General features: G+C 42.2%; 9 protein-coding genes across 14 annotated transcripts; 3 read left to right on the top strand and 6 right to left on the bottom strand.

Annotated features, from left to right (window-relative positions):
• Nucleotides 1-9147: 9147 nt before the first annotated feature.
• fndc5a (fibronectin type III domain containing 5a) lies at nucleotides 9148-35299 on the top strand. The gene is made up of 6 exons (XM_030044915.1): nucleotides 9148-9304; nucleotides 24266-24381; nucleotides 26922-27120; nucleotides 33940-34029; nucleotides 34273-34406; nucleotides 35240-35299. The coding sequence occupies exons 1-6, from the start codon at nucleotides 9148-9150 to the stop codon at nucleotides 35297-35299; spliced, it is 756 nt and encodes a 251-aa protein (XP_029900775.1).
• Nucleotides 35300-41745: 6446 nt separating this feature from the next.
• Nucleotides 41746-47475, bottom strand: kop (askopos). Its single transcript, XM_030081820.1, has 7 exons — nucleotides 47398-47475; nucleotides 46120-46199; nucleotides 44552-45918; nucleotides 43948-44078; nucleotides 43557-43657; nucleotides 42473-42572; nucleotides 41746-42350 (listed from the first exon to the last, which is right to left on the bottom strand). The coding sequence occupies exons 2-7, from the start codon at nucleotides 46160-46162 to the stop codon at nucleotides 42221-42223; spliced, it is 1872 nt and encodes a 623-aa protein (XP_029937680.1). The 5' UTR covers nucleotides 46163-46199; nucleotides 47398-47475; the 3' UTR covers nucleotides 41746-42220.
• Nucleotides 47476-48906: 1431 nt separating this feature from the next.
• Nucleotides 48907-87744, bottom strand: ldlrap1b (low density lipoprotein receptor adaptor protein 1b). Of its 5 annotated transcripts, none has more exons than XM_030044247.1 (10): nucleotides 87499-87744; nucleotides 69362-69504; nucleotides 66870-66982; nucleotides 61199-61313; nucleotides 60336-60408; nucleotides 56488-56583; nucleotides 53843-53937; nucleotides 53227-53261; nucleotides 50908-50939; nucleotides 48907-50077 (listed from the first exon to the last, which is right to left on the bottom strand). In XM_030044247.1, exons 1-10 carry the CDS (start codon nucleotides 87581-87583, stop codon nucleotides 50031-50033), a joined length of 834 nt encoding a protein of 277 aa, XP_029900107.1. In that variant the 5' UTR covers nucleotides 87584-87744; the 3' UTR covers nucleotides 48907-50030. The 5 variants fall into 5 exon arrangements, with proteins under 5 accessions (XP_029900107.1, XP_029900105.1, XP_029900104.1 ...); XM_030044245.1 differs by having other exon boundaries at nucleotides 53804-53937; nucleotides 87499-87743; XM_030044246.1 differs by lacking the exon at nucleotides 48907-50077 and adding an exon at nucleotides 50281-50574 and having other exon boundaries at nucleotides 53804-53937; nucleotides 87499-87743.
• Nucleotides 87745-91962: 4218 nt separating this feature from the next.
• Nucleotides 91963-110734, bottom strand: maco1b (macoilin 1b). The gene is made up of 11 exons (XM_030044436.1): nucleotides 110402-110734; nucleotides 108881-109022; nucleotides 108067-108193; nucleotides 106820-106943; nucleotides 106018-106196; nucleotides 103234-103798; nucleotides 100596-100754; nucleotides 98216-98398; nucleotides 97887-98007; nucleotides 96729-96903; nucleotides 91963-94472 (listed from the first exon to the last, which is right to left on the bottom strand). The coding sequence occupies exons 1-11, from the start codon at nucleotides 110479-110481 to the stop codon at nucleotides 94270-94272; spliced, it is 2058 nt and encodes a 685-aa protein (XP_029900296.1). The 5' UTR covers nucleotides 110482-110734; the 3' UTR covers nucleotides 91963-94269.
• A 1160-nt stretch (nucleotides 110735-111894) lies between these two features.
• Nucleotides 111895-118761, top strand: rhd (Rh blood group, D antigen). The gene is made up of 10 exons (XM_030044589.1): nucleotides 111895-112050; nucleotides 112417-112603; nucleotides 113107-113257; nucleotides 114166-114313; nucleotides 114644-114816; nucleotides 115853-115990; nucleotides 116078-116205; nucleotides 116293-116372; nucleotides 118326-118399; nucleotides 118644-118761. Exons 1-10 carry the CDS (start codon nucleotides 111900-111902, stop codon nucleotides 118668-118670), a joined length of 1257 nt encoding a protein of 418 aa, XP_029900449.1. The 5' UTR covers nucleotides 111895-111899; the 3' UTR covers nucleotides 118671-118761.
• A 531-nt stretch (nucleotides 118762-119292) lies between these two features.
• On the bottom strand, nucleotides 119293-122562 carry tmem50a (transmembrane protein 50A). Its single transcript, XM_030044587.1, has 7 exons — nucleotides 122441-122562; nucleotides 121797-121902; nucleotides 120913-121025; nucleotides 120659-120726; nucleotides 120196-120288; nucleotides 119787-119847; nucleotides 119293-119674 (listed from the first exon to the last, which is right to left on the bottom strand). The coding sequence occupies exons 2-7, from the start codon at nucleotides 121896-121898 to the stop codon at nucleotides 119629-119631; spliced, it is 483 nt and encodes a 160-aa protein (XP_029900447.1). The 5' UTR covers nucleotides 121899-121902; nucleotides 122441-122562; the 3' UTR covers nucleotides 119293-119628.
• A 1049-nt stretch (nucleotides 122563-123611) lies between these two features.
• On the bottom strand, nucleotides 123612-125724 carry mgst3b (microsomal glutathione S-transferase 3b). The gene is made up of 4 exons (XM_030044588.1): nucleotides 125500-125724; nucleotides 125237-125359; nucleotides 124610-124682; nucleotides 123612-123955 (listed from the first exon to the last, which is right to left on the bottom strand). Exons 1-4 carry the CDS (start codon nucleotides 125623-125625, stop codon nucleotides 123855-123857), a joined length of 423 nt encoding a protein of 140 aa, XP_029900448.1. The 5' UTR covers nucleotides 125626-125724; the 3' UTR covers nucleotides 123612-123854.
• A 2949-nt stretch (nucleotides 125725-128673) lies between these two features.
• On the top strand, nucleotides 128674-130363 carry LOC115354293 (interferon alpha-inducible protein 27-like protein 2A). The gene is made up of 4 exons (XM_030044618.1): nucleotides 128674-128920; nucleotides 129112-129144; nucleotides 129326-129487; nucleotides 129784-130363. The coding sequence occupies exons 1-4, from the start codon at nucleotides 128818-128820 to the stop codon at nucleotides 129867-129869; spliced, it is 384 nt and encodes a 127-aa protein (XP_029900478.1). The 5' UTR covers nucleotides 128674-128817; the 3' UTR covers nucleotides 129870-130363.
• A 2750-nt stretch (nucleotides 130364-133113) lies between these two features.
• Nucleotides 133114-141023, bottom strand: LOC115380654 (cytosolic 5'-nucleotidase 1A-like). 2 transcript variants are annotated; one of them, XM_030081781.1, is made up of 6 exons: nucleotides 140711-141023; nucleotides 139010-139177; nucleotides 138530-138659; nucleotides 136248-136370; nucleotides 135481-135665; nucleotides 133114-135177 (listed from the first exon to the last, which is right to left on the bottom strand). In XM_030081781.1, exons 1-6 carry the CDS (start codon nucleotides 140846-140848, stop codon nucleotides 134803-134805), a joined length of 1119 nt encoding a protein of 372 aa, XP_029937641.1. In that variant the 5' UTR covers nucleotides 140849-141023; the 3' UTR covers nucleotides 133114-134802. The 2 variants fall into 2 exon arrangements, with proteins under 2 accessions (XP_029937641.1, XP_029937642.1); XM_030081782.1 differs by having other exon boundaries at nucleotides 140798-141023.
• Nucleotides 141024-142590: the final 1567 nt, after the last annotated feature.

The raw sequence follows: 142590 nt of genomic DNA, 5'->3' as shown, positions 1-142590 counted from the left end.
TCCAATTTGTTGCAACGTTACGCTCGCATCTGAGTGAATTTGTGCAAAACTTCTTAGGTCTTCTTGGTGGCAGAGGTCTCACACTTCTATTAAGAAGGAGATTTTTGTGGATTCATTCTTGGAAAATGAATGAGGTTAAATCCATGTTTGTACATGCCGGCGTATAATTACTACTGGGATTTCATCGCCGTGAATGTGTAGTATTTTGTGTGTGTGTGTGTGTGTGTGTATGTGTGTATGGGTGTGTATGCACATTTAAGGCCATATCCATCCAGGCACAAAGGCAGGCAACATACAACACAGGCAGCTGGAATGATGTCAGTGCAAGACATAGATCTGAATATTGTGCTGCATGTGTGTGTGTGTGTGTGTGCGTGTGTGTGTGTGTGTGTGTGTAATGGCTCGACAATGCTGCCTGGAAAAAGAGAATGAAATGAAGTGAAAAGGGTGAACCAGGGTGGTCAGAAATACTTCTTGGCCTTCGGAGTGTCCTTCCAGCGTCAGGCTACAATAAGGCACTGTCTGTCACACACACACACACACACACACACACACACACGCTGTGCGCTGCTGCTCTCAGTTTTTGGACAGTACATAAGCACAGCAGGGAGACAAGCACAATTCTGAGGGGCACTTCAGAATAAGCTAACAAATTCAGTGTTTCAGGAGGAAAATGATTGCTGTGCTGCGTTAATAAGACTTTTCCTCCAGTCGGTGAGACCACCCACTCGGGCACAGCAAGACCACCAGCTACAGGGCGGCGTTCTCTGAGCATTTCCATTCCCCTTCTTGTACATTTTATTTGTGTTTATGCCCCCCGTGAGAGCACTCGGTGCTCTGTGCTAATCCACACAACAGGCATGTGTGGGGCTGTTTTGATTCTCCCAAAGTTTTCAGAAACTTAGAAAACTGGCCTGGTTTTCGGATTGACCTCTGTGTATTTTTGTGTTGAGTTTTGAGACGGATTCATGAGTGTTATTTTGTCCTAGATTTTTCTTCAGTTTGCCCAAAATACAAACAAGTCTTCCCTGTGTCCATGTTTTGTATTTCCGCCTCTAACTCATGCTCCTTGTGGATAGATGCATACAGCTTGCTGGTGTTCTTCAGAGAGGAAGTAACTCCCAACAAAACTCTTTGCCCCCGAGGGAGACTGGATACCTTCCCAAATCACACACTGAGACTATCTGGATGAACAGACTAAGGACAAGCGGGAAATCTTTTTTTATATATATTTTGGATGAACTGTTCCTTTGAAATCACCAGCAACAGCAGTATGCACGTTTGTGTGCATGTGTGTATGTGTATGTGTATGTGTGTTATGTATGTTAGGGCAGCAGAGGAGGGGTCGGTGACGTCAGAGGTGTGTTTGACAGTCCCATCGGTGCCAAGTAGGAGACAGTGACCTCTCGCCTGTGCCAAATGATGGAGAAACTTGTCAGATGTGCACTTTCATCATGACTCCCTCTCCCCCTTCGTCTTCTACACACACACACACACACACACACACGCACACACAAACACACACAACTCTTGTTAAAGCACTTGGGGGAGATACGCATGCCGCAGAAAAGACCCTCTGTGTCCAACAGTGAGGTCACAGCCAACACTACCACCGCTCACCACCACTCTCGCATTATGAATATTCATGAAACCAGAGGGATGTAATGTCAGCCTTTAATTTATTTTTTCGTGCAGCATTTTTCCTGAGTGCTTTTTTGGAGCGCTGGAACTTCAATGACATTGTAGATCAAAAGTCGGAGTGGCAGAAACCAGATGCAGATGCAGCTTAGGGGATTTCTCTGAATCAGCCTCTGCCGTTTCATCTCAGATGATCTGTGCACACTTTGAGCTTTCAGAAGTGGTGGATTTAGATGCCGCTTTGATGAGCGCCGGGATGGATTTTGCAACTGCCAGTTTGTGTTTGAATGTTGGATACATCCATCCACGCTGAATGCAAACTGAACGGCATTCGGTGGGCTGAGTAGCCGCAGCCCAGAGCGCGAGAGGTTTGACATATATGGCTATGAATCATGGAGTGCAGCAAAGGCACTCTCCCGGAGAATTACCCAAGTCAGCCGGTGCACTTCCTTTGTTCTTTCTAATGATCATTTCAGGGAACTTTTGTTGGGGTTTTACATCACTGTAATTTCATTGCTAAGTGCACTACAAAAGCACCGTGCCTAAAAGCTTTCTAAAAATCAAAAGAAAGTAATTTTTAAAAAATGAAAGGGGAATAAAACCCTCTTGGAATACAAAGAAAGCATTTTCATTTACCTGGGCATATGGCGCGGTTAAAATTTTCTCTGGTGAAAAGTGGATCCGAAGACCACATCTAATATGCCACACATAATAAATAGAGAGGAACGGCCTTGTTATTTTGTTTGTTCCCTAATGCACAAAAGGCAGGTCACTGCCTCACCACTTCACAAAGTAAACATTACCTCTTCCCCATTAAAGCAAAGATTACAGTCTAGATTAATAGTGGTGCTAGAGTAGTCAGAAAGCTTTATTCCAATGAGGCCTGCAACAGCCGCTCATAAAAGCAGCAATGCAATTGTGCTCTGTGATGCGGAGCCTAACCAATTAAACGGACTTCACCGAGAGAGGAAAATGTTCCTTTTCCACTGTAACTATACGACCAAATCAAATCAGTCAGCGCCGGCTAACCTGAGAGCATGAGCCTGTGACACTCATTTCAACACAAAGCGTTTCTGCTATAGTTTTATCGTCGGAGCACAAACGCACGAGCGGGTAGAGCTGGTTAACGGGGAGAAGTGCCGACCGTGGCGCTGAACCTTATGGCTGCCTCGTTCATTGGCTGATTCATGACCGTCATTATTTGAGTGGACCGTCTGAATGTCTGCATGGACGCCTGACCCGGGGACTGAACCTCACTGTCTCACAGGCAAACACTTTAAGAACCACACCAGTGATTTTGCATGTGGCATAATATCTATAAAGTGTATAAAGTTCACATTTCTGCTGATCTTTTCCCAAAGCAAGCAGTCCTATTTTACAGATGCAATATCATCTTTCCTACCTTTTATACAGCCATTGGTTTCCATTCAATCCACTATGATATGAAAATGAACTTTCAGAGACTTCAGACTTTCCTCTCACCACTATTCCATCACCGCAATAAAGTCTTCCACATTAGTTTTCCTAAATGCAGCAGCAGTGTTTTGACGACTTGAAATCGGGGGAGTGACACTGTCTCTCTGTAAGATAACAGCCCGCAAGGCAAAGGTTGGATTTACACAGCCAGTTATCAGCTCCTTGGTTTATGGATGCCGATGACTTTGTTAGACATGGAAGCAGGAAATCATAAGGTGGGTGTTTCAATAAAAAATTCATATTTGAAAATGTAGGGATTTTGATTATATGTTGTGAAATCTTTTAGTACACCTCTTAATTTGAAAAATGGCTTGTTAGACTAAATGTGGGAAAACTGTAGTGCAAGTATAGCCCTTTTACAGACTATCGTTTAAAATAGCACCAGGAATCCAGTGAAAATAGAGAAAGAAAGAAAGAAAGAAAGAAAGAAAGAAAGAAAGAAAGAAAGAAAGAAAGAAAGGAAAGCTGACATGTGACTAGAACAATAGCAACGGAGAGAGATAAGCCCAGGGAGGCCAAGTCTCAGGATCAGGGATAGTGGGAAGAGATTGAATTTCATTAATGAAGCTGTAATTGCTCAAAGTCAGTCAAATACCCGGGATGTGGAGGTTGGGGAGCAGGGAGACAGGAGACAGAGGGATGGTGGAGACACGGAGGGAGGGAGGAAGCAGATGACTGTAATTGTATTCCTGGCCCGGCTCCTTTTATCTGTCCCACAGAGAGCTTGACGTGGTCTCCTCCTTGAGAGAGGAGTCACGTCTGCCTCCTGCCTCCACAGATTTACAGTCTGCTGGCCTTCACCCCCCATTCACACAGCAGCTGGTGTACCAGGCTACATGTACGCCCACACACACACACACACACGCACACTACCTACACAAACAGCAGGAACAACTGGGTATACGTTCCCGGGGTCATGGTCACTGAAGTAGACGATGATGTGCAACCTTCCTAACTTCCATTTTACATACACACAAACACATCCCAGGCCTCAGGGTCACTGCACCCCACCATGTTCACACTCATTAGACACCACCGAAATAACCTGATAACCTGCGCTTGAAAGAACAAAATGGTTGCCATCAGTCAAAGTCAAGAATGAGAGAATAACCTCACAAACTGTACTGCAATCTAATGTCTCCAAACCCGGCTTTTATGTAATCTAGTGGGCTTGTGTGCTTTTCCAATTCTTGACAAAGCCATGTTGACAGATGAAATTTCCCTCTCATAAAACAGTAACAATTACTAAACCAACAAACAAGGCTGAGTGCCCCCGGAGAGCGTGAGTTGACAGAAGAAAGTGGGGACTTTATTTTGAGGTTGCAGCACTACCAGTTCTTTTTTGCCACTGTTAAAATTCATTTAGTTTAATTTTGGTCACTAAAACGGCCTCATCTTCTGTGTTCTGCAATAAGAAGCTTTGAGTCGGTGAGCTCCTGCCAGCTTAGATTTTCCCCATTTTCAGACGGGAGCGTGTCTTCGCACAAAGCCACAAATGAACTCTGAATCCGGGGAGCTGTAATGGGATTATGAGCGGGAACTCAATCATCCGAGAGCTACAGTAGCTCCACGTGTGAGCAGAACCAAGCGCATTCACTCCTGCTAAATCAATGTCTGGGTCAACGGTAAGAAGAGCCAACGCAGGCCAACACCGAGTGCCAATTTGAATTTCCAAAACTAAAGACTAAAGACTAAAGAAAAATAACGAGGCGATTAAGAGGACAGAGAAGTTTTGTTAAACTGGGTCCTTATTTTTGAATCTTTATCTTCATTGTTGCTGCCATCGTCATTGTGTAGACTAGTTGTAAATGCAAGAACATGCCCTTGTCCTCTTTTTATCTCCCTACTTTTCCCCCTCTCCTCTTCTCTCCTCTCCTTTCCCAGGTCTTATCAAGCCTTCCCCTGCTGTTCCAGCTCAGGTCTTAACATCTCCTTTCCCTGGGCCGGGGTCCCAATCCAATCAAACTGAAACAGGCACAAAGACCTCTGTCCCTCACTTTCTTTCCCCTCCATCCCACCTCTGCCTCCACCCACCTCCACCCACACCAATCTCAAAAAAAAAAAAAAAAAACTCTTGGTCCCAGTCCTCACCTCTTTGCAACCTGCCAGAGCTCATAATCCAAACTCATTTTGAAAGGCAGAAAAATCCCAGTAAGCCCCAGTGTCACGTCAAGAAATATTGGTACATGTAAAATATTCATGCCAGGTTGCCCTGTTTGCCTTTTCCTCCTGTGTACAGAAAATGCTTAATCAGGCTGTGGATTTTAGCAACTGTTTGGGAGTCTTGGCTTTTTCGTAATCCCGGGTGCCTGCGGTGCATGGTCAGATGCGGCTCTTCTTACTTTGTGCCTGAAACTGATAATGGCTGAGGGTTGTGCCTCAGCAGTCCCAAATAGCAGTGCACACAAATGTATTGTCTCTACCAACCACAGACTGACACCTCTGCGGCCTCAACTCCAATGTAGACAAGATTTCAGAATTTTTTTATCAACCAATTACTGATGTATAACCTATACTGGCGATTCTGAATAGATTTGCTGATGTAAGATAATCTCCTCACGACTTTTATTTGCCATCCATGTATGGTTTTCCAATATGCATAATCAACATGAATGTAAATAATCTGTTTACACCATGAAAATGCAATTTAAACATGCATTAAGCTGTCTGTTTACGTAGAGCATGAGCTCAGTCAATCAATTTGAGAGTGAAAACATGCCTTCAGTCAGTGAAATAAACATAACCTGCACGGGCAGTGGAGCGAGCATGGTGCTACAATTTCATTCCAGATTCCAAATCAAAGTGGATGCTCAAAATCAATTCATCCAATCTATTTTTTCCTTTTTTTTCCTATTGCAACTATGACCATTGATGTGAACCTCCTGTACTGCACTTCCCAGAGTTCACTTAACGATCAAAATGTGTGTTTCCTCTATGGATTTTCTGGTGAGGAAAGTTGAGTCTCCTTGTGCACCGGAGGATTTTCCTGGTAAAGATCAACAAGACATATGGTAAGAAAAGCAAAGGTAAAATCTTTGATTAACTAGATTGAATTGCTAATGTGTCACATTAAATGATGTTTCAAAGCAGTAAATAAGATATCCATCTATATGAAAATGTCATGTACTGTTATTTCAAATACCAGTCAAGCTAACAAGGGATATTCACCTGTGGTCGATCTTGCTACATCCATATCTTTAATTATCATCAAAGTCAATATCATGAAAAAGTGCCATGTCACCAAATCAATGCAACCCTCTGCTCGTGCCTCTGCAACATCTTTCACATGTCAGATGTGACCCGGGCCACTCATGCACTCAGTATGCAAACAGGGAGGCTGTGCAGCAGCGAGCCACACACTGAGGAGCAGCAGAAGGGACACTTCAAAGTGTTGGATAAGCCGAGTGTAACCTCTATAACTTTAGACTAATGTTCCACTTCATGGCCCCTCGCTTCCCCTTTTTTAAAAATGATTACAGGAACCATACAAATCCTTTGCTCTCTCTGACCCAAACACTAACACACACAGACACAAAGACACACACAAACACACACACACACACGCACACGCACACTTAGACATACTGAAGTAAACAAACACTCCCTCCACTGGGGTGAATCTCACAGGGAGATAGATACACTAGAATGTCCATAAAGGCGTCAGATTTATTACTGATTTTCTGCTTGATCTGCGTTTAATGTAGATGACTGTAAGGTATCAGTGAGGCCAATTTCCAAAAGCAAATTACTCACTTGGGCTGAGTCCTTTATGTGTTTGCTGAGTGCTGAATTTAAAGACCATTAATATTCTGTTGGCCCAGGACTTTGAGAGATCACTTACAATTCTCCTGTGTGGAAACTGTCGACAATTCAGCGGGTTGCCTTTGTGCTGCCCGCGCTTGAAACGAATAAAACAAATTTGCGCAAGCTTTGTGGTGGAGTTGGATCAGATAAGACCGTGCTCCACAACTCTGCAGCGCTTTCATATCATTAGCATTCAGGGAACTGTGTCAGTGTTGCTCACTTGGGTTTCTGAATGGGACACACCTTGCTGAGGCGGGGTGTTAGAGCTGGGTGGTGCAGTGGAAATGAACATCACTGGTGATTTTCATCAAGGGGCAGCTTAATGTCTTCCCACAGTTTGGCTCAGCATTTTCCAAGACTAGGTTGGTTCCCAGAGGTGGTGGGTCATGGGAGGAGGAGAACAGGCCCTAAAATTAGAGCTAGGGGCTTCACCGAGCTCCTGCAGCCTGGAAAAAGAAAAAAAAAAAGAAAGGACTCACACAATAATTGCAAAACAGAAAAATGGGGGTAATTAGAGGAAAAGTACTTTCAAACGTAGTTTGTTGCTCATGGAGGTGTTATCATGGCGCTAGATATATCATGGCACAGTATCTCTCCTTTGTTCCAGCGCGCACACACACGAGGGGAGAGAGAAGTACAGGTGAAAGAAAAAAAAAGAGATGCATAATAACACCCCCCACCCTTACCGACACACAACACACTGTTCCTCTGAAGCACGTCAGAGGCAGCAGGCTATGAAGCGAGGTGAACAGCGGGTTGGGACAGAGCGGTGCACAAAACACATGGGGACACAGGGGACACTGCTGGTCGCCTGACTCGGCACTGGCGCTGCTTGCTATCCCAAAGAGCTTCCACTAAGTCCACAGCACACAGCAGGACGAGCACCTGGCATGCAGGTAAGCACATTTCCCCTCTCAGTTCTGCCTTTATTCACTCGCATGAGTTGTTGTTGGGGCTTCTGAAACAATGTGACTTGGTCAAACCGCACGGAGGGTCAGGCTGAGTGGTAAAGTCAAGAGACACGTGTTCGCTTTTAAGTGGAAATAGCAGTTCAAAGCTGTAGCAGATTACTTTATTTATGAGGGGAATCTTTGTACGGGCGACTGTTTGCGTGGGCCACCTTATGCATATTTAATCGATGTGTGGGCAGCAATAATTCAGAGTCCTGGCTCACCAAGTGAGGCAAATGTATGAGACAGAGAGCAGCATCCTCGATCAAGCTTTGGATACAACTTTCCAGTGGGGCAGCTCTGCTCACCCGGCGCTGTCCCGCCTCCTCGGGATTGGGCAAAGACTGCAACCAAAATGACTGAGGTTGCATACAGTTACAGCCATCGTTAAGCTTCTTTGGTGAAATTAGAACAGCTTGGGCCAAGACTATACAGTACAACTTGTTTTTCAGTATTCTGTACTAGAGAGATAGTGGGTCAGACTCATACAAATAGCCTAGAGAAGTGAGATGGCAAATCGCCCCATAAAGTTTCATCTCCTGCCCCAGTATTTCGCATTGATTTCACGACCAGACTTTGGTGTTTTTTGAGCCTGGGAGGCTGCTGTGCTGTGAGCGGGTAGACTGTTTTTGCAGTCTCCCTGTCTCACTGTACAGCCTGAGAGAGCTTGACTCGGTGTGGCCGTTTAGGTAAAGAGTCCAGGTGCTCATACACAACGCCAGCACGTTTCACTTCGCTCAGACTCAATCTGCAGCAGCCGAGAGGCACCGAGCAACACCTCCAGCAGCCCCAGCAGCACCCACAGCACATCGGCATTTTTTTTTTTCTTTTTTTCTTCTTCTTCTTTTTTTTTTTTTTTAAGCACAGCTGGAGGACCGACGACGCTTCCCAGCACCAGCAGTCTCGAGTCGAGTCGAGTGTGTGTGATGCTCTCTCTCTCTCTCACAGACACACACACACACACACACACACACACACACACACACAGACAGACAGTGGCTGGTTGGTGGATGCAGGTTGCAAAGGGCGAGGAGACAGTCGAGGCTCGGCCGGTCGAGGCTGCACGTCATGCTGTTGAATGAATGGAGGTGCTGCTGAAGCTGAAGCGCTGTCCGAGGTGCTGAAACGCTGTCCGAGGTGCTGAAACGCCGCCGCCGCCGCCGCCTCGCCGCCGAACCCGGTCTGCATACTGTATGGGGGGCTCTACTGTATCTGCCGCAAGCGCTGACGGACTGTCGTTGTCCTTTTCAGTCGAGACAATACGCATGAACTGACGTGAATGCCGAGCAACACAACACAGCACAACACTTCGGTGGTTAACACAGCCCCCCTGGTCAGAGTAAATGGGACCACACGTCCTCCTCACAGCGTTAGAAAGATGGAGAGATTTTTCCTGCTCATCCTCAGCTGTCTCGGCGTCCCTCGAGCCACAGCGGGTAAGTTTATGTGTATGTGCAATTACAGGATGTTTGGGTGTTTTTTTGTTTTTCTTCTTTTTTTTCCAGCGCAGCAGCCTGCACCCAGCGCTTGCCTTGCAGACACAATTGATGTTCTGTTACCATGTTAAAGGAACAATAGAGGGATTGCAGCAGCATGTATGTGTTAAAATAGCGCTGGGTTGAGCGGACCTGTGTTTTGTATGCTGGTCCTTATTCTCTACAGAATGGGAGATGTTGCGTAGCCTGTTGTATTTGTGGTAAAAGGTGACTGTGTTTGCAGGCTGTGTTAGTGGCATTCCCATGCTGTCATCTGTAAGGTAACAAATATTAAGCGGCATCATGATTCGTCGTTTGAATTTGAATTCACCACAACCGGGTAGTTCAGTGTGTGTGTGTGTGTGTGTGTGTGTGTGTGTGTGTGTGTGTGTGTGTGTGTGTGTGTGTGTGTGTGTGTGCGCGCGCGCGCGCGCGCGTGTGTGGATAATTCGGCAACCGACAATGAATTACAATAGCTTCAAACAGTTGTCATGTGGTTTGGCGCACGCACGCGCACGCGCAGGCACAAAAACACGTTGATTTAGATTAGTGGGGCTGAATTGACCTATAACAAACTAGTTTATCGACTGTGGACTTAAAGAATTCTCTTTCTCTCTCTCTCCCTCTGTATGTGTGTGTGTGTGTGTGTGTGTGTGTGTGTGGACTGGGGGGGTTTTGTTGGGGGGTTTGTGTTGATGCCCAGCCGAGTTGACCTTTGAATCTCATTTAAGCCAGCCACTGCACACACAGATGGAGAAACATCACTTTGTCACTCCTTTCTTCTGACCAAGCTTGAGTATTCTTCTCCTTCATCGCAGAAATTAGAATAAATATGGGTGAAGAGCTGCATCATGTTTTGCTCAGACACTTGCCTACATGGACTATTCGTGGACACTTTGGCCCATGTAGTTACTCCACAGCAGGAGTCCAGTGTTAGATGGACCACAGTGAAGTGCTCGTCACCACTCGAGAGACCTGATTGGATTACAGAAGAGCCACACTGCTCATCTCCCATAGATCCATGGAAACACCAGCGATGCGTGCCTCTCATGTACTGTAACAAGTATGTGTGAAGCTATGAAGCATGGTGCTGAGAGCCCAAGCTGTTCACACACTCTCTCTTTCACACACACACACACAAACACACTGAGCTGTGTCTATGACCTCTTGCTGTGATAGAGCACCACAAATCACGTTGACACCCTCCTGCCATCAAAATGCACCTCTGGTCCGCTCGGCGTCCTCCCACTCCTCAACCTTTCCACCAACAATGGATCGCTGTGTTCGCCCGCCCTCCTCGCTGTGCCAGTCATTCTCCTCATACACACACACACACACCCTCTCATATACAGTTTACTGACACACACAGATTGCTCACTACACACTCTCTCTCCATCTCCATCTCTCTCTGTCTCTTTCTCGCACACAAAAAGATGAGTAATGATCTCTCTCTGATTGTTTTCTACTCTCTTTTATCTTGCACACAAAATACATTTTATATAAGCACATCAGTTCCAATAGGTGTTAAATGGTATGACTATAATTGAAGCTGGGGCTCATGACTACATTTTGATGACTAATTCAAACAAGCTTTACTATACAAAGAGGCACTTTAGATGAATGTACTATGTTCATGAATATTGCATTATGTGACAGTCTGAGGTTTTCTAGAGGTATTTATGCAAAAATAGACAAAGTATATTATTTCATATGTAAAAGTATAGAAAATTGCATAGTTTTGGACATAATATAGAGCCAGTAATCAACTGTGCACCATTTTTCTCATATAACCAAATACAGAAACCTGAAATGGGATGCATAAAGTCATCAGATGATCACTGGCTTTTATTGTTAGCTGAAATGCCGGGAAATTAAACCTGCAGGCTAAAATGAAATCTTATATCACAAGTGTTAGCTTTTCATTGCAATTTAAATCAATGCAACTTTGATACTTAGAGACCCACTGTTGGAAAACCAGGCCAAATCGATGCCAAGGCAGAACGATGGACTGACAGAAGTGTGTGGGTGAGCACCACGGCGCCATAAACTTTACAGTACAGTGACGTCTTTACTGTGTCTGTTTATGGTGACTCATAAACAGGCTGTGATCCGGGGAAAGGAAAGGTAATGTTTCCATTTAAAATGTAAATCGACTCCCAAACACATTCATCTAAATGAGGCCATAAATCCTTGCAGCCCATTTTCCTTGGCCCCTAACAGTTCTACCTTTAAAAAAAAAAAAGTAAAAAAAAAAAAAAAAGAGGGAAAATCAATGAATCAGTCAACAAATTAAGCAGTGATGCAATCAATACGAAGGCTCCAGGCAAAGCTCTTTGTTCGAGAGACGTTTGTGGTAACAGACAAAATTGAAGCTGAATCTTTACAGAGGGATTTCTATGTTGCCAAAAAAAAAAAAAAAAACTAGAAAATTTGGCAATCATCATTTTGGCAACACATTCTAAGTGATCACACTATATTATAGGTCAAGTGCCAATCCATCTACCATCCATACAGAGGAATTATAGGCCTCATCTGTGAAACCCAAAGTTTGTAAAAATGACCTATCATTTCCTCTAGTACGCCATATTTCCATCAGACTAGACACAGGGTTATATTTGTGAACATCTTTTGCAAAAAAAAAAAAAAAAAAAAAAACATTCAGGTAGGAAATCATCTCATTTTATCGTCAGAGATATGTTGATCAAGCCCGCGGGAAGGTGCCGTGGTTTCATAAGACAGGCTTCTCTCTGTGCTGTGTGCCATCCATACTATCTGAAGCAACCTTGCACACAAACATTTGTTGATGCTTTAAGGATCATTCCCTAGATCAATATGCCATACTGCATTATTCAATAAAAAATCCTCCCGGGCTCTGATGTTATTATTTCCAGACGGTAGTTTTATTACATGCATGAAGTGAGTGATCATCGTTGCATGCATACAAAGTCTGATCAGCTGTGTCTGAGGCTGAGACAGCAGTGAGGAGGGCTCATGTTCATGTAGTAGGTGCAGTCCAGTTCTGGAAATGAGGAGATCACCGACTTCAGCATGTGCAGCACACACAACAGAGTAAACAAGTGTTGCATGTTGTATTTTCTTAGTCCCCTTAATGCTAAGCTGGTCCCTTCATTTTACTCAAATATGTGTGTGTGTGTGTGTGTGTGTGTGTGTGTGTGTGTGTGTGTGTGTGTGTGTGTGTGTGTGTGTGCGTGCGTGCGTGTGCGTGTGCGTGTGCGTGCATGTGCCTCAGACCTGCTCGTTATCTAGGGCAGCTTCTTGATTGGAGGGCTGAATCATCACCGTTTCCCCTGAATAGGCTCTTTACCAGGGCAGAAAAGGGAAGGGGAAGAGTGTGTGTATGTATTTAAGTGTTGGAAGAGGAAATATAATTTTGCATGTGTGTGTGTGTGTGTGTGTGTGTGTGTGTGAATATCTGATGCGAGCCTGCCCCCAACCAATTGTGTGTACGCAATTTGCTTTGAGTCCAAGTGCGTTTCCTAGGCCTACAATCTTGTGAAAGCGGCCCATCGTACATTTTGTTTTACATGAGCTTCTTATGAAACAGTTTCTTTTCACAAACTGTTTAATCGGGGACAGTAAATCATACAGGGACTGCATTTTCAGCTTGCAACCATGTCGCGGCAGATGTTAGGGGGTTGAAAGGAAAATAACTTAATGTCTTACCATTGCAACAGTGTTAAAGCTCCGTGCCACCACAGAAGAAAGCCAGAGAGTTCATAGTGCTGTCTGCATTGTGTCGGTACAAGATGACAGTAGAACAAACTGGTGAGCAGCTTACTTTTCATTTTGAAGATTTAAATGTTAAGCCATAAAGGTAGCAGTAATAGTAGTGCCCAAAGTAGCACTAATAATTTATTAGTCCCATTCTGAGAAAATTCTTCATCTAAGGAGCATCACTTGTAATGCAAGACCAACCCAAACATGCACACCATCCGTATCTGGACCAAGCAGGCAGATCAGGCAAAAATCCACTGCACAGTTTCATTGCACTGAGAATAATCGGGCCTTAATGAACCTCTCTGTGCAAACATCTTGGGAAGTATAACCATAAGCACTATCTTCACTTGCTCAGTTTTATTCATTAAAGCACAAGGCCAAAATCATCATCAGGCATTAAGAACAATAAGCACAACAAAAACAACAACAACAAAAATCATACCAAAGGGTATCAGCCAATCAGCCAGTCAGCTCATGTGTCATTAGTAGTGATTAGATACACCTGAGAGTCTTTTTGATCGATATCAGGTATAAAAACATCACAGAAAAAAAGATGATTTGACATTTTCAAGTACATATACATGGAAACTACAAATACAACAATACGAATATGGATTAATGTAAAATGGGCTGAAATAAGCATAGGCACTACAATTTAGCTGGACCTATCCAGACATGGACTATAGGCAGGGGTTAGGAGCAATAAATGTTGCATTTACACTGTGGGAAACACATAGCACCGGTGAACTCAAATGCGTGTAAATAAATCATCAAAAATGCAAATATAAAAACATATGAAGGTTTTTTTTGTTTTGTGTTTCTTGTTTTTTTTTACCTTGACACAGCTTCTGTGTTGAATCAGCACACTGTGACGGTCTGGGATAAACTGCACTGAAATATGTCTCCTCTCTCTTCATTAATCAAAGAACAGCTAATGAAAGATTGATTTATTACATACAAGGAACAAACATAGCAGGAAGTGCCAGCCACAGTGCGAATCCGCTGATGTGGTTTATGAGCGTGTCTACGTGCAGTTTCATGTTTGTTTAGCTGCATACACAGGAGGTAGGCCTGGAGTCTAAGTGTATATCCATGAACAGCAATGTCTGTCTGTGTGTGTATGTGTACATATGGGTGATAAGGAGAGGAAACGTGGATGAGTCTGAGACCCAGAATGCAGTGCAGAAGCCGGGACAAAGCCTTCATTTACAGCCGGACTGAGCCTGACTTGACATAGGCGATGTATTTTTGGAGCAGTGAGAGAGCGAGAAAGAAAGAAAGAAAAAGAAAGAAAGAAAGAGAAGTTACAGTTCAGAGCCTATCCTTGCTCTCAGGCTAGGCTGCACAAGTGGCCCACATAAAAACAACTAATAGTGTCACCTTGGCAAGTTGAATCAACACTTGCTCACAGTGTCCATTCATGTTCCTCTTACTGTACAACCAGCAGTGCCTCTTTCTATCAACGGGCTCCTGCTGCTGCTCTTTCCTCTAGCACCTCATCAGTCTCTTCTCCTTTCAAAAAAAAAGAGAAAAAAACACTTTTTTCTCCTTCTGCCCTGAGAGTTTGCTGATAGCTTAGTAAGAAACAGATGAATGGACCAACGGCCTTGTGGTTAACAGTGAGAGCTCGCTGTTATGGCGGCGGCACTGTGATTCAGAAGCAAGGGCAGAAATGGCTCAACATTCACAAACTAAACTGTTTCTCAGAAAATGTCATCATTTTCTCAGTTGGTAAAATCAAGCCGTCTGCTAGTGTGTTCACAGACGTTCATTGAGATCAGGTAGACATGTTTTTGCTGGAGAAGGAATGAAGCGAGTGCAGAGGACAGACTGATGCGCTCCTCTGGACGCTGGACTCAAATGCAGCCAGTTACTTGGATTTTCCAGTTTATGATCTAACACATCAGTTCTCAACCTGGGGTCAGGGGACCCACAGGGGACATTGACAGGGTTCCAGGGGACCCAAGAAAAATGGGGAATATTTTAATTTCACTGTTATTTCACTGACTAGAAGTTAACCCGAGGAGAGAATGAATAAGAATGACTGTTATATTCATAGGCTTCACACTTTTCACTGTTGATCTGCCAATCTACAGTACAGACAGTTATGGAATAACTAAATCTTATCAGATGGGGATCGACATCTAAGACGACATCTTATTAAATACTGATTCGTGTCCTGATGTGTATCAGTTTGGGGGCCATGACACCAAAATGTTTGAGAACCATCAACCATACAGTGGTGCAATGAATGAGTGAATCAATCAATCAGCATTAGACTGCAGTTCAGGCAATCTGAGCTTTCTGTCCGGGAAATATAGAAATTAATTTTCCCTCCTTGAGATCAAGGATAAAAAGACAGTGGTGCGTTGTGGTGTACGTGCAGGTGCGAGAACTTTATCCACATGGAAGAACAGTAATTCTTATCTTCCGAAGCACCTAGTAAAACAACACGCTTCTACAAAGCTAATCACAAAAGACCTTGCCTCTGCCGGCCCAGGAGGAGCCGCTCCACCCAAACAGTCGAGGCTTGATTTTAAATCCAAGATTTTGTCTGCACAGTCTGTAAGCCAGGCAGAACTAAACGGACTGCTTGACAGGTATCAGGTCAAAGACAGTGTCAATACTTGAGTCTGTTGCCCTCAGACAACTAATTAGCAAAATACCAGTGACAAAGAGCTGATGTGTGATTAAGAGAATTGAAGCCCACATTTAAAAGCGATGCAGAAGTGAGCGCCCTTACTAAGCAATCGTTTTTACATGCAGTAATAGGTAAAGTAATTCAATAGCTTTTCAGTAACGTAAACAACACTGATGTGTATGTGTTTGTGCGTACGCATGGGAGTGTGTGTTCTGTATTCCTCGATTTCTCCGACTTTTCCTCCTCCTCCAGTTTCCAGTTTCCCTCGGCAGCCCAGCAGAGCATAAAAATACTGTTTTTATTTGGCGCTGGGCGGTAAAGTCCTCTGGGGGAACGGCCCAGATGGTGTGTATTACATTAGAGCGGGCAGCAGCAGGGGACACAGGGCCCCTAAGACGTTACCTGTAGCTGTGTTCCCCCCAACACACACACACACACACACACACACACACACACACAGATACTCACAGTTATGTTCTTTCATTTCAATCTTTTCCTCACACTCCAAAAGTTGTTTGACAATGATACGGTGATGTTTAATTGATGTGAGCGTGTTTTTGCAAGACGAGGTGGGCCACACGGAGAGAAGAGGATGCTGGTGTTTGTCTTCCTGTTTGGAAATGTGTGTGTGTGTGTGTGTGTGTGTGTGTGTGTGTGTGTGTGTGTGTGTGTGTGTGTGTGATTTTGTGCCTGTCTGTCTATGTGTGGTGTGTGTCAATCTCCCGTCCCCGAACTCGGTGCTCGGGGCGCTCAGCAGGTCCTGCTCTCAGGGGGAATGCTGCCGAGACACAGAGGAGGAGAGGAGGCGACGGAGCCACAGGGACAGACGGAGGTGACGGAGTGAGAAAGAGAGAGAGAAAGCTAGCAACAGAATCATAGAGGAAATAAAGAGAGAGAGAGAGAAACCAAGAGAGAGAGAAAGAGAGAGAGGAAGAGAAAGAGAGAGAAAAACATGGAGAGTAAAAAAAAATCAGAGAGAGAACATTATTTGTCTTATCCCACTACACCTGTCTCCTACATTCCCAGTGCTCCCAGGCAGCTACTATAGGCATCACTTTACCAGCTGTGCTCAAGTCCTGAACAGATTAACAGGGAGAGAGAGAGAGAGAGAGAGAGAGAGAGAGAGAGATGGTAAGTGTGAAGTGAAACACAGACAAAGGGAAAGTATATTATCTGGCACTAACATCATATTCATAACCTTACATCAAGAAGCTCTGAGCTCACGGATGACGCCTCCCGGCCGCGGGGAGGGATCGGGTGGTGGGGGGGTTGGAGATGGGCGGGAGGGGGTCCTGGATTCGAGAGTAGATTTCATTAGCAGTGGGCTTGTCAAATAATCAGCCTCACGGCACTCCTTTGCCTCCTTGAATTAGCTGGCTCGCATTCTCAGACTATACAATGCCGCATTGATTTTCATACCCTGCCTTTTGACATTTAATTAGAGAGTTTGTGTGTGTATGCGTGTGTGTGTGTGTGTGTGTGTGTGTGTGTGTCCATGTGACAGAGAGAGAGTGAGAGATGCTGTTTTGCACTAACCACCGCCCACCCCACCACCCCCTGCTTTTTGTAGCTCTCATGGCCAACGGGGCTGGAAAATTCATTTCCTAAGAGTAAATAACTCATTTCTCTACACAGGGACAAAAAGACCCTTAGGTGTGTTTATCTGACAGTGCTGGCTAGTGGTGGGCCACTGTTTACACAGCCTGAATGGACCACAGAGAACGCAGCGGGACTATTCACACACCCAAAACACACACTAACTCACACACGCGTACACACACAGAAACACACATATAGACTCCCACCGTCCCACACGCATTAAGTACAGCCCAGCCGAGATAGCATTCTGCATCCTAAATGAGCCTTTTCAACTCTTTGTCATTACAAATGCATGCGGCACAGCGGAGCTCTGTTCAAACTCACAGAACTTTATTTTAAATGCCAGTGGAGATGCCAGGGTTTCCAAAGATACCAAGTATATCCTGCTGAATTAATGAGAAACGAGTATAAAATGATGCTCAAGACATCCAGATATTTTTGTTTAATGTCATGCCGCAGCCATAAAACAACGACCTTTGATTTTTGATTTGTATGTCACTCGGTAAAAGTGTAATCGAGCTCCAGTGAAGCGCTGCAGCCTGCTGATACAGACTATATGTGACGCTGTCTTACAATATGGAAAAAAAGCTGCTGCAGTTCAAGGGGTTCAAATCTATAGAAACACAGTACTCTGGCGCTGTAGCAATCCTCCTTATAACCTCATGGTTGCAGATAAACAACCAGTGTGTGAACTCCACACCTGCCCACACTGTAAACCTGGAGGCCAGCAGCCAACGTGTGACGAGCATGAAGCTAACTGAGCAGTCGATCGCAGAAAAGCACACGGGTGAGTCACAGATAGGCTACCGTCTCCCCTTTCACCCACCATCTCCTCCCTACGCCCAGATTCCCATTGAAGTGTCAGTTGCAGGCAGAGGGCTTTACACACCAGGCTGTGGAGCAGCTGCCAAAAAGCTCGACTGTAGTAGCGGTGCAGAAATATACCGAGGAGCGCTGGAGAGACAGACGGAGATGAAAAGAGAGAGACAAAAACAAGAGAGAAGGTGCGGGGGAAGGGGAGCAGGTTAAAGCCAAATGCCCATTACAGTCAGAAAAATAGACGTTGAAGGCAAGTGTGAGAGGGGGGGGGAAGGGGAAGGGGGAAAAAATGGGAAAATGTATACTGTGAGGTGGATTTTCTCTCACAAAGGCAGTATCGGATGCACATCCTAGAGCTCCACCAGTTGCCGCGTGTAATAAATGGCAGGACAAAGCGAAAGAAAAAATAGACCTTTTTTTTTTTTTTTCTCTGAATCACAGCTGCTTTTTTGTGTTTTATTCAGCTTTTCAGCCCGGCGTATGGAAAATGGGCCTTGACTCATTGGAACAGCCAGGGGAACAAGGTGGATTTTCTCATGCAGGAGTAACAAGCGTTCAAATAAAAGTCCGTCTTGAGCTTTTCGCGCTAATGAAGCACACAACAGTCCGGCTGTAATAACGCCACAGTAAGAGATAATGCGGCAATCATACACACACACAAACAGCTCACCAGCTATATGTCCGTGTGTGTGTGTGTGTGGACATAAGTGTGCATAAGTGTGTGCATGTGCTGCAGGTGTTTGTCCACAAGGACAAAGCCACGTGCCAAGGTCCCCTTCTCTCACATGTGAGGCCAAACTACAGCTCAGCAGAAAATCCTGATGGCTCTACCACGGCACATTAACTATGAATGAGGCGAGCCGGCGCTCCTGACAGCCGCATGTAATGGCGCGGCGAAGCAACTGCAACACCAAAGCGCTACGACTGCACGTCGGAGGCAAAACAAGCGCGAGCCACTTGTGATTCCCCGAGCGTCGGCGTGGGCTTTAGCCCTGGAAGTTGCTAATGAACATGTGTTAATTTATAGTCACTGGCTCCCGCTCCCTGCAGCCACATCACGGCTACCACAAAAGTTTATTTCTTTCCCCTGCTGGCTCCCGCTTTCATTCCTAATGCTCCCCGGTGGAAATACACACAAACACTTCAGAGAAAAGAAATGATACGACCGCTTCGAGATGCAACCCCAGTGGTTATTACACTGTGCATGCAAAGTGACTGTTTGCTTACTATTTACTATTAAACCGAGCTTGGCTTAGTGCGCTGAGCATGATTGAGTGGCAGTGTGGCGATCCATGCGGCGCCTCACAGGGAGGAACAGGAAGTCGCAAAAACCCGGGGCCGGGGTGCTCGCTGTCTCCAACGCCAGATAACAGCAGAATATGAGACGGATTTTATGTTAGATTTTATGTTCGCTCCCAAGCCCACAGACCGCTCATTAGCATCCGAGGGAGCAGGAGCAGCCCAGGGGCCCTGACTTTGAGAAATGCTGTGCTAAGTTTTGCAGAGCCGTAATGAGGTGCTACAGATCGCTAATATTTCCCCACAGTGGAGAATGGAAATACACTTCCCTACTCTCCTTGCTGCACTCGGTGCTCACCATCGCTCAGCGTCAAACCCACTCCTGTCACAGGGAATTAGACAGCCGGAGCTTCAGTAGACCGGAGCCGGCAGCTGAAACACTCACAGGCTGCGCGCACCGAAACAGCCGCACGAGCAAAGATGGCCGCCCGGCTTTGAAGCCCATCAGTAGTTGGGCAGCTTTGCCAACAACGCAATCAAAAGTCACCGGAGAGTTTCATTCCGAAAAAACAAGATATCCACCCTTTGAATAATTGAACACCTACTCTTGCAAAATGACTGCAAGCAAGAAAATAAATTCCACTTTGCAACATGCTGGCGTAGTAGCCCAACTAAGATGCTTGCAAACAAAATAAAAGACATTTGAGCATTTTTTTTTTGTTTTTTTTTTTTAAACAAGGTGAAGATCAGATAAAAGAAAATCCCTCAGTACTTCACAGTGCTCTGCGTCCCCTCGCAGCACACTGTGTTCTCCACATTGCACCGCGTTGCCGAGTTGCTTGTTCGTTCTTGGGCTGCGGGCAACATTTCAACAAATTTGCTCAAAACTTCACATCTTGAAAGCGCTGAAGCTGATTTTACTTCAGGTGTTGGAGCGGCGTGGAGGCAGGGGGAGATGAGAAGAGATGCAGAGGGAGAGCGGGGAGGGTGTGAAGGCCCCGAGGAGGTGTGGGATGCGTTGATCCTGTCTTGCCAGGGTCAGCGGGGCATTTTGGTCGTCACCTAGACATGTACTAATTTGTTGGAGAGTGGAAAGAGAGAGCAAGAGAGGGAGAAAAAGAGAGAGATGGAGGAGGCAGAGAAACCTTCATTAAATAATGATAGGTTGTATTGATCATGGTTCACTGTTCACTGGAAGGATGTCACTCGAGTGTGTGAGAGAGTTTGTGTGTGAGTGTATACTGTAAAGGCACTGCAACTTGGCCCAGCTCTCCTTGACAGTACTTCCACTTCCACACACACACACTTCCACACATGCACACACACACACACACTTTCCCGGTGAGTTCTCTAATGAAGGAAGATATTAAGGAGCTGTCACCCTTGACACCACTCAGCATGGGCCAGACAACTGGCTGTCACTCTGATCACTGTGCTAACAAAGACATGCACACACACACACACACACATACACGCAGACACAAGGGACACCCACCATGGCTCAAAGTCACCCCCATCTCTCACAGTGCGGCGACAGTGCCACTGCAATGGGAGCGAGTGTATGAAGACATCTGTCTGGTGATTCATTAGAGCCGACTCTTCATGTCATGTGGATATTTAAGGCCTGCGGTCACGACCAGCATCCCTTAGTCCCTCGGCGGTAATGCGGGACAGGCACACGGACAAAGACAAGAGGAAAGGACGAGTGACCAGAAGTCGTGGGACGTGAGGACACACTGCGCAGGGATGAAACACTTTTTCAGTTTTTCCGACAGCCAGGGAGAAACATGGAGGGCTTTTGTTTCGCAAGGTTTCGCAAACATGAAGCCACTCTCGCACTTCCCTCCTCTGTCGCCTGCGATCCATCTGTAATACTTTTTCACTCCTTATTTATTCAAATAGGTTGCCTTGCTAAGGCTAGTATCTCCTGTTGAACAGAGACCTGAGAAAATACAATTTAATTTAGTCACCCATTCCAGCAGTAAAACAATCACTAATACCACCGAATGTGACAAAATAGTCACAAACATCATCGAAAATGTGAGATATTATGGCTTCCAAATAAAAATGCCAAAGTGCTTTGCTGTCTGTTCCCTTTAAAAAGAGAAATCAGTCGTGTGCAGATCGTAATTTTGGAGGGGTTTTTTTATTATTATTCCAAAGTAAGCAGCGCTGTGATTTGGTTCCAAAATGACTGGATTGAAGAGACGTGAGATGTGAGATGCGAGATACAGGGGCAGCTTCAGAGGCAGAGCCTTATAGATCAGACTGTTATCAGACTATTATGGAGAAGAATGAGAGGTAGAATGAGACCAGACTGATGCCATTATCACTCCTGAATGAGGGATCTCTCTATTCTATTCATGTCTATTCAGCTGCGTTCATGTAGTCAGCAGAGTTCAGTGGAAGTCGTGTTAAAAGTCAAACTCGGCTTCCCTTTCAATCCTCTTTCTCATTCGCAGTCTTTCATCTGTAATATCCAACAGCTCTCTTTTTTTTTTTTTTTTTGGATAAGGCTATTACCTCGCTGGGGCCCAAAGGGGAGAGACACTAGATAGACATTTCCCATTTTTAAGCACGTATACTTTTAGTATGTGTGTACGTGTACGTAAGTGTGTGTAAACAAAGCATTGATCTGTGTCAGAGTCAGAGAAATGAAGGTATCCCCCGAGGGCTACTGGGAGCTAAACGCTCGCTGTCACTGTGTTTTGTTGGCGGTCTGGGTCTAGTGTCAGCATCAGCGCCGCGAGAGAGATAGAGGGTTATTGCAAACGAAAGAGAGAGGAAGAGAGAGAGAGAGAGAGAGACGGAGAGAGAGATGATTAACAAAGAGATAATGAGCTTGATTTGTGACCCGGGATTGCTCGGTCCTATCGGCCCCTTTACACACCCGAGACGCCCGTCCCTCGGGCGCCAAATAAACGACGCACAGTACATAAAAGCAAAGACGGTCAAAGAGCCTCTTCAAACATCATCCTGAGCACAGAGATGAGGAGCTTCAGCAGGTTTCCATGTTGTCATCTATCGCCGATCAGGCCATCCATCAACCCGTCAACATCAGGCAGCACATGAGGCTGCTTTGTACCCTATAGTTTGGATTTGGTAGGTTGTTACTTAGCACATGCATGGGTGTGTATAAAAGTGTGATCGCCAGCAAACGTCAGGCTTGGATTACTGTGATTTATAGCCGTCGAAGGGCGAGTGAGCACTAACCTGTTCAATAACTCATTGACTGCATTAGTCAAATAGATTTATGTCCCATTAAAGCCAGGAGAGTAGCCCCCCGTCGCTGTTTATCTCTTTCAGTTTATTCTGCGTCTCGGCGAAAATCTCCATCAATCCCAAGTGTCTGAACTGATTGATAACACTGCAAGGTGGACATCAAAAAGTTTGGGCGTTGGGACAAAACCGCGGTGACGTTAGGAGGTCACTCAGTCAGTAGTCAGGCCCGTCTCGTCAGCGATGGACATTGACTGATTTGTGGCTCCGGCTGGAGACATTTGCACTTCAAATGATCTCAATGAGGAGGGAGACGTCGCGCAAACAATGGGGGCCGCGCAAACAACGTGAAAGCGAAATCAATTTTACCCTCATTTCTCCCAACGTGCTCGGCGAAGCCCAACGTGTCCTCTCCTCTTCTTCTCAGCCCCCTTTGATCCGTCACTTTGATCTGTACACTCATTCACGCAGGACTGTAATTATGCTCACTCGAGATCAAGTGTCAAAATTTGCCTCACACACAAATCAAACATGCTCATGCATTGATCATGGATGCAGACGCACTGACGTTGACGGCACCAGCTCAGCTCCCTGACCCACTTCCGCGCTGTCATCCATAAAGCAGCGCAGGTTTGTTAACATGCTTTGATGCTGATGGTCAGATGTGTGTGCGCCTGTGCAATTTGGTGTGGATGGGGATGTGCAGACGGGGCCGGTGTAAAATAGATTATTAGAGAATCTTCTTACGCAACAGCTGAGGCCCCTGAAGTACACATTCACACACAAATATACACACTCGCACTCACACACTCTTAACTACACGGCAAAACTAAATCATTACTCTAAAATCTTGTATCCTCTGACCCTAATTAAACCGTAGGTGCATGTGGAACATGAAATATGGCACCTGGGTAAAAAATATGCGCATACACGCACACACACGCACAGGCACACTCACACACAAGCCAGCCTAACTTCATTATGCATTCTACATGGAGCTGGGAGTATTTTACTGCAGTTAAACGTCAGTCTGTTTAAAATTCAGCAGTTTAAATATATTCATGTTTCCGTTTAATTGCATTTGTAGATAATTCAGATCCATAACTTCCCTGAATTCTTAAAAAAAAAAACTGAAACAGGGCAGTGATAGCACATCCACAGGAAGTGAGCGGCGAAATATACGGGTTGTTTCGGCGTTGTGCCCAATTATGAGCCAAACTCTGCAGTTTCAAGCAGAGACAGAGACAGTAAGAGCGAGGCAGAGACCGATGAAGCCATATTACTGTCTAAGCGTAGAGATTGCGTCCATCCATCCATTCACGCCATACATATTTTATCTTCCAGGCCTCAGGCAGAACTCCTGTAACACTCTAAGGTCTTATTATATTCCTCTGCGCCCAGTCATTGATTGCACCTTACATAATGGATTTGGCCGGGCCGACTATTCATATGACTGATTTTTGTGCCTGCTGGCGTACATTTCTTCGGCTTCGGTTTAGATGGTGAGCAGGTGGAAAATAAAGCACTGAAATTGCCTCACAACATGGAAACTACAACAATCCTCTCTCTCTCTCTCTCTCTCTCTCTCTCTCTCTCTCTCTCTCTCTCTCTCTCTCTCTCTCTCTCTCTCTCTCTCTCGCTCTCTCTCTCTCTCTCTGTGTTTGCAGATAGCTTGGCGGCTCCCGTCAATGTGACCATCAAGGCGTTGAAGGCAAACTCTGCCGTGGTGACATGGGACATCCCAGAGGGAGACACCGTCATTGGCTTTGCCATCACACAACAGGTGATCAACACACACATGCACCCAGCCTGTCGATATATATCGTGTTCACAGATGGACCAGCGCTCAGTGCAAATATAGACTTTACACTAACAATGTAATGATTCATTCATTGTTGTGCTGCATCAATTACAATTTCCGCAGATTCAGCAGAAAAAAATAAATAGAATGAATCACTCTGACTTTGACCTTAAACGATACTGTAATGCTTTGAATTGATTCATTCACAACTAACATTGAACAAGAAGTCACTATCAGACTAGTGAACTGTATTTTTTGTCGATATTTTTTGGAGGATAAGTCATATTTAAGTCATTCTGATGACTTTTTTTTACATTTCAGAAAAAAGCATTGTCTTTGATTGTTGCACTTGTGAACTAAATGTATATAAAAGTTTGTTTAAAGGTACTGAATGAAATCGTAGACTCTAATTATGATTTTCAAACTCAAATGAAAAGAATCATCCTAAAAAAAATGTTCTCAATCACTGATGTTTAGAACAAAAAAAATGGTAACACTTTACAATAAGAGTACAACAATTAACGTTAGTTAATGTTAGTTACTGCCATAAAGGTTAATTAACTGTTAGTTAATGATTATTATGGCATTTACTAATGTTAATAATATCTACAAGAACCCTTAAATAACATATAAATTAATACCTTAGCATGAACAGCATTAGTACATGATTCTTTGACACATTAGTTAATGGTTAGTTAACTGTTACTTAATGTTTATTACCTGTTACTTAATGCTTATTATGGCATTAACTAACGTTAATTGTTGTACTCTTATTGTAAAGTGTTACCCCAAAAATAACATTAATATGCTATTAACATGCTATATAAGTTAGTATTTTCTCAGGTATGTATCATAAAATGTGCACTCACATTAGACGATGACGCAAAAGCTTAAAATAAAAGGATGTTTTATTCCACACAGCGGCATGCGGCCCTGTCTTGGGCCCTGCCGTGCTGAGATCATGTGACTCAGCATAACATTGTTGACTCTGTGGGGAATGCAGAGGCTGCGCTACACCAACAAAGACTTGCCAAAGCAATGTCACTTCTGAGGCTCTCACAAAGACAAGTTGCTTATTGGACCTTTAAATCAAATCATCAACGAGTGAATCGCAAATTGAATTGAATCTCTAATAAACCAAATATTCACATCCTCGCTTTACACACCGATGGGCAGAACACACACCCAGACAAACACATTTTGCATATGCTGATACACACAATAGACTCAAACCTACATCTAATGCACGCCATGGATCTTACAGTGCAATCACACCACAACACACACACTCCTTTATCTGCTCACAGGCCACTCAGACACACTACACACACACCTATGACATTAATCTGTGGCTATCAGCGGTTGTTTCCTGCCATCTCCGGCCCTCTTTATTGTGTCGTTCTCTCACAGTCAGCGGGTATTATGGGCTGTATCGCAGGACGCTCCTGTTGCCAGGACAATCCCGTCGGACCGCCTGTCTGCTCGCTGACAGTAGCAGACTGTGACAGCTCTGCGAAAGGGGAGAAGTGATATTATGCACTGCTGACACTCACATTCGCACACACACACTCACAGGCGACATCATTACTTTGCACGTGCCCTCAAACATTTATACCTTTAATTATATTTCTTTACGCAGGGCTGGCTGTTGTCCTGTGCTTTTATTTCACAGACACATGCACACAGCTACTGTATGTGCACTCACACACACACACACACACACACACACACACACACACAGTAATTCAGGGGGACATGATTCAGGAGGACAGGTGCAGAATCAGTGTGGGTCAGCTGTTCACAGTGAAACTGAGGTGTGTGTGTGTGTGAGGGAGAGAGAGAAAGAGAGAAAAAACTGAAAAGGCGAGGAAATGCCACTGTAATACTAAGATCACACACAAGCCTTTCAGGACAGGCAGTGTTAGTGATTTGAGCTCAAGTAGTGATACCAAACAGGTTAGAGTAAGAATTTTCAAATGTTTTCATGCTCTGCAAGTGGTTTTGGCCTTGCTACCCTGATATGAAAAGGCTTTTTTGGTGTGTGTGTGTTAAATATTAAATTCCTCACATGCTGCTCTTGAACACCGACAAATGTAGAGTCAGAGTCCTAGATACAGACATAATGTTAAAATAATCACATATGGCAGCAATTTCTGGAGAATTAAAGTGAAATTAAACTATTCCTCATTTTACTGAGGACCCCTGGAGCCACTCAAGGACCCCACTTTGAAAACTGTCTTTGATAATATACAGTTTATATTAATATCTTTTGTGCATTTTAGGAAACTATAACCCAGTCCACATCCTCAGTCTGGTCCTCTTTCCCCTTCTCCTGTTCTACTTTCACTTTCCCAGCTGTCAGACTGCTTGTGTGCTGCGTTTACGGTACAACATGGCATTTTTAGGTTGGTACAGTGAGGACTTTGTGTGTACCGTTGTGAAACAGTGTGTGAGTCGCCGTGCAACATCTGCCACATGGCTCTGGCTAGATCTGACGTTTCCTCCGTGTCGTTCTCCAACAGAAGAAGGACGTGCGCATGCTGCGGTTCATCCAGGAAGTCAACACCACCACGCGCTCCTGTGCATTATGGGATTTGGAGGAAGAAACAGACTACATTGTGCACGTCCAGTCCATCAGCATGTCTGGGCCGAGCCCGCTGAGCGAACCTCTGCGCTTCCGAACGCCCAAGGAGGCCGAGACACAGGCCTCCAAGAGTAAAGGTGACGGTGCACACAAACACAGACATTGATATTAAAGGAACAGTTCACCCAAAAAGATATTTTCCCATTTCTCCCAGTGCAATCTCACAGTTTCTGTGTGATTTGGCAAGGTTTCCACACGGTCTCCTTACATGGATGGATATTCAAAAACAATGACACGGATACGCAATATTTTGGGTGTGAAGAAATTAGCTGAGAACTATTTTCTGTTAAAGAACACCAGCAAACTGTTTACATCCACCCAACAAATATGAATTAGAGGCAAATAGATGCAGTTTAGGAAATAGTTCCCAGTGAAACTCTTCAGCCTGAGGGTTATGGATCATGTTGGATGGTTTTTTGGAAAGAGCTGTTACTGTTGAGTTTTTTTTTTTTTTTTTTCATGTAAATTTTGGATGGTTTGAGCTCCACAAGCAAACACCCATTCAACCCTGTTGTATTTGGGTGAAGGGAGACTGGGACGACTGTGGAAACCTCACCAAATAACACAAAAACTATCTGGATAGATTGCACGAGGGGTTAGTGAGAACTTTTTTTGTATTTTGTATTTTTGGCAAACTGTCCCTTTAACACTCAACTGATTTCCACTTACACTCCGCTCAGTCTCATGCAGTCAGCTCCTCGATCAATACCTCCACATGCAAAGAAGAAAAACTGCAAATTTCTACCCTCTGTTTCTGCATCTTTCTTGACAGCGAGTGCAGGAAGGGGCTCGGCCTTTTGACAATTTCTAGACTGATTTTGTCTAAAGACCAATAAAAATCAATGGGCACACAAAGCATGAAATGAAATTTCACAACAGAGCGCTCCTAAAGCTCACCCCCGCTGACCACAACTCAGGAATAAAATGACCGAAAGGCTGTACACTTGAGTGTGTATTGACGTGCCTCCTCCTACATGCCCCCGGTGCTGCCCTGTGATTTCTCCACGGAGAATCAAAATCTGAGGGGAGGCATTTGTCAGAGAGGAGGGAAGAGGGCCAAGAGGGAATAGGTAATCTATCTGCTGTTGGCCGGAGCCCTACTCCTTCTACTTTTTATTTCATTTCTACTCATCTCCCATGTGAGCCATTGCTTATACTTACACTCTAATCTTTCACAGTTTTCGGGAGCCAGAAGCAGCCTGAACCTCTGTCACAGTCGCGGAGAGTTTAAAAATTTAAAATGTAAACTCACACACAGCCGCTGCAGTCAGGACAAGCTCCCTCTGCCGCAGTCGCTCCAAAGCCGGGACTCCAGTCGTCTCCGTGTTCTCTCTGTTAGAGAAAGTATTTACACGAATCAATAGCTGCACAGGGTTCAGATAAACACCAGTGATTTTTTTTTCAGTCTAACTTTTCTTTCTTTTGTCTGTTTGCATGTGTGTGTGTGTGTGTGTGTGTGTGTGTGTGCTTCCTTGAGGTAAACGGCTGAGAGTTTCAGGCATGACTCAGTGCAGATAAAGCGAATGATGCAGCCCCATCATCTCCCTCTTTCTCATCCCTTGTACTTTATTTGACTTTGTTGTTGTTGTTGTTGTTGTTGTTTTTTCAAGATTCTCACATGGAGAATTTCTCAATTCGTGGTAGTGATTATTTCAATCTCAAAACAGCACCAATGTCCGACGGTGGTATATAATTTAGTCCGGCTGCTACATGCAGGAGAAAATCATCATCTAGTAAACCATTAGTTTGTCTGCAACACGAACATCTCACAAATGCAAGTGCGCAGAACATATGAACACAACTTTAAGAGGCAGATCTATAACTTACTCAATAAGAAAAAAAAGATTTCTTTTCATTTCTGCTGCAGCAACACAGCAATTACAGTTTTGCTCAAGCATACGCTTTTTTTTAAAAAGGTTTTACAGACTCAAAACCATTCAAACCCAAAACAGCTCCTGTACTTTTTAATCCATGAAAGTAAAGATGAAAGTAATTAGCATGCTCACTCTGAACCCACCTGCAGTTGTATATTTTGCTCTCTTTAGCGTAAAATAGTTCATGTTGTATTTTTTTTCAATATACACAGACAGCACCAGAGTCAATTCATTTAGGATGGGAGTGAATGGTAGTCTCTAATATTTTCTCAAATCTGAGCCCAATCCAAAGGTAAAGATGTGTTCAGCTTTTGACGCATACTGAATTAGAGTACCAAAATCCAAAATAAACATAAAACAGGAGCATTCCCCAAAAGCTCCAGTGGTTTGAATGTCATGCACTCAGTAATTTTCATGTCTGTGTTACGGCCCTGGCACAGCATAACCACAGACACAGATCGAGACAAAGATGTAATTATATGGAGAGGTAATTTAGCAGGTCAAGGCTGCATCCCCGAGGGCAGCCCTCCCCTCTCTTAATGATGTCGTCGAGTCGGATGCGAGGTTGATGCCTCGCTGAATGTTTATTTGCTTGTTTGATTTGAGTTATTGGAGGCTGCGAGAGGAAGCGTTTCCCTCAAGAGTACAGCAGCACTCTGCCTCGCTGAGGACTCAACAGGCCTCTGCCTCACTTCACCCGCTCACTCCTCCAGAAATGTGAGAACATACCCGCATAGGCAGGCTCTGCACACACACGTACATACACAGACACAGATGCACACACCAGTGAATTTCCCCATCATTACAAAACATTTCTGCGCTCCCAGACACATTTCCCCCTCCATGCACACATTTCTCAAAACGTCTCTCCAGACAGCAGCTCTGTGATTCATTATCCTTCACTCATATCCGCCAAATTCACAGTTTAGCGCAACACCAGACGACATCTTTCTGCGTCTCATTTGTGCTGCTTGTTCAAGGATGTCTGTTTAATTAGCTTAGCTGCTCTGTCCACAAAGAAAGCCTCTTGATGACAAACGGAAAGATGAACAGATGCGCTTGAAGTCAGTGGATGAAAGCTCAGTCTTTCAGTCTGGTTTTGTAAGGTTTCAGTATCCACTTTCCTCGTCAGAAGAAATGCTCAGCGCCACTCAAAATCAGTGAGACGGTGCATTAGCAGAGGTATGTTAGGCCTTTCTGTCTAGTCATTAACCAAAAAATGGTGCTTCAGTCTTTATGATTTCTGTCTAATTTGATGTGTAAAAAAATATTTCTGCAATGTTTCTCATTAGTGTCCATTTCTCTACCACTTCAGATCCATATAGGGATTAAATTAATATAATCCAGTGTGATATTATCATCTCATAAATCAAATCCACTTGGACAATGCCCCAACTATTCTATAGGCAAACAATGTTAATAATCCTTCAATCTTTTAATTTACATTAAAGCGAACGGAGATAGGGATATTGTGTTATAATCCCCAGCTGTGGAGTCATAGATAAAAACTGATTGCTCGCCAGAATTTAATGGGTTTTCAAGTGATCATGTGAACTTTCACTGAAAGGACAGACCCACGCAGTGAGAGCCAGAGTTATTGTAAAATTCAGGATGGATGAGCCGAATGAGCCAGAAAGAGAAAAACAGTGTTTTTTTCCTTTAGAAAAGTGATGCAACACAGAGGGGAGAGGAAGTGCGTATAGACAAAGGCTGGGTGATGTCAGTGTCTCTCAGTGCACCTGTTACTCTGGATTGGTTTATTTCATTGTCTTAATATGACAGGGGAAGTTTTCACCATCGTCCCTGAAACCACTCGGGCTTGCTTTTCCTGCGTGTCACGCTGATCTCCGTGGAAAGAGCAACGGATAAGCCTGAAATATTGGATTATTCCCTCTTTTCTTTCCCATTTCTTCTTTCACAATGGGTCTTTGGCTTTAGAAGATCAAAGGAAGCAGGAGAGATTAAAAAAACAGTGAAAACTGCACAAAACAGAAAGAAGAGACAATGGATCTGAGAGAAAGAGACAGAGAGAGAAACAGATGCTGACAGAGAGGTGGAAAAGAAAAACTCACATAGGAAGCAGCAATAAGGCAAAGCGATAAATCCTGTCAGTGAGTTCAAAACAGAAGACAATTAAACTCTGCCATCAAACTGACAGATTGCTCCCAGAGCTGACAACACACAACACAAATACACCAGCGCATGCATGCACACTGGCATATATGGACTCTTAGGTTTTCAGGCAAACCATTTGATTTGAAGCAGGCGCACTCCCTTGGAAAACTAAAAATACAGCAAACAAGGCTCAGTGGTCTCCTCAGACCTGATCAAGCGGGAACTTTCTCTGTCTGGCCCCGGAGGAAAAAAAAATCTCAAAAACCAGCTTTGAAAAAAAGGTAATCTTGGTCTTTTTTCAGTTTTCCACTTCTGGTCTCAAGCAGGAATTTGGCATGTAAATCAAAGCAGGGCTGCTTTATAATTCTGTAGGATATCTCCCCCAAATAACATCCCTCAGCTCTCCAACATCCTTAAGGATGAGCCAAACTATTCTTGGATTTTGTTTTGCACTGCCTGGCCATTCAGGTGGAAGTAACTGCACATGAAAGAAAGGGGGAAACTCACAGCTTCATCCTGTTTTGTTTGTTGTATGCTGCTTATGCACCTGAAAAGCCCTTTGAGACAGTTATTTGGGGTTCTAAATAAACTTAAACTTAATGTGAACTTGACTTTGGCTGCTGTAAAATAAAGATACAGTGCACTTCTTGGAATTTACCGTTTGCCAAAATTTTGCTCGGCTGCTGCTGGTATTATCATGTCATTTTCTAGCTCAGTAGCATGAAATAAACAGCCGTTCTTTATGGAAAGAACAAGTTTACAATGGCATTATCATACATACTCTGAAGTAAGCATCGCTGTACACACATCCATGATTGTGAATTAGCTCCATTCCTCTGGGAGAGAGGGTGGCACCTGTGCAGTGGCAAAACCAATCGATCAAACTTCATTATAAAGCACATCAATAAAATCAAATGCAATGTGCTTTCAAGTTAAACAACAGAGAACATTAAAGGGAAAGAGACAAAGACAATAAATTAAATAAGTACAGGAACAAACTCGGGCACGGGAACAAAACTTATAAACAGATTAACAACAAATCAGTTAAAAATCGGCACGACTAAAATGAGACAACTTTAAAAATCAAAGGAATTAAAAGATAAGGTATTTATAAAATGAATAAAAACACACAACTAAAGCCTGAGAATGAGCAAAGCTTAACAGGACAAGTTTGATTAAAAAAAAAATGCTGAAATGATGTTCTCTGTCACGGTTTTTATGTTGAGGAGTCATTTTTTAATTCACTGAATAAAGAAATATTTTGAGGCCTAACATCTGAACAGAAAATGCAGTTTTAAAGCCGGTTGGTCATAAAATCAGCCCCGTCCAGGGATTGGTCAGTGTGCATCAGTGTTGTTACAGCTGACCAATTAGCTCTAGGGAGGCTGGCTGGCAACAGTGTCAGGGGCCTCAGGCTGTTGTCCTTTGATTTGTTAATACTGGGCAACAGAGGCCGATCGATTGGGAGAATTGCTTGTTGCTAAAAGCTACTGGAGCGTGGGGTTTCTGCCACGCGGGGCCCTCAAAATGTCACTGACTGCCTCTAATAAAAGGATAGAGGTGTTCTCTACGCTGCGGTGAACTTTACATCCAGCCGCTGATTTCCACAGCATGTAGCAGCACAAGAAAAAAAAAAAAAAAGTTGCTGTATGGTATTGCTTTGTTCGATGAAAGCAGCAGTGAAAATGAACACTGGCAAAAAGGAGAAAAAGGTCTTTTGGTCATGTGTTCATTGTTAAAATCTACCAGTGGGATGAGATAATCCCTCTTGTTTCCATTGTTAATCAACTGGTCTCCCAAATGTGCTTGAATCAAGTGGCATTTTCTTCATCCTAGTGGGCTGATCTGCCTTACTCTGCACTATTTCGACATTTTTAGACTTACTCCCAGACAAAAGCATGAAATGAGAGAAACCGTATCAGTAACGAGAGGGATTATCTCATCCCACTGCAAGATTTTTTCACTTGTTTTAAGAAAAAAACAAGATTTTAACACTGAGTCTGTGACTAAATAACTTGTAAAAAGATTTTTTTTGCAGCGCACAGCATAACTCACATGTATAACCATGTGAGTTAACCATGTCTCCCTCTCTCTCTCTCTCTCTAACATGGAGCGATCTCCTGCAGCCCAGATGCAGCCTTTCCTATTCTCTTCATGTTCTGCCGCTCAGTGATCTTTTGACTCCACCAGGCGCCCATGTAGTTGTGCCTAATTGGGATCATGCAAGACACAGCTCCTTTGCTGCACGTGGAACTGTGTTTGTGTGTGTGTGTGTATGAAGCCTCACCTTAACAGGATCATAGTGAGGCGGTGCTCACTGACAGTCAGTCCCACTCAGGGATTTGGGAGGAATAGAGAGATCAGTTTCCACAATAGGGAGTGTCAAGTGCACCCGCCTCCCCGTACGGCTTACTGTGTCCACACACACTCACACAAACAGAAAATGGACACAGGTTTTTACAGCGAGTTTCATCAGTGTTCATCAATGAAAGATGCTGAGTGCTTTAGCGTGTTTTGGTTCAGGTGCTATTCCATACAGAAATATAATAAATATATGCATATATAGGGGACTTCCATATATATGTCCATATATGTACAAAAATATGCATCACTGAACGCCACTGTCATATTTGTATGTTGAACAGGCATTGGTGCACCTTTAATGCCATATGTGTTTTCATTACACATATATAAGTTATATGGGTTACACATATGTCACCATATCCAGAGGGGGATACAGTGTATGATATTAAACTTATATACTTATATATTGAACTTATATGCCCCTTTACTATTTGTAAAGGGGCATATAAGCTCATATATTCCATTTCTGTATGGGATTCAAACAGGAATCTGATCACACATTGAGCATTAAAGTGACACACACTGTGCTCTCTGCCCCCACAGACGAAGTGACCATGGAGGAGGTGGGCCAGACCACCCAGCTGAGGGCGGGGGAGCTCATCATCATCGTGGTGGTACTTATCATGTGGGCAGGTAAGGATGAAATGGTCCAGGATGAGCCAGGGACAGACAGACTTCACACACACACACACACGCACACACACGCACACAGTGTTTCTCTAGAGAGCCTAGCCAAGATAAGGCGAAATCCTCCTCTATCTTGGGTCAAAAGAGGGTGCATTCATTTGTCTTATGAGGTCGGTCATCATTACCCTTATGTGCCTCATCGGGGGATGAGCTGGCTAATTGGAGATGTGTTCTGCCTCCTCTTCCCAGGCGTGATCGCTCTCTTCTGCCGTCAGTACGACATCATCAAAGACAACGAGCCCAACAACAACAAGGACAAAGCCAAAAACTCCTCAGAGTGCAGCACTCCTGAGCACCCGACGGGGGGGCTGTTGCGCAGTAAGGTATAACCCACCCCCTCTCCTCCCCCCGGGTCCCTCCCCACCCAACGGCACCGGGCAGGTGAATGGTCCCGGCCACTTTTAGATTTTTTCCACTGGCACCCCATGTACACCCATCTGAACGTCCGCCTCATGACAGGCTAAACGAAACATGCCAAGTCCTTGTGCATGACTTTAACTACATTCAGCATCAAACAGGAAACATGCCACAGCAGGGGTTTTCAAACTTTTTTATCTTCTGGAGCCCCAAGTTAACTTCATTTAGCAGTGGACTCCCATTCGAAGTGATTTAGCCTTGATATGAAAAAAATGGTTTGTGTTAAGTGTTAAATTGTTTGAATGCCATACTTTAACACTAACAAATAGATCCAAAGTGGTGAGATCAAAACATAATGTTAAGCAAGCATTCATGGATTTTTTTTTGTATCATAACATTTTTTAATAATTTAAAATGTAGTGAAATTTAACCATTCCTCATTTTGCCGAGGACCTCTGGAAGCCATTAAAGGACCCCTGGGTGTCCCACACCTCACTTTGAAAACCACTGTGCTAGAGTAATGGATTATCATACATTCAGTTCACAACACATAATCTGCCACAGCCCCATATCATGTTCATTTGCTCCAATAGAACAAATCAAGCCAATTCAACCAACGCTGAAAAGAAAAATCAACAACAAAATGCCTCTGATTCATTCACTCTCTTGCTACAACCATCTGTAAAACATTTAGGGACCGAGGCATCCTCATTCTCATTACAGAATGCCAGTTTATTGTACGAGTCCTATCAGTCCTCCATCTTGCTCATAGCTGTCATCTCCCTCTTTCCTGCTGCAGTTCCCCAAGAACAACAACAACAACAATAGGACGCCATCTGTCAACATCATTGAGGTGTGACAGCCGGGACGCCTTCTCTTTATCCAAAAGACTTTGTGTTCTCGCAAACAAACGGGCCCCTTTCATGCCCATCTGCTTGTCGGGATGAGGCTGGGACTCTGTACGCGGCCCCTCGGCAGCGCCCCTTCTCCTTTGGCACCGGGCCTGGCGGCGCTGACGCCAACCTGCAGGACTCCAGGGACCGGGCACGGCCTGGCCGGAGCCGGTCTTAGAGCAGAGTCCGCAGTGGAGAGACTGTGGTGAGGGTTCACCGCCTCCACCGTGCTTAATCACTACCATGGGGCGACAGAGATAAGGGCCAAATGGCTTCAGCTGAGGAGAGACAGCAGATAAACAAACCCCCGGGACCAAGGCTGATAAACAGAGCCAGAGACCCATTATTTCTCTTTCTCTCTCTCCATCACCTCTTTCGGCTCTCTATCTCTCAGTGCATTATCAATGAACACAAACCAGCCCATTTCCCATTTGTGGGTCAGCACGGCGCCGAACACCGAGATCCATTCACTTTGTAGAAGTAAGCTCCCCTGTACTGTAATCTTCCCTCCACCGCTCAGAGCTTATTTTCCTCATAACATCCTGCTGTGATCCTTTGTTCAACAATTTAAGCATATTGTATACACCTTTTTCTACAGTTCCTCTTGTTTGGTCCAAGGTAGATCATTCTGGTATATACTGTAAGTGTATCAGTCTATTTTCCTATATTTATTTTTGACAAGGTGCCACCAGACCAGTTACTGCTCTGGTACCCATTTTTTAGGCCTCCCCTCGGGCAGAAAACTCTTTTTGCATCCTTTGGGAAATGTTTTCATTCGGCGAGCTTGTTTTCCCCCCTCAGGGAATCCAGACTCCACCTGGCTAATTTAGGATCCATTTCTGAGCTGAGATGCATCGAAACTGGATATGCATCAAAAGGACCGCTCCGACACGCGCCAACAGGGTTGAATCGTCCGACTTTGCCAGAAGCCTGGCGGTAGACGCTGAACGATGACTGATCTCAGCACATACATACGGCGAGGCGCTAAAAGACGCAGAGTTTGGAATCATCTCGGTCATGTTTGCTTTTTCTTTTTTTCTTTTTTACATTGTCCTCTTCACTTCAATCTTTTATTATAAATCTCTGTAACCTTACATTCCATAATTACTGAAAAACACTGAAGGTGAACCCTTTATTATTTCCTTGTGTCTTTCTCCTTGTAGTGATGAGTCTTCAGGCATTTGAGGAGAAACTAGAACTGCCATAACAGAGTAGATTCATCTAACTGATGAACTTTTAAAAGGCACTGGACTCATGTCTTTGGAGAAGTGGACTTGCCTCAGCAGAAGGACCAAGGAGACCCCTTATTTCAGCAATAACAGCTCTCAATGAAGCAAGGAAGCAAGGACTCACTTGGAAAAAAAAAATTAAAACAATGCCCAGTAGCCCTTTCATCAACTTTCCACGAAAACAACCTCCCAGCATGCATTGTTTTGAGCAGATTGATAACTTACACTTGACGCGGCGTGATTTAAGTGGATAGTGTAAATTATTATGGGGGGGATTAAATAATCTGGACCCTCACTTCCAGGTGATCTTTCCGCTGAACTTTCAGTGAAAAGTCAGTAATTGTGAAGTTTGCAGATGAGAGGCTGGACGAGGTTTTCTAAGCCCAACCTTCAACCCTCAGACTTCCTTTCGACGTCTTCAGCAGATGTCACCCAGACAGAAGGGCTTCTACCAAGACTTATTTTCAACTCAAAACGTTTGCGTTGAAACGCCATGTCACAGAGGCACCGCGAAGGGATCTAATGTTGCCATACAGTACTGTGCACTGTATGTCGTATGAGGACTGTGCAGCTTCTCAATGGGCCAAACCACCCGCACCCACTGATCCAACAGGTTGGCTGCGGTGGGTATGGAGTATTGCTAGTTTAATCAAATAAGAAAGAAAAACTGAGGGCTGATTCAAACAATAGTACTGCCTTAAAATAATTAAATCTTCTATTTTATGTGATAGGAAGAAACATCAAAGGCCCTGTATCTCACTCTTTTCCATCATATTATTTGCCGTTTGGCCAGCAATTCAAATATCCGTTTGCAAACTAATGAAACGGAGCGATGACAAGCAGACAGAGTCGAGGTAAGTCTCCGCAGATTTGGAAGGCATCATGTGGTTATAATGGAAAGCTCCTGGGTTGTGACATTTCAACGTGTAAATACATTTTACGTTCCACTTTTGTTTCGTGGTGTTCATTTGGAAAGCTGTTGCAGTGAAGTACGACATTAAAAAAAAATGTATGGAAACCTTTCTTCTTATGTAAGAGGGTACGGCTACTGATGAAAACATAGGAAGCAGCGATTGTGTTCGGGCACTATACAAGTCCTGTTATCTAAGAGACCTTCAAATGTTCTTCATAGCACATCGCGGCTGTTATGTATTCCCATCACATTATGTCACTGTGCCGGTTATGAAAAGATAATAGTTTTCGAGGAGGAAAATGGCGAAGGGCAGTGGATATTTTGCATTTTCCACCAAAGATCTGGTGTTATAAAGACATACAGTTCAGCTCGTGAAAATGTGTACGCAGAACCAGTTAACCTGTTGCTCTGCCTCGGCTGCGTCTCATTCCGCCACCTGTTGCAAACACACAGAGACGTACACATAAGTGTGTGAGCACCCCAGCACACCTGTCCCAGCTCCCTGCAGATGTGAAGCCTGGAGTGAGACAGTGAAGGCAGTTAGGGGAGCAACGGAGGTTAAAGTCAAGAGGAGTGGGCAGAATGATGACTAATGCAATGGCAGGCTTTTATCACTCCCTCTCTCCCTCTCCTTTTTTCCTCTCGCCGCTTCCACTCTTAATGAGAACGAGTGGAGGAACTCAAGATTCCATTTCTCCAATAAGCACTGATTCGTGTCAGCGTCAAGGGAGGGTTTAAAGAACAGTCAGAAAAGGAGGACGGGCGGTGGGGGGGCCACAGAGGAAGAGAGACTTGCTTGGGCCCTTCTGATTTATTAACACAGACATATAGCTTTTGCCAGGACAAACTCGGTGAAGTCTCCAAACGGTGTTCTGCTGCATTACCCAGAGTGATCAGCACTTTGCTGAAAACTTTTTGCGCTGAAGGTTGAACCCATTTTTCCTCAGGACCTCTGTACCGGTAGCTGGCTCTCCAATCAATAGGCATCCATCCACGCAGTAACAGATAATGATGATTGTCTCCCCGGATGATTTCTTTGAACTGGGGCCATGTCTTGCCAGCAATATGTCTATGGGCATTTTTCCCCCTCATTCTCTTTCTCAGTTTGCTTAAATGAGTAAAGGTCCCCTTAGCAACACAATCTATAACAAATGTACTTTTTAAACTGTCACTGAAAGCCTAATCTCAGTAAAAATGCTTCTAAATTGGGTGTATCATACCGATTTTGGATTATGGTACGCACTGCTCCATTGCCACTGTAAATAGCATATCCTTTATTACTAATTTAAATGTTCTCATGAATTTAGGGCTAATGGGAGACCAGTTTAGTTGTATGGCCAGTGATTGTGGTTTCTCTCAAAGCAGCCTGAGCTTGGTGGTAAACATGACTGGTAATGGGTGTTAAAGGGGCAACATTTTCACCGTGTTGGTCAGCAGCATAGTAGTGTTACATACTGAAGGAGGGAGACATCTAGGTGTCCAATTAAATCAGCACATTTCATACCTCATCATACAGTACTGGTGGGGTAGTAGTAGTAGGATATCCACCCAATATTGATATTTCTTGATTTTAGGACAGGCTCAATTACAGGCTTGTCAACCATAGACCAGGAATACAAAAGTAGGGGGCGAAAGCCCCTTTTTTTTTCTTGGTTCGATATGTGGTAACGACTGTCAGAACTCAACATTCCACTTTAGCCCTGTGGTGACAAGCCGCACTTTTTTAAAACACTGAGAAGTTTCAGTGTGGAAGCCCCAGCCATTTTATCATGCTACTGTACCATACAATGCTTCAACGATATGCTTGGTAGCAGTGATGTACTTGGGACTATTTTGTGATAAGACACTAACCTGGCAGTGGGCTTTAAAATCAAGAGAAAAAAAATGGATTTTTCAAAACATACAGTAGGCATTTTGTAATCATATTAGAAAATACATAAATTGTATCTGAACATTGCGAGAGAATAGAGACGATGGCCTATTCCTTCATGGGTTCTTGAAATATAGCAACGGGATCTGCAAAGAAGCATGGTTAAGATAACATGAACTGCTTTACTAGTGTCATCATGTTTATATTCAGTGTGTAATGTACAGCAGTCATTGCTTAATGAGGGCTAGCATGGTTCAACTATTATGCACAAGGTTACACAACTTCAGTTATGAAGAATATGGTGTATGCTTACTTGTGTATGCTTAAATCAAATAAAAAATATCTAATATTTTCCACAGATGTCTGTGTTTGTTGTTAATTGTCACCAAAAAAATATATATTTTAAGATTCCCTACAAGTTACAAAGCTCAAATTCAGGCTACTGAAATGGGGTATTATTTAAATAAGGGAGGCTTGAAAATGAGTTTTTGCTACATGCAGGAAGACAGGCTTTTTCCTTGGTGAATAATACATGTGAATTTCAGACTTCACCAGGCTCCAACTGTCAAGACTTTCCTCCATCAAAAAGGCACATGCAATATCCCTCGAGTTATTGGGGTGGTATAGAGTTGTGACTGAGCGAGACATTAATCCTCATGAAAAATTCACTCAACAACAGCCTTTCAGGCAACTGCATTTAATGTGGAGTCAGCAACCTGTGTAAGAAAACGTGCCCAGATTCACAATGACTGAGAAATCAATGGGACTCACATAGCAGAACCCAACAAATCGCTTTCATCTCACTCAATTCCCACACTAGATTACGCTTACATTTGTCTTTCCAATGTAAGCATCAATACAAGAACAATCCTTGTCTTGATTGTTTGGCGGGACCGATGAAGTTTGGGATTTTTCAGTGGTTGACACACATAAGACTTACGTCTCTCAGACTCTCAAGGTTTTGTTTTTGGTAGTGCAACCTGTTTGGACAAAATCCATGCCTTCTGATAACACAGGCGCTGGGAAAACACGGGCCTGTTCAATGCAAACAGCATTGGAAAAGGTGCTGGTGGCTGCTCTGCACACACACGTGCCCTGCAGTGTGCACAGCATGTGTCACGAGGCCTTTCACTAACACCCACACACACACATCCACCTTCTGGATGGCCGGTCAGGAACAGACCGCCCGAGTTTCTGAGGAGCCGGGATTACTTTAACAGCCTGCATTATTCAATGGATGGGGCCTCACACTGATAAGACCCGTTCAAGCTTCCTGGGTGCAGCCAGCATTTCACCTCTACCAACCTTCAACTATAAACCTGCCTGTAGTGCTCACACTGTCCAAATGCTGCACAGGACAGGGCGACAGGTGTAGAGACATGAACATTAACAGGGGACTGAAATGCTGCATGTGTTAGTGGTATAGGTTAGGCTTCCTTGTGAGTAGTTCATTATGAGCAGTCTTGCCCCAGCACAAACAGCCTCACTCAAGCTCTAGCAGGGGCTGACTTCTCAGTTCTGAGCCTAGGGCGCGCACACACACACACACACACACACACACACACACACACACTTCATACTGTATGGGTTTAATGAGGCCTCAGTGTGAGGAGAGGATCCCCAAGCAGCTGTCTACACTGTAGCTATACCGTAAAACAATCAGCACCAACTAACAGCACACCAGTGTATGGCTCACTGAAAAAAATGTGAGTATGCCCCCAATAAAATATGATACAGAACCAAATTACGTTTTGTCAATGTCGTCTTCCATCCTTTTAAGAGAAATAAATAATTCAACATTTCCATCAGTTGCCTCCAACCCTAATTCCAAATACTAGGGTGCCTGTTTACAATAAACTCCAGAGGTTTGTGGGCAGCAATGGACTGAAACCTCTTGGTAAAAAGCCCCAGGCTTACGTAAGAAGTATTTACATAATAAATGATGCCCTTGCTTTGCCATGGACTGAACCAACACCTGCTTTCCCCCTCATGGACATGTGATGTATCTGTATGACAAATTCAATTATGCCAGAGTATTAAACTACATCAGGTAAAGTCTAGCTGACATCTCCGCCCTCTCCCAGAAAGCACTTAACAGCACATTAGGGAAAGGTATCTCCACCATGTGAAGGGTGCTCTGGGAAATGGGTTACTACATGATGGAATGCAAAAGTGGCCCCAAAAATACATTCATGATTTTCCTCATTTTTATTTCTTGCACTGATGAATTTTGTATGTACAGCCCCACTGCTTCGGAAAAGGCAATTCTTTTAGCTGCCATCACTCTCGGGACCACCTGCTGACACACCTGTACAAGATGCAAGGCTATGGTGGGTGCTACAGGCTAAGTAAGATCATAAACATGCGAGTGTGTGACTGATCAAAAAAGGGGAAAAAAAAGATGAAGAAAGCCCTGGGCTCAGTTTTTATTGGCTCAAAAGTGCAGTGCTAAGAAGAGAGCACACAAGGGGTAATTATGCATTTTGCAGACAAATTCTGTAAGCACAAAATTATTTATATATTTGTAGCAAACTTACAGAGAACAGGCAAACAGGTCAAGTTTCTAAATTTTATATAAAAAAGAAAAAAATTCAGGGCATATGAAGTGCGAAAGCAATGATGGGAAAAAGTGCTTGCTCACATGCATAATTTTATGAACCTTATAATTTAACTTTGAAAAACATGCATTAAATTCCACACATTTTAACACTCGTTAGTGCAAACACTCAAATAGAAACATATCAGAAAAAGAAGCTCAAGCTTCGACGTTCAAATCAACAAGTACTTGTCGAAATTGAAGACAGACAGTAACATACAGAATACAAGAGGTTGCATAGAATATAGCACTTAAGTGAACTCCACATGCATCTTCAATTTAAGGAACTGGACTTCTCTGAAAAATCTTTGGGACGCTGACAAAGCGCCTGTAACTCTTGCTGTTCTGGGTGTGCCATTCGGCAAGGGGGATTGTAGGAATCAAGTTTCCAAAACGTCTTTGGTAGTTCCTAAAAGGAGGAACATATTCTGAGCAAACAATTAAAATTGACATGTCTTCCAATTTCATCAAGACTGACTTCAATTATCACTTTCCCCTAACCAGGAAGAAACCCCACAGAGAAGAACGTACCTGCGAGTGAAATCGGAGGGATGTTGCCACTGTGTGCCATTAGGTCCCGCTTCCTGCTCAGTAACATGTCTCATCAGGTTCAGGACCTCAGTCATTCCATCTTCACAAAACACAAAAATATTTTTTTTTTCTTAATGGGATTGAGGGGGGAAAAATGTTTACGGTTATGGCTTTTGGTAGCATAAAATTCAGGCATTTTAGATGTTATACTGGAGCTGACTGAGCATAGTCAAAGCCCCAGCAGACATTTCTGTCCAATCATCACAGATAACCTGATTCATCTTACATCAACTCTGGGGTGTTAGGGTGAGCACAATGTCATGAAAATTATCTTTCAATGGAAATCTAAACACTCTTATGCTATAGGACATTATTAATGTGCACTGATTCTTGACACACCACAAAATTTGGACACATTAAGGCATCATCAGATAGTGCACATCTACCTGCAGCACAGTAAAAATGCAGTTTAGCAATGGTTCAAACTCAGCTGAATTTGCCAGCAGCCATGGTTACACTTATTATTCATGTAATCTGATTTTTAAAGGATGAGCTTTTGGTGGGTGAAAATCTGTTTAAGTTGGACACAGGCAGCATATTTGATGTGGCCTTTGTGAATGAGTACCATATTATTTGACTGATCTATACGCTGCCATGTCGCTCTTTAAGAGTAGTAGTTTTGAACAGCAGCACCAGGTACACACTTTGTAGAGGTAACTCACTTCTTGAATCTACTTAAAGCATTTGTACCCCAACATAATAATTAGAAGCATTTAGTGCAGTGAAAAATACACTGTGGATGTAAATGGAGGCGTTTTACGTCTGGCACCAGCAGGGTGGAGCGTCTGCTTGGGCTTTGCTTTTCGCTATTTTCAAGTAGAGGGAGGCAAGTTTACACACACGCGACAGCTGCCCTTGATATCCTGCTGACCAGTGAATAGCTAGTGGTTATGTGCAGTCAGAAACCTCAAATTCTCATGTTCAAACTCCATCACAGGATTTCATCTCTATGGTCAATCACCTACCGGCTAAATGACTAGAGGCCTGTGATTCTCCAGGATTTCAGCACAGTTCAGTTTCATACCTTGACCCGTTCCCGTGTCCTCCTGCATATGTCTGATGACGGAATTCACATACATCTGTTTTTCATGCTGCCAGTCCTCCTCCTGGGCAAACACCAGTGGCCTGGAACAGAAAACATCTATGTAAGAACAGTCTTTATACCATATTCTGTCAAAGAACCCATTTCCTGAAACCTGGGCTGAAATAGTTACTACTGTTTAGGTGCAACCATTCTCTAATAAATCTAGTCAGACAAACACTGATGACCCAGGAAAGTTAAATGCAGATATATGAAAATATTACAAAGCACAGATATGGCTTCCCTAGAGTATCTACCAAGCTGAAGGTACATCTTCCAGATCTTGACATGGTCACACTGCTCCCTCTAGAGGCCACAGAGGCCCATTCACTACCTTGGACACATGCCAGTCCTGTTGCCTTTGCCAATCTTGAGAATTGTCCGCGCTACAGAACTCGGCTTTGACATCTGGGAAGGGCCTGCTGATTTAGTTTGGGCCTTCCCAAGCACCACCACCGATTTAACCTAAAAACACAGAAGTTATGTGCAAATATATATACTTCCACACACTACACACAACTTATCTACTGTGTATCAGTGTATGGCCAGTAAATGAGTACAGCTACTTTTAGGGTTGAACAGTATGGTTTTAAAAAGAATCATAAACTACTGCAATTATTTGAACATAACCGGCATTACTGTAGTGGGACTTCAGTGAGAGTGAACTGCTGCATCATAACCTGTTTTCAATGAAGACAAAAATATACATAAAATGTCCAAACAAATTTGTGGCCAGTGAGAGTTTGCAGCACCACAATACATCTATTATAATGATGTTTTGTTACACATTTCATCTTTTAAAAAACTGCAACTGTTATTTTGATACTGTATTTGGCAATACTGTGATTTCAAAAATATTTTAATTAATTCAGCCCTACTGACAATTAGTACATATATGCAGTGCCACTGTGACAGCACATTTACCTGAGACCACTTACCTGTTGGACAGTTGAGGTGGTGGATTTCAGACTGGTCTTTGCTCCACTGTCCTGGCACTTGAGGACAGACTTGGTCCCTCTTCCTTCCAACCCCTTCCCTGCTAGTGTCTTGTCCTGGAACTCATGGATTGACTTGGTCACTTCTTCTTTCGCCTCCTTTTTTTCTACTCTCCTTTTTACAGTACCTCCAGTGGGCTGCACTGTGCCACTGCTGTTGCACACTGATGACTCTAATATTGGGGCACCGAGAGCCGATGCCTCCTCAACATCATCCTCCAAACGCTCTGTGGCACCACCCACAGAAGCCAACAGTGACCCATTTGTGATAGAAGAAAGGTCATCCGTGGTCAAGGATATGTACTCATGACAAGCCACACCTTGCTTATTGAATTCAGGCTCAGCTGGGCCTGGGATGTCACCCTCACCCTCCAGCACCTCTCTATTTCTCCAGACCAGGGAGCAAGAGGTAACCTGGGGCAGCAGAGGGGACCCAGGCTCAGAGGGATTCCTGCCTGCTTTAAGAGCCTGTCTGTACGACAAGGAAAAATAACCACTATCGCCCTCTTCTTCTTTAGTATTCATATCTTCTCCTCTTTTCAACTCTTTGCCTCTCCCCTCCTTCTTCTCATCTCCCCCTGCCTCAGTGATTCCTGGTGCTGGACTCTGAATACTGACAGGCTCATTTTGGAATGTGCTGCTGCTTGGACATTCACGGTCTTCTCCTACAGAGTTGGTGAATCCCCCAGACCTCCTGGTCCCAATAGGGCTGAGACACAAGATGCTTTCGATATCAAAGTCAAAAGCATGGTTGAGGTTTAATGGGGCATCTTCAAACAAAGGTGCTGAGGTTTTTGGGGTAGACTTGAAGTTTTGCTGTGCAGTCATTCTCTCCTCACCACCTGACCCCACTGAAGGCCCACTTGTTACATGCTCCAAGTCCAGCTGAGATTTCACAGCTTCTTTATTTTGGCTTCTGATGGCTTTGGGTCCATCTAATAAGACAGACTTAGAAATGGCTGGAGTGGAGTCTTGGCCTTGTTTTGGAGGAGTGCATAAGTCTTTTAGACATCCAAGGTCAGTGGAAACAGCCTGTGGACTGTAGGGCTTTTTTGTGGGAGTGCAATAGGTGTGATCATCTGATTTCCTCTTTCTAGAGGAAACGTTGATCACCTCAATCTTCAAGTTAACAAATGGGTTGGAAAACGTTGAATCAGGAACAATGGTCTTACTGTCGCAAGTTATCATTCTTGAATATACTGAGAGTGGCTTCAAGTGCTCAAAATTAATTTTGTGATCAGAGGCTTCCGATTTCACTAGACCAGGCTTATTAAATATCATCTTCATGGGCTTGTTGGATTTATCCATCCCTGTTGATAGAAAATGAACTGTCAACAGCCCACCAACTATTCCAAACACATTTCATATATATAGACTGTCATCTGATAAAAGCCAAAGAAATTTAAATGGATTATTTTACATTGTTAAAAAAAAAAAAACATAACAGGAGTCGCATATTGTCCACAGTGCTTCAAGGTTTAGATTTTTTCCCCTTTTCACTTTAAATATACCTTGTCCAGCATCTACATGCTTAGTCACATGTTTCTGATCCATGCTTCAGACAATCCCCCTTCCTTTCCAAGAGACTTTCCTGCAACACATAAGTAGTACAGTCCAAAACACAGACAGTTCCATTATCTTCTCTGAGCTAAGGTATAAGGTAAGGAAAGATAAGGTATGTTATGAGATAAGGTATAACCACACTGCTCCCTCTGAGCGGAATCCAGATTATCCAACTTCACTGATTAGTTAAAAACACTTTTGTACAGTTTTGTTGGCAGGTTTTCACTCAATAGTAAAGCTGCTCACTTTGTATTCCAGCAGCAGTGTCATTATCACTTTGGCCTAAGGATTTTTCCACACTTGACGCCCCCCCAGGGTTGGAGTGACAGTTCAAGCAAGCAACATACACAGCTAAAATGATGACACAAAATTAGGCCAGCATGTGCATTTTAGGGCACAGTAGAAAGATATGGAACATAGAACATTTAACAAAAGCAGGATAGGTTAACATTACTGTGGCCATAACGCTACATATTTTGTCTGAAATTTTTTACACATAACTTTAAAAAACTACTGCTTGAAAATAATGTAATGTAACTTCTCATCTCAAAACTATGTACATAACCGTTATTTCATTGAGCTGCTATTGAGTAATCTTAATTTTTTTTTTTACACATGCATCATGCATATTCTCTATGTGCTGGTTGCAACGCTTCAATGAAGCTGTATTAAGATTATATTGAGTGAAATATTCAAACGCAAGATTTCACTGTTATAAGGCTGCAACAGTACATTGAATAGAAAACATTTTGATGTCTGGTGCATGATTAGATCCACATTTCACTGCGATTCAGAGGGAAATATTCAGTATCTTTGGAAACCTCGGGATGTGCACTAAACTACTGACCGCTGGAGTGAACACAGCGCGGCCCTCCGACGGGACCGCCAGGTGGAAAAGGGTAAAAATTATGTATAATGAGATTTTAACAGTTAACACGACCTCGCTTCACTCAGCTTCATGTTAGCTAGTGCGACTAAAGACATAAAAACAAAAGACCAAATTCTGGGCAGACGGTGACTACTTAGCCTTGATGTTAGCTAATGTTAGCTTGACTCTCATAACTGAAGTTAGCTATCTTTGCCGTCCAAAACAAGCCGGTTTAGATACAGCTACCTTTAACTTATAACAAAGTGTGCTTTCACTTGGGCCTATATTGACTTTAGTCAACTGCATGAACTATTAACACTCAAGAGAAAATACAATGCCACTAAAGTATCGTACTTACTTCCAAAAACCAGCTAGGCAGATTACACCTGACCGCTGTCTCTGTTGGACGTCGCTGCCATGCCCTGTTTTTTTTTTTTTTTTTCCGTCCCGCACTCCGAACAGACCCGCCTTGCTCTGCCTCTGATTGGCTAATCCCAATCCTAACGCCAATTTTAACCAACCAATCAACGGAGGCAGCGGGTGCCAGCCAATCAGTGCGCGTTGTGCGGATAATTTAAAATATATAACTATGACGCTGAGCCGCGCAAATGTTGGATGTTTAGATTAGAAAGCGCAAGTGTCAAAATTGAAAAGACACTGAATTTCTGCGTGTTGGTTGTAAAATTAGTTTGAGCTTTTCATGAGAGTTATTAAAATATATCCAAACCTCAGCTGATTTCTGTAATAGACTACTGCATTATTTTATATGACTCATTAAATCACACTGTTAAATCATAAAGTTGGACTGAACGCTGGTCTGTATGCATGTTTCAACGAGGGTTTCTAGAGAGAATCTCATCAGTCTGGCCTTTGGCTGCACAGTCTTGTTCGCATGTTGCAGGGATTGTGTTAAAATGATCATCTGGGGTTGTGCCTGTACTCTTATTTATACACTTTGACTTCAAGATTGTTCAAATTGATCCCTCTGGGTTTAAGCTGCAGTTGCATGATCAGAGTAAGTGAACTTGGCTTTGTGTGCCAGGACTGTTGTCAAATAGCTCTGCATCTCCTCACACTTTTTCATTCATGTCTCCTCCCAAGTTTATTTCCTCGTCTTTCCACCTCCCTGTTTTTTTTCTGTTGCATCTTCTCTCTTTATCCCTCCTACCTGAAGTATTAGGGCAACAAGACTTTTTTTGGCTAGAATCCCCTAAGATTCATGAAGCAAAAGTCAGATTAGGTGAATTATTTTCGTCTTCGGTGGTGTCATGTCAATAACCCATAGCACTACTGTAAAATAAACTCCCATGGGTAAAAAGATCTTTACTTCCAATCTTTCTTTTCCACTCTACCAAAGTATTTCATTATGTTTAAAAGAGATGACAGATTAATTTATGTTCACTGCTTTCTTGCTTGCATTTGAGAAAGAATTAACATCGTCAAGCTGCGTGTTAAAAGACAATAGTCTGCAAAATCAAATTGAAGAGGGAGTTAAGAAATAAATTACTGTCAATATGAAACAGCCAAAAGTTAGGTAAAACCGTTTTAATATGCCCTCAGCACAACCTACTTTTTCACAAACTGTCCAGTCTAAATTTTGTTTTTATGTGTTATTATACAGCTAAATGTCTCAAATTAAAACATTCTTTGTCCACTCCTCATTCAAGGCTGCAGAAAACTGAATTTTCATCTCTCTGCGGTCACTTTTACAGACACACATGCTTCTTTTCTCAGAAAAAAGACAACACAACTCAAGATGCAAGTAAACGTACCAATCGATGACAGCCATGCTTTTGGGCTAGCTGTACATTTCAGTTCATGATAAAAATGGCAAAACTTAAAATAGGAATGAAAAAATACCACACACTTTTAATTTCATTGAAGTTTATGTTCTCAATTAAATTAATTTCAAACATTAACAAAATGCCAAAGATAACACTGGGAAGCATCCCGGGAAAAATAGTAAACAAGCAAAATCATGTTATAATTTAACATACAGTGGTATATAAGCCTAAATGAGTTTGAAGGTTATTGACAATAAATTCCCCTACATGTAATATGTGCTTTAGAGATTTGGATGAAAGTGGAGTGCAAAAGTACATTTTGCATTATGAAAAAAAAAAAGATTGTCCTTTTGTCCACATCTGTTTTCACTCACACTTAAACCAAACATACACACATTTTAAAGCCTTTGTTGACCAACCAAAGGCTGAAGCCTTGAGTCACGTAACAGGTAGTAACTTTATTTTCCTCCATTTATTCCCATCGCTGCAACTGGTGAGTTAACCAGCCAAACTTCTCTCTAACCTGGTTACAACACTCCATGTCTAAATAAATGAAATGTAACTGTCAGCACCCTACTTGACCTTTACATCACTTAATGAACCGCTCCAAACTCAGCATAGTTCTCATCTCAGTTTGTACAAATATATATGTATATATATATATATATACACACACACACACACACACACACACACACACACACACACTCACTTTTTTGAGTGCCAGATACACAAAAACATACAGTACACAAACATACCATTACATACAGTGAGTGGGTAAACAGAAACAAAAAAGGAACCTATACACTGACTGTAACAAACAAATGACTGCATGTTTTCATAGAAAAGCGATTAACTGTTTTGTATTGCTTTGGTCTGTTCTGTGAGCAGCCTGCTCATGTTGTCCTCCTCTGGTCAGACGCAGATGCAGTAGCATCCCAGCCACTAGATGGCGACACTGAGAGGACTTGGCAGCGAGGAAAAGGTGGGAAACCCCACTGGTGTCACCAGTGTCCATTTTGCTACTTCTCCACAGTTTGCAACCATGTACCACCCACCTTTTCTCCTCATCTTTCCCTGTTTTTCTCCTTCTTGGCGACGGTTTCACCTTAGAACCCAAAAGTGTCCTTTTGTTCGGTGAGGTCCGTGTCCGCTTGGTCCCATTTGCCTGGGGACAGGCACTCTTCAGTGTTGAAGTCCTGAGGGTTTACCCCAATGTCCAGGACCTGGGGGTTAGTGCGAGACTCAGCGAGTCTGTGGGAGCAGAGAAAAGAAGGAGACATTTCATTTAGCAACTTTAACAGTCGAGAAAACTATGATGACACTTGGGTGGGGATCCGAATTAAGATCATCTATGAAGAATGCATGAGATGGTATGAGCTACACTTTCAAAATGTCTAAATATCTAGAGAGCATCACCATTAAGCCTAGTCATAAGTCATGCACTATATGTTCTGTATGTACATCATGTCGGGACAGACACTTCAGTGGTGATCACAATGACAATGCTAATCTAGTGCTTTTGGTTATGAACAACAGCAGAGTCACGATGGCCAGACAGGGGCAAAAAGATGGTTCCTTACGTGACAATCACATGACAACCCTAAATGACACTGCTTAACAAACATACATGAGACCAAAACATATATAAATACTTCCTTTTCACACATCAACGCTACACAGACACACACTGTTTTGGCTCACCATGACATCACTCACTCAGTGACGTGGCAGCAATGGAGAGTGCAATGCTGATGGTTGTGAGGCGGAGAAACAAAACAACTGTGATGAGGATGTGGACAGAGGGGACGACTACGAGTTCCTCGCCTTACGAGACACAGTGACAGATGAAATTGGAATGCTAGTGCAGGTTTTTGCCCCCTTTGAGTTTCTCAAAGTTCGCTGAACAGGGTTGTGAGCCGCGCTAATGGTACACGGCCTAATAAAGACATAAAACTACATTTGTCCTGATTAATTTGGCCATACAACAAGAGGGCAAATTGTTTTTGAAGTGGGAATGAATGGTGGGATGACTAAGGAGGGAAGGGGTGGATGTCACAAGATCCAGTGAACGGCATTGTTACCTGAGTAGGATTCAAAGCTATCCAGACTGCGGCTGGGGGTGCAAAGGAAACATCACAAGTCAGGCAATGCTTGGCAAATATACATGTCTGTGGATGCTGAACTGCCTTACAATAAAGTAAACGCATACATTTTTGAATGGCAACAGTGCAGAATCTTTTTCTTATTTTCAGTAGTGCCAGTCTTCGAATTTAACCAAACAAAGCTACAGCCTCACAGTCACACATATTTGATACTCAAGCCTTTTTCCTCAAACTCTGCAGCAAAGCGAACATCACCATACCATTATGTCTTTTGCCCCCAAGGAATCAAAAGGCACCCAAGAATCTACAGTGCACCAATAGCCTACAGCCAGCAGATGGCAGTGCAGTCTCACATAGCAACAAAGAACTATCCCAGCTCCAACATGTGGACTGGTCTTCAGTTAGGGAACACTGGGCAAAAATATGATATCCTGACATTACTTATACCACTTTAACTAACCGAGTCATGACTATGGTGAAGAGAACCGACACCGGTCATGCATCAGGTAAAAACAAATAAACCAAAAACAGTAGAGGCACACTTGAGATAAGTATTCTGGGCTCTTTGCAATGAAATCCTTGGCCGTGCACGAAGACCACAGATGTTTTTGTGATGCTCAGATGTTGTGCTGCCTATTACATAATCTCCAGCATGTCGGAAGGGTTAGGAAGCCCAGGTGCATGTAAACCGCTTTTAATATACTGAGTGTTTTGCTAACATTTTGGAAGAGAGGGAGAGTCTGCCCCTACTTCACCTCTTTCCCTGAGGACAAGAGAGGAAAAAACAACCATTAACAAAAACCCTGCAAAGCTGAAAGGGATTTATATGTAGCTCTTTCAAGGAGAACTCAAGTTTTTTTTTTCTCCCTTGCTCTGCTGTTTATGAAAAAAAAAAAATCACTCTCTAATTGCTTTGGGGATCTTCTTCACAAAGTACAGAGACAACCAGGCACATTTAAGGTACTCAAGTAAAGGTAAAAAGACTCTGGTACTATACAATCTGAAAGCAATCCACCAATATGGGGAACACTTCAAACTCTATGTGCTGTGCATCAGCAACTATGTACAATGACAACAATAAAAACAGTATAACTTCGTAATATTGTCTCTCATGTAACAATGAATTCTATGATTTTCTCTCTCCACTTTGCCACAGCTGAGCTCTGACTTGAGTAGCACATAGTGCATGTCCGCAATCGGTTTGTCCTGATGAACAAAAAATTGAGCTGGACCCTTGGGCCGCTGAATTTCCTTCAATTACAGAAATTTGCATCTGGATACGTTGCTGCTGGTGCTGGGAGCCTCCTCGTTAATCACAGAGTGGTAGATTAACGGTGTTAGGGTGTAATTACAGTGTGTGCAGACAAATAATCATCTGATAACCGGGCTAAAATGGCCTCTTAGTGCTTGATTACAGAGACGGTGGAATACATTCTCCCTCCACTAAATGAGAGAGAGGGAGGCCACTGTCAAATTAGCAGAGGGAATGAAAATCAGAGCCAGTGGAAATAAAAGCACTAATAAAAGGGTTGAATGAATCTTCATGGCAGAATCTAAAACAAATACCAGTAAACAAGTTGTGCCATGCAACTTACCAGCAGGCCACCAAAGCCTATGTGGGTGTGCGGCCGATACAGACTAAATGGGAAGCATTTATCACACTGGACCGCAGCTGGATTTAGATTATCTTATAGATGGTATATCATGAGTTTGGAGAATCCCAATCAGGCTGGACAAGGCAACTGGGGATTTTTCCTGTCAATTCTGAACCTGAGAAGTATGAGACTTTAACTTTTGTGTGCTCCCCGTCTGTGCTTTTACACAACCACACTTTGACGATTTCTGCCAAAGAAGCGTGCAACCAAACTAAGCAGTTTCATATTTGTAGCATCAAAAAAGTGCTAAAAAGAGTAATCCGCCTTGAAATAGCTTATTTTCTTTTGCCGTTGTGATCCAAACACCACTACAGTATGCTTTCCCCAACAGCACCCATATGTAATCACAGGCTTCCTGAAATTTTCCTTTGAGTGAGGTTCTGTGAAATCGGTGTGTGGGCCCGAGATGGTGGTAAATGAAGCCTACTAAAGCAGCATGACGCGAATGTCTGCTGTGCTGAGGACTGTAAACTGAGCCGGTGTCCTGGTTGTGGGAGGGCACCGCGGTGAGCCAAGCAGAGGGAGTGGCAGTATTTATTATGAGAGCAGCCCAAACCACGGGTGGCTATTTCCAGAACACAGCTTGTGTGGCTGTTAAACAGAGCCTGGGCGTTGGGGAAACCAAATCCAAACTTTCTCTCACCTTGAGAAAGCCTCGTCCAGACCGTCCTCCAGCTCCTGCCAGACAAAACACACAGATATTGGTTTACAGAGGCAACACTTTTGTCAGGAGAGAATATAAGTAAACAGTGTTTATGTAGGAAAATGTTTGCTGGTATGAGTGAGTGACGTCTGAGCGAGCCGCTGTGCTATCACACCTGTGGTTTAAGGGAACTATAAATAGAGGGTCTGGGTTACTAGAAGTTAATGCTCTCTCGCACATGCACACACAAATCACCTCTCCCCACCTTTCCCTAACCTTTTCATGTGGTCTTGATTCGTTAATCTTGTCTAAAACAGTCCCACTCCCTCTCAAGCTATGTGGAGGATCTGATAAGGCAGGTTCTGTTCAATGCACTATTGTCTAACTCAACATACCAACTCTCTATATACAGAATCCACTCCCTCCAATACAACAAGTATATCTTCATGCACTTTGGCCAATTAAATATTGTTTCCCTTTTACCCATGATATTGTAGCATTATTCCTCTCCCACCTTATCAAGCCCCAACAGCTGGTTACAACTGAACCTCACTGACCAGCCCATCTCTCGTCTTACCCATACAGTATTGTTGTTCTCTGTTGCGTGGTTATGCACCATAATAGGATCTGGCTCAGTCTCCATTGTTCCTGAGTGGACCAGTGCCACATTGGCCCCCTCTGCCAAGTCCAGAAGTTTCCCTGTAGCCACCTCTGCAACACATACCAAACACATCAATAAGCATGTGAAAAAAACAAGATCTGAGACTATTCCCATATGTGTGCCTAAAACAGAATAATACACAGTCTATTCTAAACTGTCACCAATCAGCTGCTACTGAGTTGCATTATTGCAGTAATAAGTGGAAGCCAAGAGACAACAGTGTAATTATGAAGATAAATTTGCTCCACATAACCATTTGCCAGGCTCTTGTGATTATCATACACCAATAGTAACAGTAAACAGAAGCTTGTGTGCACAAAGGCTAAGAAGCTATTCATTAGGGTCCAATTTTTCCTTATTAGGCCTCTGATGTATCTCATCGATGTGGCCATCTGTGGATTGTCACTTGGTGATAAGTGAGCATGGAGTAACCCTGTGACACACCAAACCAATGAGACACCAGTGATGTGCCATGTCACTGGTTTCCAATGGCTGTGCTCAATGATTAATGTGTGTCAATTATGAGTGTAAATCAAAATCTCAAGGAATTCCTTGGTTTAAACAGCTAGAAAGTTGTCCTGTTAGAGGAAAGCACAAAGATTTCTCTCAGTCTCTATTACTATCACTGTGCAAGGTGGTTAAGTACCCTCTTCTATCTGGAGCCTTTATTATCCTAAAATGACATTTTCCTCATTATGCACGGCTCCCCAAAAGACAGAGGCTCATAAATGACAGTCGGCCTGCAGAGGCAGTTCCCCTCAATCTGCTCTTTCCATCAACATTGGCTCAATGGCATTTAAAGCATCTTCCCTTTCATGAGGGGGGCAATTATCTGTGCGTCTGGTCATCTGATATGTCCGTCCTGGGGAGAGGAGGAATCAAGGGTCATATGCCGATAATGTTTCCAAGTTAACAGCTTGGATGTTTGGGAGTAGAGGTGCTGGGATCCCAGCAGCACAAAGCTGGTAGATTTGACCCAGAGAAACAGAGCAGATGGGGTGAGTGAAATCAGATTTCTAGTCTCAAGAAAGATAAACCCCTTCTGATAATCAGGACAGCACAGGGTAAAATAGCAGCTGAATGTTGTGGCCACAAACATTCAGCAGAGTCAGGCAGGCAGGCACATATACCAGCTTCTGTGATAGGCAGGAGGCTGAATGAGAGTTGGAGGTATCATGTCTCATGAATAAAGCTGAATCAACTCTGACAGCCACTCTGGCCCTGACTCAGTAGGATGAATTTTCTCAGCCAAAGTGAAGGGTACATAATCGTATCCTTCTGTTACCACTAAAGATGTGCTGTCCCCAATCGTCTCTTTAGGGTGTTGAAAACTTTTGGCAAGATAGAAACGGTCAGCCTATTTCAAAAAGCACTCAGACACTCTGTACTAGTCCGCTGTACAATTATGTCATTGTACTTGACAGAAATCCCATCCTTGAGCAGCCAAACGTCCCACTGAGTGCTCACTGGGATAACGTTAGACCAAACGCACAACACCAAGCTTCTTTGTTACCATGATCTGATTCCAAGGCCCAGTTTGATGAATCTTCTCACTAGGGGATCATCCCCAAACCCCTGTCAGCCCCAAAATGTTGCACATCCAAGGCCTCCGCCCCACATAAACTGTGTGTCAGAGCAGATTTAGAGAGATCCTATTCTGGCTGGCAGCCACCTGGCAGGGCGACGGGGAAGAGCAGTGCTAAGCTGACGTTTTCAGACGTTTTTGGAGTTGACCTACCTCAGACCAAAACCCTCATCCTCCAAAAGATCAATGAAAATGTCAACAATGGCCACTGGCACAAAAGTGTCTTATTCACATTCATCTCTCAGACACAGACAGGCATGCACAAAGACACAGACAAATGGAAATGGTTTTCTAGCATTAGTGTAGAGCCACTGTGCCGTTAACAAAAGGACACTGCTCATTTCATCTTAGGCCGTGGACAAAACATTGAGATAATAAGGCCTGAAGGTTGTCTGGCTGAGTGACAATCAACAACATGTTTAGAGGAGGTGACTGTTTGTCTAAAGCCCTGGAATCTGGAAATATGTCTGCTCAGAAAATCTCTTAGAACAGGAAAAGCCTGGTCATGGAAAATGTAGGCCTCTTTCATGCTTTTCATACAAACAGTGCCGGGGCTGTGCTTCCAGAGTGCCGATGAATATGACCATTTATTTGTCCCTTCAGTCTTCCATGAGTAGTTTTCTAATATGAGAAAATGTCGCTGGGACAGCCAGGGGGGTTGTGAACCAAGATCTTTTTTTAAATGGATCCACATCATGGCAAAAAAAGACTTCTCTCTTCCAAATTTAAGAGGGCATCATCATTACCATTATCATCATAATCATCCTAAAAATGTCAAATGTACTAAATGTTTATCGTGACATTTGTGGTTCATTTTAATGATGACAGATTCTTCATAATAAGGACAACCAAAATAACGCAGATTGCTGTGAGCTGACCTGCGGCACCAATATAGGCCAACCTTTGAGGAGTGCTTGAATGGTGTTCCTTCCCCTGAGGCTATGATTGCTGTGACAGAGATGGTGAGGCGGGCGGGGGGGACAGAAAGATGTGATGAAGGCCGACAGTGACTCACCTCCTCCCTTCAGGCTGCCCATGCTGGCCGAGTTCTCCGACTGGGAACTGCTGGCTCCTTCCCCGTCTGAGCCCGACTTTACTCGTTTCTCTTTTTCTGTGTGGGTTACCAGCAGGGGGTCGGGGAGGGAGACAGAAAAAAGAGAGATCAGTCAGCAAAATACAGCAAGGCACTGATCTGCAGCTTGCAACCACGGGGTGAGAGGTGAAAACCCTTTGAGTGTATTGCCACGGGAACCGTTTACTTCTCTAGCTGATTAAAAGATGTGTTTTTAAGTTTCTCTAGCCATGCATGTGATGTGTGTGAACAAACATAACTGTAGGGATGAACGATATGCCAAAAATAATTGTGATATTGCAATTATTTTGACAGATGCGATTATGATGAGTCCTGATTTTAGTGGGAATGGTAGTTTTTGTCTTTAATTTTGACTGAAAAAATATTAAAATGATGATGATTTTTTTCTGCGGTCTGTGCCAAAGAAGCATGTTTCCTTACATCTGGAGAATACGAGTTGCAGGATGGGGAGACTCTGTAACACCACAATGCTTCATTTATAATGGTATGTTGTTTTGATGTTTATCAAAAAAATTCAGCTCCTGCGATTTGGAGAAAACAACAGCTCTTACTCTTCCAACCTGCCTGCTGAAATCTAGATGGTTTGGGCTTCAAAGGATCAAAAGCTACAGAATTAATAAAATAGTCACTAACTACAGCATGTGAAAAAGTGGTACCTTAACATCAGGTCAGGGAATTTCTAACACTCTGCTAACAAGTGGCATCTGGGTCAGATGGATAAAGCTCTGTTTGCTCCAAACCGTCTCACCTGCTGAGAGCAGGGCTTAGAGCAGTAACCAACTCCAGGTCAGGTCACCAACTTCAACAGACAAGAGCTCTCCTGATATTTCCTCCACAATTCTGCTCTTCCCAACTAAATTAGTCAAGCACTGGGTTTCTGAGAAAGTCTATTATTATTCTAAGTCTAGAAGGATGTCTCTAAAACTCACAAAAGTACACATAAATATACATCTGCCTTACCTAAGGTATAGGCATTTCTGTCAGATAGACAGAAATGAATCACTTAACAAAACTCAAGACACTCTATTCAAGCTTGGTAACTCCTTAAAGGGCCCAGATGCTGACCCACTGTAACTCGCTCTTCGAATAATATGGCTAGAGATTAAATGCCCATTCAGCCGATCCCTCAAGGGTGCTGCTTACAGTAAGGCTTTTAATGATTTCTTAATCGTACTTGGTCTAGACAAAATAAAATAAAATAACAGCCTCCTCTTTGGAGTCATCCCATTCTCCCTGAGAGCCAGTGTAGCTCAGTGATGGCTGCATTACAAACCTTTCCCTAGGCACTTGTTTCCCCCCATGTGCACAGCTTTCAGTCTGAGTGAGTGTTAAACGACTACTAAACTTAAAAACAACTCCAAAGGATATGCAAGTTCAAAGCTAGCTGTGCTGTTCACAGCGAATACTCTATGAACCCAGATTTCTTATGCATGGAGATGGAAGCTGTGGTATATAGTGAAATGTGGGTCAGGCACATGTAGTGGGCTATAAAGTACCAATGCGGGGGGTGGAGAAGAGTTTGTAAGAAACAAGCAATGAACTAGGCACAGTTAGACAACCCCCCTGCTTTTCTTTGCCCTGATCCTCTGGGGTCTTGTAACTTGCATGTAGCAGACTCAGAAATGTTTTTTTTCCTCTCCTCGTTTTCTCCGCGTCTTGCTTCCGTCTCCTCTGCCACATGAGAACGCCACTACGTTTGAAAGATATTCTTCCTTCCCCATCCACAACCCCCCTCAACCAGCTATGCCTCTTTTCTCCTTCATCAGCGACATTGTATTGAATGAGACGAAAACACAGCTTGGCAAATTAGACGGGTTACCAGGCTCGCTTCTGTGAGCAGAGTAAGAGGAGAGCAGATGAAGAATGGGGAGAGAGGAAAAGAGAGCGCAAGAGATAAGGGGAGGGAGAAAAAAAAGTGGGTGGGAGGCAAAGTGTAGCAAGAGAGTAAGGTGAGGGAGTGGAACTGAGAGGGCTGAAGACAAGGCAGCATGCGCTAATTTGCAGTTTTTAATATTCCACGCAGAAAAGCGGAGAGCCAAACGAGGAAGCACGGAGCGAGAAGCCCGTGGCCTTGATCTCTGAGAAAAAAAATAACACCGCAAATATGTAAATGTGTCAAAATTAATATATTCGTAAATGCCACAGCAGAGAGGGAGTGGAAACGAGGAGTAACTTAAAGAAGGGGCTAGGTTTTCTGTTACTGTGTAAGACTGTCTACAAAGAGTGGAATAAATAAGCTTGCCTTCACTTTCTCACACTGAGACTGAGACTGGATCAATGGCGCTGGCACTGAAGCTGTCAGTGGGGGGTGAGCTGACACACACACACACACACACACACACACACACATATACACATTTTCCCTCTTGTGCGCCCCTATCTCAACCCCCCTCCACCCCCCTTCATGCTCTCTTGCCCTCTCTCCTCTTCCCCATCCCCCTCTTTCCCTCGCCTCTTCTTCACCCGTCTCCCTGACAGTAATAAACCAAGATGAGCACAGGCTGGTGGGGGCTTTAGACAGGGAAAACAAAACAACCTGACGGGGGGATCAAGGTGCCAGGTGCAGAACGGGACTGACAGCATCACTGTGCACTTTGGAGATTCCAAGTGTTCGCACAAGGCAGCACATGAGTAGGATGCATGTAAAGATGAAGACCGGAGACATGGTGATACAATAATCACCCATTTTATGTGGCTAAGCCCCCCCAGGACTTCTCATTTACATGGGAGTCATACATGCAGTAAATTACATGCGTGTTCTGCTGAGCTGTACAAAATAATGAGGGGCTGTGCGTGACACCATCCTTACACAGCATTTCAAAATGTCTACTGTGTCTAAATCTGTGCCTGAGCACAAGTTCAGCGTGTAGTCTACTATTAAGGACACGCACGATTTCAGTTTTGAATGGAGCAGAATTCTTCAGGATTTTGACATAACAAAGCATAAAAAAAAAACATAAAAAGATAATGATGACAGAAGATTTTTATAGAGTAAGGAGAGGTATGGAGGAATAAAGAAGAAATATATCCAGGGAAAATCCCAGCTCCCACACAGCTGAGTCCTGTTCTCACCATAAGCAGTAGCAGTACAGGAAAAAGAGATTTACGCCAGCCATGCAGCCCACCTCTGCCCCAGGCTAGCCTCCTAATTCCTCTCCTAATTCCACCACTCCCCTCTCCGGTCGATACCTAGATGAGTCTTTAACCATGACTGAGCTGCCTTTAATAAAGAGGCTTCATCAGGCCTCAGTGTTCTCCTGGCTATGATTTACTCACTGAGGGAGGGGGACTGCTCGAGTTGAAGAATATAATATGAACGTTCTTCTGTGTGTGTCTTGGTGTGTGAGTGTTAGACAACAGTGACAGGTGGGAGCGGCCAAACACTGCTCCAGTATTTCACATGACACTTTTGGGGGATGTCAAGGCTACGAGTCCAAGAGAAAGACAGGAAAATTGATGTTGCAACATCGTCCTGGAATATGTAGTATGAAAGACTCATTGTTCAGCTGCCCAACGCTCCCACCATGTATGAAGATAAAAGATGGTTACAGTAAATACGGAGAATAAAAGCAGTGGGGGAGGATGATAATGAGAGAGCAAGAGTGAGAATGAGAAAAACAGAGAGTGTAGGACCAGCAGTTAAAGACAAAGTCAGGGATGCCACAAAAGAGTAACGGGTGATAGGAGTAGTGGAGGAGGTGAGAAGGAAGAGAAGAACGGTTCCACTCATCCGTCACACTCCTCCGGTCGCTGGGGGCGACCATGCATACCTTCCTTGGCAGCCTGCCAGAACTCGAATGCCACTCTGAAAGCTTGTGCCACTGTTAGTGTTACCGCCTGGGCCTGGTGGAGACAGTGAGAGAGAGAGAGAGAGAGAGATGAAGTGACAGAAAAAAAGGAGGATAAATAACACTCGTGCACATCACATCTAAACGCAACTGTGGAAAGAGAAGGAACTCTGTATTATGGGACCAATGACAAAATCAGGAACCGTTCATCAACCCAAGGAGTTCCGTAACAGATTCTTGAAGAGGAGGAAGTGAAACCCGGGGGCTCCATGATGAGTTGTTTATGTGACTGGGAGGATACGTGGCCTTTTGGCCAGAACAAAATTAGCAAGGGGAAGGAAGGGGAGGGAGTGGCTCGCTCGTTCAGCAAACCTCCAGGGAGAGAGGGAATGCTGGAGAGGGATGACAGTCTCCCTTCACGTTCAGCCTCTTCTCAAACTCCTTTAATTTCAATACTTGCAAAAATGGATACATACATAAAAGTGCAGTTCAAAGCAGCAGATATTCTGAACTTTCTTTGCAACACATACATATCCATAAAGATCCCCCCTCTTAATCTCCTGGAATATGGGTTAAATATGCTGCACAGAGCCTGTAGCTTACACCATTTTTAGTTGAGTATGTTCAGAGGTAACCGGTGGTAGGATTGGGTAACGACATGACCAGTCTTTTGGCAGCCCTGCTGATGTAGTTGGTTTCATGGTCTATGACCGGTTATAGAAGGTGACTGTGCAAAACTCAGGCACTGACACGCAAAGCATAATGCAATACTTGGCCAAAATAGCCTATTTATGCACACAGTGGGCGAAGTGCAGACATATAATCACACATACTTGTGCACTTACCACTTTCCTCTTGGTGCACAAGAAGGCGTGACACTCAAGGGTCTCATTCTGTTGGCTCTGGACGATGTAGGCAAACACTTTGTCATGCATCTTGTCCGCTGTGCAGTATGATATTCTGAAAGGAACACAAACACTCTTTTTTCAGTGAAACCAAGAAACCTAAGACCTTACACGGCCTTCACAGATCAAGCAGGGCAATAGTGCAACTTTGTTTCCACTAAGTCCTTAAGCTATTCCAGCAAACTATTTTTAACAGTGTAGCCTCGCTTTTCTCAAAACTACATTAAAAAGGAAAAATCTCCGCTGTACTCGAACCAAGCTGCACTGACAATCTCACCCCACTCCTCATGCTCAAACACACACGGATTGCTGTGCGCAGGTAGAGGGCCAAACAATACTGCGAATTCTAAGCAAACACATGCTAAGGACATCTGTGCCATTTTTCTGAGGGAATGCCATTCCTTTCTGCTCTTCAAACAAGTTTCCACACCACTCTCCTACTGTGACCGTCTGTTTAACAACCTTGACTCACACTGAGTTTTAAATTACAGATTTTAGATTGGTTCCAGACCCTTTAAAGTATAGTCAAAAACATTTTAGCTCTTTGAAAACACAACGCATGGCACTGTAAACTTGGAAACCTTTGTGTACACTCTGGAAGAATGAAGATTCCTGTCTGTGTTGCAAGTAGGAGTTATCAGTTGGGCTTTTCACAATTTCAGGTACAGGACCTGTAGCGTTGTACCACCATTGAATCACGGTCAAAGACATCATCACCTCATGAGCAAAGTGACAGGCACACTGGCCAGTTGGGAAGGGAGACCCAAAACGATGGAGGAAGGCTATAATGAATTGGTGCCATCTGCCCTTCCTTTGCTCCTTCCTACATCAGCAATGTGCTCCAACTGTGAACTTCAATCTGGGATGGTCACACACACACATACACATACACACATGACTAAGGAATATGAATAAGGAATGGTGGAAAAAATAAATAAAACCACAAGAGAGCCACAGCTGCATTTTACACGACTCAGTCGAGATTTACAGCAGATGTTGGGGAGGGAGACCGGCGGGAAATTGGGTGTCTAGGCAAATCCATTTCTTTTATTGCTCATCTATCTTCGTAGCAGATGTCTGGGGAAGAGAACTTCGGCAGGGTGCGAGATACGACCGGCTGCTTTATGTCTTCACACCATCCTGAGGTCACAGCTGGACTCACCTCATGCAGTCAGCCTTTTAATTGCTGCACTCTTCATCTCATTTATTTCAAATGAGAGGACCCATTATCGCTTCTTCATTCCATTGCAGATGCGTCGCATTGCAATAAAGGTGTGAGTTGTTTCATTTTTGTTATTGTTTTGCCAAGTACTTGATGGGGTAGTTATATCTGGGTGTTGCTGTGATTTGGGCGGCTCAGATCCTCTTTCTCTTATGATTACATAAGTGTCTTGGTGGATGTATTGTACCTACATGAAGCAATTTATTTTCAAGGCTCCTCTTTTTCCACAAAACAATCTTAATTTTGTCTCGACACTGTTGAATATCACCAGCTGGAATAATAATGGTGCAAAAGGCCCAATAAAACATGTTGCTTGTGTAGATTCCTCTCATAGGCATCATATAGATGAAGCACTGATCCCGGTTAATTAGAAAGGCCACAATAGGCTTCACATCACAACACAGTAAAACTGGACTGGACAGGTTGAAGGAGCTAGAAACAAAACTCACTTCATTAGAACGAAAACAGCCACAGAGGATAGAAGGGAGGCTATTAAATGAATGCACCCTAAGCTAGGTGCTCTCCTTAGACAGAAAGCTGAGTTCCTAATTCACAAAACAAAGAGAAACTACTGTTTTAACGGACCCAGACCTGGTTATCTGCTACCACTTATATGCCCTTCAGACCCTGCGTCCATTGGAATGGACATGACATATTTCTGTCTCTAAACCAATAAATACTGGGTAATTGAATGATGTCAGTAATGCTGGTTACTGGTTGGATCCTGATTATCCAATCATAATCATGTTATGACTTTGAGCACACTCTGAGAGAGTGACAGACATCGGACAAGACAAGCATGGCTGAGCGACTGCAGAGGGGGAGGAGTAAGTGCCCATTTTCAATCAAAAATATAAATTTATGTTCATGATGGCCAAACAAATTTTCTGTCAGCATAAATTTAACTGTTACAAGTGATAATATTTTAAGTAATTTTGAACATACATCGTATGGTTCATTTACAGGATTTTTTCAAAGTCTGATGTCCATTGCAATGGACATGAAAAAACACTAGCAAAAATGTGTTTTTTCCACTTCGTTTTTATGCTGGAGAGGAGTCCAGTTAATTTTTTTTTTTTTCGCCCGGCAGAAAAAATGCGGGTCTGAAGGGGATATTGCATCAAAATGAAAAAATGCAAATATTACAACTATTAAATCCAAATACACTCTTTTGACAGAACGAAGTAAAATCAATGCTGAATTCTCTAAATTTTACACCAATCTCTATTCCTCAGCTATTAAACTGAACAAGGACAAATTCAAACTACAGATCTTCCTTTTCTAACCCAGGCTGAATCTGATGTTCTGGAGGTTCCAGTACCTTTAACTGAGCTTAAGGATGCCATTTCACAGATGAAGAAAGAAAAAAAAAATCAGTGTGGGATAGCATTCCCCCTGAAATCTATCTTCCTTTTTGGGAAATGCTTTATCAAAGTGCTTTCTCCTCCTTTTCCTGTAACTAGGGATTCTTGTGAAGCCCTCAGCACTCTTATTTGTGCTTACATTAAAACTGCTTCCACAGAATATCAGTTGCACTACATTGAATCATATCTTTGTTTGCAACAATATTTTTCTATACATAAATAATCCAGCATCCTCCATTCAACATATGAAGGATACATTTGACAAATTCAGTGCTCTCTCAGACTACAAAATTAACTGGTCCAAGGCAGTATTAATGCCCTTAAAGAAGTTATTTAATTCTGCTACACTGCCATCCCACATACCAGTTTTTCAAAACTTTAAATATCTCAGTAGATCTTTTCTGCCTTTAATTCCATTATACCCAAAAATTTTCTTGGTATTTTAAAATGCATAGAAAAAGACCTTGACAGATGGAACAGGCTCCTTCTCTCCCTGCAAGAACACGTCTCAACCATTAAAATGGAAAAACTTCCAAGGGTAAATGTTTACTTTAGTATGTTGCATCTCTCTCCACCTAAGAGCCACTGAGATGAACCCCGTAATGTAGTTTAAGAATTTATCTGGAAGGGGAAACACCCCTGTCTTAAATTAGCCATACTGTAGCATGACAGACAGGAGGGTAGCTTATCAGTGACAAATTTTAAATCCTATTTTTGGTCATGTGTGGTACGCACTCCATCTTCCTGGCTTCACCCTAAAGCCATGGTGTCATGGAAACCCACTGAAACATATTTATCATCCCCTCATCATTAAAGGAAGTTGGTATACTCTGCTGTTCCCCTTTATTACAACTGGGTCCCATGATATCCCTCTTGCTTTCTACATGGTGCACAGTACAAAAACTCTTCATGGCAATGGAGTGAAAGGTCTGAAATCATTCACTGACTTGCATGCTCAATATAATTTGTCATGAAATTCTTTTTTCTTGTATCTTCGCCTTAGGTTGGCTATGCATGCCTATGGTGTACTACTGGATTATCCATTACTAACCCATAATCTTCACTCCATGTTGGTTGTAATATGAGGGGTAGTGTCTCTTGCCTTTATTCAGTTCTTTTAGATTCTTCTTGTGGATTCCTGGCTGCTTGTCAGATTTAGGGGAGGGACCTGCACAGCCCAAGTGAGGAAATCTGTTATCCCAGGGTGGGTCAATCTGAATACCTCATCAAAAAAAATCCAAACCAAAATAAATTAATCCAATTTAATTTTTTGCATAAACTTGATCTCACTCCAAGGAGACACCATCTTATGAACATTATTCCCTCCCCCATCGGAAACTTGTGTCCACAAGGAGATGTAGGATCTTTTCTACATATATTTTGGATATGTCCTGCAGTAACAATTTTTCTGTTTCCTTGAGAACCATGATATTATCATGTTGTCCTGGATTCTGATTATTGAATGATGAGTCACTGATAACCAGAGCTGTGCTTTCCCTGCCGGACTGACAGCAGCCAAAAAAAAAAAAGAAAGAAAGAAAGAAAAATTCTTGGCCCTGTGCTGACAACCTACACACAGTCTTTAACATATTCAGTGGCTGCATAAATTTCAAGATGTAGTATTAATGGAACTGTCTGTAGCCAAAATGCATGGGGCCAAGTGCATAATCATCCAATATTGGACTTTGATATCTGCTGAGATCAGAGGGCTTTTGCCAAATAGAGGAACTATTCCTTAATTTTATTATGTACTGATGTTGCCCTGGTGTGCTGTAATACTCTGACTACATGAACATGCAGTATCTACCCTTTTTATATACTGAGCCCTTTCTTTTAACTAAGTAAAGACAGACAGACAGACACCCTCTGACTTTTATACTGTTCAAAAATACATTAAAAAAAAAAAAATCACAAAAACTATATGTAGCAATGTAGCAATACTACAACTTATAATTGGTTTGATCTCAATATGATTGAGTCAGGGACTCGTGCAGAATTCTACAACTTCCTGCATTATGGATGAAATGTGATCCCAGCCTAAGACGTTCTGACATTCTGCCTTGCCCCTTCTTTCAGAGAGTTTTATGTGAAGTTAAATTTGAAAAAACACTGCAGTGCTGTAAGAGCTGAAATATAGACCAAAGCTGTACGCTCGAGAATGAACTGTATCCTAGTGACTTCACCAACTTTACCAGGGAGTACTTGTTCAAAGAAAGCAAGTGAGCCGAATGGAATAATGTAAGTTATAAAAACAAAGGGATCCAGAATGGGAACCCCTCATGATCCAAAGTATTCCAGGGACGAAGCTGGAAAGACAGAAATGTGGTCAGTGAAGACAACCTGTCAATCAAACTGCTTTACGACACCATGGGAAAGCTGTCAAAAATTGAGATCTCGTCCTAAATCTGCCAGCTGGTAGAAGAAATCATTCAAAGTAGGCCTATTCATACTGGAAGAAATTATGAAAGTCCCATCTCTCCTTGATAAGTCGACTCATAAATGTGGAATTTTAGGAAAGTGAGTCAAGCTTGGCTGAGCCACTCATAAGCTCTAGGTTAATGGAGGGTAGGGCGCTCTAAGCACACAAGCCATGGCAGGCACATAGTTTAGTGTGATCTGTTGGCATTTGCTAGTAAGGAAGGGTATATGTGTGAGCGTGAGTGTGTGTGTGTGTGTGTGTGTGTGTGTGCGTAGACAGTAATCAGACCTTAGGTGAAAGCTCAGACATACAGCTGTTGAAGTGCTCTCCACAGAGTTGAGATTGATGAGGCACTATATTGATAGACTGGATCTTCTCTCTCACAGTCACTTTATGTTGCTTAAGAGGTCTGCACCTCCCCACACCACCAGCCTTCCAGTGATCGATGAGAACAGGAGGAGAGGGGGGTGGGGGGTAACAACTTTTGTTTTATTGCAGGTGATAAGGACAAACGGGGGATGATAGCATTCATAACCAGGGCCACCCAGCTGAGTCAGGGCCACGGAATATGTTAGGAACATTAACAATCACCCGAGGGAAACTGACCTGTATATGGAGATGTTTTCTATCAGCTGGTTGGAGGCACTGTCGTAAAGAATGATTCCCCTTGGGGAGACTGTTAACGTGACTTTCTGGAGTTTTTTGCCGCTGGCTTTGGCCTGCAATGAAGGGACGCGACAGGGAGAGAAAAGAAAGGTGAGAGAGACAGACAGCACACGGGAAGAAGGGTGAGAGAGAGAGAGAGAGAGAGAGGATTAAAGAGAGGCAATCAGTGGAGCTGCTGAGTCAAGCTGCTCATACCATCAATGTGTAAACATATTTATGTAAACTACAAGTCAGACTGGTAATTTTCAATCACACCAGCCAAACAAAATTCAATAAATTAAATTAATTAAAGGAAAAGTTACACAGCAAAGCAGAGCACTTCCTCTTCTGTCGGGCTGGGCGACATATCAGTATGAGACTGGATGATTGTCTGGGATTATTGTAATATCATGATATGGCATAAGTGCTGTCTTTTTCCAGGTTTTAAACACTTCATCACAGTAAAGGGAAGCAATTTTCTGAATTCATTAGACTGTTCCATTACCATATCCACATTAAAGCTGCTCTAAGCAATTTCTGACCACTAGAGGGTATTGACAGCTCAAGCTCACAGCAAACACACAGTCAGTCCTGCTTATGGGTTAACGCTTGAGTGCTTGTACAAAACTGACAGTTAAGCAGAAAAACGCATTTTGGATGGAAATGATGGATGTATTTTGCTCTCTCAAGACTCCTTGTCGGATTACTTTGATTATTTTGTCTCTGACCTCTGATTCAGAAATGTGGTGAAGCTGCAGACTTTCAGCGACAAAGTAAGCTGCTTTGAAGGAACTTTGAATGAACTGAATTAACAACACACTGCTGATTGTAGCAACAGTTTATATCTGTTTATCTGCAGAATGAGCTGTTTTAGAGAATCTTTGAATGAAATTGAAGCGGCGAGGGAGGTGAAGCCGAGGGCAGGGGAGGAGACAGAAATTTAGAGGGCCAGGAAATGACAACAGGCTGGCTATAAACTGTATGGTGGAAAAACACCCACAGTGATGACTCTTATATTACAAGGAGTCATTTTACTATATACTTACACAAGCACCAGCAGTTATCCCTTCAGCAGCATCACAATATCAATATTGGGGTATTTAGTCAAAGATAGTTATGTTTGAGTGTGTTCACATCACCCAGCCCTAATGTACCGCTGAAAAGAGAAGTTTAAATCTTAAAGAAATTGCAGAAACTTTCTAGCCAAAAACTACAGAACCGCTGGCTTGATGCTCAACACAGACAGAATATGCATATGGATCCAGGGTGCAGCAGAAGTCCCAGCGAGGCATCCAACAGAGACACACAGTCAAAACAAGCAGCTTGTTAGAATCTCAAAAACACCAACACACAAAAAAAAAAAAACACAGTCTGTTGAAAGACACTTACAAAAAAAATATGTTACGAGATGTGAGAGGACAAGTGTGTCAGTAGACTTCATCAGTCTGCTCCAGGTTGTAACTGTAACCTCACAAAAATTACTTTACACCAAGTAAGCCTATCATACAAAATGGAAGGTTACAAAAATATCCCATTCGGGGGGGGGGGGGGGGGGGGGGGGGGCTCATCAAGGGCAGCCAAACAGATTAGGCCCAATCAGAGCCTCTGTCACAGTGTCCTGTGTCCCACCAATCTGCTGCCTGTAACTTCATTATCTGCCAAGCTGCCAGATCCAATAACAATAAGCCTTTTCCACCATGATAAAGTTGGCCGAGCCACATACTGAGCAGCGGTGTCCAAACTGATTGCATCCTCTTCTAAATGCCAGCCTGAACCTCAGGGGAGAGTAGCAAGCCAACCACTCACTTTCCACTGAGGTGTAAGGCAGGTCACAACAGGAGAAAACAACCAAAATGACGGGTATGGGCCTCAAGTGATGGAGGTGTTGAAATGGAAAAAGATACTACATGCGTGCTTGAGACAAACTCATTTTCTGGGAATGGTTTTCTGAATAGCGGTTCTTTGGCGAGAGATTTTGGGTGGGCAGTTTTGGGTCTTGTCTTTGAGCTATTCAAGTGTGTGTCTGGGTAGCGGTGTGTGTGTGTACACATGTACAATGAAATGGAAATTCAATTTTTTTCGCATGCAAAAATGTGACAATCATGGGCGGAGAAAAATGAATCCAGTGACACTTCAATCTGCTGTAGTAATCACAAATGAGGCGGCTTGCCTATCACAATTTCACAAGCACTCCATCAAAACTACATCATTTGTACTTTGTATACATTTGTAAATTCTTTAAATTCAAGCAAGCCAAAACCATTTCAAAAAAGGTCTGCCTAACATATTTCTGCAGTCATATTTTTTTTTTTTTTTTGTAATATCAGGCTAAATCATGTTTTGGCTGTATCAAATCTTGCATCCCATTCTGAGTATCAAGTCAGATAGTGAGATATGTGTGAGATGTGTGTGAGAGATATGTGAGATGTGTGTATATGCGTGCAGTCTCTCACCGTGGCCACTATCCTCTTGACAGCGGCTGCAGACAGCTCCTCTCCTTTGGGCTGCTCGACCAGCGTAACCCCCAGGTACTTGAGCTGGAACACCATACCCTCCAGAAGGGTTTCCCTCGTGTCCGTCCAGTTCTCCGGAAGCTCTGCAGAGAGGAGACACGCATCACTGACAGGTCTGCTCACTGACAGCCTCACTGCGTGTAAGGCAGGCTTTGAACTTCTGCTGTTGGACTGTTATAGACAATAGGCTCAACTGCATCAGATATGAATGTAGCTAGAATTGGGACTGAACTGATTCAGTATCAGTATCAAAGGCTAATACTGACATAATTCATTCATCAGATATCGTATTGAAGTTACTGATCCATGTACCAATCCAGATTCCAAAGTCCAGTGTTTCCTATACGAAGTGTTTATATAGCGTTTCCCCCTATCCAAACAGATTTTTTTCTTCCAGAAGTTAAAATCTTAAAATATTTAGGCAGGCAAAATTCTACAACACTTCATGACTCATTCCAAGAATGAATTCAATTCCCTGACTTTCCCTGTCCAGAATAGAATTTTCCGTGACTTTCCAGATGTTCCTGTAGGCTGTGTCGAAAATGAATGTTTTGACTCAGCTTCCAAAGCTTAGTTAATTAAAAAGAAAACCTCACAAGAATCATTTTAATACACATATTCAGTATACATTTGTCAGAATCAGGTTCTGTGCTTGAATGTTTGCTGCTTAACTCGTACAGTGGAGCAAATTTATGATTCATCATGAAGTGCAACAGAACTTAATACAACTGAGACATTCAAATGCTGTCTTAGCAAAACATCACAAGCCCATGTGGTGGGTTGATTCCCTGCTCTATACTGGCTAATAAAGAAAAAATGTCTGTAGGATATCATTTGCAATTCAACTTCGCAACTACTCTTTTTCGGGTCAAATCACTGGTGTTCAGTGAACTGTTCTGTAAAGTGTAAACAGAGATGTTTAACGCTGCCTTCCCCTCTGTCTACCACCCATTCCTCCTGTGCCTGTCTGAAGGTTAAGAGATTTGGGCATCAACCATGTCTCCCCCATTTTCAGCTAAGTGCCAAACACAGGTTCAGCTTGTGCTCTTGATTTTGCCCTCAAACAAATCACAACTAAAAAAAACAGCAGAGATAAAACTGCTCCCTCAACTGTTTCCCTTCAAAACTCATTTGCAATTCCGCCAACTTCTGCCTGCAAAGTCATTTATAAAAGATAATCTCCCTTTAGTCTATAAAACAATGACATTCAGACAGAATCTAATATTGTAATTGTGAGTATGAAAACAGAGCATGTAGTTCTCATTTCTTTTATCAGAAGAATGCTCAGTGAGCTGCTCAAGGGCAATGCCTGTCTCTTCATATCAGTATGAAGATAGCCTGAAGTGCCTGGTCACAGGATTGCAGCACAGCAGAGATGGAGCAGCAAGACAGACACAACACTGCAACCATGTGTTATAACACAATATCAAAAACACTCATAAACAACATTTATGTTAAACAATGGGGTTTTCAGACTGATCGCACTTAAGTGAAATAGGAAACAACTACACAATAAATGTGGTATAGTTACACTTAAACATTTCAAAGTAGAGGTTCACATAATCACAAGTGGAGTTACTTCTCCAGGATGCCATTTGCTCCCTGAGCAGCTCTTCTCTAAGGCTCATAAAAGCTTTATAGACTTGTCACTGTGTGTAGTAACGCTGAGAGGGGGGTCATCGGCTCTATCGTTCTGTTTCCAAATCCCACCAGAGACATGCTTTCAATGCACTGCAGTGTATTCCCTGTTGACCTTATGGTGACCTAAAGAGGATCCTGGTGGCCATATTTCGGTCTAGGGAGACGGCTGTATACGATAAGGAGGTTCTGCTTCATGCTTCCCAACATCGTCATGGCTCTGGGTTTCAAATGTAGGGTAAAAACAAGGAATGTTTTCCAGGAAAATGGATCCTCACTAAATGAACGGTTTAGCTCTCTCTTTCATATTTTTAACTATGTCATGCATCATGTTTATGAGGACTGTATTTTACACCATGAAGGCATGACAATACAAGCTGCTTTTTCATTATAGTGCTGCAACCTTCACACAATTCAGTCTTTAGTTTGACTTCAAAAGCTCAAAAGTAATCTCATGAAGTTACAGTCTCCACACATGCTCCTTTGACAGCAAATGATTGAAAATTTGGGGACATAAGAGTCAATACTTGGTTTTACAGAGACACTATACTCTGCTTTGTAACTGTTAAATGTACAACTACATGATTTTTTTACATGAATTTTCTTCCACAGTTGAATGTCGTTTCACTGTCAGTGTCCCAGCACCAGGTAGACTGGTTCTATTAGCTTTTAGGGAAAGTTGTTTATGTTCAGAAATATATATTAAACTGTTTAAAGGTATAGCAATGACAACATGCTAGTGTTTTAAGGTGACCGTATTGTGTGCTTTGCTGGAATGTCAGTCAAGACATTATGTGATCTCATCTGAGACCCAAAATTTGCAAGCAGCTACTCATGGTTAGCAAATCTGAAAAGATCAACACTGTAACTTCCATTTGAAATCTGTAATAAAATGAAAATAAACAAAATGTAGAGAAATCTTTCAATGTTCAATTCACAGTGTTCTTACTTTATTTATTTGTTCTTATGGCAGAGAATACCATTCCTACAGCATCATTCCCCCATCTTGCTGTTTATCTTTGGCCATGATCTCCCCAGTTAAAAAAGTATTTTCAAAGCTGCATTTGCACTTTACAAAAACCCTATCATTTGACTTGAGAGCCCACATCACTGAGGATAAGATAAAACAGCCATTTACAGACGGCAGTAGAGACTAACTTATCATATTTCCTTCTTCTAAAGCCCAACCAAGCCAGCTCTGAGTGGTTGTGGGAGAATGGTTTGTAATGGTCTAAATGCAGCCCTAACTAAACCCATATTTAACTGATGGGTGAGTCTATAGTGAACGCCCACGCCTGAGGTCAAAGACTTTGAGCTCCTGAGTGTGGTGAAGAAATCCTCCTGCGCCAATTCTGTAGTTACATTAGCTCTTGGCGAAGGATAACACTTACTGTAATGTAACCTGCAGCAACAAACCACTAGACGATATTTATAGCCTACATCAAGATATGAAGCAGACAATAAATGTCCATTATGAGCATGTCGGCCACTAGGACGTTTGCAGATATTAGTTACATAAACATGACAAGGATAATGTTGACTTAACCTAAGAGAAAGTGCCATTTGTAATCCGTCATGCGTGCACAAGTTTGCACAAGCATGGGTAGCAGTGAACCTCATAATCTATGAACCTATGTCCAACAACACATTGCAAAGCCATGTGTTACAAAGGCAAAACAAGCCTTGGATCACACGTTATGTGTGATCTAAGACTAATAAACAAATGCACTCTAGACCACCAGCGTCACGATCATGTCAGAAGTGCAGCAGCCAAAAAAATGTGTGTTTAGCGGTATATAGATGGAAGATGCAGCCTTGGGAATAGGGGAAATGGCTTCTTGCCAAAAGTCCACTGTAAATGACCCATCTTGAGTGCACATAGAACACTCAAGGTTGCAATTTCAGTGAGAAAACATGTCTAAAAATCATAATAATGGTAAATCTAGTGTTCATATTGCAATTGTACTCATCTGGCGATTTTATTTCTTTCATGTACACACCCAAAACTGCCACCCAGTAAATACTTAAGAGATTTTTCTACACGTTCCTCTTCCCTATAATGTACTGTGCTCTATGATTGGATTAAAATGTAAATATTTACTTAATGTATTAGAATGGACAGGAATGACTTAAATGTCTTCTTACTGTATGTGTTGCAATATAGGGGCATTTGCAGGGATGCAGTGATTTGCCACTTGAAAAAATGGGGGAGGAAGGTAAAACGGTTGGTCCCTTGGACCCCACACTTCCAGTGCCTATGCTCCAGACACAGCTGTAACAGCAGGCCTGCATTTCAGATATCAGGGACGAGCCACTCTCTTCCATCAATATATATTAATGCTGGCAGGGAGCAACACCCTGGGGATGACCAGCGGTTTTCCCTGAATACAGTCTGAGGAATCCCCCAACCCACGAGATCCTGAGGAAGCTACCAAAAGCATACATTAGGCAGATGGTGGGAGACCCCAAGGCCGGCCCACCAGAAATAGAACAAATAAACAGATGACAAGCCAACAGGCACAGAAACGACCCTGCTCCCTCGCTGTAGCCATTTCAGCAAGCAATGAAACAGCAGCTTTCTTTAAAAACTGCCACATTGGCAGTTCAAAAGGAGCAACTCATGAACAAGAGCTATTTTTAGTCTGGTGCGTATACCCAGAGTGCTGCTTTGTATGGATAATAATCCATTTCCATATTGGCCACATTTACATTCACACAACCCCCTACCCCATCCCCCACTGCCATCCCTCCCCTTCCTCATCCACGATCGCTCTGCAGCAGCGGCCGTGATTAGAGCAAACTTCAAAGGCTCCTCAGCTGCGCTGGAGCTCTGGCTGGTCAGTGAGCGTTGCTTGCCTGGCTACTGCTGCCCATAAATGATCCGGAGAGAGCACGATGATGGCAAAGAGGAGAGGCCTGTGTGCCTGGTGGCGGGCCACAGCTGCCGCCAACATCAGGGAGTTTGAGGAGTGTTAAGGGTTCAGTCGGCCCGTGATCTTCAAAGAATGGAGTGAATAATGAACCAGTGGTGTTCGCTTGTCTTTCTTCTGTCTGGCACTCTGCAAGATCATGGGTGGAGGGCCAGGTGCCTCCACCCATGATCCTCAGGGACACCATTAACACTAGACTAGCTCACAATTATGTTCTCACTCTCACTCTCACACACAGTCTCTCTCTCCATCTCTCTCACACACACCATCATTTGTAAGAAAGAAAGTCAGTCGCTCTGATGAAGTGATATTCATGCTGGATGGGTAAATATTTCTCATTGAGAAAAATAAATTTTTTGCTGTTGTGGCTGACAGACAAATGATAGTGGGCAGGGACGGGGGAGGGAGAAAAAATAACAACTTATCCTACCATGCAGGTATCAACCTTTCATCACTCCCAGATGAGACTCATTATTCAGAAGAGCCATCATCTTAAAGAATCGTTTATTTCATAGCATCAGTCAGAACGCAGTGTGTGAGACACTCCTTTTTGTACAGTTATTGGGCATAAGCTGAGAAAAAAAATCCAAAATCCATCCCAAAATGCTTGCTAATATCACTAAGGAATAAGATGGACGAACTGACAGCAAGGGCAAAGTTTCTGTTGAAGTACAGAAACGCCTACATCTTCGCTCTCACTGAAACCTGGCTCAAAGAACAGGATTCCAACTGCGATCTTCAAAACGAAGGCTTTGGGCAGCCCTTGGGATTTGTTCGGGACCATCAAGAGACTAGTAAAGTACAGGGGGAGGCATATGTTTACATCTAAACACCCACTGGTCTGAGACTGTGGGTGTGCATGAAACTGTGTGCAGCCCTGACATCTAGTTAGTGTTCCTCTGCTCCCTTTTAATCTGCCAGGAGAATTTCTACAATTATTTATTACAGTTGTTTATATCAACCCCAAAGCAAACATGGACAATGCAACATCAGTCATTATTAGAGTGATGCAGTGTTTGCGAAGCATATCCTCTAATGTACCTAACCATATTATGGGTGATTTTAATCAATGTTCTATGACTAAGGGCTTATTCACACAGGATCAGGCATTGTGATACTATGCTGCAGGTCTGTGCTTTTTTTGGGCGTGTCACAACACACCCCGTCTGCTGTCTGCCCAGCCACCGCAGCATGCCATCGGGTTGCGTTGTGGCAGAAATTGATTCTGGTTCAACTTTCTTCCCGGGTGCTGTTGCGTTTTTTGCTGAACCCCTTGCAGCACACACTGCTGCAGCCAAAAATGCACTAACCCACTCTGAAGAGGCAAAAGATGTAGCACAAGGATGTTATGTTGTGGTCTCAAGACTATATTCAGGAACTAAATCACTGTTTTTAATGTACAAACTAGGACATTTGTAAAGAATCCTGTGCAGATCTGGACAAACGTACTGACACAGTATCATGTTACATTACATTCTGTGAGAATATGATCAATCCTCACAAAACATGTACCATCTTTTCCAACAGTAAGCCCTGGATTAGTAAATCCCTTAAGCAGCTATTGAATCAGAAGAAACTAACCTTTTATCTACTAACCTAACCTAATCTATCTAAACTAACCTTTTAACTTTTATCGGGGCGACAGTGCTTGAAAAAAAGAGGTCAAAACGTATGTTAGGAGGGGGATAAAACTCGCTAAACTGAAGTATAGAGAGGAGGGTGAATTGAGAAATAGTAACTCATGTGAAGCCTGGAAAGGTGTTAAATCTATGGATTGAATGCAGAATAAAAAGACTTGTGTGAAGGGCTTTGATATGTCTGACACTGAATTGTCAAAGGAGTTAAATAAGTTTTATCTAAAGTGTAATGAACAGGATTTTAATCATGAACTCTGAGTTACGAGACAGGGTAGTGGGCTGTAAGATACAGACTAACGAAGCCACAGTAAGTCCTGGTCCTGACCGCACTGGGAGTAAACTCCTGAAAAGCTGTTCTGGACAACTAAGTGTAATTTTCATATCTTACATCTTTCAGTCCTCTTTGGAACAGCAGAAGGAACCCAGACTTTGGTGATGTGACTTTGGCCGATGGAACTACATTAGATTCCTTCTAAAGATATTAAATGATTGTCGCCCTGTGTGTCTTAGTTTCTTTGTAATGAAAACTATGTCAGATATTGTTAAAAACAAGATTAACAAAGGATGGACTAAACCTCATTCAGTTTGCCTTTAAGGCAAGGAGAGGGGTTAAAGATGCTACTACGACCCTGTTAATCGAGTTCTGAGGCATCTGGAAGGGAACGCAAAACATGCAAGACTGCTCTCCATTGATTTCTCCTCCCCTTTTAATTGTAGTCAGAACAGGACTGTGACAGTCTGTGAATGTGTGGAAGCTGCCAGTCAGTTAATTGCATTCATATGGCAGCCAGCTCTAAATCAGCAAAGAGGATATAGAGCAAGAGGTGTAGCTCAGGTCAAAATGATTGAGAGGTGATGTCCTTGTTTGAACTGTTGCCCATTATGGACCTCATGTACAAAGCTAACGTTGGCTCATCATACTGCAGGCGTAACTTCATTACTGTACATAAATTCAATATGACAAAATTGTTATTTATGCCGAGAAAATCCATCCCTTTCATTCACAAGACAATAGTTTTGATCAAAACATTTATTACAGGCCTACATTATCAAATTTTTAAAAACGATCTACAGAATGGTAGTCTGTGTTAAACATGCTGCAACGTGGCTGAGATCAGACACATTTCAAATGTGTTTCTCAAACAAATAGGCTAAAACTCATGTACTTTTATTGGTCGAGGAAAGAATTATGTCCAACCCAATTAAGTTTCGATGCAGAAGTGTCCTTAATTTTTTCAGGAAATGCTGACTGGAGTAGCCCATGATTCGACCGTCTCACTTTCTTCTGGTCTCTGAATTCAGTCCCTGGGATGCAGGTGAATCTATTTACCTGCCTGGTAGGATGGAAAACTTGCAGTTCTCTGGACCTCAACAACCAGACTTGAGTATGAATGATATACACCTTAATTGCTCGATAGTGAATTCAAAAATGACTTATGGAGAGAAATTTTTTTTTAAAAAAAAGTCAACTAACTTTTATTTTATATTTTTAATGGTTTAATCCATTAAAAAAAATATCTATATTGGAGGAAAGTACCCATGTACTGTCAGAAGTTTAACCAATTACTTTTCCACTCCAGAAAGTGTTCTGAGATCACATAAACAGTTAAAACACATGGATCTCTCTTTAACTTTGGGAGAGAAACCTGGAAACCTGCAGAAACCTAAACTACTTAAACTGTCAAACTGACTGCGATTTCACATTTCAAAACTACAAAAATTTAGGGTTACCACTGCATCATGTTTAATTTGTGATGTGATGCCATTCAGCAGCGGTGGAATGATGCATCAAAATTCAATGTAATGTGAGGCAAAAATATGACAGTGTGGTACGAATCATGGAGCGGACAAAGGAACTATGACATTAGCTACATTTTATTCACCTGTAGGAAGGAGCTGGCTCAACAACTATCGCAATTTTACAGGCACTCCATAAAAAAATGTCATTTTCGCTTCATGATGACAACATTTTTAAACTGTTGTTTACATTCTCGCAAGCCAATATCATTGCTAGAAAGAATGGCTCAGAAATAAACATAATTCTGCACTGTCATAGTTTGTTGTAACTGAACTTTTATTTATTACATCGAATTGAGGCTGCATCGAATCATGAACCCCTTATCCTATATCAAATCGGAACATGAGATAAGAGTTTTGCCCCATAGCAATATGCCATAACTGTGTGCACCTTCATGTAATATCACTTCACAGACACTCACTGAACTGTGTCACGTTTGCTGAGGTGGCAGACTAATCCCCCAGCATGCCTCCCTGTGTGTGTGTGCGTGCGTGCGTGCATGCATGTGTGTGTGTGCGCGCACGTGCATATACCAAACACTATAATCAGACTGCCAGTGAGAAGTCCACCTGCTCCCATCCCCTCTCTGCTCCTGGATCAGACAGGACGCAGCACAACACCGGCACGGATTGGCCAGGAGAGAGAGGTGAAAAAGAGAAAGGAAAAAAAAGCAGCCCTGTCCTCTTGCAGCAGTTCACCTCATTTGAACTGCAGTAAAAGTATGTGCCAACCTGAAACGTCCTTATATGGATACTGTCCCCATTCCCCTCGCTCTGTCATTTGAGTAGAACCAGTGTAAAAGAGCAGTAAGCAGTAGGCCTTGTAATGTGGGAACTCCAGACAATATGAAGGACAGCAGAGTGGTGAACTGGGCAGAGAGGGTTCAAGCCCCAATTACACAGCAAGCATTTGCCCTTGGCTTAAGTGTCCTTGAGCAAAAACACTGTCACAAGGGGAGTTCAGCTCAAAACAAAATTTTCTGCAGCTGACCCACCACTCTGACCTTGCTGGTGAGAGAAGGAAAACAAAGATATTTTCCACTCAGAGGCCACAAACATCCTTTTTAGGGTTATAAAAGACTAAAACAACAATCTCAATAGCCGGGGCATAACTGGTTGCTCAGTTGCCTGGTGGTTGACCAAAACGGGTCCAGCTACCCCTGGAGTTCTGGAGAGATTTCCAGGGGGTCCTCAGGAAAATGAGGAATAGCTTATTTTCACTGTAATTTAATTCACTGGAAACTGTTACAACGCAGAGAATGCATGACGGATCATTTCAGCATTTTCTTCTTACTTGTTTAATCTCACCAGAATTTGTCAGTATCCAAATGGTACACCTAAATAATTTAACCCTTCGATATCTGAGCAAATTTACTTGATTTATTTTTTCCAAAAGATGGGAAAAACACTCAATTAGCAAATTAACAAATTAAGAAAATGAGAAATTGAGAAATTGAAAAGAAAAAAAAAACTGTCAGATCAGTGACGCTGGATCGATGTCAGGCACAAACCAAAATACCTCTTGATCTAAGTGTCCCTGTTCATGAACATAAAAGTTTGAAAACCCCCTGGTTACAGTAACTGCAACATCACTTGCCTGGGAAATTCACTATGTTTGCCACATGCCGCCTTTGTCTGTCTTTCCTGTCTCCCTTTGCTGTGATGTATCCAGTGGAGACGAAACAATAAGAAACAGGCTATCTTTTGACAGCTATTCTTTTCCCAAGATGATGATATCAACTCACTGGCATTTTACAAGGAGTCGCACAGTTGGCGTTGTCCATACCATATTTTTACCTCACACCTCTTGGGGGAGGAAATTACAGATCAGTGCAGGGACTCTTGTTAACAATTGTTACAAATGTGCCGCCACCAGAAGCCAACAGTTGCAGAGTTCAGACAGGTCACTGGAGGTCATTGGACCCAGAGGCAGGTTTCTAGATGTTTCTGACAGCATGGAGGCTAAGAGTTCACTCAAATACTCAGCAGTGTTTCATTTGTGTTACCAGAGAACAGTGGGTGTGCAGGCCACAGGGGGTCATCTGACTCCTCTGGTGGTTACTCAACACTCAGGCAGAGGAAAACTTAAATGAAAGCTCTTATTCTTAAAATCCAATAATTAGAGCCAATGCATAAGCTAGGATTTTTTTTTAATAAAGATTTAATGAAGCTAAAAATACACCGGCTTTTGGGTGCTTCTGATGCAACAAGAGAAAAGGCATGAGGAGCTCAGAGGTCTCCGGAATTATAATCAAAAGGACTTGATGGCTGAGCCTGTGCAATGTTAGGATACATGAAGGATGTGGGGTTGTGGTGGCGGGTGTCTGGTCAGAGCCAATCCACAGGAAACGAGGCAGGGCATTTGGACAAGGGAAGGCAAGAAGAGTCAGAGAGGATCACTATCATTTTCTTCGTCAACAGCCAGCAACAGTGGCAGTAATGAGGATCTGCTCTCCCCGCCCTGACCTCTGCTTTGAGAAACGAGGGAGTGCTAGCAAGCAACAGCGACACAGAGGACAGTGAAGACTAGGCAGATAAGGGGAGGATGCAAAGGTTAATCAACAGGTAAAATATGCAAATAAAGAAGGAACAGAACCAAACGCAAAAACCACACCAAAGATGCCTCCACACCACAGTAGTGACTGTAGTCAGGGGAGACGTCACCCAGCCCATGTAATGAACAACTGGGGACATGCAACAGTCTTTAATTACTGTGGAAACAGCATGCACGCTCTGCTATGCTGTGAGTGCAGGCAGAATAATGTAGTTAATACTCCGGAGCCGGTGACTGAGGGAGATTTGCATGAGATAGCTGCAATAAAAACACAAATCACCACAGTGCCATCCAGACAGCTTAGTTGTTTTATCACTTCTATCTAGTTTGCTTCCAGGTATGAGCCTTAAGAAGCTCAACAGTTATTCAGTGCCTGACAAAAGATGAACCGCTCTCCTAAAAACAGGATATGAATGACCAAGACTCAAGGGCAGACAAAACGCAAATAAAAGATGGAAACGCACTCCCTTCCTCTGAGTTAATGAGACACTGCCTTCTCAACCCAAAACCAGTTCAACAGTGACAAAGCAGATCAGGTGACATTTCTTAGCCGTGAGTGTATCTCATCAGACCCACTGCTACTTTACACAGGGGCTGACTAATTCTCACATTACATCACACAGTGAGAGTCAATGTCCCAGCAGTATCTTTGAAACTCGTTTCTCTCTCTCACTCTCTCTGACATAATTCCAGTAGCAATACCAGATCAAGTCAGCAAAGCCACAAAAATGTGGGTAAGCCGCTGCACCGTTGAAATCCTCAGTAACAGCGGTTAGTTATTTAACAAAGAGAGGGGACATGGGGGCAGCAGGGAGGTGGCCCACTTCGGTTTATATACAAACACAAACAAAGAATTGCAGCTCAATCGGCAAAGCCCCACCACTCCACGGTGAGGTCGAGCCTGCTGTATCAACAGTTTCCCCTTTGTCGAGACTGAAAGAAGCTTCCGAGTATTGAGAGCTCCCCGTGTGGTGTTGCGTTGCGTTCAATGAATGACAGAGTGAGAAGAGAAAATCCCGGTGCGTTCATGTGAGCCCTCTGGATCCCCAGCAGAATGCCAAGCTGTGAATGACGCATTGTTTTTGGGTTGGCCAGGCACACTGGTGCCCACCTGCATACTTTCACCCCAGCAAGATGAGAAAATAATGAATCTCCACCGGGGTCTTAGCAGAGGGAAAAAAGGTACCACGACCGGACAAATGAGGGATCTGAATTTTCATGCTTTGGCCGGAGATGTGCGTCATCCTGGGATACTGGGGATGGCTGTGTAGTCTGGCTGCCTTTACCTTTCCCTCTGTCATCTCAGAGGCTCAATGTTTAACCATGAGCAGAGGTAACACGCCATGCTCTGCAGGCTGGGGAGATTTGTTTGTTTGTGTGTCAATCTCAGGCAGGTCTCAGAACCCAAAGAAATGGGTATCACGGTCGAATGTCTTCATGTTAAAGACAAGTCGAAAACGTCTGGGTCCAAACAGCAGCTCCGCAGTCAGAGAGGATGAATCACAAACAATCTCTGAGGACAACAGAGCGTATTCCAAAGGATCAATAGTAGGCAATTACTGTGATATAGTCCAAATGCAGCCAACCACCAAAGCAACATTTGTTTGTGTAGCTGTTAGATGGAGAGGGAGGGCAAGCTAGGTTGATTTGAGGCCTCAGCTAACCTATCCATCTTGTCTCATCTCACAGCACGGATACATCAGGAGAAAAAGACCAATTCCAGCATTATTAGATTCCAATCAGGACACTTAGGGCTCATTTAGGAACTTGCCGACTCAGATGTGAAAACGCCTGGAGGGATTGATGGAGACAACACAAAGCTTGAGAGATACCCAGGGAGAACCTGGAGCTACACCACATGACAATCGATTCTATATTTCTGCTTCTAGTGAAACATAAAAGGCTGGTTATTGTGAGCTATACACTCATTTTGGTCTGATGTAACCACATGATGGCATTTGCACAACAGTGTACTGATAGATTTTGAAATGTTTCAGTGAACAAAACATTTTGATTTGAAAAATGATTTACTGCTCAAGATTTGCTGTGTTTGAATAGTACTGCTTATTGGTTTGGTTTTATTACAATATGCAATTTAATTTTGTTGACCACAAATTGCCCTATGCAAGAGTATCACGTTAAGAAGTCCATTTTTAACACCCACCACTCTGATGAAATAATTGCAGAGGTCTTGCGATTGGGAAATTTAAGTATTTCATGTTGCAAATTTGGATTTTTAATTCAACAAACAGTGCAGCCCCATTTGATTCCACTGCAGGTCAGTAACAAGCACCATCACCAGTCCCTAAAGGGAGGCACAGATGCCTGAGAGAGAGCATTGTTAAGGAGGGAGACAAGCAGCACAAGTGAAGAACAGAAAGCATGTCACTAAATATGGTGACTGTCAGTGTCTATTCATGCCTGGCACAAGGATTGATCCAGCGCTATTGTTTCTGTCTAAGCTTCAGCTGCTGTGGAAAAACAAGGAATCACATAATGTTTTACATGTTATCTGAAACCTGGGTCAAGGTCTCCCTGAGAGACAAACAGAGCCTCAGACACAAATGACTGCACATAGACATAACTACAGGCCAGCCCACTAATGGAGCAGCTGAGGCAAAGTAAGCAAGATGAATGTTTAATGATGCATAGACAGTCCTTTTCTTTCTCTGCCCTTGGACACCAGGATGCTCCTCTGGCTACCTCTTCTACACCAAAAGGGTTACATGTGGTAGTATCGCCAGAGACACACAGGAGGCACTGCATAACGGTGTAGCTATCAGTGTTTAGTTTGCTGAATGTCCAAAACAATTCCAGTTAGGCAAAGGGAAAGGATTTGCGAGGGATAAGAGTCTTATATCCAGCTTCTAAGTCCTAACATCGGGACACATGTCTTTCAGTATTGGTCAAATCCACTCAAAGAAGGAAAGTGAGGAGCAGGGGAGGGAGGAGAAATGAGTGGTAACACCAGTCAGGGATTACAGCCAACGACCTGCTGAGGCCAGAATGTACTCTCAACAAGAATCAGTGTTATGACACCAATCTGTTTGGCAGTCCGCACTGAACAGTAGGGGCTAGAGTCTCCTATGTTGTACTGAAAAATAATGGTGTTATTTAAAAAAAAAAAAAAAAAAAAAAAAAACTATACTAATAGTGATTTTAAATGACTTCAAGCATGTGTTAGTTTGTGGGTGTGGGTGTGGTGGGGTGGGGGCAAGTGGGGAGAGCATCGTTTTAGTTTGTTATTTGGTTAGTAGTTAGTAGTGGTTTAGGATGGGAGGGTGTGTGCATGTCTTCCAAGTTTTGCAGAACGAACAGATTTCACAACCATTTGCAATGCACAACAGGGATCTTCTCACACCACTTCAGCTCGTGGCTCTGTGACTGTTGGGGCCCTCCAGAAGCAAATGTTGGGAGGAACGAATGGAAATTGTTGTAAAGAATCCGACACAGAAACTCAACAGATTTTGAATTCAAAAGCTCAAGAGCCACTGTCAAACATCTTGAAGGAACCAGGATTGAATTGCAAGTGGCTGTTGAGAAAGAGCGAGTCTGACCTGAATTACATGCTCACCAGCCCTCTGTGTAAACTGCCTTCCTGTCCACCTGCCTGACACCCTCAAAAGATCCTTCAACCTCTAAAGCTTGGCTGACAGGTCAGACAACAGCAACACTATTATGGGCCAACCAGAAGCGATGGGTCAATCTGTGGGTGTCCAGAGGTTTTCCTTAGAGTAATGATGCAAACCACCTGGTGCCCATTCTACTCAGATCCATAGTCATTCTTCATGGCAGAGAAAAGTGAAAGACGGGTAATTTTGGGGAGGGAAGAGGGGCAGGGGATGGGTAACAGCCTAGGATCCCGATTGAGACAGCTGGCCAAGGAGGCTCTATAAATACACTAACTTAATGGGGATTTGTAGGCCTTCAACTTACTGCAAATAGTCTCAGGTGGTGTTCATTTAGCCAACAAGGTCTCCTACTGACAATAAGGCTTAGGAAGTGTGAACTACCATACTCACCATATGTGTAGCCATATGGCCAAGAGGAGATTACATAAATCATTTCTAACCACAGAAATGAAACAGGTTTCCTCACTATTTCCTGTCCTGACTTCTCTGTTGACCCAGTCTTGTAAGTACTTTGCAATGTCAATAACTTTGGCAAATAAGAGAAGCTTAACTTTTTGTTTCCAAAATTATGCAATAACAAAATATCTTCCAGCAATTTAATATACAAGTATAAGTTTTATTTTGTTTGTGCAAAGAGGCTAGTTTTGGTGTTTGTACTGGAAACAAAATTGTTACTTTGAAATATTTGAGGAAGCCCCATACTATAGATGAGAATAAAAGCAGTTCTAAATTGTTTAATTATAGACAGCTGAATGTAACCCAGCACAGTGAAGGTTAGAAGGCCAAAGAGATGCTAACAGAGCACAGTTTCTGCATCATGCTTGTAACTCGATGATTTACCTCTCAGAAAAATTCCTGACAGACTGTTAAAAATTCTGCATTTTAATAGACTATCTGAATCATAATGTTCCCATAATCAAATGACACAAGAAAACATCTTGCTTCAGTATTACAGAATGCCCTCTCAGACAAACAGTGACAGAGCATGACTGTGCAGTCCTGTCCACACACGTGACTACATACACAGAAGCAACCTAGAGATACAGAAGATCTAACAGGGCTATAAATCAGCAGGGACTTTACAACTCCATAAAGGAATCCTGCAGGAAGCAATCTCCATTACAGCCTGGCAGGCCCTTTTGGATGACTTTGTGCAGGGGACACAGCACTGGCCGGAGCGGGGCCAGAGGTGTGTTCAGGCCACAGACAGGATACAGAGCAAGAACTGAATGTCCTCAAAAAGATGGCATTTGTAAGAGGGAAGAGGAGTTGCTCTGACATTCTTTATCATGTCATTTAGGTTGAAGAGTTACAGATGTATTATTTAACTCCAGCCCGGAGGTCTGTCACTACTATGAGTGACTGCATCTGAATAATGTAGCAAATGCAAATCAGTCAACAGCTAGATGAACTGCAACACCCTGTAACAGTATCAACAGCACTGGCTCACACATCTAGGTGTTAGATATGATGCTCTTCACATGGCTCAGGGTCACAATCACTTTCTATTACCCATTTGCATGGGTCAACTGAGAAGACAACTCAATATCAAACCATGCCTCTGTTGACAACCTCGTTGAGGAAAAGAAGACAGCAATGTCTTGACCAGCACCGTGGGAGGCATCTGTATGTGTTCGATGCAGAGAGGGATTTTCTGCCTCCCACACTCTTTCAGTGCAGTGCAGAAAGGAAAATAGGGCTTTTGTGACCTAAAAAGAGGGGTTGATGTTACATACTATTTTTCCCTCAGAAAACGGCAGCCATTTGGACGTAATGGGAGGGCAGTGCAGAGAAACCCTTTGTCAGTAGGCTGCCAAAAAGCAAACTAGCTGTTTAAACTCAGCAGGAAATGACATAGGTGACACATTCTTTTCTACTCTGCACAAGGCTGTAAAACAGAGGAATCAGACACTTGTGTGTGGTTTCACACTCTGAATGTTGACATGAACTAGGCCTAATGATTAACAAGATGCAAGGTAATTCTAAGATGCCACAACCTGTTATGATCCACAACTGTGGCAGTGGGGGGAAAAAAGAAATGCAGTGCTGATGAAAGCCAAAGAAGCAAATTGTCTGCTCTCACAAGGCGAAGCCATATATTGTGGAGAAGGAAAGGCAATCTTTCTGAAGACATGTGGTAAAACCTAGGCTCACAATAAGTTGATGATTATTATCAGTTGATGATTATTACAAGTCAGGTCAGAAACGGCACACTATGGAATCCTCAATTTTATTCTGTTGTCTAACTGTATTCACCACACAACCACAAAGAAACAAGGTCTATCTTGCAGAGAGGTAAACTAGCCACAACAAGATGAAACATGTTGGTTTCTATCACTAGCTGAAAGCACTGTGCAGTCAACTAGTTCTCTCAAAAGCCAAACTGTGCCTGTAATTAAATTAACAGCAACAAAGGAAGCTGAAAAGTAACTTGACCTTAAACAACAACATAGTTCTCTACTGAATAAGCAATGTGGGTAAAAGGAAATGCTGATCTGGACCAGCACAGGACCTGCACAAAATTCATGCATGTGAGTGTGTCTGCATGTCAAGCAATCAGGAGTGACAGCAGACATGGAGGAATGTGCATTTTGCCAGTTTCCATCTGGAATCATGGCAAAGCTTGCTGTAAGCCTCAGCTCCCAGCACTGGCGAATGACAATTGGTCATTCACCCTTTGAGGCCAATGCCTGGCCTGATGTGGAAGAAGCACGCTGATAGTGCATCATACCCCCAGGGAGAGTGAAACAAAACAAAGCATTGATTGCACAGCCTGGCACGTGTGGCATCTTGCTGCCAACTGCTCTATTGTCTGTGGGGGGGGGGGGGGGAGGGAAGGGCATGGAAGCAGGGAGCATCCCCCTTTGTGAAACCAAACATAAAAGGCGGCCAGGCAACCAAGCCTGTCTGTGAAAGCCATGCTAGCGTGGTGTGATCATGTGCAGCCGCTTGGGTGGACACACACATCGGACACTGCAGAGCCTCTCTGTGACAGGCGGCTGAAGCCGAGCATCAAAGACCACGTCCAATTGTAGAAATCCCAGGCAAAATCCAAGGTGGCTTCCAAGATAATTTAAGTCCTAATCTGAGATAAGCACCAGGCTGAACTGGAGACCCCGTAAATCCATAATGATCAGTTCATTCCTCCTCCTACAGCCACTCATTTTTTGTTTCACATTATGTATCGCCTAGCAACAGTGCGTTGCTAGGTTTGTACAGCGAGGAAGAAGATCTCTGATCTTTCCGTATCTTGTTTTCCCTTCTTCCTACTTCCTACTCTCCAATCGACCAGAAGTCCGCTTTACATTGTTTTACTTGCCCACTTCAGGTTATTTTATGCTATGGAGCCTTCGAGTAAATTGTCGAGCCATCTCAATAGAGTGACGTGGCAGACAAGACGATTTCAGAGGACCGTCAAACTTTTATCGTGTAAACCCCTGAGTACTACACGAGTTTGCTGCTCACCTGAGTGGAAAATTGATCACCTCGACTCGATATGTGGAGGCAAATAGTTTGAGCAGTGAACTAAGGATAGCAGCGCCGGTGAGAGTCAGCTACCGTGTGAGCCTCCGCTGACAATCTGAGTGTCAAGTTCAACAGCATTACTCCAAACATTTCCGACTCAACGTTATCCGCACCGACGTGCTGTTTCTGTTTTACTACGGTATTTAATTTAAACCGAGCAGGTGCGCATAAAAGAGGGTTTCTCTGACAGCTACTGTGACCACAAGGTAGCCACCTAACGTTACTGGCATTTCCTAAGACGAGTTACAAAGTAAACACATCACCCGCTTGTAACGCTTTTTTCCCGAAGCTAGCTCGGTTTAGCCAAGTTAGCACCAGCTAACACCTTCTTGTTGGTTCAAGTGCTGGACAGCTGAATACTTACTTTTATGTCTGCCCACACCCCACGACTGTTTGGCGATACTGGGGCTCCGAATAATTGCCCTTCCAGCTGATTTCAAAGCATCCATTCCGTAATCCAAAAACTGGGGCAAAGAGCCCAACAAGCGGCTGCTCTCGTCTCGCGAAACACTTCTCTCTTTCAAACTTTTTTTTCAGCTGTTTTTCTTCGCAGCTTCGCGGACAGCTCTGAATCGATGGTGGATTATCATGTTCGTCCCTCTGGGCGGTGTTATGTATGTAAATTAACCGGATAATGTGCGTGACGCCTGTTTGTGGAATCACGCGAGTGAGGTCGCAGCAGCGGCGCTCGTATCCCGGGCGGGCGGTGCTTGTGCTGCTCGCCTCTCTGAATAGGCTCACCACGCGTTACGATTTGATGCTCATACAGACTGCTTTGTGACTGGGAAATGATCGCATTTGATTTAGCAGTCATATCACGGGCTTTGGGTAGACTTCTCATGTTTAATTCAGCCACACGGGCTACACTCTTCTTCTCATTGGTCTCGAAATCCACAGTCTATTTTAAGGCATTTGTAATGTCATGACCAGGGATATAGTGGAGGGTAAACTCACCTAAATTCAGCTCACTGACCCTTTATAGGCTGGCACAAACCTTGAAAACTCTTAATCTCATGTTTTTCTGTCGAAAATTCATATAATGCATAATAATAAGCATTATTAATCTGTTGTAAAATTTCTCAAGCCAAGTGCTTATGAAAAAAAAAAATCTCATTCTTGTATCAGAATCAGAAATACTTTATTGATGCCCAAGGCAAAACTAGATCAGTTGCAGTTGCTCAAATTCTCAAGAGAAGAGTATATTTTAAGCATATGTGAAATTATATGAAATAGAAAAAGAAATAAGAAATATCAAAATATGTGCATTAGGAAATTGTATAAAAAGGTATGTGCATTTGCTATGATTATGTGCATTAGTCCTGCAAAATATTACCACAATAAATGCAGAAACAAAAATTGAGCATATGTAAAAAGCATATTTATGTACACCATATATACACAGGGATACTGCACTGTTGAATTATTGTCAAGTCCTGCAGACAGATTATTTCACAGTGAGATAGTTAAATAGGCAGTTAAATAGTGTGCAGCTATGCAGTCCGTTATGTAATGGTGAATGTTCTGTGTCCACTTTTGCCCCAACATTTGATTGCCATGATACAGTCCTTTCAGATCAGACACCCTATAGGAGAAAAATAACCCATATGTAACCCAAGGCACCCATGGCTCTGCCTTGGTGCTCTGATGGCCCATCATAAAAGTGGACAGCTGTAAAGGAGGCTGGATGTAAAGCCAGTTCCTCAGAGGAATCCATTCAACTGTTGGACATCTGGATAGAGGAGAAGGGTCTCTGGGTGGAAAAAAAAAAGAGGGAAAAAAACCACATATGACTTCAGAGATATCAGGAGAGGAGACAGGTACATCGTGTCACACTGTCTGGCACACACACACACACACACACACACACACACGTTTAACACTAAAAAGGCCAAGCTTCAAAATTTGAGACTTTTTTCACCTGTCCCATCTTGACCCTTCATTGACGAATTTCTGTGTAATCCAGCTTCAGATTTTCTGCATAAAGCAAGAAAATACTAGTTATGTCAAACACCTTCAGATGAAGGTTTGTTCTCCTGATCATTGTTCCCTAAACCCATTGGCCTTTCTGTTAGTTATGTGTTACAGTGTATCAAATATATTTGTATTGGCCATTAAACTTGGCAGACAGGTCAGGCTGAGACTTGTATTAGGTAGAGGTTACGTGGCCATGTGTGTTGCAGGACTTGTTGATTAAGTGCCATTTTATCCACAAACCGCATCTTTCTGTACTGAATATCTTTGCACTTACATCACCGCAACTTGTACATGAATCGCCCAGGGGTGTGGCACTCAAAAAATCTTGCAATACAAGATTTCAGAGGAGATGACAAGCAGAACGAGAGGGCTATGGGCTAATGTGTCCCCAAGGACATAAGCTGTACACACTCCCTACCCTCCCCACCACCACCTCCATCTTAAATCAGAAGTTCACTTAGCAGTAACAATGTACTGACTTTTATTTGCCCAAAAAGTGGATCCAAGGGAGAAATATCACTGTGTCATTGTAGAGTTGTAAACTAATGCTCCCTCTCCGCTCAGCTACATTCCTCTCTTAGTCTCAGTATCATAGTTTGCTGTTACAGCTGTGCTCCGCTGAAAAGCTAGAGGCATAACGGTGTTTTTCAAACTTTTATGCAAGGTGTGCTAGTAAATCTGCCAGCTCTAATATCCACTTCAAGCATCCAAGACACACCTTGACTTTTAAAGTAGCGAGATGAGTAATGGTTACAGTGGGCGTCTTTCAAAAGAGAATCAATGAGAGTCTGCTGCAGGGGAGGAACAGAGGTTCAGCTGCAAATTCAGAAAGGTATGCAAGCAAGTTGCCCAAAGCTTACCGAGATGATTCTGCAGTCTGAGGGTCGTTATTAAAGGGAAAATACGTATTCCTTATTTATTCATAACTTATTGTGAACCCACCTGTGGCTGTGGCCATGACTGAGGCTACCTGTGTATCCATTCTCGTGGATACATAGGTATCCATACACAAATCTATTCATTTATTCACATCTATATTTTCCATGGTCATTCATTCATTTTGAATCTCAGTTTCTAATTGTAACTATTTTCCATGGGGAAACTTGTAGAGCCAAAGCAAATGGAAAGGTATTTCCACCAAGAAATTTGCTTGTGGACTTTGTTAATTATGTTGGTCAAAAGAAAAGGAGAACTGTTTTGAATCTCAATTATGGATTCATCTCCTCAAACAGCTGGATTTATTGTAGATTGGTGGCACCGTAAGTACAGGTGCTGCCAAGAGCTGATTGCTAGGAAAGAACCATTACAGTCTATATCAAATCCACATTCTTGACCCTGCAAAGCTGGAACTGGAAGCTCGATAAAACACAGTGCTGAACTGAGGACTAAAGCAAACAATGTTCCTGAGACCACAGATATACGTTAAACTTCCAGAAGCACTGGTTAATGCAGAGAAAAGTGAGGAGCTTTCCCCACATTTATGTCACTGCAAAGGCTCATCAGCCATATTTGGGGAAAACCTGCCAACCTGCCACATGAGAGAATGCTGAGCAGAGGGCTTCTTTCATGCATTCAAGTTGAACGTCCTTGGCATGGGGACTCTTTATCTTCCCACAAATTTCCAAGTGCATTAGATGAATTATTATCATTCAAATCAAAATGTGTGACAGCTCATAATTTGGATCTTTTTATAGTTCCATCTCAGACTGTAATCTCTAACCCTGAGGTCAGTGTAGTTCTGAGACTCCCTGATGGCGATTACTTCTGAGAGTTTGAAATGCAGACAAAAAAGGAGATGTATGGACAAAGAAGAAATGTGATTTAAATTCCCAGACTCTGAGGATTAATGGCTGGCAGTCTCCTGGCATAATCAAATTGGTCCACAGCACCAGCCTCATTTACCTACCAGCCTAGTGCGGCTGTGGAGGAGCTGCCAGATAGCTTTGTGGCAGCATTCTTGGTCACCATTTAAAGTCTAGCTGTGATAAGAGTGGCTGGCATGAAAATTTATTTATGAAAGTCCTTTTTGTCGGCGCTGAATGGGATTTTATAATCTTGAAAAAAGGCAAATTAGTGGCTCTGGACAGAGTTGATAGCCAGTATGTTTTGGGGACACAGATAGCTGGCTCATCTTTAATTAAGAAGATGGACACTGCCGCCTAGTGGCTGGAAGATGACAGTGCATTTTGGCAGCAACTAACATCTAATTCAGCACAAGGTTCTTAAGTGTACCCATAGCTTCTTTGCAACTTTAATATCCCAGTTACAATACATTTGTTATAGCATAGGCTATTTCCCATTTATGCTATATTTAGTGCACGTTTTTATTTTATCAATACCACAGTGACAAAATCTTGCATTAGCGCCCAGTCACTAAATTAGGGGTTTAAAAAATGGCTTCCAGTAATTATATTAACTGGATTAACTGAGTGTAGTATTTAGTCTGAAAATCTTGTATTTGTTAAACAAGTGAAAAGATTTTTTTTCCTGGAAACAAGTATCAGTATGTTGAAACAAGGCACAAAAAGACAGACCAGCCCACTAGTATCAAGAAAATGACACTTGGTTAAAGGAAATTCTTAGAACAAGTGAGATTATCTCATCCCACTGGCTGATTTTTTTCTTGTTTTAACACTGAATAAGGGATTAAATGATATGTTAAGATATAGATTTTTGCACTGTTGACCATAAAACCCAACAGTGGAGTAACAGTGTTTTAACAATGGATACCATACACATGGATTCGCACTTCCAGATCAGCTGGTGGTCAAAACTGACAAGTTGGTTGCAAGTGTTTAAGCACACGGTCAGAATAATTGCAAAGAAGTGAAAATCAGCAGAGAAACTCAACTAGCACTGTTTGCAAGAAAAAAAAAAGTTTATTCTTTGTAAACCTCACAGAGCGAGAGCGCAGCCAAGGTCAGACCTGGGGAGAAACAGAGCGGTGACTGTGGGCATAGAAAACAAAAAACAAACAAAAACACTTTTCTATACTTTCGACATCAGTTGACCACCCAACTGACTAAACTGTAATTGTCACAACATTTTCAGGAGCCAATGACATAGCAATCTGAGCAAAAAAAGCTTCTCCATATACAGTAGGTGAAAACCAAAACACACAACAATGACCATTTCGAATGACGGCAAAACCACGTCAGACTCAAGCGGTTTCTCCCTGGAGGAAATAACAATAATACCAGAAAGAGGAGTAAGGAAAACTGACTGCTTTGAAGACCCATTTCCCAGACAGTTCCAAATACTGTAACATTCACAAAAAAATTGTAATTTCCTAGTCCCTTACTTTGAACTACGTAAACAGTCTACTACAAACAGGTGAACCAATTTCTCTACCTGCTTGACAAAAATTTCAATTAAGTGATATTCAAGAGGACATTTGACAAACAAGTGAGCCAATGTATTTGCAGTACATTCTTGGAGAACACACATTACTAGAGGAACAAAAATTCCTTTCTTGGCACATGAACTGAAGTTGAGTATTCATTAAATAATATAGTCATTTTAACCGCAATATTAAATTGAGCAATTACTCCCTCTCTCTCTCTCTCTCATTTGGCATTTCCAAAGCTTTGTTTCTTGTATACATTGCACAATCGGAGTCCATCTTTACAGTTTTTCCCTTTCAAAACATCGTCTGTTTTCTACAGTGCAATTTAAAGTCAGAAATTGAAAACAAAAGTGGAGGCAGCAGCTGAACCAAGGGGCTGAGGGTTGACAGCAGTGAGATGTGCCTCTGTGGGCTGCAGGGGAGGGGCCATGCGGAGATCTGGTAACCTGTGTGCAGTAGACTCTGTGGTGGCTTACATCATGTCAACATACTGGCAAGATGCAATTTGGTAGTCGGAGTGTGACAAGGCTGGAAAGGACAGAAATGACCATGTCTTGAATATGCTGCTGCTGCTGTCCAACTTATCTTTTTAATCAGGGCTAGGAAATGTGACTGGCAGCAAGGAAGAAGTTCTCCTCCAGTGCTGACAAGGGATCCCCACCAGTGGGGAAATCAGTTAGGATTCAAACTAAAAACCAAATCAGTGTCTAAAGGCAACTTGGTCCCACTCCACAGGGTGCTGCCAAGTCATATCCTTTCCACATTGGCCAGATGCTTCACAACCAATTCAGGGGGACTGGGCCGTATCTCCTCATCAAAACCACTAATTACGTCCTGACTCAAGGCACTGTGATCATGACTACTGGTGAAAAATTACGCAGAATCCTGCCCTCTCTGCATCTCAAAAACTCTTTTGGACAAGACATTAGGTGGGGGAAACCAAACCACTTTTGTTACTGATGCTCAACATTTACTGCCGTTTGGGTTTATTCACGTCGACATCTTTGCAAAATTGAAACGCATCTATGCTTCTGCTAACACCGCAAGATCTCTTCCAGCTTGCCATAATGAAATCAACACTTGCATCTGAAGAGTGAATATAAAGAGAACCACACAAAAAACTTTAAAAAAATGCATAACAACCCATTTACTGCAAAACCCAAGATCAGTTGAGAGTCAGTTTAATTTGGTGTCCAATTATGGATTAAAAAAAAATAAATAAATACTTAAAGTATAACAGGGCGAGAGTCTGTGCCAACTTTGCACTACATTCCACTGGTTGTACAGATGTTAACATCCTACCTTGGGAAAAGAAAATGAACAAATTCTTATCTGTAAGATCTTCTGGGAGATAAAGGAAAGCTCTGTATTCCAATTTTAGGGTGGAAAAAAAAAAGAGAAAAAATATCAGCTATTCCCCAAGGCCAAAGAGCAGGTAACTGGTTGAAGGTGATTGAAGTGGCGTTGGGAAAGGGAGAGCAATAAGAACACCCTTGAGATAAAGATAACATGCCCGATTCTGTGAGGTTTCACTAGACACTTACAAGAGAAAAAAACTGGGATTTCCTAGTTGACATGTGATGTCCGTTAAGGTTTTTTTTGTCTTTTGTTTTAACTACAACAAATACAGTCACACAATACAACATCCTTCTGACCTGGCAAGAGGAGAAAACAAAAAACCCAAGAAAAACAAAGTTCTCAGCTGCAGACATGCCGAGCAGATTCTGAGGTGGTGGGCCTTCAGAAAAAAAAAAGAATTTAAAAAACTGATGGGAGGATGGATGGAGGGAAGGAGCAGGAAGAGGAAGAAAGCGTTCACTTTTTGAGGGGCTGGTAGACAGAGGCGTTAGGATCCAGGCCGGAGGCATTGGCGTCCATGAACTTGGAGGAGTAGTGGGGGGCCACGGGGGTCATGCTGCTGGTGTCGGCTGTGTAGGAGATGCTGGGCATGACGGCCATCACCTCAGCTATCTTCTGCTTCAGGTCTTTTATTTCCTGGTCTTTCTGCAGGATCTGACCTGTAAACAGACAGAGAAACAAGCTGGTCAGATCATGTAAGCCCATCTGTCTCTAGGAAAGTCGTTTACCCTCTAGGGATCCATAAAGTGAAATCAGTCACATGCTATTTAGACTTCCTAATCTTATTTGTATACATCTCCTAATCTTATTTGTATACATCTAAATCTAGATCTAAATCTAATCTAAATCTAAATCTAATCTTATTTGTATACATCTAAACTGCTGTTAGTACTACTTCTTCTGATAAGAACAATAATATTGAAATGATAAAATTATATTCCTGGATATTTAGCCAGATATTGCCATCACTGTTGTCTCTCTTTTTCAGTGCAGTATTCAAAAATACCTGGAAAGTCTTACTGTCCTACACTACATATTGTGGTGCCTAATAACAAAACTAAAACAGAAAACTTGTTGTTACTCAGGGATGTAGCAATAATCCTGATGTAAAATTCAGCAGTGAATCGATACTTGTCATCTGGTCTTGAACCAATATATCTCCAAACCACAAATTATTCACTTTTAGGAACGAAACAACAGGGAGTTTTCCTCCAACATATTTCAACTAGTGTTGCTAACTGGTGGCCGTTTGACCAGTTGTTGACCGTTTGAACTTTAACCGAATAATCCTGACGGTTAAAACCCTTTAAGGCCGAACGTGTCGTCGCTGACACAAATGTGCACGTCATATTGTAAATACCATAACTTCCGTAAAGTTTGCTCTATCGAAAAAATTCCAACTGTTCCTGAAAGCTAAGAAGTTGCTCATGAACCCACATACAGTTTAATACGGTAAACATGGCAACGGGACGCTCTGCCGGGCTTGGATTACGTCATTACGCACAGAGCTCAGCTCGGTAGAGACAGACCGGAGAAGCGAGTTAAGCTTATGGTGATCACGTAGAGTTTTGAACAAAGTATGTCATGCAAGTCTGCGAGAGTCATAAAACTACCAAGCAGACTCATCGAGGAATCTGGAGACAATATTTTTCACGAGGAGAGAGAGATTTCTTCTACACCACGGTAAGCAACATGCGTAAATTACATAATGTTTGTAGGATATCATGTAGGCTATGTACAATATTTGACTTTGGAATGAATGGTGTTCCATATTATCTTATGTCTGAATTGGTTTTGGGCCTGCTGAGGGGACATCCGTGGTACAGAACGGACACGGTCACGTTCTTGACTGTCTGTAAACTTCACAGACAGTCAAATAATATCCTCGGTTAACCGAAATAAACCGATTAATGAGGCCCGGTGGTCGACCAAGAAAATTTTCCATTTTCACCATCCCTAATTTCAACCCATTACTTCTACTTATGTTCTGCTTGTCTTGTTGCTATGCGAGGGTGTTCAGTGTCTTGCTATGGGACACTTAATCAACACTTGATGTTTGCTGGAACACACACACTTGACAAACTCAAGCCCATGTGCTCCCCACACTCCACACCTGCTTGTCCTTGAGTTATTCACTCTTAAGTTATTCACTCTTGCAAAATGTGAGTAAATAAGAGCCAAACACCCTTCCTCCCTGCTGACACTGGATATCTTAGTAGTTTATAATTAACGATTATGTTTTAAATTGTCTTAGATCTGTATTTTTAATGATTTTATGTTTTATGTCCTGTGTTTAGGGCCAGGCAATATATTGATGTCTCACTGATATCCTGACATGAAATTATATATCATCTGGGATTTCAGATATTGTAATATCATGATATGGCAAAAATGATGTCTTTTCCAGGTTTTAAAAGCTGCATTACAACAACATTTTCATGTTTGATTTTGTCCATATTGCCCAGCCCTATTTGTGTTTGTGATTAAGTATGTTCTGTATTTGTTTGTTTTGACTACTGCTGCAAGACAAACGGCCCCTTAGAGATACTAAAAACTCTACTTTTACATAACAAAAACTGAGGGAAAAATCAAAGTCTGGACTGATGCTCATATTCAGCAATTTATTCCTGTGTTTATCTGGTACATTATGCCAAACAGCACAGAGAAGTCCATAATGCTTAGCTGAAGTTCAGGGATGGAAACTGGATTTGTTTCAACTCCCCCAACCCCAAAAAACTCACAAAACCTCACTGGTAAGTGAGTCCTGCTTTGCATTCAACTGGGCTGTGCGAACCAAAAACATGCTGAATACAAAAATACAACAAAGTAAACTGTTCCATTATGGCTTTGAACAAAGAAAACAAAATTTGGATATGTGTCCTGGGTATGTGCAACAAGCTTCTGTGGATGCTGACCTTGTGCGATCTCCAGCTGCCTCTTGGCATCTCCCAGCGCTGAGAAAAGGTCCAGTTTGATCCTGGTCTCTGCGCTCAGGCTGTTCTCCAGGTGCTGGGTCTTATCTTGCATGGCCGACAGCGCTGACATCAGCACCTCTGTGTCCTTTTCATTCTCTTTATATTTATGCAGCTCCTAAGAGAGATGGGCGAGATGGTCAGGGTCAGGTTACGATCAGGAGGTTAACATCTTTGACAGTGTAACGTGGTGTGCTGATGTGTTTATATTCATGCTTGGCCAGGTAGGTGAGTAAACATGCAGGTAGCACTTTCTGCAAGATGAATTCAGTCTTATAATATTTGTATTTTACATTTTCAATAAAACGGATACAGCTTGCAAAACCACAAATGCACAATGGAAAAGTAAATAATCTGGATTTTGTTTTCCAAGATCAGAATATATTCTGCTCTGCCTTTGTTTGTGTCTGCTGCACATGAGGAGCCCATGTGTACTTTCCTTATGCCACATGCACTGAGCTTCCTACCTCAGCTACTGATATGGACTGTATGGTGTGCTGGTGTGTATGGTGTGTTCTATTGTTTTTTTTTTTTATTGTATATGGTTGGTGGACTGTAGAAACAAAATTACGCTTCTGGGATAAATAAAGTATTGTGATTCTGATTCTGACACAAGTTGACAAACTTCCTTATCAGATTTGAAATTTCCTTTCAATGCTGCATATGAGGATTAAGAAATTAAACTGAAATGAGTGCATTTGCGCTTTTCACATCCTCAGGGGGGGCAGTCGGGTATGCATGAATTGAGCAAGGTAACCAGGTAGACTTTTTACTTGCACAGCAGTTTAGTGTTAACAGTTATTAACACCAAAGTGCTGTGTTAGCAAAATGTTAAATAAAATTCTTAATTCATGCATTAGCATGAATTAGCTACTAGTTAGAGAATCATCTACTTCCTGGTAAGTGTATGTACAGCACACCACCCTCAAGATGGTAGTTGTTTGTCTGTCTTCAATAATACTAGCTGGTATACAAGCATGAAGTGTATTTCCCATGCCACTTTGTAAAATGCATTGGCATTTGTGCACATGCCATACTTCCCTTTAACTCTGTGCAAGAAGCATCACAGGTAACTGAACAAAGACACAGATAATTCCTTACCTGCACTTTCATTTCAAGCTCTCGGATCTGGTCTTCTTTGAGCTTAATGTCCATAGTTAGTTTCTTACACTCCGTCTCTAACTCAGTGATACGCCTCCTCAGTGTGTCTGTGCATTCCCCTCTGAGAGGAAAAAAAAAGAAGTGAATTTACATTAATGCCAATAACAAACACAATGTGAAAGCCAACAAAAAGGTCACATTTAATCAATCTGTGTTGGCAAATTGGCCATTGACAACTTAATGTCCATCCCAATATTCCACACTAATTCTTGAGCTTGTCTTGTGTATTTCGGCAAGAACGCATGCCGCCATCAGAGGTGCCCGTCTACCTGGATGCTGCTGCCAGTGCTACTGCTCTGGCTGCTGTGGCTTCCTCTAGCTTCTTGCGTTTCTTTTCGTCTGCAAGCTGCTTCTCGGCGGTGGCGCGCGCGTCCTGCTCTGCCTTGAGCCTCTTCTCCAGCTGGCCCACCGCCTGTTTGTCCTTCTGCTTTGCCTGCACAGCATTATGAAGCCTACACACACACACACACACACACACACACAACAGAGCAGTATGTTAGCCAGCTGGAAATATGGAGAGGATTTATATTTACTACCTGGGCAGTTGGTGTGTGCAGTTATAGTCAGGGTCTGAAATCACCTCTGTATCAAAGAGGCTAAACACTGACTGCCTGTTACGTTGGTTATACATGAATCAGTGGCACATAAACTGCTGAAAGCTGCTAAACTTCTCCTTTCTTCCGATCTTTTCCCAAAGCAAGCAGTAATATTTTAGAACTCTGATATAGTTTTTCCAACTTTTTATCCAGCCACTGGTTTCCCTTCATTCCACTACGATTTGACAATGAACTTTCAGAGACGTCAAACGTTCTTCACACCAGTATTCCATCACCATACTAAAGTCGTCCACATTAGTTTTCCTAAAAGCAGCAGCACTGTTGTGTTTTGATTGGTTGAAATTGGGAGTGGAACCATTCCTCCAACGGAACGGATGGTTGCCTTACACAACAAATTATGTTCTGCGTTTTATGAACGGTGATGTTATCCGCAGAAGCGGAACATTATAAGGTGGGTGTTTGAACCAAAAATTCACATTCATGTTGTGAAATCCTTAGTATCCCTGGTATGATCAACAAAATGGTTTGTTACAATGCAAAATGTGGGTAAACTGTAGTAAATGGGCCAAACATTCAAAATCACTTGTATGGTCCTTTAAGTAGTAAAACATTTACTTTTATATTATTTACATTTACTGTATATTATTCCCTTGTGATGAGTCATTCCATCATATTTTACAAATTTAGTACATGTATCAATGAGTTTTTGTTTAAAATCTGCTCTTGTCTCTATTGAGGACAAAATTATGACAGTGCTGGAAAAATTAGGGTGTTTTTTTTTGTTTGTTTTTTTTGTAAATCTACATTAAATATTGCTACTGTTAAAAAATACTCTTGGCAGGCAAATTCTTCAGTGTGGCAGCCCTTGGCAAGTAAGCCAAAAAGTTCATTTCAGACACTGGTTACATTCAACTGAATGTAAGAAAATTAGGGACTATGTTTCTCTTCACATTGCAGGGAGAGCAGCTGAAGAACATTAATAGTATCCAAGAAAGCATTGGTTGTCTGTTTACCAGATTTACAAAATGATCTGAAAAAAGACAAAGACTAACACTAAATCAGATGTCTTTTTCAGACGCCCCTCTCCCTTTGTTAGAGAGTGAATGAGGTTCTGGCAGGCATGGGAAATAATCACCAGGTCATTAGAAAGGTCTAAATAATTTAACTAATGAATGCACATCTAATTCATTTAACTAATGAATGCACAAGCCCTGCTGGGTTTGGACTCCTACAGTCACAGGCTCCAATAAATGGTGTTTTTTAGAGTGGACTGATTGATATACTACACACAAAAAAACAAAAACAAAAAAAGTCAAGTCAAAAAAATCCTCTGGAAAAAATACACATATCTATTGTCATGAATCTAGGAGGAGTCTTGGGAGGTTTCAATTCAGATTTGTTACAAACACTTGCAACACATTAGGTAACAACTCTCTCTGCAATTTGGCATGAGTTATGCTATGCACTGTTATGATGCCAAAATCTGCACAAGAGCTGAAATCTTGCAATTAAGAAAAAGCTCAGTGAGGAGCAAAAAAAGAGTTATGTGCATGGAGACTGGACTGAGTATACAGGTGGTGCCCACCTGAGTAGAAAGTCTGCTGGATGAGCTACAATATATTGTACTATGGAAGCACAAAACAGACTTAAAGGCACCAATAAAAAGAGTTATGTTTACTTTAGTACAGTATACAATTGGTTATCACTTTATTATGTATACCTAGGTTACACTGGGTAGGACCTAACTGATCCACAGCCCACATCTCTTGGAGCATGGATCAAACAAACTGTTCCACAGGGAATTCAGGCGCTGCTGCCTTGACAGCATCACACAGATCTTTTGGCAGCACATTCATGCTGCAAACATCCTGCTCCACCTCAGCCCAAAGGTATTAAATTAAGATCTGTGAACTATGCAGGACACTGGAGTCATGTTAGAGACACCGTTTCCATGTTTTACTGATTCATTTTAACATTCCTGCCCCAGGCCAGACTTGTCATCCTGTTAACTGACACCTTGTTCATTGTTCTGCTTTGGAGTTTTGGCATCACAAAAAGACCACACCTTTCCTCTTTAACATCCACTACTCACTTGTTCTGCAGCAGCTCGTTCTCCTGGCGCAGCTGACCAAGCTCAGAGCGGATGGAGCGCTCAGCGCTGCCCAGCGAACCGATCTGACTGCGCAGGTCCTGCTCCACCTGCCGGCTGGCCTGCAGGTCCGCCTTCAGCTTCTTGACGTCCTGCTCCAGTCTTGGGGAGAGAGGCAGAGGAGAGACACGCATTTAACATATTGTATAAAAGGACAATGAACATTTTTGTTGATGGTGACCTACATAGTTTGACACACTGGCTGAAATGTCCCGTTGACTTCTGTGTGAATAATCCATATTGCCTGGCACAGTGCTGCCAGTTGGATGATGAAATCCAACACACTTTGGAGTCCAAATGATTATTTTCACACCAGGTCTGTTTCAGCCAGTTCAGTGAACTCAACACTATTAGTCAGCATTTTTTGTGCATATCAGAGTGCTCCATATTAACCGTTTCTGAAACAGGAAGAAGACTGAATTAATTCATTGGGAACAACACGTTTGGTGAAAACAGTAGTAAACACTTTGAGTGTGTTTGCCTATGTGTGTTCATCTTTTGATGGACATGTAACCTGTCCAGAGTGTTTCCCTGCCCTCCAGCCAATACATGCGGCGACAGGCTCCAGCCTTTTGTAACCATCAATAAGTGACATGTTTGAAGACAAAAAAAAAAATACATTTACTCTGGATACTGATGTGCTCATGATGAGTAACTTGTTGGATGCAATGGCTGTTAAAGCTGCTGGTGTTAAAACATCTGGAACACCCGCAAACAGACCATGATCAGCCAATCAGATTCAGAATACGATTAGCTATTAACAAAAAGTGAACTGATCTCATATGAGCTATAGTTAAAACATAGCAAAGGTTACTCAGTCCACTTTAAAATGGTCCACATAGAGCTCCAAGAGAGGAGAGAAGAAACAGAGTTTAATTTAGGGAGCGGCTGAATTTGAAAACTAAAAAAATAAAAATAAAAACATAAACATAAACAAAAAAGCCCCTTAACTAGCACAGGGATTGATGTAATTTCTCAGTTGACAGCACAACTGGTATTAATTCTGAGTCAACAAATGGAAACAATTTTGACAATTGACAACAAAATTAGGGGGAGAGACAGAGAGAGAGACAGACATTATAGTAAGAACAGTTCGCCTGTCAAGTTTGTGAAGTGACTGTCAGCTGTGAAAACAAAAACAGACATCAAACACTATGGCTAGTTTCTTTGACATTTTAAGTAATCTACCACCAAACACACGATACTTACACAGCTACACCTGAGGATTTAGGTGACCCCAATAAAAAAAAATAAAATAAAATAAAATACATTAAGCATGCACATTATTTTACAATGGCTTGTTAAGGCCATTGTAGGGAGAAAGAAAAGATACAGAGCCAGGGCAGGACGAGTAATATACTAAGAAAAAAACTCAGAATTTCACTGATTAAAGTCATAATTTCACAAGAAAAAAAACGTGGATACTCTGAGATTGAAGTGGTAAATTTACACAAAAACTAATAAATTTATGTTAAAAAAAAACTTGAAAAATTCTGAGATTATAAAGTCACAAATTTGCAAGAAAAACACTTGGATACTGTCTGAGATTAAAGTTATAAAATTTATGAGAAAATAAAAGAAACTCAGAAAAATAGATATTCTTATACTACTGGATTTAGTTACAAGAAATCCTGGTGATTTTAACCCAGAATCAAAATATTATCATAAGCGTCCAGACTTCAAAGAGACATTGCCATGACTTGGGCCGTTTCAGAAAAAAAAACAAAACACACTGATACCAATTGCAAAGTATAATTTGATGAGGTCATCAACTGCAGGCGTGATACACAGCAAGTGGCAGCGTCTGCAGTGTGTGGTCGATCCAACCTTGCAAAGTGAAGTCATGTGCTTCTTTGGCCAAATTTTTTTTTTATTATTATAATTATATTTTTATATTATATATTTTTTTTTCTCGTGAATTTATGATTTTAGTCTTGGAAATTCTGGCTATTTCTTGGAATGTTACCCCCCTCCCTTGGCTCCATAATTTTTCTCCCCATACAATGGCCTTAATACGCTGTCGTATTATTTGTACACAAATCAAACACTCAACAAGTGCTTTTCCTGCTGAAGACTGCACATCTGTTAGGACAGCAACACCCACAGCCCAATTAAATCACACCAACAAGAGAGCTACTTAATGACCATCTGCGGCTCACATTCTTTTCTGTCCAGTTTCCGTTAGGTGTCATGGGTGGCCTCAACACATATTTGATAGAGGAAAATTTCATGCCATCATGCACCAGCATTTGGGCCAACTGACACTTGAGCTTGAGAACATGATCAGTGTGACAGCCAGGCTTGAAATTCCCACAACTTGTGTGTGTGTTTGTGTGTTTGTGTACGCACACACATTTTTAGTGTCATGAGGTTCCAACATGAGGTTTTGGAAGAGTAACACATTATGAATTAACATAATTAATTTACACAGCTGTATGAAAAACATTAACCTGTGCTGTGCATATACTCCCTTTTCATATCTTATGTGTTGCAATTTTAGCATGCTACTCATCAAGGTAGAGGCACATGTATGTGTGTGTGTGTGTGTGTGTGTGTGTGTGTGTGTGTGCGCACTGCTCACCTGACAAGTGCTTCTGGCTTGCTCAGCTGGTTGTTGGGGATACAGTTATCTGTGGGGTCCCTATGGGAGCCACCTGATGTCCCCTTTCCTGTTGCTAACTTCTGTTTCTTCTCATTCTTCCCTGAGGAAGAGGAGGATGAAGGTGCAGAGGAGGGCACACTGCCGTTGGTGGCGCTGTGGCCACGGGGCGACGAGTTGACCGCTGAGGCGTTGCCAGTAGCATTCTTGTAGTTTTTGGAGGAGGAAGAGGAGGATGAGGAGGAGCAGGAGGAGTTGTTGTCCTCTTTGAGCAGCAGGTTCTCAGTGCTGCCCAGCTCTGTGGTCAGTCTCTTGTTGTTCATATGGTTCTCCATATACTCCATCTCCTGGAGTTTAGAGTCCACCGATGACGGCAGGATGCTGCTGCTGTTGTGCTGCTTTTTAGCGTCCCCACCGCCCCGCCCCTCTTTCCCTTTTTCTCTGTATTCTAGCTCTGGCAGTGGTGCCGACGTCTTTTTACTGGCTGGGGCGCCATTCTGTGAGACTGGGGGTGTGTCCGCCTCAGATAATCCTTTAGCTGCTGCTGCTGTGATGAAGGAAGAAGTGAGAGGAATCACATTCATTTCATGAAAGTCAATACTTTGAGATCAAGGCCACTCCAACATTCAGTTGTTTGACAAGTGAAATGACAATTAAAAATACTGTCAGCCAAAAAGTCGAGCAGAAGTCAATAAAATATATCAGCCCTCTCCAAGATAAAAGAAGAGGCCATGGCTTTACTCTAACCAAAAAAGAGCCACAATCTTCATAAAATTACTTCAAAACAATATAATGCGTATATTTTGAGGCCAAACAATTGCACTGTGGGCCCACAAGCCCAGTATTTACCTCATTTTCTCCTAGATTTGCCTTAACTGTTCTAAACTGCCACACAGTCAATACTACACCAAGCCAATGCTGCCTCAAAATGTTGCAATAATGGGTGAAGTGTACTAAACGATAGCGGTGTAAAAAAGTTTCATGACGAAACGATATTATGTTGATTTCTGGACAACAATATGAATTTTGCAGATATCACAGTCTGCCTCAATACTATTTTGATGGAACTCATTCAGGGACTGGTGGTCAGTATGAGTTACCATCAGTTACTGTAAAGAACCCTTTCACTTATTGATATAAACAATGCACACCTATTGTCCATTCACCTTGGATCTACAATTTAAAAAACTGTTTGAAATTGTTTAAAAAAAGTGTTTTATCTGTGTTTGCAAATGGCATGTGTTCTGTCTGTTGATCCATCTTTTTTCTGAAATCCAAAACATTTCTGAACTGCAGATTTATTCCCGAGAGGTTAGTAATTTTCCTCTTTTTTTGCTTGGTTGTTGTTTGTCCCGTCTGGCGCTCGCACAGTTTCAGAAAAGGATGTGCGCCTAGATGGAAATGATGACACAGATGTGCATGGTAATTTCAAAAGGTAATGCTATTTTAGAAACATTATGGATCGTGTTCTCACTGTGCATCAGTGATATTGGATCACTGATCATTTAATAGATACATAAATCATTACATCCCTACTTAAACCAATTATGTGGTAAATACAAAGGGGAAAGTCCAATTTTACACATCCCTCTGACGTAAGGATGTGACATTCTCACTCTCTGAACATTTATTTTATATATGTTAAACAACTTTTAGATGATCCACTTATCAAAATGTCAACTGCAAGAGTAATATGAGCACTCTCCTCTTCACTCTGCCTTTGCAGCACCAAATAGTTACAACTTGGTTTCTGATGTCGTCACCAAGAAAGTTACTTTTGCTTCAGGGCAAGTTTTGATAATTCTGATAATTCTAAAAAGTACTAAAAGGCACAAAATCTTGTACAAACTTCCAAGGAGCACATGAAGGCAGTGAGCCTCCTCTAGCAGAATACTGTAGCAGGAAAACACGTCAGTCTTATTAAGTCATAACAAAAATAAGAGGCAATTTAGTAAACATTGCTTTCGTACAAAATGATCATTTTGTTGAATTACTGCTTATTCGTTTTTAGATAATAGTAAGAACACTGCCCTTTAGGGCCCCAGCCATGTCAATCCACAAAAAAAAAAAAAAAAAAAAAAAAAAAAAAAATCACTTGTGTGGAACCACTATCCTCAGGACCAGTCTGACATGACAAGTCTGCAAGCCAAAGATGTCAGTGATCTTTGGCTTGAGGGGAATTTAAGTTTGAAGATGAGACAAATTTACATTCTGCAGCTATATAAACTATGGATGGACTCCTAATAGTCATGAGAAGTAAAAAACACAGTCAAATTAACATTACTTATAAATTATAAAGTAAATTATCAATAACTTTGAGTAAAAATTCAGAGAAATGTTGTGACCCAACCTGCAACTACAACTACTGCATGAGTGTGCCTAATGCAAGTCCTAGTTAGTGTAAATTGTTTTGTCCTAGGAGGGAATTTTCCACTGAAAGTTTTCCTTTAGCTCAGAAAAGGCAAAACGTCTATAAGACACAACCAGAATCTAATTCAAATCTTTGATTTGCCAGGTGCATCACATGTACCAGGAAATAACCTTGGTGGGACTGGTGATGGGATTAACTTGTTGCAATTACAAAACCATCCACACCCTCTGCATCACTGGCAGAAGTGTGGTGGTACGTGGGTGGATATTGGGAACCTGTTAGGGAATGCTTACTGCACATGTGCCTGAGGCTTCCTAAACTTGGTGCTGTGTGTGTTTGTGTGTGTGTGTGTGTGTGTGTGTGTGTGTGTGTACTCATGTATGCTTAACTCTTACCTTCTTCTGCCTCCCTCTCCTGCCTTTGCAGCATCTGTTGCTCTGGGGGAAGAGCCTGCTGCAGGAGCTGCATGTAGAACTCGTTCTCCTTTTGCACCTCTTTTTGCTTCCGGAGACGCATCTTATAGCTGACATAGCTCTTGAAGCCAAAGCCTAGCGTGACAACTGGGTAGCCAATGCTACACAAATGGACAGATGAAAAGTGCATTGATGAGTCTACAAAAAGCCTAAGTGCTAATAGATCAAAATCACAAACAAATGAAAGCTCAATTAAGGAAACATTGCTGCAAAAACTGCCAAGTCTAGGGTATTATCACTCAAGAATCATTTCTCACTATAGAATGTAAACAGCTCAGTTACACAGCATAATGTAGGTTAACACAGCCAAATCCAAATCCAGCTCAAAGGTCTTAGGGACTCCTTAGATTATAATTGTAGACCTGTCAGTCTGAGACAGTGAATGACCTTATAGCTGAAATGCTTTTCATTACTGTGCAGACTGCCTCTAAAATATTTTGGGGGGAGTAACAAGGGGAGCTAGGGGGAACCCAAGATGCACTTAGGAGTCATTACTCACACAGAGACTAACAAGCAAATATAATATTGTTTTCTAAGAGCTAATGGGGCAGAACAATGCTCAGTTGCCTGTGGAGTGGTGAAGGCGTCTTAGTCCACATCATCCCTCTACACCCTGCTGACACATTCATGCCAGGCACTAGCCAAGACATGCCTTCAGGTCAAGGGCAATGAACACTTTGACAGTATGCCACTGCCTCCAGATCAGAGACGGTCATTGGCTCACCAGTGTGCAGCAAAAGGGCGACACAAATCCACATGGAAGTTCTTCAGGTCTTTGAATCTGATGGCTGCCTCTATGTACACAAAGAGTATCCATAGAGACACTGTGGGCAGGCAGACCCCTCTCTCTGTGGACACAGCAGGAGAGGAGAAAGATGTTAAAGCTGCTTTCAGACCAACACTGTTGACTAAATGTAGTCATGACAGCAAAGACATGATAAACACTGCAATATGCATGTACAAGTAACAAGCTAAAAAAAAATCTCTCCCTCTCTCTGTCTCTGTCTGTGTGTCTGTTTGTCTCTGTGCACCCCCCCCCCTCCCCCCACCCCCTCTCTCTCAGTCTCTCTCTCTCTCTCTCCCTCTCCCCCTTTTCCTCCTCCTCTCTCCCCCTCTGGCAGACCTTCATTCGGTACAATTCTTAAAAAAATTCCCACACTCAGTACAGGTCTCAAGTAACCTCCACCTAACAGACCATTACCATTTAACAGACAGAAGCATGTCAGGACACAGACGCTGCCCATTGTCTCATGGGCTGCAATAAGCTCTGACATTTTCCCCACCAGACTGTGGAGTAATAAGGGATATTAATACTCCCATGACATCCTGGGGATGTGAATGTCACTGATAGGTAAGGTTGAAGGGGTCAAGGAACTACTGGGGACCCCCCTGTGCCCTCCCACCCACCTCGCTCACACATACATCCCACCCCCCAATTGGCACTGCGACTTCAATCTGACACCTGGCCTTTGGTCAACACCACTAAATCAGACTGACACCTGATCCGGACAGTGCTGCTCACTTACAGACGCCACAAAATTCTAAGAAGTAAACTTGCTCTTTGTAAATAAGATAACACAATGTGCGTGGGCATTGCACAACACGTTTAACACCTGCTTGCACTCATTGCGCCAGAAGGGAGAGCAACACAAAAAAGAACAAGTTCTGAGGGTTAATGGGACACTACTATTTAGTGTGGTTTAGCTATGCCCAGTGTAGCTGCTTTTTAATGATGTTAAACTCATCTCTAAGCCTTGTGTAACTGCACTGTTAGACAACACCTAACACAGTAGGGAATTTTCAAGGTCATAGCCATCAGATAGCTTTTGTTCCTGATTTGTGAGCCTTTTGCCAAGTTTAGTAAAGGCAAACAAGGTGTTTAAGAGAATGCCTAACCTCTCACATTAATCCCATATACAGTGTTTCAAGTAAAAAAAAAAAAAAAAAACATAAAACAGGACAGAGCCTTACCTGTGTGCCAGACATACTGCACCCACACATAGGTACTGGCAGCAAAGAATAGCCATTGCACTGGAATGAAGAGTAGGCATATGATGTCCGAGGTAAATGCCACACACACGAAGAACACTGAGAAGGCCTGTTGAGAAGAAGTGAAGCTGATTAAAAAGTTGGTTAAGAAAACATGGTATTAAAAAAAAAACAAGCAAAAAGAGTTCCAGGTCTTATGTTCCTGATAAAATTTTCTATGCTAATTAATCACAACCACTGATTTAGTAGAGCCAGCTCTAGAGAATTAAAAAGGCAGGAATGGGGTAAACAATATGTAAACATGCAAAGACTACACTGTTTAAAACTTGAACCATTCCCTTTAAAATCAGCATAAAAGAAATCAAAATCTCCTTGTCTTGTATTTAGCAACTGCTTGTGAAGATGATACGGATAAAGCAACTTAAACATGTTACCATCCAGTGATTGCTCATCTGCCAGTATAACGCTGATTTCAATTAGGACTATGATCTAAAGCAGTCCAGGAATAATGGACTTGCAGAGTAGGATTATGCCCCAAATGTTAACCTTAATGCTTAGAGATTATGAGGAACATCAAAACTCAACATTCCAATGGGAAAATCAGAAGAGGAGGATAATCTGAGTCTTTAATTCATAGCAGATGTCTGCACTTGTTTGATCTCCTTTAAATGCACTTTGTGAAGTTATAAGTGTTATGAGTCGAGAGTGTGTTAGAAAGCTAGCCGAGTCTAAGACACTCCTCTCTCTGCTCTCTTATGAAACAAAAATACTGAAGCATCAGGACACAGCAGCTCACCAGCCCCTGGTATCTGAAGGAGTCATACACGCTCCGGATGAAGAGCCAGAATGGCCAGAGGTACTCAAACCTGAACTCCAGCACAAAGTCTGCCAGCAGCACCAATGCCCACACCACCAGGAACTTCAGGTACAGGAAGGTACTAAACAGGATAGAGAGGTCAAATATGGTGTAACATAGCCATGGGATATTTTGGAACACAAACACACAAGGCTTTTCTTTTATATTTGAATGTTATTTGTGTTAGATTTGTGACACAATGTTAGCATTAATATTATTTTAATTAGTCACTGATTTTACCAAAGCATGGCAAATCAGTGAATAATTCAATAAGTCAAAAAGAATCTGTTTGCATGTGGGGGTGTATCAAGTGTGAGCATGAGAACTATGTGTGTGCAGCCTACTGCTGCTGTTGGAGAGATTAGATGTGTATGTGTGCTGCATTTAGTCTAAGCAGCTTATGCTATGAGATGCAAATTAGAGTGTGTACATTGAGGATAAATTTTAGAAACGCTGCATACACTCTGAGGGTATAAGGTGGCATCTAAAAAGAACAATCCACATCAGTAACAGTCCATGTGTGATCAAAAGGTGCTACCTTGATAATGAGGACCTACTTTGCTATGTGATGTGTGATGCTGTTGGGGGGGCATGACAACATTGCCAAATTCTGATCTAAAAGTTTGTTAAGGGTCTAGCAAACGCGTTGTGCAGGTGCAGCGTGTGATAATGCTGTATTGCTGGTTCGTCTGAGCCAAGGTCTGCCCTCCATCTGAAGAGGTAGATGCCACGTGTGAAAGTAGCTGACGCCTACTAAGCTAGCCTTTTGCATCTGGTTTGTCAGGTGTGTAGCAAATCACTACAGGTGGGACCTGTCAAGTGTGGCTGAGCAGAACAGCTGACTATCAAACAAGCAACGTTGCGTTAGCCATGTCTGAAGAGTGCACAACAAGTACTCAGTAATAACTCAGGCTGTAGTAACCTACAATCTGTCTGGCTGATTAAGGTTTAACGTTAACATTAAAGTAAAATACACTGTTATTGTTTAAGGGCGCCTACAGAGAAGTTGTCAATTAGCAAACAAGACTGCAGCGCAAGCTAGCATACCTTAGCAAACACACTAGCTGCTAATTTTGACTTGGTGGTGACAACTAACGTCCGCTAACGTTAGCTAGGCAAGGTTCCTGGTGTCAAAACCTATTTAAACATTTAGAAATTACTTAAGACAGTCGTGAGAGAAAGGCTCTAGGATATGAAGTGGAAACGGCTGCTTCGAGGCCTAATGCTACATATACTGCTAACGCTACCTGCTATCTACCACAACATACAGCTAACCATATGCTAAGCTATCACTGGTCGCTGCCCGTGGCTAGGTTAACAAGCTAGCTGGCAGTGGCAATTCAGTGACACCAGTCGCAGGAGGTTGTAATTTGTGTAGCTGTGGAGCAGAAAGCATCACTGAGCTAGTTCGTGCCCCCCATTATTGTCGTGAGGAGAACCCCTTCGTCAGGCTCCATGTACCTGCCGTATATACCCTCGGTGATTCGGTTCCGTTTTAACGGCCGTCGGAGTTTGCTGCAGTCCGCATTGCGCCGCTTCATCCTCCTCCCCTTCGCGTTGGCCTTTGAATACCCACTGTAATCTTATCCAGTTTTCTTGCGTAAACGGACAACGATAATAAATGAAGTGCCCGTGGTATATGTCGCTGTTATTATTTTTTCCCCACTGGAAACAAAGAAATAAATAAAGGACTCTCTTCAGGAACCTCCTCTTTTCTCTTAGCGCAGGCTCAATAAGCCAAAACCGCGCTGTAATTTACGCACGTCAAGTTGTGAGACGGATGCTGCGCCCAATCAATCGGTTCGCCCGGGCCTCTCGCTTTGATGGATGCCGAGACGAGCCATTTATGTTCCGCTGTGGCTTGTCGCTGAGCTCCCATCCGCCAAAGACTACAGGGGAGGGGAGGGGGCGACCACCACCGTCGAACGTCTCGCCGTTCGACCAATCAAATAATTTGTGGACAAATCGGGTATCAGGGACTGGCCAATCAGCTGGCCACGGAGGCGGGCTCTTTTGTGGAGGTTTCTGCATGAGGTTTATTATAAGGGGAAAATATGCAGTCTTTGGGAAAAAAAATCCCTTTGTGGTAGACACAAAAACATCCATCCTAACATAACGAGGTTATTTATATATGGGCCTTTGTGTATAGGTCATTGACAGGCTACTCCCGAGGCCTTGTAAGCCATCTACGTTTTGTTACCAGGCTATTTTGTCTCTCTCTCTCTCTCTCTCTCTCTCTCTCTCTCTCTCTTGTGTGTGTGTGTGTGTGTGTGTGTGTGTGTGTGTGTGTGTGTGTGTGAGAGAGAGAGAGAGAGAGAGAGAGAGAGAGAGAGAGAGAGAGAGAGAGAGAGAGAGAGGTAGTCACATAGTTACATCGTTATTGGTAACATATATTGAAACATCGTACAGCTTTTTTTCTGCAGAAATAATAATATTGATAATAATATTAACTCAGACATAAAATACCAATTGAAAGTCAACAATTACGCTGATGCATTCATTTTGATCATCCTGATCGTTTTCGGTTATGTCAGAGCGTTATGATAGCCTTGTATTGTTTTACTCAGGTGAGACGATTTGTTAGAAACAAGTATACTGTTGATATGTATATATGTATTGCTATTTTTGTCTGCATCACCAAAAACATGTCGTTCTTATTTTTTCTTTTTTCATAACCATCAAACAATAGCTGAAATAAGCGGTAGGCTACATAAAGTATTTAGTGTTGTCATCTTTCATTATTGGGAAGAATAAAGTTCACTTTTCATTTAGTATCAGAGTCAACTTAACAATGTTTCCAGCCTTACAAGATCAGTGGAGAAAGACTGGGTATGTCCAGCATGAAATTCTGCAGATAAACAGTGTGTGAAAGCCTCTGCGCGGCTATGGGTTGCGCCCCCTTTTTCAAAGCGCCGGCGGCGGATGCGTCAGTCTGAACCGAGCTCAGAAAACTTCTTCCATGGCTCCTCAGTATGCACCCAGCCTGCGCTCCCGTCTGGCCCCCCTGCTCTGTCTCTTACAGACGGCCTTCATTGTCATATATGCCCTTTACGTCGAGCTCGATCAAAACGTCGAGACAAGCGGAACTACTTTCAGGATCTTTTACTCAGGTGAGTTGTTTTGAAATGTGCGTGTGAGGTGGTTGCTTAACTTTTCAGTATCATTACTCTTCAGTTATCTTGTTTAATCCTATCAATAATACAGTGAATTATTCACTTTTACTGATTCCATGGGTGCTTGAGGAAGAGAATTTGAAAGAAAAATAACAGAGTGGTGTAGGATGGGGAGGTGGGGAGGGGCTGCTATTACTGTTGGGCATTGATAAGCTCATGGTTGGCTGTCTTGGGACTGGGGGTGCAGATGACATTAGCTGAAAAGGCCCAAAGATTATATGTTTCCCCAGCCAACATATAACTGACAGGACTGTCTTTGAGTGATACCGTATAACACTTTTCTATGTTATTTCTCTCTGGCAGAGTTCCAGGATGTGAATGTGGTGGTGTTTCTGGGCTTTGGCTTCCTAAGCACTTTCTTTGTGCGGTATGGCTTCAGTGGCTCTGGGTTCAACCTCCTGGTGGCGGTCATAGCCACCCAGTGGGCAGTCATCCTCAATGGCTTTGAGTCCTGGTATCACAGAGGAAAGATCAGGATAGATCTGAAAAGGTAGGTTATGGACTAATAGTGCAGATTTCACCTGTTAATTATTTAATGAAACATCTCTTTTTGCATCACTGATGTCCAATCAGGCATGGATTTCACTAGATCTCCTCTAGGTCAACTCCTCCGTTTTTATGGTGACATGTTGGAATGAATGACCCTTGCTGTATCTTTAAATAAAAGTGTCACTTTATTAAATACTAGCTATTATGTCATACCTAAAATAAAATGTAATTTCATAATCAAAAGATGCATGACTGTGTAATGCATCAAAGTACTTCACCTGCAGGCTGTAGAGTGACCCAGTGGTCAGTGTGACTGTTGCATAACCGAGAAGGTCATAGATTTGATATCCACAACAACCACATGCTCTGTCATTGGCAACCTTGAGCAAGACACTGATCTGATCACCTACCCACTCACTCACACAGAGCATAAACCAAATGCTGAAAATATGGGAAATATGATGCTATTAGAGGATAATAAAAGCTTGTTGCATTTTGCCATAGTTTGGTGGTTGCCGAGATGTACGCAGCGTCTGCCCTCATTTCAATGGGCACAGTTCTTGGGAAGACAAACCCTGTCCACCTGGTGCTCATCACCCTCCTGGAGGTCTCAGGCTTTGCCCTGAATGGATGGCTACTCCAGACATTTCTGAAGGCAAGTAGCTTTTAATCTTGTGTTACCTCCTGTTAGGGGCTGGGGCAAAAAAGAGGAAGTCCCAGGTAGAGTGAGAAATGAAGCGTTTTATTTATCCAAAAAATGTTCAATAATAGGGTAACAAAACCAGAATCCAGTGGACAGATTTACAATAAATAAATGAAGGGGCCCTCCAAAATTAAATAAAATTAAATGAATGAGGCCAACAAAACAGACAACACAAGTATGATCAGAAAAAAATGACTTCACAAATGAAGACTGGGGCAACTTACAGTGGTTAACTGAACCAAAAGACACATGACAGGGAGGTAAACAATACAACAAACAAAACAAGTTAACATTAAACCTGCTGAAACTATCCCTACAGCCATACTTAACAATGTTGTTGACCTAACCTACCACTCCACTTCAAGAAACCTAATTTATCAGTGCACTCCCTCTTTAGATAACGATAACATTTTGACAAAAAATAAAATGTTGTGAAAACCAAACTTATGTGTTATTTAAAATGCATGTGTATATGTGTGATGAAGTGTAAGGCATCTTATTGTGGGCCTTGAGGTGCAGCCACCACACCTCCTCACTTCAGTTCAAGTTGATAAGACACTCAGTAAAAATTATTGGTGACCTCTCATTGGCATGTTTGGCAGACTCACCTCTGGCAAATATCCCTGGGCTTATTTAAACAGAGTATTTGTTAGTACAGTGTATTTGTCCCAAGAGCTATGTCCATAATGCACAGGACACTATCACCCACCCATTTAATGCATCTTCCGCATCACGTTATTAAATGATATTCTCTATGCCGGAATACACACAAATTGGTGTCTCATTCATGCAGCATACTAAATGAGTGATGACTATCTTGATTCTGATTGTTATTCACTGATTATTCTTTCTAACTGTAGGTTCGCCCTCTGAGCAGCATCACGCTACTTCACATCTTTGGGGCCTTCTTCGGACTGACGCTGACGTGGATCCTGTATCGGAAAGACTCAGTGCAGCGATTTGAGAAAGAGAAATCAGACCGCAAAGCAGGATTATTCTGCATACTGGGTGTGTAGTAGAACATGCCTTTCTGGTATTACTGTACAATGGGTCAGTGGGGTTGTGCAGTGAATGGGGTGACTACTAGAGGACCAAGGTTCCCCAGTGTTGGCAAGAATCCACCTTGCTAAGGTGTTCCTGACAAGACACTGACTGTCTGCCAGCTGCAGAGCTGCTGTCCTGTAACTGACCTTGTACTCTCACTTCCAAAAAGAGAATTTCTCTCTGTGGATCAAAAAGATACAATTGTTCAAAATGGGCAAAAAAAGTAAAAGGAGCTCTACAACAAGTTTGCTTAGATCTGATCAGAAATCATGTTGTGCTGACTCTACTCCCCAGGGACTGTGTTTCTCTGGATGTTTTGGCCCACTTTTAACTCTGTCCTTGTGGACCATCATGCTCCCGGGAGGAAGCTGGCGGCAGTTTACAGCACCTACCTGGCCTTGGCTGTAAGCGCTGTGACAGCAGCTGCTGTGTCTGTGCTCTCCAATCCCAAAGGAAAACTCAACCCGGTATGACCTGAGATTCGATGTTTAATCAAAAATATACCATCAAATGAAGTCAGTATTAGCTTGGAAATTAGTGTTTGTCCTTGCCTTTGGAGCATGAGAATATGCACTAATCTCTTGAGAGAGAACGAAAGTAATGTTTTGGAGTAAATTCCTTTATCGGATGTTACTCCATAATCATATAGTAATTGATAAACTGATCAGTCAATGCATCATAATGGCATGTTTGTGCGTACAGGTGTTAGAGCAGACATTATCACTATCATCACTTTTCAACTATAAGTGCTTACATGGTTTCAAATTACAGCTCATGTTGTCACACCATTGAGTCCACACTTTAATGTTCTGGACCTCCAAGATGACTTTCATGATTTTGCTCTTTAGACCCTCATATGAAAGCCTGTTTTGGTTTGTGTTCAGTTTTAAAATGTTCTGATGCCACACTTGAACACTAACAAGATTCAAAGTGATGTAATTAAACCGTAATGTTGGGAAAAAAAACAAACAAAAAACAACAACTCATATTTCCTTGTATTGTCATAATTCCTGATTAATTAAAGTACAGTCAAATTAACCCGCTAAAACCTAAGCAAATTCACTTGATTTATTTCAAAAACAGGTGGTGGAAAGGTAATTAACAAAGAGCCACAAAAAATGACTGGAACATCAGTAGCAAAGAAAAAAATACTAAAACAAACAAACAAATAATCACAACAAATACCTAAAAATTAAAGAAAACTTTATGATGATTGAAATGATGTATTCAAAGGTCAGATCAGTGATGCTGGATCATTGAAAGACTTCTTGTGTTTAAATGCTTGCAGCCTCAGGTGGCGTTCAGGCACCTTTCACAAGGATTTAAACTAATTGTCATGTTGCAGCGCCTTCCCAGGAACTCCTCAAGGACTCCTCTTCAAGGACTCTAGTAAAGAAAGAATAGCTCATTTAAGATGAGGACTGCCCACTGTTTCAACAACAGAGATGCATGAATGAAAGGACTGATTTTAACCTTGTGCTTATGTCTTCATTCCTCTGTCAGGGCCACATGCAGAGGTGCACCCTTGCTGGTGGTGTTGCAGTTGGCGTTTCCATGTCAGTCATTCATCAGCCTTGGCAAGCCATGACAATCGGATTTGCTGCTGCTGTCATATCGACCCTGGGCTTCCGTTACCTTAAGGTTTTGATTGCCAAGTGAAGACTTTTCCCTTGATTTGCCAAATAATCAAGACATTGCCCTTCCTTGTAACCTCCATTTGTCTTCCAGCTCCACATGCTGCTTGCATTTGAGTGCCATGACACCTGTGGCGTTCTGAGTACACATGGACTCCCTGGTCTACTGGGATGGCTGGCACATCTGCTCTTGCAGCTGATGGATTGTGACGATCACACCACGTAGTGATGCACTAGTTGTCATATCATTTACATAACTGCATATACATATACACACACACACATCTGACACCCTGATTCCTTCTGCAGGGCAATCCGGTTTGCTGTATTTCACATTTGTACTCTTCTCATCACCTTAAGTCTTAGTTTGTCCATGGGAATCATTACAGGTGAGTCCTTTCTCTTCTTCATTCAGCTAGCTTCTATAATAAACAACAGGGATGAACCCATATGCCAGAAGGCTACTGCTGTTGGCAAATATCCACTTTAAAGAGCAATATCGCTATTGATCCAATATTATTTTCCTTGTCAGTAATGAGATGTGTCCTTGTTGTCTGTCTCAGCTGTATTGTTATTAATTGCACTGGTCAGACGGAGCACACCTAATTTCAGTGTACTTGTACAATGACAATAAAGGCTTTCTATTCTATTCTAATTGTGAAAGGCCCCAGTTGTGTTTATCTTGTAGCAAGTGTGATTGAAAGTTAAATAAGTTAGGTACTGAACAAAGACAAACATCACACGTGACACTACTTTAACCCTCCTGTCGTGTTCGCGGTCAAATCTGACCGGTGTACAAGTTTTCTCTCCAAAAAATGCAGTTAATTTCATCTGTTTGTCATGAGGTTCCATGACTTTGTTCACACATGGCATCTGAACACATAAAATAAATTTGGAGAATTTTCATTAATTTTTGAATGTTTTATTTAACTTGTATACACCCATCGTGTTCCCGGTCACAAATGACCGGTCATTAGAAATGAATGGGTAAGACTACAATTAGTGTATAAAATAGAGTTAAACACATTCCCACACTCCTTTCCCACACCCCAACATGCAGGTGTCTTTGAGCAGACACAGATGTGTGTGAACACACACACACACACACACACACACACACACACACATACACACACACACCTTATACCCCTTTCTGGCTTCCATGGCAACCCCCACAGCAAAGTATCTCTCTGACTTCTTTCCCACACCCCAACATGTAGGTGTCTTTGAGCAGGCACACACACACACACACACACACACACACACACACACACACACCTTATAACCCTTTCTGGCTTCCATGGCAACCCCCACGGGAAAGTATCTCTCAGACTTCTTTCCCACACCCCAACATGTAGGTGTCTTTGAGCAGGCACACACACACACACACACACACACACACACACACCTTATAACCCTTTCTGGCTTCCATGGCAACCCCCACGGGAAAGTATCTCTCAGACTTCTTTCCCACACCCCAACATGTAGGTGTCTTTGAGCAGGCACAGACACACACACACACACACACACACACACACACACGGACACAGACACACACAGACACACACAACTTTGCCCCTTTTTGGCTTCCATGGCAACCCTCACGGGAACCTACCACGGGAACTGCCAACACCTGTCAGGTGTCAGGTGTCAGGAAGAAGACCCAGCTGAAGTCCAGGAAATTTTTCCTGGACCTCATCCCCACCTGAGAGGAACGGTCAGCTTCCATGTGAAAATGTCATGAGGATGACTAGCTAAATCATAGTGGTCAATGCTGACGGGAACACAAAAGATGTTGCTATTTTGATGCTATTTTTTTGCCGCTATTTAGAAAATTGAAATGTTTTCAAAACAGTGTCCTTGGAAAACACTGAAATGAAGTACTCTGTGATAAATACTACAATATGTTTCATCTGAGTATTTGTTATAGTCAAAATAATATCTATATAATGTTTTTTTCCCTAAAAAACGAATGGTATGATCTCAGGTAAATTAGGCCTACAGCACATACATAGCAAATAGAAGTTCAAAACTTGTCATTTTCACAAGAGCAGAAGTTGATAAAAAGATCTAACACAACATTAGGTGATAATATGTATCGTAGTGGATTTATAATCGAATACAATGTTACCGGTCACATGTGACCGGGAACCTCATGAGTGTTAGCCCAAAATGAACAGAATAGGAGGGTTAAATGAAATCTCAGAGCACACCTGAGCTCACTCCTCAGAACGGCAGCATGCTGCGGTTCACGAGTGCTCAAACACAGGCGTACACCAATACTACAAAGCATGTTAGCCATCCATAAGTCCTGTTTTCCTTTTATATGCTATCGTGCACAGGGTTCCTACTCAAGTGGAACTTCTGGAGACCACCGCAAGACAAGAAATGTTTTGATGACCAGGCTTTCTGGGAGGTAGGCGATCAAGACTTGAATTCTTGTACCAGGCAAAGTACAAGTCTGTTAGAAGACACTTTTGACCTTGATTTGAAAAACACTTTATGCAGCTTCCATTATTTATAGTGATTGTAAGCAGTAAAGCACTTGGCACTATTTACTGTTGTGCCATTCTTCTCAAAAGAAAAAAACAAAATACAAGAAGACATCAAACCCAGCGTTGAGGAGTAGTGCTATACTGAACTTATTCCTGTTGTTGCAGTTCCCCCATCTTGCAGTGCGCAAGTAAGAAGTTGGACGAGAAGTGGATTAAGCCTCCTGCTGGAAATGCAAAGCACTTCTGACACTCATCTCACTGTATATAATTGTATGCAATTATCCTTACATTCCAAGAATAGAAGTAATTAGATGTGTTTTTATGGTTGTGCAAGACTAGAAGAAAAAGCATGAGGATGAACTGTGGGAGCATGAAAATAAAACCCATTTACACCTTAGAATTGTTTCTATTTAATGCTACCATGGTTGTCAAAAGTGACCGCATGGCTTGGTTGTTACACAGGCAAATGTATAAGCATTGCAGTCAAATACACATCTCAAGTACACATACACACACACATACACACAACATGCTACAGTTGTGAAACCTCTCTTGATCACAGTTCAGCAGTATCATCTAATTAACCTTCAACAATAAATCTGTATGACTGCAAAGTCAAAACCCTGCATTGTGTTATTTCAGGAAAGATACAAACAATTCACCCATATGGTTACATTCAGTAAATATATATGTGTGTGCACAGTATTATAATATTGCTCTCAATGGAAATTTGTACCTAAATAACTTATGTTATTTCCACCCGACAGAACAGTTCAAATTAATGGACTGCACAGAAGTAAATATAGCCAAAAGATATGTAGACCATTCAGGATAGTTTAACTTCCAAGACACAATTCAAAGTTGTAAACCACTGTAACAACATGGCTCCACCATTCTGGAGTGCAAAGAGACACATGTAAAGATGTGCCTTATTTGGAAAAACCCAAACTTTAAAGGAATCAATGACAATTTGTGCTTAGAAAGTTATGATTTAGCCTTTTTACAGCAAAAGTTATAAATTAAACATGTTAATTTGAAAGCTAAAAAAAGTCAATATATAAAGTGAATGACTGCTAAAGCATATTGTCTCATACAATATAGAAAGCAGAGAGTATAACAGTGGACAAAAAAAAAAAAGACACCAAGTCCATTACTGCCACAGATCCTCAGTACGTCCAAACTTGAAGACCAAACCCCTAAATCAGAAGAGCAGATGGTAAGAACAGCAAACAATTTACACAAAATACTTGCGCTGAAACGGTGTATGTAGGCTGGAAATAATATCACCTCAAAGAACATTTAACTTACCCAAAGAAAATGAAGGCATTTTGGAAGAAAATGGCAATACCAGGGTACACAATAGGCTTCTCTGTAGGAGATATAAAAATGGACAGATGTTACAAAAATAGCTTCAGTTATTTTTTAACCTGGCACAGTTTACATCAAACATTAAGGGCTGCTTGTTACATTTTTGCATAATCTTTAATTCCCCTTATATATAATTACTGTAACTTGTTGGATTACCTGTAATTTCTACAATTTGTGATAACATTTTGCATCCAAAGGAAGAGTGTTTTCTTTAGAGCTACTAAATGCATGATATTGCATACTTCCAATTGGCATGGTACTATTAAATGCTTTTCAGTGTCCCAGTCCACAGCTGATTGCTGTGCTGTACGGGCACATTGAGATAGGCTCAGCAGACGTGCAGACTTACGAGGCACAACGAAGCCACCAAACAGGATCCACATGGAGGCGATGAGGGAGCCAAAAGCCAGCATGAAGCCAATGAAGAGCCACACACGAGCTCCTGCACACAGAGATAAAGAGGGGCGGGTTCACACAGGGCTTCAGTGCATATGAGTGTGCTGGAGCAATAATGTAAGCAAACCGCCTGGGGTGAGAGCACAAGTAAAAACCACAGGTCTCTGGACTTCCAATCCAATTAAAGACAGACAGCATTAAGCCAATCAGGTGACCAGCGAGGAGGCCAGACATTTTAGCTGGGTGCATAATCCCTGCAAGTGTCAAAGCCCAGCTCATTGCTTTGTACTGCTTTTTTAAGGGCCTTTTATTGAAATGACGATGCCTGTATACACCATGGGTGACTGGAAAGGAAATTAAACGTGCATGGAAAAATATACTGAGAATATAGATCATCATATCACACAAACACAGACCTGTCTGCCCCATGCAGCCTTCACTGTAGCTGTCTCCTCTCACCTGGCCATTTGATACAGCGTTTATCCTGGAGTAGAAAGAGAGAAAAAGAAAGAAAAAGGAATCACAAACATGTCAGACACTACTTTGTCATTTTCGCTGATTGCTTTCGTTGACTGGGTCTATGTAAAAAAAAGTAAGATGTACAGTATATCTGAAGGTCTCAAACTTAGAGATCCAAGGCTTCTCAGAAAGAATGAAACGTCTGTCTTACATGAGAAAGGCCAGCGTGGCAATGACTCCACAGGTGTGATAGGCATGATGAAACTCGGTCTCCTTGGGATATTTCACTGCTGCATCAATGATGATCCACCAGCCAGTGAAGAACTGCAACAACACAAGTGACGGTGCACACCTCAGCAGTCAATGACAATTTCCTGATGTGATTCAGTCACATGTCAGTGTGAAGTCTAGGACACTCCACAGCGCCACACACCCTGACAGTTAGTAACTACCAGGGCTGAACAATATACAAACATGTGCGACATTAATATCTCAAAAAGCAACAATATGGGTGAGACCACACTTAGGGTTAGCCTGAAACAGTGATTGGTCTGTTCTGATTAAAAAAAATATTTTTGTGAAGTAAGTGCATTTTCTACATCCAGTTAGTATTATTATGCTGTTTTCTGAAGAACACTCAATTTTCACTGTTTCGACACTTAAAATATAGGTGAAGCATTGTGTGGAAGCAGAGGTTGCAGCAAAATGTTTGATTTTTTTTTATTATTTTTTTTTATTATTATTTAAGACGACATAAGACAGTGATTGGTCTATTCTAATTTAAAATAAATAAATAAATAAATAACAGCATTTTCTATATCCAGTTGGTATTATTATGCTGCTTTTTGGGGAATGCTCATTTTCACTGTCGCTACACTTAAAATTAACAAATAGTCATATTGTACACTGAATCGCTATCAAGATGTTTGGCATAAATATCGAGGTGTGACATGTCATTATCGTGCAGCCCAAATCTCACAAGGTATATCTCGTCATAAGACTGGAGTGTGACCAGAGTTGTGTGTGTGTGTGTGTGTGTGTGTGTGTGTGTGTGTGTGTGTGTGTGTGTGTGTGTGTGTGTGTAAGACAACATACCAGCACCCCTGCAGCTATGGAAGCGATGGTGTTTCTCCTCTCGCCCCAGTCCACATTGCACTCACAGTCTCCACACCGGATTCCGTCCAGAAATCCTGACATGACTCTGAGAAAACAGGAAACGAGGATATGGGACGACGAACAACAACAAAAACCTCAGAAACTTCGTCCAACGAGTCAAAAACGTCTCCACACCCGACACCTGGCTGAGTAAACCATTGAAAACCTGATGTCTGAACTCTGAAAAGTCACTTTACATCTTTATGCGTGAACGCCGTACAGTCATGATGATGCACAACTGAAACCTGGCTCACACACAAAGCACCGACAACCGTAAGATGTTTTTAAGCATTCAAACAAAATGAACACATCTATTTACGTCAAACAGATAACATACGATATTAGTGTATCATCTCTATGGGTGTCATATCAGGATAATGTTAGCTACACATACAGAATTAGCTATATCGCCAAAGCCTTTGTTCGTAGCTTTGGCAGCAACAAACATTTCTACGAAGGCTTGTCCGTGTTGCGGAATCGTGGAAAACAATACCATAAGTCAAAAGACAACGGCGTTATCAGGAAGAAACACACATGTCGACGTTATCGCCTTGATATTATATCGCTTTCCACGGCGACATTACCTTTTCTTTCCTGTTTTTGATGTGGACCCCCTGGATATTCCTTACTTTGCTTCCGAGAGAGAGCAGTCTTGAACATGCGCAGTCCGTCCACACCCGTTTGATGTGGAAAGGCGGAGGGGGTGGTGCCTTCGGGTGCTGTTGGGAATTTTGACCGTTACCAGCTAAGCGTGCATGAATGTAAAGGGACTAATTAGAAGTCCGATTTTTCTGTGGTATCAGACTTAATTACTGAGAGGTAGGGTTAAGCCGAGGGAATGAAGAAATTTTGTTGCAGTGTTGTACTGTTTTTCGGTGCTGTATTGTGTCGTAATATACTGTACAACAACCCGATGTATATCTATCCTTAAACGGTAGCACAATGTGTCTCAGTGCCACTTAACTAATATTAATAATAATAAAAAAAAAACTTAAGTGCTAAGGTCTATACTGTTGTTACTTAATGACAAAGTATTAATTTAGCAACAAGAGCACTCGAGTGCGCGAGAAGTTATATTTATCACTTTGAAACTCAGAAGTACCAGTTTAGAAATGGCGTATGAAGGCAGCACATCAGATATGCATTATATGCTATTACCTTTACATGTCAAGCTCTTTTAACCCATATAGATAAGAATATGCCCTTTTATGACAAAAAGCCTGGGCAACTCCATGTCCAGCAGACAGTTCCTTCCTTTTATTTACATCCATCTTCAGGAATATGTATTTTAATATGTATTTTAAATGTATGTTTCCTGTTTGTTTTTCAATGGATGCAGAGGTAAGTTTGATTTCTGAGATTTGATATCACTGCTGGATGCTTTTTAGGCTGAGGTAAATGTTGCAGCTTAAGAATTGCTGATTCATAGACAATGGCACTTGAATTAAAACTGTAATTGTTAGTTAATTAATTGATTAATTAATGAATTGGTTGATTAGTTGATTAATTAGCTGTTCTTTCTTTTGGGGAGTGGGATCTACATCATGTGGATGGACCTGCATGAATGGTTTTAGAGTTCAGTCACTTTGTTGAAGCCATTCAGTGGGTATGATCTCACTGATGGAAGATTTGTGTAAGAGGCCATGTGGGAGTCACATGGCTGCTGCTGACCCCGTCCCTGTTCACACACTGGAAAGCTTGCATCAATGAACAGTGTTATACTATACAAAATTATTAAACTCACACCTGGGTAAATCATGTCCATATATCACAGTGTTTGTTTATTTAATCAAACAGGTATTGAAATAAAGCTTAGAGGTCAACAGAAAAAAAGTGGCACTGAATACATTCACCCTCACCTTTGTATGAGCACAGAATTGAAAGAACTGTACAGATAAGTAATAGCTAATAATTATACATTCAAATATGGTTATGTAAGCAAGGAGAGCTGAGTCCAATGTTTTCAGACCTGGAAGTAAATTCAAAATGAAAATCAACTTAAAAGACTCCAAGCAATTGCAAAGCTACAGCTATGGAGAGAATAATGACTCCAAGATATCCAATGTAGCCATAGGCACCCTTCATCCTCTTGGCTGGATCTGGAGACAGAAATACAACAGAGCACCACAACAATATTAAACTGAATTTTGTCAAATTTACCCATACTCTATTTGTTCACTAGAGGTCAGACTTTCTTATCTAAGAGTGATGAATCTTAAGACTTAATTTATTTCAGACAACAGATGTTTGTATACAGTTTGTCCATAATGACTGAACAGAGAGAGTACCATAATTCAAACTCGAAAGCTAAAATAATAGGTGTATCTCTCTTAAGTGTGTCATAGTTTCATAACCCTCTGCTCATGCACTATCTCTCTCTTATGTGAATGATTAAACAAAACTGGGCAAAGAGCAATAAAGAGAGTTAACCCATCGCCATAACTCTTACGGCACTTACACCTCTAATGTCACAAAGTGTCATCTATGTTATTTGTGGAAATTGTAAAGTATGAAAAATGATGATGCGGTGGTAGTAATAAGATAGGTAAGCAATCTGTGGTCATAATAGAGGAAACAACAACTAAACCAATAACTATACATTAAAAAAAAAAAATAGATATGCACAGATTTATGTCAGCCTAAAAAAAGGTGAGTGAGTCTTTTTCAATGAATAAAAAAGGCAAATAAGTGAGTTCAGGTGGGTTTGTCCTATATCACTTTTTTAAACTGCACTAGGACATTTTGGGTCTTACCTCCTGTGTAGTAGCCCCAGGCATAGGAGAACCTGCTGGTCACCCAGATGGCCCCCAGAACGGCCGCCGTTAACTGAGATTGTGACAGGACAAAGAGAGACAGGAGAAAATATTAAACATGAACAGGCATTTCGGTGTGCTCCAAGTATGCTGAGTCACTGTGATACTGTCTTTATGGTTTAGTTCCTCTCTTTTATCTGGATAATCTATGGCAAAGTTCAGGGTCATACTGGTTTGCTCCTCCAACTATCTGTAGTAACATCAGCGAGCTGCACTACACTTGTATGTCCAACAATAAGGATCACTGTGAGGAGGATATTTGAGTATGTAAAAAGAGGATTTTGAGAAGCAATAGATATTTTACCAACTGTGGCCATGGAGGATAATTTGTGAGGGAATGTCAGTGTAAATATTAACTATGCCCTGAAGTTATGTAATTATGCACTGTTTTTATGTCCTCCTTTGTTTCTACATATTTTACTGTTTCATCTCCATGTTTTTGCTGACATTTGGGTGTTGCTGCCTCTCAACTGACTGCAGGGTTTCACTGTGCAGCATTTGCACTTGTTTTAAGTGCTACATAAATCGAGCGTTATTACTATTACAACTAGAGAGCATGGCACGTACCGGGTAGGCCAGAGCTGCGATGGTCTGGAAGAGCAGCCACTGTGGGTAGACCTCCAGTGTGTTTTGATGCGCTCTCTGGATGCAGTTGAACACCTGCTCTTTGTCGCTGTACATGGTGGGATACTGCACAGGAGACACCGAGAAATACATCACATTAGAAGAGGCTGGCAAACTTTTTACACGAAGGTCCAACATTCAGGTTACATTTCTGCCCAGGTAAGCTATCAGACAAGCTCTCAGTACTGAACACAAACGGCTACTACCTTGACATCGTACTTCTTTCTGGCAGCTCCGACCTTTATCCCAAGATAAGTCAGCATAATCCAGCTGTACAGGTAGGTGAATATGACATATCCGAAGCTGGGCGGCAGAACCCCTGCAACATCCATCTCGATGTGACTATTATGTGATGTCTGGCACACGAAAAGAGCTGCCGAGCGGAGCGTAGCCTACGTTATCCAGACCGCCACTGCCAGCGACAGACGCAGGAAGCCACAAAGTAAACACAGCACAGATTACGTAAAAGCTCGCGAGATTTTGTCGATTTTTTTTATTTTATATTTTTTTTTGTTTGTTTGTTTGTCTTGTTGCGCCCAAGTCCCATCAGCACGATTGATAGGAGGAAAGGGAAGGGAAAAAAGAAAATACATAAAAAAAGAATAAGAAAGAAATTTAAAAACTACCATGCCTCATTCGTTTAAAAAATTTTTTTTTGTGGAAATATATGATCTTTATATGAGACAAAGCAATCCCTCCCAGGACAGATATAAGGCATATTTGAATACTCTATCGAGGTCAGTTTTTCTCTGTAATACTAGACCCTGAATAAAAACTCGAAATGCCTTAAATATTAATATAAAGGGAGGCGAGGACACCGTTACTAAACAGCTGCGACCAAAAGCTGTTATGGGCAAAAATTGACCAAATTCAGATAATAACACAACACGTACTTGAATAACAAATGTTCAACACGTCCAAAGGTCAAAATAAAAAATATTAAAATAAAATTAACAAAATGCTTAACTGGGACATCTGTCAATCTAGCAGTTTATCACTGCATTAACCGTAGTTTGGTTTATTCAATGCTGAGTCACTGTAGGGGCCAGGCTGTGGGCGTGTTGCCTCAAAAACACTTCCCATGGAATGACTGCACACATCTTAGCGTTCCCTTTCCCATTCAAGCTGAGGAGGACGACTCTGATATCGATGAAATCTCCTTCGATATCAAGATGCTCACAATCATGTGAATTTTAGACATGTTCGAAATAAAATCCGGTAAAAGGACATTAAATTGATGCAGGGCAAGAAATTTGAATGCATGTGAATGAACTTTACCTTGGGGTAGCAAGGGCTGCTGGGTTTTTCAGCTAACAGCTTTTCTACAGACAGACAGATGGGAAGACTGTGTTTCAACATGGGGAAAATATCAGATAAATACCTCTAACAATATAAAATGTATTCACATATTAGAGCAAATTTGTATTTTGGATGTTTAAGGACCTTGTTTATGTTATGTAATATTTGATGCCTTTAGTGGAAATTTTATCCAATTTACTTATTTTTTCATTGCCTCTCTCTCTCTTTTCCTTTCTCCCTTCCGTTACCTGTTACATATTTTTATTATTGGAATGTTGTTGTTTATTTATTCCTTTATCTATTTATTTATATGTGTGTACTTGCTACTGAAACTGGAAATTTCAATAAAGTTTTAAGTCATAAGAAAGATCTCAGGACTCAGGATGGCTGCTAGTCTCGAGACTAGCAGCCATCCTGAGTCTATTCACTCTAATGGGAGAAGTGAACGTGAGCACTGATTCTCTCACCCCATAGTCACACAGATGAATATAGGACCCAATATTCACAAGCCTCATGTCTCTTCTCTCTGTTGGTGCTGAACTGCCTCTGGTTTCACTGCAGCGCTGCCGACGTCACTTTCCAAGGATAAACAGAAATTTAACCTTCCTAATGTGTTATAAAGTTGCCCACAACTTTGGTGTTAGTGGGTCAAATTGACCAGCTATGACTTCACTCAGTCCAAAACACTCAAAAAAAAAAAAAAAAAAAAAACAGTACTTATCATCCAATAGTGTTGTTTCCTCATAAGTAACTTATGCTCTCATAACTATGCAATCACTCTTTTATATTTTAATTTTATTGTTCCAAGACTACTTATCTTATAATATACCACTCGTTTTCAGTTAGAAAATGATTCAAATTCACTCATTGTTTCTAGTAAAGACAACAGATAATTATGTTATTTGGCAATAACAGACTGATATTAGAAGACAATTTCCAGATGAAACTGAATGTTTTTTTAGAACATTATATTGTTAAGCATAGTGACATCTGTGCTGTTACGGGTGAAATAGGCCCATATAGATCTATATCTGAAAAAAAAGAAAGATAAAAAGTCCTTTATTTTTCAGAACATACAAATTGAATTGTGTGTGATTGTATGTGTATGTGTGTATGTGATTGTGTGCTCTTTACAGATATCTGTCTCACATCTGTGCAAAGTGGTGCTGGTTGTTCTGTCCTTGATGGGCAGGATAAGACTGGCACATCAAACAAAAACCCCTTATCCAGACACCTATGACAAGCAATCCCTAATGATGTAAACATAACTACAAATTAATTTATGGGAAAAGGGACTGGACTAACAGGTTATTCAAAATTTGCCAGGTTACGCTTCATTCAGAAGCGTGGTGACAGGAGAGAGAGGCTGTCTGGTGAGAAGTGGCAGTGAGGATATTTATTATAAGGACTCAGTTTTAAGCTATCAATAAGTCATGATAATTAGCCCATTTAGAGACTGGACCCCTGGAGTGCTGGCTTGGTAGCCTTTGGTAGCCAGTGTCGTCATAAACATGGTAAAATATGAGGCTTGTATGGGATGTGTGGTAGCATACCAAAAACCAATAAAGACAATTTTTAAAAATCATAATTATTCTTATCTGCTTTTGCATATAATTTCAAGTCCGTACATTACAAAAGCCTTATGCCAAGCCTTATAAATCAACATTAAGCATTAAAAATAGCTGCCGACATAACCCAACGTCAATGAACAGGGACTTAGACATGAGTGCCCTCTAGTGGAGACCATGGACCACTGCACACTGCAGCCTGCTCTGCTGCAGGAACAGTACTTAACCTATATAAATCTCAAACCGACCCTCAGCGTCGCCAAAAGACTTCTCAACCCCGGATTATCACACTAATAATGCTGATTAAGACCCTTATGTGCCAGTATTTAGCCACATTATACATCCACTTAGATTATAAAGCACATTTTAGGAACAAGTCATTGTAGAAGGACTTTTGCTATATTAAATACAGACTGACTTGGACTGAATTTAGTATGGTGCGTGCGCACGGCAGACAACCATGTTTAATGCCGACCGAGACATGCGCAACAAGGAAACTGCAAAGTCACGGTCCGAGCGACTTACAGAGAAATAAAGCGAGAAAACAGGCTCTCCTCCACCGGCTGCACCAGAGGAGCGGCATTCCTCTGGGATGGGCTGCTCCTATGGCATCCTTTGGTTAAGCTCACGGGGTGGCTTAGTCTTATTTTCCAATGGATGCTGCTCTGTTTAAGTTTCGTTTCCCCTGAAATGAGAGGTGGCCGGGATATAAAGGCTGACCAGAGGAACAGCGGCTCAGACTCAGAGGAGATGGGGTTGCGTGAGTAGCTCTTGCTTCTTCGACAAAATATCGGCTATTTATTCTTCTGATTTAGTCCACTCTTCTGTTTCATTTTGCTCCTAATTCCTGTTTGTCAACTGATGCAGATCTAAAAATAATTTGTTTCTCATTTTTGCGTTTTTTTTTTTTTTTGTTTGTTTTTTGTTTTTTGTTTTGTTTTGTTTGTTTAGTTACTACTGTTGTGGCCGTTGCAGCTGGCGCAGGTAAGGCAATTGGAAAATCATTCAGGAAACATATGCAGGCTATTTAAATGTAACTAGTCAAATATAAAACATATTATGAAGGGGGGAAATAGTTCAAACGCAAAGCTTTTGGGTGTTGCAGCCCTTCGTTTTGCGTGATTCTTCGTATATTTTGCTGATCTAGTATGAAATCTCTGTCCAGGGGGCACAGTGGTCCTGGCTCCTGTTGTTCTGGGGGCTGTAGGCTTCACCTCAGTCGGGATAGCAGCAGGCTCGTACGCCGCTGGCATGATGTCCACCGCTGCAATTGCCAATGGAGGAGGAGTGGCAGCAGGGAGTCTGGTGTCTGTTCTGACGTCAGCAGGTAAAAGCAAAAATCAGTTTGTTCTTTAATCCTCTTGCATGCTTTAATTGTATGGTAGTGGCAAGAAAAATAAATGTCCATGAATGTGTAAATTAAAGGTGCATCAGATGTCATATGGCCTTTATCAACTTCTGTCTGGCTTTAGCAGGAATCTGTCTGTCCTCCTCTTAAGCTTTTTCAGCCTTTCCTTTTCTGTCTGACCATACATGTCTCAGATGTGTAATGTCCACAAGTGATGGATGGAGAAACTTTTAGCTGCTCAGATGAGAGTCCTAACCTCGATCTTCTCCCTGCAGGGATGGGTGGCCTGGGAACAGCCGCCACTGCGACTCTGGCCACCGTTGGAGGAAGTGTGGGTGCAGCTGTGGCTGCACTCATCTGACACCAAATATAAATCCATGAGAGAATGGCACAATTATGCACTAGAGTTACATAATGCAGTAACAGCTTAGTAGCATAATCTTAACTTAGTCATCAAGAATGCTTAAGCATCACCATGTGTGAAATATATATATATATATATATATATATATATATATATATATATATATATATCAAATATTGTTCGTATCTATACCAACCATTCAGCCTAAAAAATCCTCCTAATGAGCCAGTTAACTAAATAAAAATGACAGTAAATTTTCAAATGATTGAGTTCTAATCATTCCCACTTTACTTTGGCATTTGAATAAACTGGACCATTACTTGGAAATGTGGAAGGAAGGTATCCTCTTAGTGTTGATTGACTTTGATCATCATAACTGTGGTACCATTTAATCTTAAAGCAAATAAATCCCTTTTTTCCTGCTTTTGCATTCTCAAAGATTTCTTGTATCCAGTTTGAAGAAATTCTCATTAAAATGCATTTGAAAAGATGTTTTCTGGGCTTGTTTGTGTCTTGTGTAGCTGTTCTTACACACTACAGGGCTGACTGAAAACAGCTGAGTTTCCCAGGAGCACACAATGTGGAAGCAGTGACAGAGTAGGATAGGTCTATATTCTACATGCTCTGAAAATATAACATAATAATTGTACCTTTAGGAGTTCAACGGCTAGTCACTGGTGCACTAGCCTACATGTTAGAATGTACCTTAAATTAATGCTATTCCAAATGTATTTAGTTATTTAGGCATTTATTTATATATGCATTGATTAATTGATTTATTCATTCATTCATTAACTCATTGTATTTGGCCTAACAAATACTGTCTCCTGGTACTTTTTCATTTAGAAGAAAAGGTACATATATGCACCTTTTACCACTTGGGAATAGATATGTACTTTTCTGACTCTGAAAAAAGGTTCACATAATTACCTTGAGGTCCAACAATTAGCTGTAGGGGGTTCATTTGTGCAGATTGTACCTTAGAGGGCATAAATGGACTCCTGCTGTACCCCTTTTTTCTGACAGTATATGAAGCAGATAAGGAAACACCGACAGCAAACCCCTCTCCAAAAAAACACACCCTAAAAACATGTTGGCATTGAGCTGAAGTGTGTCTGCTACAGCTGAGAAGCACTGGAGGGAAACAGCTGTGCAATCATGGGCTGTTACTCGGCGCTAATTCAACACATGACAACTTCAAGACTGAGTTGAAAGTGTTTATGAAACATTTCGGCAGAGGACAGAGAAATATAGCAGGTAGAGACCAGGCAACAACATGAATATGTCAAAAAAAGACATGAAATTTTGTCTTTACTCTTTATTTTTTATTTGGATCCTCATTCGCTTACAGAAAGTGGTTGCTAATCATCATGGGCTCCATGAAAAAACAGCAAAAATAAAAACAAGCAATATTAAATATTAAATTCACACCATGTCAACAACACTAACTGACAAAAACAAATTTTTTTCATAGAAATACATGAGTGTAATGATTTTTCATCTGTTATCCTGGAAAGAGCACATCCAATTTGCCTACAAAACACTTGTTAACAAATTCTACTCTTTTTTTCTACTTATGTGATTAAGAATAACCTACAGTGGAGTTATATCATGACTTTAAAATCTAAATTGCTTCACCACATGAAAATCTGTTCAGCGTTTGCAGGACGAGCTCTTGAGAGGATAGAGCATAAACATCAGAGGGAGTCACAGGAAAAATTATAGAGATATGATACCACTCTGCTTTTTCCTCAGTTGTACTTAATGCCATCCATGGGCAGCCTTTTCTCCACATTACCATATTTTGTTTGTATAACTTCTTGTTAGATTTTGCCTTTTGCATTGCTTTGCCTTTATTTTTGAGAACTGTATCTGCCATCAAAATACGTATTTACTGTATGTGCGTAACTGTGTACTAAGCTTCTCCGTAAGGTATCTAGAAAGTTCCAGCTCATGTCAAAAGCAGCTAAACTGCAGCAAGGCTCAGAGCCAAAAAGTCTTATCTCAACTCTGCTTTCTGCCAAGAGATAATTCTGTCATCTCATGTCTTCAGGCTACCTCTTCTAAAATATTGGGGACCAAAGTGTATTACCCTGCAAACCTTTGCTCTGAGATAACGGCAAATTAAATCTTTGGAAGGACAAATTATTTCAGAGGAAGTAATGAAAAGCCATTTAACCTTCAGTATCAAATGTAGCTCAATAAAACAGGACAGAGAAGACTAATGGCTGCTGTTTGTGCACTCAGTTATTCTGGCTGAATTGGATTTTAGTTTGCGTGTACTGAGCTGCGATAGCATAAGGTGATTCAGACAAGCAGGTTTGATACACCAAAATGAAAGGGCAACGTGTAAAGCCAAATGACAGACCAAAGTTTGAATGAGCATGAAAAGTGAACAGAGACAAACAGAGAATGTGTATAGCCATTAAAATCAATGTCAAGCAATAGTCACCACACCCATCCTTTTGAAAAAGTTTTTCAAAAACTGAAACAACAGCATTCTACTAATGCCATCATGCCTATTTCATGTGTTAGAAATGTTTTGTGGCAGTTGAACTGATTAATACCCAGCTTGATTCATGTTCATGCATGTTAACAATAAATGAAACCACCCTGGGTGTGACAGAAAGTTGATTCTTGACATTACTCATTCTCACACTGTTAGTGACTAATGTAATGTGACTTTGAGGCATCACAAGAAGTGCAGTGAAGCCCTTCTCACAGTTAAGGTAGTGTTTTCTAAGGTCTTCAAGTCAAAACACTGGCAAAACACACTATATTTCTCTCCTGCACCACCCCACATGATGCTAGAGTGTTGAGTTTCTAATAACACCAGGCATTTCTCCACTGCATGGTCATTTTGATGGTAGGTTTTCTATCTCACTTAAATAACAGTATAATTTAAAGATATATATTCCTGGTTGTGGTTCTCCATCAAGTTGTTTTAGACCCCTGATCCTCCATGAATCAGCATGGTTTGAATTCTGTCTAAATTCACCTGCATCTCTGTCCCCCCCTGCTGTAAGGAGAAATACACACGGTGTGGTGCCTGGAAATTATCTAATTTGTGAATACATTGTAATTTTATTACTAATTTATGACATTGTCATTTTATTGATTTATTTACTCAGCCACTGGTCATTCATTGGCTACTGAGGAACTGTGCTCACTTCTGAGAGTCCATAGACAATAATTTCACTTGATCACTAAGGGGAAAAAAAAGACAAGAGACAGTGAGAGCGGGTGAAATATTTTAAATAAAGTCACCTTTTTCCATCAGTGCTGAAACAGAGCATAACAGACCCCAGTATGTATTTTATTCATTTGGCCCACATTTACCCAGACCTGGCTGTCTGAGCAAACCTGGTCTTATTCAGCAATAATCAGCTTTACACACATTACACACATTCAGCTACACAACAGTGCAACAGAGAACGACAACACCCAATACACCCAAATGACAAAACAAAGACAGACGGAGAGACAATCAGTTCAAAACAACAGCAATAATCAGGAGATTCTCCTTCCATGAGTGTAAAGTAGTTCCTGAAGCTTCACGTCTCTCTGCTGCAGATTATTTCCACACTCACGTCTACAGATCACAAAGATTTTCCTGGTCATCTGTCGGCACTTTAGGGACAGTCGTGGTTAACACAAGTTCACAGCCAGCTGTTATATCGATCTCCATCTTCTAGCATTGCACAGTGTGTTCCAAACACATGTATTGTATTCGATCAGGTAGGATGCACACAGAAACCAAAATTATGTGTTGGAAATCATCCACATTGTCTCTATAATCAGAAAAATATACTGATTTGTCTTCAGGTTTTGTTACATGTCCGACAATAAGTTAAACTTGATGTTGCGATGGTAAAATACAAACACAGTAATCAGTCCACCACAGTGTGTACACAGGACAACACCAGCTGCATGCCAGATTGACAAATGAAAGGTCAATAACAGAACAGCATGCCATGCCCTATCAATATAAAATAAAGGCACCAGTTTCAAAGCACAGGTAAACAGTGACAGAGTGAAATGGAATAGTTTTAAAGTACAGTGAAGGAGTGAAATTGAATAATTCCCAGCAATTCTGTATCTAAAGTGATTGATTGCATAGGAGTGATGACACACAGCATTGGGTCCTCTCATCACATCCAGGCTGCATTCAAAGTAGTTCAGAGTCTTCAGCAACAGATTTAAGTCACCTGTCAACAAGAGATCTGAGGAAACTTTATCATAACAGATTAATTGATTTTTTTTGTTTGTTTTCAGTGTAATCTGGCATCTCTTTAAATATCTTATAAAATCTATAGAATATTGTCTTTAAATTACTAATATACAGTGCTGTTTACTTTGTAAAGGTCATTGCATGGGTAAAAAAAAAAAAAAATAGATAATTTGTGACATGTAAGAGTCATTTTCCTCCACAAAGGAAAATTTTAAAGCACACACAGTTGTTGCCTTGTTGCAACTAATCATGTAATGTAGCCTGATAACTTGTGAAAATGTAATGAAGTGCAACTGAGGATGTGATAATGATATTGACTAATAATGCAAAAACAACAATAATAACAATTTGACTTGCTTGACTTATTCCATCATTGGTCTGTATTGTTACTCCGCCCCTTTCGAAGTAGTAATCACCAATTGACGTAATAATGCTTTAATTTATTACAACATCTGGTTGTTATTGCATTTTCAACCCATTTAAAAGGACATTGCATGACATGAATAGCAGGTAAACACTGGTGTTGCTAATGACATTAATTAAGGTTCTGTTCCATTTAGCCCTGGTACAATTAAATGCAACAGACCCTTAATTAATGTCATTAGTGACACCAGTGTTTACGTGTATTTATGTCCAAATGGCTGCAGTGAAAAGGCTCTATTCTCCAGTCTTCTGCACAGACTTGCAGTGATGTCCAGGCTACTTGGGTGCCGAGGGACCCTCAATGTCCTTAAGTTGTTTCTTCTGGCCGACTCTCTGAGCGATCCCATAGGGCACGTGGCACGCCACCATCCCCGCCTCCGCTGCCCCCGTCACATGAAACATCTGATCATCAAAGAAGATGTGGGGCCTGATCTTCTCCAGCATGGGACCCTTAGGAGCCCCGGCCAGAAAGAGAGCCTCGTCGATCTCCAGACCCCATGAGCGCAGGGTTTTCAGCGCTCTGGTGCCCGAACTGGCTGCACTGCGAGCTGTCACCAAATAGGTACGGATGGGACAGTCCATGCGCTGGCCTTTGCTGTAAAACTTCTTCTGTAGCTGCCCTAACGCCTCCAGGAAGCCCTTCAATGGGCCCTTGAGAAAAAAGACAGAAAAAAGTAAGCCTAGACCCTCTATCTGTTGTTGGCCATACTTAAATTCCAGATTATAACATACTAAGACCAGTATTTTTACTAGAATGTAGGAAAGTAAAATGTGCAGTAGTATAAATTTAGAATAACCAAGATGACTCTTATGTCAAATCTTGAGCTGTCATACATATTGCATGAATAATATGTGCCGAAAGCTGAAGAGTTTTTACAGTTCATTCAGATGCATGCATAACATTTCCTTATCAGTCCAGGGCAGACTCTTTTAAACATAATGCTGTGCACATACATGGTCCAGGGGCTTGTTCTCATGAGCCTTCTCGTGCTCAAAGAACTTGTCCAGTCCGTGGGCCTTGAAGATTTGTTCCGACTCATCAGAGAAGAGAACAGCATCACCGTCAAAGGCCACGCGCAGCTGGGTCTCCGACACCTCCTTCATCTTCTCTGGGGTGAACATGGTGGCTGCTGCTATACCTGATGCACAGACACACATACACACTTAAAACTGTTGAGATAATGCCTGTGTAGTTTAATTGAATCAGTCATTCAAGTGTCCATCCATGTTTCAAGGAAATAATCCAGCCTAGAGCACATTTAAAGACAGGGACTGGAGATTTAGATTATATATTCTGGTGCCATTGCCAGTGCTATGGAGTTTCATAGGGAAAATAAAAACCTTCAACAATTTAAAACGGGGACATTAGCTGTCAGATTTCAGTGTCATTCCCTAAAAAAGTGTGATTTGCAGCGGTTAAACAAACATCCAGCATGAAAGAGGGGGAACTCACTTCTTTTTGCAACTGCTCTCTGTGTGTATCATGTTTTGCAAGTTTGTCAGTGACAGCACAGAATGATGCCCTAAAGCAATAGCCCGGCACTAGGAATACACTGTAAATTACTAATCCCTGGTTAGGCTGGATTTTTCCTTTAATGTTATTGCAGCACATACCAGAGACTATGACATTAGCCTCCTCAGAGTAGACTGGGTGTAATATAAGCTCCCAGTAACATGTAGTAACACGTAGTAACACGTGACTCTTGTCTTTCTGCACAGACCTTCCTCCAGGGCTTCCAGCACTTTGCCTGGGTCTGCAGACAGATACAGGTTGGTGTGGTAGGCCTTCAGGTAGCCTATGGGACTGTTTCCCCCGGTCATACAGAAACGCTCAATGAACAGCTCTGCAAGAGGAAGAATAAAAAGCTCAGTGAACCACTGATGTGGAGAAAGCTTCATGTTCTACGACGCAGGAGATATTCATGCTGACACAGAGATATAGAAGAGACTGCTGTGAATTCTTCCTACAGAAACATAAATACCAGGAGTTATATTTTTATATCATTGATGTGATGAAACTGGAACTGGTTATGACAATGAGTTCAAAGCAGCACATGACAAATTACTCATTAGGCAAGGTAAGTTGATTTATTCAGCACATTGCATACAGAACGGCAATTCAAGGTGTTTTACATAAGACATAATGGATGTTTGAGAGTATGTTACACTGTGACTAGCATTCTTTACTGAAATTGACATCAAAGTATGTCACACTGCTCACTCCAGGGAAAAGTAAAGTTGCTGGCGGTATGAGCCTTCAGCAATGAACCAGATGTGAAGAGTAAACCATAAGTGACATGAGAGGAAAGAGCCTGAGATCTTTTCGCTTCAGGCAGGGCAGATGTTTCCGACTTGGCTGTTTCAGTGGGTGCTGGATCTTTGACAGAGAGCCACAGATTACAGATCCTGTGCTCCCATCACTTCACCCGGGGGACGCTGTGGTGTGTGGAGCGTGGGAGAGATCCCACCAGCACCCACACCGCTAACACCAGAGGGTCAGAGTGGGAGGCTGTCGAGGCACAGGGCTTAAGAAAGGAAACAAACAAATGAACTTGGGTTGAATGAAGTAGCTCCGGTTCACTAGTTTACCCTCCAGTTCCTTTCTCTCTGACCTCCTGTGTCCCCTCTCTGAGCCAGCAGAGGGCATGATTCTGTGATGTTTTCAGCAGACATCATGTAAACTCATGTGTCTGTGTGTCCTGGAGAGGGACACAGGGTCACAGAGTCACTCAGTGTGGGAATGGAAGGGGCCAGCTGTGCAGAGCGGCCAGAACATCCACAGGGCAACCCAGACCACCCTCTGTGTGTGTGTGGGTGTGTGTGAACTATGTAGAGCCTGAGCTTGTGTGATGGAAGGGTGTGTGAGAGCAGGTACAATATGTCATGGTGTCAGATCTTTAGCTGAATTTGATTTATGACACCTTCACTTAGGGCTGGGCTGAAATGCTTATTTCTTATTTTGATATTATCATGATACTTTGATGCCGAGTCGACATGAATTGCGATTCTTACAAATATTACAATTTATAGCGATTTTTGTTTATGGTAAAAAAAAAAAAAAAATTTAAATAAAATTTAAAAAAAATAAATAAATAAACAGACATCCTCTGAATGCCCTGAGTCTCTAGTTTGTGTTTGTTAAGTTTCATCAAGCTGTGATTATGCTAATGGGCACAAAGAGTCATTTTATCCACTGATGTCAAGTTTCAAAAACTGTCTCTCTACAATGAAATGGCTACAATGGGGGCATCATTACACATGAATAAAATTGAGCTACTGGAATCCACAAGTGTCAGCTTTCCAGTTAAACCCAATTTATGCAGCTCAAACTGTTTCAGCCCAGTATGCAGATATTTTAGAATAGGCCAAAATTTGTACTGTATGCATAAAAAAAAAAAAAAAAAAAAAAAACCTGCATGGTGTTTGTATGGGATTAGAGCTCACCTAACTAACTTTGGAGCAATATGGATTCGTTAGGTCATCTAAATTCATATGATACCAGCATCCTTACTCTAAATCAAGTCAGGAATAAAAAAAAAAAAAAATTAACTTAAGTGAATTGATTTTTTCCCCACCCCTACCTACAATTGATGGGTGTCATTCCAAAGTGGCATATACTCAAATGCTTCCTGGTATTATAGGAAATGGAAATGCATGAAAAACCTACATGACATCATCTAAAAAATGAAGGATTTCAAAAACAAATGTCTTGATATGACTCCAAACTTCAACGCTTGCCGATAATATTCCTAATTTTTATTCCAGTAGGTAAATAGGAGAGTTTATTAAATGGTGGATGTCTCATTTTGAAAAAAAAAAAAAAAAAGAAAAAGAAAAAAAAATCATCAATTTCAGGGTAAAGGGACGACTGACCCTTTTGGCTTGAACTAACCAATAGGGTACATTTGTGAACCGTCCCATCAGCAGTTCGGTAATTGAATTATGTCAGCAAACAGGAAATCAGCAAAAAACTGACACATATTTTCACGCTTCAGTCACTCACGGTGATGATTGATGGTGTTGATGAGTCTCAGGCCGACGTTTGCATGGTTGTTGGTCATGAGCACGACATCAAAGAGCTCCTCGTTGTTGGGGTAAAGCTCCCTCAGTTGTGTGTTCACCGCCTCCAGAGCCTGGGAACACGACCAAACACACGTCTGTGTTAAAAAAGAAGCAGCGAAGGCTCTGACTCACTCACTGGATTGGGATTGGAAGTGTGAGTGTATATACAGTATATGTGTGAGTGTGTGTGTGTGTTGGTATCTTTGTTGGTGTTTTGTGTTCATTATTCATCCAGTGCCTCCAGGATGCACGACCCATCACACACTGTGTTAAAAAAAGGCACTGAGAATATTGATTCACTCTGCTTTGGGTTTGAAAATGTATGTAGGCCTATGCATGTGTGTTTGTGAACCAGTGTTTTCTGTCTGTGCGTGCATGTGCCTGTGTATGTTTCTCAGCCTGTCTCTTCACAGTGTCTCACCTTGACGAAAGAGAAGGCAGGGCCGGGGCTAAAAGGCTCTGTCTCATGCTCCACCTGGTATCTGATGTACTCCTCCATGCCCCGCTGCTCGTAGATCTGCTGCTCCTTCTCCATGTTGAAGAGGACTCGTGCCGACAACGCTATGGTGATAGCATTCTCTGGATTGGGCTGGAGGACGAGAGGCCGTAAACACTGCATTAACTTACATCCAGCTTTGTCGCTCGGGACACAAAGATGGAGCCATCCTCTAAAAACTTTCAGACTAACGAGCTATAGCCGCACTTGGTCTTGATTGGCTCCCCTCACTAAAACACTGGTGGAAGTTTTTCAATCAGGCAGTTTTGAGCACTTGACTCAACATCCCCTACTGGAGAGCCTCCAGTCAGCGGGTTTACCTCATTTGAATTAGAAGGGCTGATATTGTCTGTCAGTCGGGATCAATTATTGTAGCCATTCTGCCTTTGAGGACTTCACATCCGCTGAATAAATACCTAAATAAACTACATTTACTGGAGATAAAAAAAAAACAAAAAAAAATAAAACATGAACACTGGGCCACAGTATGATTGGAAAAAAGGCATTAAAAAGTGAATGACAGGTTTACTGACTCTCCTATTGGGATAATGTTATGGAGGCTGTATCACCGCTCAGCCATTTGAGCCATAGCTTCAGTGCGTATACTGGTGGGTAAAAGGAGCGTGCTGTGTGATAGAGTAGAAGTAACAGTGTGATATGAAATATTTTCCTCTGCAAGAGGCAGACAAAAGGCAAAACCAGAATCCCTGACACCTGTTAACCCTTTAAAAGCCTGGGCAGCAGCCCACTCAGACCAGATGGATCCTTTCTTTGCAAAAAAAAAAAAAAAAAAAAAAAAATCATCTCTGTTGAACAGTTCTTTGAATTGTTCAATCAAATTGTTACCATTTGCTGTAATGGTGATATATGACAATGTCTTTTTTTTTTTTTTTTTCTATTTAAAAAATAATCAGCTACTGGCCATGAATGTGCTGATCTATCACTTTAGGAAGTTTTAACATCAAAGTTAATCTATGTATGATTCAGTTAGAAACTAAAAGACATTTCAAACTGAAACATTTGGAAAGTGAATGATTATTTTCCAGGATAGTTTGTGCCACACCTACACCTGAAACACTTCCCTGCATCCTGCGAGCCACTGTTTTGGTATGTTGTCGTGTTCTCACCAAACAATGACAGCCACTGGCTGTCATTTCAGAGGTCTATCCAAGTGCCCTGAAACAAGAGCCAGCTATACTGTGGTCACTTTTTAGCCAACACAAAGGCAGCTTGACATCCCTTTAACTGAAGGCACTAAATGATGCATCACTTGCCGGTAAAACAGCTCCAAATAACCCTCCAGCTTGAAACCCTGTTTTGATAAAGTTAAGCAGACAGTGTCTGTCTTCTTTCATCTGTCATTCAGCGACACCAGATCTCTGGCAGTCTGCAGTTCTGGATCCTTAAGAAGTGAACACAAGCCTGACTGACTTCTCAGTGGAGATGAAGAGTCAGACAAACACAGTTCAATGCCTCAGTTTGATGAGAAAATACATTTACAACGACCAAAATATGTTCTTTAAGATGCCAGCTCATGTTCTTTACAAAGCATTTTTCTAACTCTCAAAAAATCAGCACAAAGATATTTCAGGATGCTTCACTGGGCCATAAGTACAGCATACTCACAGATTTTGGTTTCCTGGTGGGGGTAGAGGGCTTCCGCACTGTCCTGGCATCTTCCCAGGAGGCTCTGCTGGTGCTCCCGTTTCTGGCAGAGTCCTGTCCAGCAGAGTTTGTCAGAGTTTGACCGTTGTTAAGACTCATCCTTCCGCTGTAGCACACTCTCCTCACTCTCTGATGACTCTTCTTAATAGTCTCTCTCTCTCTCTTTCTCTATCTCTCTGGCAGGTAGCACCAGCAGAGTTCTTCTTCAGTCCCACTCCATTCACAAATTCAATTGAGCCCGGCTGCACTCAGGAGATGAGATCAGGATGACTGCGGCTGCAGAGCCACTCAGCATAATGCTCAGAGGGAGGGAGGAAGTAAGATGCAGTAAAACGTGGGGAGAGATGGAGGGATGCAGAAATGAGGAAAGAAAATTCCGAGGAATTTGCGAAGCGTGCTGCTGACAGCACTGTTGATCCTTTTGATTTGCATAGGCTGATAATCGTTGGTGTCATGTGTGTTTCTTGAGTCTTCGCTCAGCTGCTCTTGTATTTTCTGTGCCTTTCCCTCTCTGTGTGTGCTCCTCTCTGTCGTTCATCTTTTTATGGATTTCAAGCCACTCTGCATCCTCCCCCTTTTTAACCCTTTCAGTGTCCACATCCCTGGAGCAGCATTGCATGTAATTTAATGGAAGTGACAGCTGGTTGAGCGGGTCTGCTTCAACTGATCAAACGTGCTGACCCGGTCTTGCAGGAGGAGCAGCACTGCGTCATGATGCTTCATGCATCAGCACACTTAACACATGGGAGTTTTATATTTGTCCTCATGGGAAAAAAATGCTCTATTCTCATGTTAGATGGCCACCAAAAGTGACGGATTTATTCACATTAAATCTTTGTTTTCTCCACTCCCTGTTGATGCGTAGTTGCTTAGTCGTGCAGAGAAATGGAGTCCCCCCTCGGTCATTTCCTCCCTGTGTGCATATAATGATGATTTCTTCTCACCTCTCCACATCCAAGCCCCTGCAGGATCCTTCCATAGATCGAATTACAGAGCAGCAGCCACAGTTGCCAGGCAACGGTCATGGATTCATACTGGCTGGGACACCCAAACCTGGGATCTGATTGGCTAATGTGAATCCAGACTATATATATAGCTGTCCAAATATGGTACCAATCCCCAAAAAACAGACAGGTGATGCAGGGAACAAAGATGAAAGTGCATGTTTTTGCTTTGAAGAGCTTAAATGAATTATGTGTGAATTACGGACTGGCTCTTACCACAGCAAACAGGCAGTTATCATCTAGAGGAGGTTCCTGGCATAGAGATGCTGAGCAGGGATGCATGCAGGAACTCCATCAAGGAACAAAAAGATGATAGAGACACACTACCTGACAGGTGCAAAGTGAATAAATCAAACCTGCACTACTGCAATCATCTTATTATGCCTGAAAGTGTTACAAAGCAATCAAATCCAAATCCTATCATTTTACAGGCAGTTGAGAGCAGAAAAGGCCAAGTGTGTCAAAGTTGACATCATGGAACGCCAATAAAACAATAATAATAGCTGTACAGCTTAATGTGCACTATGAAACACGGAAATCTTTCTTCTACCTTATATTTTTCCTTTGAATGCACAGCACACCCCTTAATGAGTTCTTTATTTCAATACTGGACCCCTCTATTCTACATAAAATTAAGTAGTAGTAATTTTGTCCACCTGACCTCTTAAACATGCCTGAATCTCAAATTAACGTGTTTCAAGAGCGATTGCAGGTGCTGATTTTGATAATTAATGCAATTTTTGCAAACCATACATAAAACTCCTTCATTTTTTTCAGGTTTTTCAGGGTCCAATCAAGAATATTGTAAGGCGTTAAAATGAAAGGATCCTATTTTTT

The sequence above is a fragment of the Myripristis murdjan genome, chromosome 22, assembly GCF_902150065.1.
Source record: "Myripristis murdjan chromosome 22, fMyrMur1.1, whole genome shotgun sequence".
Lineage (NCBI taxonomy): Eukaryota > Metazoa > Chordata > Actinopteri > Holocentriformes > Holocentridae > Myripristis > Myripristis murdjan.
This window is presented reverse-complemented; position numbering and strand designations above follow the sequence as displayed.

What these genes read in the sequence shown, in the direction of transcription:
- kop (XM_030081820.1), bottom strand. Translation starts at nt 46,162, where the DNA reads ATGGATCAGAAACATGTGACTAAGCATGTAGATGCTGGACAAG. An exon ending in AGGACTGGCATGTGTCCAAG is followed by an intron (nt 43,658 to 43,947) that starts GTAGTGAATGGG and finishes TTTCTGTTCCAG; the next exon opens with GCCACTGGTGTTTGCCCAGG. An exon ending in CCCTCCGATTTCACTCGCAG is followed by an intron (nt 42,351 to 42,472) that starts GTACGTTCTTCT and finishes TCCTCCTTTTAG; the next exon opens with GAACTACCAAAGACGTTTTG.
- LOC115354293 (XM_030044618.1), top strand. Translation starts at nt 128,818, where the DNA reads ATGCTGCTCTGTTTAAGTTTCGTTTCCCCTGAAATGAGAGGTGGCCGG. An exon ending in GGCCGTTGCAGCTGGCGCAG is followed by an intron (nt 129,145 to 129,325) that starts GTAAGGCAATTG and finishes ATCTCTGTCCAG; the next exon opens with GGGGCACAGTGGTCCTGGCT. An exon ending in GTCTGTTCTGACGTCAGCAG is followed by an intron (nt 129,488 to 129,783) that starts GTAAAAGCAAAA and finishes TTCTCCCTGCAG; the next exon opens with GGATGGGTGGCCTGGGAACA.
- tmem50a (XM_030044587.1), bottom strand. Translation starts at nt 121,898, where the DNA reads ATGTCAGGATTTCTGGACGGAATCCGGTGTGGAGACTGTGAGTGCAAT. An exon ending in CCATAGCTGCAGGGGTGCTG is followed by an intron (nt 121,026 to 121,796) that starts GTATGTTGTCTT and finishes GTGTTGTTGCAG; the next exon opens with TTCTTCACTGGCTGGTGGAT. An exon ending in TGGTGGCTTCGTTGTGCCTC is followed by an intron (nt 119,848 to 120,195) that starts GTAAGTCTGCAC and finishes TATCTCCTACAG; the next exon opens with AGAAGCCTATTGTGTACCCT.
- maco1b (XM_030044436.1), bottom strand. Translation starts at nt 110,481, where the DNA reads ATGAAGCGGCGCAATGCGGACTGCAGCAAACTCCGACGGCCGTTAAAA. An exon ending in CGCCCTTTTGCTGCACACTG is followed by an intron (nt 106,197 to 106,819) that starts GTGAGCCAATGA and finishes CCATTTGTGTAG; the next exon opens with CATTGGCTACCCAGTTGTCA. An exon ending in AACGAGCTGCTGCAGAACAA is followed by an intron (nt 98,399 to 100,595) that starts GTGAGTAGTGGA and finishes GTGTGTGTGTAG; the next exon opens with GCTTCATAATGCTGTGCAGG.
- LOC115380654 (XM_030081781.1), bottom strand. Translation starts at nt 140,848, where the DNA reads ATGAGTCTTAACAACGGTCAAACTCTGACAAACTCTGCTGGACAGGAC. An exon ending in CCACCAGGAAACCAAAATCT is followed by an intron (nt 139,178 to 140,710) that starts GTGAGTATGCTG and finishes CTCGTCCTCCAG; the next exon opens with CCCAATCCAGAGAATGCTAT. An exon ending in AGAACAAGCCCCTGGACCAT is followed by an intron (nt 135,178 to 135,480) that starts GTATGTGCACAG and finishes TTTTTTCTCAAG; the next exon opens with GGCCCATTGAAGGGCTTCCT.
- rhd (XM_030044589.1), top strand. Translation starts at nt 111,900, where the DNA reads ATGGCTCCTCAGTATGCACCCAGCCTGCGCTCCCGTCTGGCCCCCCTG. An exon ending in TACTCCAGACATTTCTGAAG is followed by an intron (nt 113,258 to 114,165) that starts GCAAGTAGCTTT and finishes TTCTAACTGTAG; the next exon opens with GTTCGCCCTCTGAGCAGCAT. An exon ending in GATTGTGACGATCACACCAC is followed by an intron (nt 116,206 to 116,292) that starts GTAGTGATGCAC and finishes TTCCTTCTGCAG; the next exon opens with GGCAATCCGGTTTGCTGTAT.
- mgst3b (XM_030044588.1), bottom strand. Translation starts at nt 125,625, where the DNA reads ATGGATGTTGCAGGGGTTCTGCCGCCCAGCTTCGGATATGTCATATTC. An exon ending in TCGCAGCTCTGGCCTACCCG is followed by an intron (nt 124,683 to 125,236) that starts GTACGTGCCATG and finishes TCACAATCTCAG; the next exon opens with TTAACGGCGGCCGTTCTGGG. An exon ending in CTGGGGCTACTACACAGGAG is followed by an intron (nt 123,956 to 124,609) that starts GTAAGACCCAAA and finishes TTCTGTCTCCAG; the next exon opens with ATCCAGCCAAGAGGATGAAG.
- fndc5a (XM_030044915.1), top strand. Translation starts at nt 9,148, where the DNA reads ATGCCGAGCAACACAACACAGCACAACACTTCGGTGGTTAACACAGCC. An exon ending in CGTCCCTCGAGCCACAGCGG is followed by an intron (nt 9,305 to 24,265) that starts GTAAGTTTATGT and finishes CTGTGTTTGCAG; the next exon opens with ATAGCTTGGCGGCTCCCGTC. An exon ending in ACAGGCCTCCAAGAGTAAAG is followed by an intron (nt 27,121 to 33,939) that starts GTGACGGTGCAC and finishes CTGCCCCCACAG; the next exon opens with ACGAAGTGACCATGGAGGAG.
- ldlrap1b (XM_030044243.1), bottom strand. Translation starts at nt 87,583, where the DNA reads ATGGATGCTTTGAAATCAGCTGGAAGGGCAATTATTCGGAGCCCCAGT. An exon ending in TGTGCACCAAGAGGAAAGTG is followed by an intron (nt 60,409 to 61,198) that starts GTAAGTGCACAA and finishes TGTCTCCACCAG; the next exon opens with GCCCAGGCGGTAACACTAAC. An exon ending in CTGGACGAGGCTTTCTCAAG is followed by an intron (nt 50,078 to 53,226) that starts GTGAGAGAAAGT and finishes CTGCTCCCACAG; the next exon opens with ACTCGCTGAGTCTCGCACTA.